This window comes from Oryctolagus cuniculus, chromosome Y (genome assembly GCF_051225735.1).
Source record: "Oryctolagus cuniculus isolate XC-2025 breed Fujian yellow rabbit chromosome Y, ASM5122573v1, whole genome shotgun sequence".
Taxonomy (NCBI): Eukaryota; Metazoa; Chordata; class Mammalia; order Lagomorpha; family Leporidae; genus Oryctolagus; species Oryctolagus cuniculus.
Genome location: NC_142889.1, coordinates 33,593,909 through 33,710,591, shown reverse-complemented (window position 1 = coordinate 33,710,591; position 116,683 = coordinate 33,593,909). Strand labels below are relative to the sequence as shown.

General features: G+C 42.0%; 1 protein-coding gene and 2 pseudogenes across 2 annotated transcripts; 2 read left to right on the top strand and 1 right to left on the bottom strand.

The window, feature by feature from the left end:
• The first annotated feature begins 39,774 nt into the window (after window positions 1-39,774).
• Window positions 39,775-52,169, top strand: LOC149119513 (uncharacterized). 2 transcript variants are annotated; one of them, XM_089325233.1, is made up of 4 exons: window positions 39,775-40,372; window positions 40,481-40,739; window positions 41,866-41,952; window positions 51,742-52,169. In XM_089325233.1, exons 1-3 carry the CDS (start codon window positions 40,123-40,125, stop codon window positions 41,921-41,923), a joined length of 567 nt encoding a protein of 188 aa, XP_089181359.1. In that variant the 5' UTR covers window positions 39,775-40,122; the 3' UTR covers window positions 41,924-41,952; window positions 51,742-52,169. The 2 variants fall into 2 exon arrangements, with proteins under 2 accessions (XP_089181359.1, XP_089181358.1); XM_089325232.1 differs by having other exon boundaries at window positions 39,776-40,372; window positions 51,805-52,168.
• Window positions 52,170-65,042: 12,873 nt separating this feature from the next.
• LOC149119512 (ribose-5-phosphate isomerase-like) lies at window positions 65,043-65,805 on the top strand (annotated as a pseudogene).
• Window positions 65,806-71,146: 5,341 nt separating this feature from the next.
• Window positions 71,147-107,971, bottom strand: LOC149119511 (protein-L-isoaspartate O-methyltransferase domain-containing protein 1-like; annotated as a pseudogene).
• Window positions 107,972-116,683: the final 8,712 nt, after the last annotated feature.

Genomic DNA, 116,683 nt, shown 5'->3' with positions numbered 1-116,683 from the left:
CATGCTGGCATTGTGGCCCAGCAGGTTAAATCTCTGTGTGCAGCGGGTCCTGGCTGATCCACTTCCAATCCAGCTCTCTGCTAATGCACCTGGGAAAACAGAAGTTGGCTCCAATATTTGGGACCCTGCTACCCATGTCAGGGAGACCCAGATGGAGTCCTAGGTGCCTGGATTCAGTCTGGCCCACACCTAGCTGTTGTGGTCATTTGGAGAGTGAACCAGCAGATGGGAGAGCTCTCTAACTGTTCCTTTCAAAGAAAGCAAGAAAAGGGGGAGGGGTGAGAGAGAGAGGGGAAGAGGGGAAGAAAGGAAGAAGGAATTTGTCATCATTAAGTCAAGTTCTTTGAAAGACAATGGCTTGGGTTCAGGAGTTGTGCAACAGAAGGGCCAGTTTAAATCCTTTGCTGGAGAATGTGGATACTCACATCCTTCATGGACTCAAATTCTATACCTAAACAGAATTACACCTTATAAGGTAGCTACTTGCTTATCAAATGAGATGAAATAGGTAGATTTGGGTGTGACTGGGGAGTGTCACTCACCCCAGCATGGCAGGCTGCTGTAGATCTCCAGCATCACATCCCTGTACGGGGTCCTCTGATCATTGTCCAGATGCTGTTACTCACATTGGGTGGACATAACAGTCTGGTCTTATGACACCAATATCTTTTACAGAGCATTTGTCTTCAGCATTTCAGCTCTGGGTCACAAAACAGGTAAATAGGGAATCCATTCTCTCGGTGTGCTTTATGTGTCTCTAATGTAAGATGAAGCCTATTTTATGCTCTGTATGCTGACAGTAAGAAAAACACAACGGAAATATATTCCATCTGTGTTAGTGTTGTAATTGCAAATATACTATAAAAGTTTTTCTTATATACCTAGAACTAACCTTCCCCACAAGAAAGGAACAATGGAATTCTGACTGTGTTAAGAGATCACAGTGACAGGCTAGTGGGGCCACCATGCGGCTGGCCAGGGGCACACTGGGAAGTGGTTGGAAGGCTAGCCTCAGTGCTGTGGGCATCTGTAGGTGCCTGCATGTGACAAAGTTGTGGCCCTTGGCAGTTGGGAGTGAAAGGGTGGGGCAGCCACCCAGTGCCTTCAACTAGGTGCTGCTGTAGTTCATGGTGTGCCTCCTGTCCAAGAAGCTGCTCAATTTGAGGCATCAACAAATGAATTGATTAATGAAGAGTTGGGAATAGCCTATCCCATCATTGATGGGGTTCCTAATAGGATACCACAGGCACTAAGGATGATCTATCCAGATAAGAAGAAACAGAGCGGTACTAGATCATGATTTTTAAAAAACACAGCAACTAAATGTTGTTAATACCATATCCATTGCCGGTGCCGTGGCTCACTAGGCTAATCCTCCGCCTTGCGGCGCCGGCACACCGGGTTCTAGTCCTGGTCAGGGTGCTGGATTCTGTCCCGGTTGCCCCTCTTCCAGGCCAGCTCTCTGCTGTGGCCTGGGAGTGCAGTGGAGGATGGCCCAAGTGCTTGGACCCTGCACCTGCATGGGAGACCAGGATAAGCACCTGGCTCCTGCCTTCGGATCAGCACGGTGTGCTGGCCGCAGTGCGCCGGCTGCGGCGGCCATTGGAGGGTGAACCAATGGCAAAGGAAGACTTTTCTCTCTCTCTCTCTCTCTCACTGTCCACTCTGCCTGCCCCCCCCCAAAAGGCTAAATACCATATCCATTTATAAAACAAATCCTCAATTAGAGAGATATCACACATTATTCTTTTAAAAATGTTTATTTATTTATTTTATTTTCTTCTGAGCCAGAGAGAGAGAGAGAGAGAGAAAGAGAGAGAGAGAGAGAATCTTCCAACCACTGGTTCAAATGGCTGCAACAGCCAGACCTGGGCAAGACCAAAGCCCAGAGCACTTATGCCATCATCTGATGTCTCCCAGGATGCATTAGTAGAGATATGGATCAGAAGCACAGAGGCTGGGACTCAGGCCAGGCACTATGATGATAGGTATGTGAATCCCAAGTAGTAGCTCAACCTACTTCTCCACAATGCCTTCCCCTGGTAAATTCTTTTTATCTTTATAAGCTATATACATTTCAGCTCAAAGGCAGCATCAGAGTTAACAGGGAAGTACTGGAAGATAAGACTGCTCCATCATCACAATCCTTTAACATTTTATATGAGATATTAGTCAATAAGAGAAAAATAATTGAAAATTATTATGATTTGCATACAATATACACCTGCAAGACCCAGATGATCTCCTGAAAACTACTATCAGGATGATTCAATAAATTAGAATATAAAAGTAATATAAAATCATCATATCAGAGTGTGAAATTAGCAAAGCAACTAGGATGCCCATGTCCTACATTACAGTGCCTAAGTTTGATTCTCACATCTGGTCCCTGACTCTAGCTTCCTTCTAGTGCCGGAAGTGTATGATTCAAGTGATGGTCAGTCACATGGAGACCTGGATCAACTTTGTGACTCCAGGTTTTTACCTGCCTAGCCCCAGCCCCAGTCACTATAGGCATTTGGGGAGTGAAGCAGTTGATGGGAACTTTCTTTGTCTTCTTATTTCTCTAAGAAAAATCAATAAATACATTTTTAAATATTTATTTATTTATTTATTTGAAAGCCAGAGTTACAGAGAGAGAGGAGAAGCAGAGAGATAGAGAGAGAGAGGTCTTCAATCCACCGGTTCACTCCCCAGTTGGCTGCAATGGCTGGAGCTACACCAATCGGAAGCCAGGAGCCTGGAGCTTCCTCTGGGTCTTCCCACATGGGTGCAGGGGACCAAGGATTTGGGCTGTCTTCTATTGCTTTCCCAGGCCATAGCAGAGAGCTGGATTGGAAGCGGAGCAGCCAGGACTTGAACCAGTGCCCACAAGGGATGCTGGCACTGCAGGCATCGGCTTTACCCGCTATGCCACAGTGCTGGCCCTTCTTTTTCTTTTCAATAAAAATTCTAAAAATTGAATGGTTACAGTGACTATGCTGTTTGTGCTCTATGCCTGCACATTGGGTCCAGAGAAATGGATAACTTTCTGCTTAACTTGCAGGTCTATGGATCAAGAAAAGGCACATCTGGACATAACATAATTTCCTGGTATCACTCAGATTCTAAATTTGAGTGCATAGTGATAAATAGATGGCACTTTAGGGCTGTGTTATTGAGTATGAAATGTGGTTAAGATACATGTTAGAGGAGAGAAATATCCATGTGTGGGGACCACTACCCACTCATTTTCAGTTTTGTTTCCTGTGAGAGGATCACATACTCCCAGTCTCACTCTGGAAAAAGTCAGAGAAGGGCAGAAAAATGACTCTGGTCAAGCAAATACAGTGGAAGGGATGTGTTTCACTTCTGAGAACAGCACACTTTCGGTTCCTTGCCTATGGGGAGCAACTCAGACTAAACTAAGTTACTGGAATTAAGACTTATTCTATGCATCTGCTCTCCCACAATATGGCGCTGGGAGAGGAGCAAACAGCTTCTACGCAGCTGCCTCTCACTAACTTGAGTGATGACCTCCAGGAGCTGATCCTGCTCCTGATTGGAGGAGAGCAGTGTACTCGGCATGTGGGTAGCAGAGTTGGGATTGGCGGAAGAGGACTATAAAGGAGGAGAGAGACAACATGCACCAGGAATATCTAAGAGGAACACCTGAGCAGCCCCCGAGAGAGCCGGCCGGCGGTGTGCCGCTCCCCCGCAGAAGTGGGGAAAGTGGCAGGGGGAACCGCCCTTCCACGGAGGTGGAAGGGTCGGTAGCCCACCCGGGAAGAACCAGCAGCAAACCCGGGGAGGGCTGAGCAGACAAAAGAACAGCGCAGGGTCCTGTGTCATTCCTCCACGAAGAGGGGGAGCGACACTTGCCCTCTTTAGTCACAATGATCAGCAATGTTCTAGGAGAGGCCATTCTATCAGCCTGAACTTAAAATGAGATTTGATATACATCTTGAATGTGGAAGCCCTGAAGAGAGTAAGAGTCACTGCATATCAAACCATAATCTAGTTAACTGCCCTGATATCCTGAGAAATCAGCAAAAGAGCAGCAGTTAAAGCAAATTGCCTCCTGGGATATCACTGCAAGTCTATGGATTGGGCCTGTGGACTTTTCAGTAAATTTTCATGAATACATACACAGAATAAAGCTAAAGGTGATTCCACAGTTCACAGAAAGTATACAAAAATTTGAGAAATATGTGAACTGCCTGACTTATTAGTATCAAAATTTCTTATAACAAAATTAAAGAAACAGGAAACAAGGTAAAAAAAATGACAAGTTACACCACAGATTATTTAGGTTCCTGATAATAAAATCAGACATTGATACGAAAAGGAAGGAAATGGCATCTGAATGGAAAACTGAACAAAGGATTACAGCTTACTTCCTGTTTTGCAAAAACCAATCTTTAAAATATAAATTGCTGTAAGAAAGGAAATACAGGGGCTGGTGCCATGGCTCACTTGGTTAATCCTCCGCCTGCAGCGCTGGCATCCTGTAAGGCACCAGGTTCTAGTCCTGGTTGCTCCTTTTCCAGTCTAACTCCTCTTCCAGTACAGCTCTCTGCTGTGGCCTGAGAGGGCAGTGAAGGATGGCCCAAGTTCTTGGGTTACTGCACCTGCATGGGAGACCAGGAAGAAGCACCTGGCTCCTGGCTTTGGATTGGTGCAGCCCCGGCCAAAGCAGCAATTTGGGGGGTGAACCAATGGAAGGAAGACCTTTCTTTCTCTCTCTCTCTCTCTCTCTCTGTCTATAACTCTACCTGTCAAATAAAAAAAAATAAATAGAAAAGGAAATACAAATTAAAATTATACAGTGTATTGTTTCAACTAATATGTTTCTTAGATTCAAACTTTTGCATCTTGTTTTATGATTCAATAGTTAACTATGATCATACTTTAGCTCTAATTGCTAAACATACCCCATATTGGACCAATCTGTATCAGTACTACTGTAATTACTGTTATAAAAACTACCATAAACTGTCACCTTTGTGGCACTAGTTGTTTCTTAAATTGATTCTGTACTTCCAAACTTTCCCTGAAAGAGACCTAAAGAAGAGAAAATCCAACAGATTGGCAACTGTGGGAACTCAACCCAGAGACATTTTTCATGTTATGAGAGTTTCCAGATTCTGAAAAAGTTTAAGGTAGAAATTAATTCAAGGTAAAAAAGGGTGAAAATCAGACTATTTCATTTATTCTCATCTCACTGAGGATACAAAATTATATCAGGGAAAAGGGCAACATTAATGAGATCTCAGATAAAAACACTGGATATTATGTGATTGGGGCAGTATCAGACTTCCCTGGAGGTGGGGTCTGAAAATATGCAAAGTAAAAACAACATTTTCCAAATTTGTGGGTTTGTCCTGTCAGGCCCACTCTGTCGGGATGGTGGAACGATGGTGTTCCTTGACAAGAAGCACCGGAGACAGTTTTGGTGAACATGTCTGTTTATTAGCAGTTAGGCACAAGCTTTTATAGGGCAGGCAAAGGGGAGTAGCTAGCTCAGGGCAGCAACACTAATTCTATAAGGATAAAGCCGATACTGGTGCCACTGTACTACTCCAATCAGCTTGAAGGTTATGTAGCCTATGTAGCCTTCCAGGTGGCCTTATGGATCTGGGCCACATCTCAGAGCTGATCATTTAGCTGACAATTAGAAGGCCCCCAGCAGGAAGTGGGGGTGGGAGATATGTGCCTGGGGCCCCTGCTGCCTGCCAGCAGTCATGCCATTTGTGGGTCGCAGTGTGCTAAGCCCTCACCCAGGGTTTTTCCCATGGGGCATGGTGTGCTATGTCCTCTTGGCCTCCTGCATAGGCTAGGCAGGCAGTCTTCCAGCCTGGAACAGGATAAACCACACAAGCTTACTGAAAATCATAAGCTCACTGAAACAGAAAGCTTAAGCTACAGATCACAAGCTATATAAGAAAGCATATGTTTCTCAAAGAAAGGATTGGGGCCAGCACCACTGCTCAATAGGGTAATCCTCCGCCTAGCAGCACCGGCACACCGGGTTCTAGTCCCGGTCAGGGTGCCAGATTCTGTCCCAGTTGCCCCTCTTCCAGGCCAGCTCTCTGCTGTGGCCAGGGAGTGCAGTGGAGGATGGCCCAAGTGCTTGGGCCCTGCACCCACATGGGAGACCAGGATAAGCACCTGGCTCCTGCCATCGGATCAGCATGGTGCGGTGGCCATTGGAGAGTGAACCAACGGCAAAGGAAGACCTTTCTCTCTGTCTCTCTCACTGTCCACTCTGCCTGTAAAAAAAAAAAAAAAGAAGAAGAAGAAAAGAAAAGATTGGCCCTTGGCTCTGCTCCTGGTAGGTTTTCTTCCAACGTTTAGAGTGTGTCACCTGGAGGATGACTTAATTGACCTTCAGGTTTTTGGCCACATGGATGCTTTGCTTCTACAATGTAATTCTGGTGACAGGTTTTGGGCCATGTGGTATCAGTTCTATCTCTGGATGTGTTGGTGACTAACAAAAGTCATATGGGTGTACAAACATCTCTTATGAAACCTCAATATGGACTCTGGACATAGGCTCATGTAAGATTGGTTGTCAATGTCCCATGGTATTATCACCCACTGTTGTTGGGAGTAGCAGGCAATGACAATAAGGTTCCACAACTGGAAGCTCATCCCTTGGCTCATTGCAGTGGGTCTTTTTTTTGGTAAGTAACAGAAATTGTAAGTATGAAGATTTCTGAGCAACAAAGCAACCTTGAAAAAGTTACAGCAAATGAACTCAAAGGCCACACCAAAATAGGAAGTGAGCTAAATCTGGCACATAGGACTATTTCCCTATTTCTGCTTTGTAAAATCATCCCTATGCAAGAAATATTTCACTTGCACAGTAAAAAATACACCTGAAGCAGTGACTCCTGGGACAGAAAAATGAAACTATGAATAATGAAGAATCTTAAATATACAGGACATGTTTGTAAATATAAATAACTAGAGTATCATAGTGATAACTGTGAGGAGCAACTCGGACTAGACTAAGTTACTCGAATTAAGACTTATTCTATGCATCTGCTCTCCCACAATATGGCGCTGAGAAGGGAGTAAACAGCTTCTACACAGCTGCCTCTCGCCAATTTGATTGACTGAGCTGCAGGAGCTGATCTTGCTCCTGATTGGAGGAGAGCAGCGTACTCGGCGTGTGGGTAGCAGAGTTGGGATTGGCGGAAGAGGACTATAAAGGAGGAGAGAGACAACATGCACCAGGAACATCTAAGAGGAACACCTGAGGAACATCTGAGCAGCCCCCGAGAGAGCCGGCCGGCGGTGTGCCGCTCCCCCGCAGAAGTGGGGAAAGTGGCAGGGGGAACCGCCCTTCCACGGAGGTGGAAGGGTCGGTAGCCCACCCGGGAAGAACCAGCAGCAAACCCGGGGAGGGCTGAGCAGACAAAAGAACAGCGCAGGGTCCTGTGTCGTTCCTCCACGAAGAGGGGGAGCAACAGATAACAACATATTTAGCCAGATTAACCCTTAACAGAAAAAGAAACTGAAATTAGAATAAATTTGTAGCACAACTATCTGGGGAAGAGAGGAGGAATCAAACTAAAAGGCAGGAACTGGACTGAGGGGACATATAAAGGGGAAACTCACACATTTGGGAGATATTACCAGAAGACACACTCCTGCACATGTACAGATCAAGGAAGTAAAAGTTGCCTTTTCATTGACTCAGGATGTAACAGGGAAAAATCCAGGGCTGAGAAGACAATAAAAAATACTGGGAACAGAAATTTAAGTACTGTAGAAGAGAAAGCTCCTAAAATTGCATGCAAAATGGACCAAAATTACTGATGCCTATGCTGCAATCATATGGGAAATTTCAGAGGAACCAATAAAAAGCATTGGACTATTGGAAGGTGAAAGAAATAGTTACTGGGGCCGGCGCCGTGGTGCAATAGGTTAATCTTCTGCCTGCATTTCATATGGGCACCGGTTCTAGTCCTGGTTGCTCCTCTTCCAGTCCAGCTCTTTGCTGTGGCCTGGGAAATCACTGGATGATAGCCCAAGTCCTTGGGCCCCTGCACCCACATCGGAAACCAGGAAGAGGTGCCTGGCTCCTGGCTTCAGACTGGTGCATGTCCAGTTGTTGTGGCCATTTGGGGAGTGAACCAACGGGATGAAGACCTTTCCCTCTGTCACTCCCTCTCACTGTCTGTAACTACCTCTCAAATAAAGAAATAATAAAAAAAGAAATAGTTACTAATCACTGTAAAAATTAAAAGTTTGGGATTTCAATTGAACCAAGTAACTGCCTTATGAGACAGAAATAATTCACCTAAGAATTTAATAGTGTCCACAATTTCTACATTTCATTATTTATAATAGTCAGGATAAAATTCAGAATCAGTACATGTAAGAAAGAAAAATTAACTCATACTCAAGGGAAAAAAAATCCCTAGAAAGAAATGTATTGAGATGTTTTAAGTAGCAGAAAAGACAGCTAAACTAAATACCTTTTAGTATTTAAATGACGAGATAAATATAAAGAACAATAAATAATGAGTTTAAAAAAACCATAAATTTATTTCTATAGCTATAAAATAGAACAACTACAATAGAAATCTACATATGGGCTAAATAACAGATTGGAATAGAAAAAAACCCACAATATTGGAAATTGAAAAAACCCACAGAATTTGAAATACAATCTGACCTTATTATGTCCTCCCAAAAGAATTTGTTGGAAACCTAATTCTCAAGGTTTCTGTCCTTAAGAGTAAGTTAACCCAAATTTTAAAAGAATTTCAGGCTATGAGTTCCATCGCTTGCTCTCTCACCATGTAATGACCTCTGCCATGATAGGATGCAGGCATATGGTCTCTTGACATTGGACTTCTCAGCCTCCAGACTGTAATTGAGTGGTATTTTTATGAGACAAAATAAAATGAGAAAAAAATAGATTGATATTGCCTAATCTTTATGAAAGAGAGAAGGAAATTGGTTGGGAAACTATGGAATAATTTAAAGACAAATTTAACAAATGGAGGTGGCACTATTGCATAATAGGTTAAGCTTCTACCAGCAGCAGGGGCAGCCCATGTGGGCACTGTTTCAAGTCCTGGCTGTTCCACTTCCAATCCAGCTTTCTGCTAATGGCCTGAGAAAGCAGTGGAAGGTGGCCCAAGTACTTGGGTTCCTGCACCCACATAGCAGACCTAGAAGAAGCTCTTGGCTTCCAACTTTGGATCAGCCTAGCTCTGGCTTGTTGTGGCCATTTGGAGAGTGAAAAAGCAGATGGAAGACATCTCTATCGCTTCCTCTTTATGTCTGTAATTTTGCCTCTTGAATAAATAAATCTTAAAAAAATTAACAAATAAGGTTACTTTAAAAACTTTTCAGAAAGTGAAATTAAAGATAAGTTCACCTGACTAAAAACATTTTTAAATCCACATGGACCCAGGTCCAGCATTGTGGTAAGTGGGTTAAAGCCCTGGCCTGTGGCATTGACATCCCATATGGGTACCAGTTCAAGTCCTGGTTGCTCCACTTCTAATCCAGCTCCCTGTTAATGTGCCTGGGAGGGCCACAGAGGATAGTCCAAGTTCTTGGGCCCCTGCACCCACATGGAAGACTGGGAAGAAGCTCCTAGCTCCTGCCTTTGGTCTGGCCCAACCCCAGCTGTTGCAGCCATTTGGGGAATGAAACAGCAGATGGACTATTTCTCTCTGTTTCTCCCTCTCTCTCTATAATTCTGCCTTTCAGATAAGTAAAATAAATCTAAAAAAATCCATATGTGTGGTGGAATGAGAAGGCCATGCTAAGATGGCCACTGGCAAGTGAGCATCAGTTACTCAGAAATAGCTTTGAAACCCACCAGGCAACGGAGCCTGCCTGGCAACAGGCTGTGATTGGATGGCTTTGGAAACTGCCTGGCAACAGGCTGTGATTGGTTGGGGCATAGACCACCCCTTGACCAGAATGGCTGGTCTTGGCTATATAAGATGTTGTACCAACTGAAATAAATGAGTTTGCGGGCTGCTCACCTCAAGCCTGCTTTCACCTGACTCCCGGGGTCTGTGTGGTGACTCCACGCCTCTTGCCCCCACCATGCTGCTCCTCTCAGAAATGAATCCACTGTAACATTGTTGAGAAATCAACGGCAACATCTGGCATGCCAATGTGACTGAGAAAGAGACAGCATGTCAGATTCGGCGAGGTCCCCCCTGGATTTCGGCAAGAAGGCCCCTCGGTGTTTTGTGTGCTGTTCGGTTCTGTGAGGGTGAGCACAGAACCCCCTCCTACGCCCCTTTCCTTGTCCTTGTCCTTGGTCTAAGTGACCCCAGGTTAGCACACACCACCCAGAAGTGTACATCGCTTTTCGGCTCCTCCTTTTACTTTTGGTTTGCCCGGCAAATTCACATAAGGGACTGATCATCCCAGAATTCAGAACCAAGTCATCTTCCCTCACTCGAGAGAGGTGACACTCCGGAGACACCGTGTTGGCATACGGCCTTGACCTAATGAATCAAGGAAGTCCCCCACTAAGCACAGGGCATACTTACAATCTGTTTGTCTAACGTAGGGAAATCTCCTGCAAAATGCCATCAACAGCTGAGGTGCTAGGAATTTGCTTTGTTATGGCAGCAGTGCTGTACGTGTCTTTCCTTTGGCTAGAGTTGGTGTGCCTGCTGCTCTTAAGTGCTCAGACATGGGAAAGATAACCCCCTCTCAGAATCCTGAGCAGATTACCAAACACAGTGAATCTGTGAGTGATAAGAGCCTGTCACTCCAGGCGTCTGTCTCACAGACAACAGTTGATGACTTAGGGATAGAGAGCTTGGACAGTGAAAATAACAATGTAGCAAACAAGGTAGCAAGCAAGGTAGCAATGCCTAGTCAGCCACCCCCCACATACCCATGGGATGAACTTAGAGGACCTCTAGACAATAACTCATGCGAGGTCATCCCATCCACACCCAGTGAGAATCCCCACATTTGTGGCAGTACTCGGGCACCACAAGCTCTCAGGGCAGCTGCTAGACCCTATGCCACCCACATGTTTGCTGTTAATATAGGAGCAGATGCAAAATTCAGGCCCTGGATTCCAACACCTGTAAAAAGACTTCTATTAACCAAAGGTTGAGGATATGCTTGTGTCTTTCCAGAGAATGCGGAACAGCCCATTTGGGTGCCAGCCAGAAACATCAAGCCTGCAACTGACAGCCAACCAGAACCAGCTGAACAAGACCAAGACTCTGCCTTGTTAGCAGACGCACCTGCCCTATTATCCTACCCTGAGGAACTGCCTATAGCCACATCTGTTACTGTTTTGTACCCCACTAGCTCTGGTCAGCCACTCAAATGGCCCACAGCCTGTGTGTAGTCATGCCATTCCTGATAACCATTATTCCTCATTCCTACCCCTATCTGAGCAAGCAATCCTGTGGTCTCTCAATTTGAGTGCTGGTTAGTCAATGACGGGTAAGATCCCCTGGGGGACAACCTAAGACAGGCACAGCTGCGTACGGAGACCACATGGAAATAGGGTCAACAATGGTATGGCCAAGAATCATGCCTCCCATTGCTCAAAAATAAATGAAAAGGGGGAAATGTGGAATGAGAAGGCCATGCCAAGGTGGCCACTGGCAAGCAAGAGTCAGTTATTCAGGAATGGCTTTGAAACCCACCTGGCAATGGAGCCTGCCTGGCAACAGGCTGTGATTGGATGGCTTTGGAAACTGCCTGACAACAGGCTGTGATTGGATGAATTTGAAACTGCCTGGCAACAGGCTGTAATTGGATGGCTTTAGAAACTGCCTGGCAACAGGCTGTGATTGGTTGGGGCATAGACCACCCCTAGACCAGATTGGCTGGTCTTGGCTATATAAGATGTTGTACCAACTGAAATAAACAGGTCTGCAGGCTGCTCGCTTCAAGCCTGCTTTCACCTGACTCCCGGGGTCTGTGTGGTGACTCCACGCCTCTTGCCCCCACCATGCTGCTCCTCTCAGAAATGAATCCACTGTAACATTGTTGAGAAATCAATGGCAACACATATGGACACTTTTTAACTTTTAAAATTGTTTGTTTAGTTATTTGACAGGTAGACACTCAGCAAAAGATCTTTCATCTGCTGGTTCACATCTCAAATGTTTGCAAAGGCTGTTACTTTGTCCAGGCTGAACCAGGGAGCCAGGAACTTTACCTGGGTCCCTCACATGGGTGGCAAGGCCATCTGCTGTCTTCCAAGGTATACCACCAGAGAACTAGATCAGAAGCAGAGAAGCTGGTACCCAAATGACACTCTGACATGGAATGCCAGTGTCCCTAGCAGTGACTTTACCTGCTTTGCCACAACATTGTTCTCATCAATGAACTTCTCAAAAACTCCTTGTATGTATGGATTTCAAAAAAAAAATTTCTTACAGCAAAACAACCTCATTTTTTATTTCAACTTTCCACAATCTTTTTTGAAATATTCTCATACATACCACTGGACTTTGGGAGGAAAATAGAATGAAAGAATCACAAAATGTATTTTTAGACATGGATAAAACTTCCCAAGCTTTGTAAAAGACATCAATTTTTTTAAAACATTTTATTTATTTGAAAAGTAGAGTTATAAACAGTGAGAGGGAGAGAAAGAGAGAAAAGTCTTCCATCCACTGGTTCATTCTCCAAATGGCCACAAAGGCTGAAGCTGAGCTTATTTGAAGCCAGGAGCCAGGAGCTTTTTCTGGGTCTCCCATGCAGATTCAGGGGCCCAGCTTGGGCCATCTTGTACTTTCCCAGGCCATAGAAGAGAACTGGATTGGAAGAGGAACAGCCAGGACTAGAACCAGTGCCCATATGGGATGCTGGCACTGCAGGTGGAGAATTAACCTTCTATGCTACAGCACCAGCCCCAAAAGACATCAATTTATCTCATCAAAATGTCCAACAACTCCTTATTCAGAAAAGATAGAAAATGATTCTAGGCAAACCACAAACTAAAGAAACCCAAATACAAAGAAAGGTCTGAAAGCAGTGAGAGAAATTTTAGCTTGTGACATACTAGGCACAACTAGACTTAAATGATAGCTGAGTTCTCTGCAAAAATGATGAGATGACACCTGAAAGTATTCAAATAACATCTCCTCCCATCCCTGATTCAGTATTTCTAGATAGTGTTTTAAAATGTGAGGTGAACAGGAGTGGATATCATAGTGCAATGCACTAAGCTGTTGCTTGGCATGCCCATATATTGTATTTGACTGCCTGTGTTCAATCCCTACTGTTGCTCCCCCTCTTCATGGAGGAATGACACTAAACCCTGCCCAGGCTTCATATCCGAGTCACGGCACCATTATGCCGCTACCCCTCTTCGTGGAGGAACGACACAGGACCCTGCATTGTTCTTTTGCCTGCTCGGCCCTCCCCGGGTTTGCTGCTGGTTCTTCCTGGGTTGGCTACCGACCCTTCCACCTCCGTGGAAGGGCAGTTCCCCCTGCCACTTTCCCCACTTCCACGGGGGAGCGGCACACCGCCGGCCAGCTCTCTCGGGGGCTGCTCAGATGTTCCTCATAGATGTTCCTGGTGCATGTTGTCTCTCTCCTCCTTTATAGTCCTCTTCCACCAATCCCAACTCTGCTACCCACATGCTGAGTACGCTGCTCTCCTCCAATCAGGAGCAGCTCCTGCTGTTTATTGGTTGAACTGGAGGCAGCTGTGTAGAAGCTGTTTCCGCTTCTCGGTTTTCAGTCTAAGTTCCCTGGGCTAACCTGACGAATGCAACCTATAGCTTACATCTCCGCTCCTGGTTTGGCTTCCCATCTTTTGCTCCCTGGGCTAATCTGACGGATTCCAACCTAGCTTACGCGTCTCCACCTCTGGTTTTAGCTTTTTGCCTTTTGCTCCCCGGGCTGACTTGACGAATCCCAAGCTAGCTTACGTCTCCGCCTCAGCCTGCCCCCGCAGCTTCATCCTCCCTAACATTTTTCTCTACCCGGTATGTTCCCTAAGTTTTCTTCCAACAATATTCCCCTCTCATTTCTCCTGGCTTCTCCCCACAGTCTGTATCCGAGTCTAAGTTTCTTCTAGGTTTCACTTTCACTTTCAATCTCCTAGCTTCCCCGCCATAGTCCACATCCGGGTCTAAGTTTCTTCTTGCTTTCACTTTCACTTTAAATCCTAACTTCTTTCCCACAGTCCGTATCCGAGTCTATGCCTAGGCTTTCGATAGCTTCTTCTGGCACCTTTTCCGTCCGGCTTTTCGCTAGACTCTTTGCTAGTCTCTCTCTCCGGTATTTTCCCGCTTCTTCCCGTTTCTTCCCTCCTAGATTTCCTATCCGAGTCACGGCACCATTATGTCGCTCCCCCTCTTCACGGAGGAATGACACTAAACCCTGCCTAGGCTTCATATCCGAGTCACGGCACCATTATGCCGCTACCCCTCTTCATGGAGGAATGACACAGGACCCTGTGTTGTTCTTTTGCCTGCTCGGCCCTCCCCGGGTTTGCTGCTGGTTCTTCCCAGGTTGGCTACCGACCCTTCCACCTCCGTGGAAGGGCGGTTCCCCCTGCCACTTTCCCCACTTCCGCGGGGGAGCGGCACACCGCCGGCCAGCTCTCTCGGGGGCTGCTCAGGTGTTTCTCAGGTGTTCCCCTTAGATGTTCCTGGTGCATGTTGTCTCTCTCCTCCTTTATAGTCCTCTTCCACCAATCCCAACTCTGCTACCCACACGCCGAGTACGCTGCTCTCCTCCAATCAGGAGCAGGTCCTACAGTTTATTGGTTGAACTGGAGGCAGCTGTGTAGAAGCTGTTTCCTCCTCTCCCAGCGCCATATTGTGGGAGAGCAGATGCATAGAATAAGTCTTAATTCGAGTAACAGTCTAGTCCGAGTTGCTTCCCACACCTACCTCTGATTTTAATAAAGTTTCTGAGTAGTGTGCACCTAGGGAGGCAGCATGTGATATCCCAAATACTTGAGCCCCTGCCACACTCTTGGGAGACATGGATTGATTTCCAGCCTCCTAGCTTCAGCCTAGCTTTGCCCAGCTGGAATGTAGGCCACTGAGCCAGTGAATAAAAATCTGTCTCCCTGTGTGTGTGTGACTGTGATTTTTAAACATTGAAATATGAGGTGAACAAGACACTTTCTAATGAAAAAACTCTAAATTGATTATCAGTAGAACTACACTATAGAATGCTAAAGGAAGTTTTCCAGGTTAAAAGAAATGACTGTACAGGAAATATCAGGATAAAAAAAATGTAAACATGTATGTGTTTAAAGATAAGAGACTATATACCTTTTTAAATTCTTAATTTAAAGCATAGATGATTACTTGAAGCAATATGTATCACATTAAGGCACACATATATTGACTTAATATGTAAACATAGGTATGTTTATAATGAAATAGTACAATATGTAGATGTCAAAAGAACTATTCTATTGAATAATTACTATATTGTATGTGAAGTAGCACAGTATAACTCCAAGAATATTATGATAAATTATGCATATTTTAAATCAGTAGAGCAATTATCAACAAATTAATGAATAAAATTATCATGTCATTCAGAGAAAATTAATGCAACAAGCAGTGTATTTTTTTTAAGTTTTATTTTATTTTATTTGCAAGGTAGAGAGAGGGAGAGGCAGAGAGAGTGAGATTTTCTATCTGCTGATTCACTCCTCAAAAAGCTGAAGCCAGGAGCCAGAAACTTCATCCAGGTCTTCCACATGGGTGCAGGGGCTCATGCACTTGAGCCATCTTCTACTGCCCTCCCAGGCACATAAGCAAGGAACTGGATCAGAAATGGAGCAGCTGGGACTAAAAATGGTGCCTACATGGAATGCTGGTAGTGCAGGAACCTGCTATGCCACAATTCCAGGCCCAAAGCAGTGTATTTGCTAGAGCAACCATAATACGGTACCATACATAGATTGGGTGCCTTGAGCAACAGAAATTAACTTTCTCACAGTTTTGGAGAATTAAAATTCAAAATTAAGTGTCAAAGAGAAAGATGCCTGCCGGCTTGTTTTTTATTTAGGCCTTTCTATTTGGTATGAAGATAGCCAAATTCTCACCATGTAATCTCTTGGTCTTTTTTCTGCATCATCTCATTCCTGGTATATCTCTTATGAAGTCACCAGTTGAATTGCATTAGGACTCACACAAAGGTCTACAGTTAGCCTTAATTGCCCATTTGGTGACCCTATCTCCAAATACAGTCATTTGGGGATTAGAGTTTCTACAAATGGATTTTGGGGAGAAAATAATTCAGTCTATAAATAGTCAATATAAGTACCACAATAAAATATTTAAGATAGTTTATGGGCACAGCCATTCACCCTAATGGTTAAGGTGATAGTTAAGATGTCTGTGCACCACATTGGAGTACCTGGGTTTGACATCCAGCTATGCCTTCCAACTCCAGATTCCAGGAGAGGTGAGCCCTGGTAGGCAGTGGTGACAGTAAGTAATTGAGTTCCAGATACCCAGGAGAAGGATCTGTATTGAATTCCCAGCACTTTTTTTAAAGACTTATTTATTTATTTGAAAGGCAGAGTTACAGAGAGGCAGAGGCAGAGACAGAGAGAGAGGTCTTCCATCAACTGGTTCACTCTCCAGATGGCCATAATGGCTGGAGCTGTGCTGATCTAAAGCCAGGAGCCAGGAGCTTCTGCTGGGTCTCCCACATGGGTGCAGGGGCCCAAGGACTTGGGCCATCTTCTACTGCTTCCCCATGTCATAGCAGAGAGCTGGATGGGAAGTGGAGCAGCCAGGACTGGCACTGGGATGCCAGCACTACTGGCAGCAGCCCTATCCACTATGCCACAAAGCCGGACCCCTCCAGCACTTGGTTTTAATTTGGCCAGCCACTGTAGATATTTGAGAAGTAAACAAGTGGATGGGAACTCTCTGAGTCTCTGTTTCTGAAGTAAACAAAATTTTTGAAACTCAAAATTTGATGAGCCCAACAGAAGGTAATTAAGGGAAAACACAGGAAAATTCTGATGTGAACCACAGAAAATACATGGCCATACTATCATCTGTATGACCAATAAGTTTCTGTTTCAGACTTCATGTTCCACAAGAACCTAGAATATTCTCCTCTAAGCATCATCTTGAAGCATGTAACAATTATTTCTTTTTGATATGGCATCAGAAAGAACAGAGATGGTAACCATTTAGAGATGCACTTGAAATTTAGACAATTTGGTTTTTTTTTAAAGATTTATTTATTTATTTGAAATTCAGAGTTACACAGAGAAAGGAGAGGCAGAGAGAGAGAGAGAGAGAGAGAGAGAGAGAGAGGTCTTCCATCCATTGGTTCACTCCCCAATTGGCCGCAATAGCCGGAGCTGCACCGATCTGAAGCCAGGAGCCAGGAGACTCTTCTGGGTCTCCCACATGGGTGCAGGGGCCCAAGGATTTGGGCCATCTTCTACTGCTTTCCTAGGCCATAGCAGAGAGCTGGATCAGAAGTGGAACAGCTGGGTCTTGAACTGGCGCCCATATGGGATGCCAGCACTGCAGGCGGCAGTTTTACCCACTACACCACAGTGCCGGCCCCTAGACAATTCTTTTTTAAAAAAAATCTTGGATTGAATACAAATATATTACACTGGAATTAGGTAATGAAGGACAACTGCCTCAGATTTAGCCCTCTTCCCTTTTCTGTCTTTATTTCTAATCTGTCCTGTACATACATTTCAAGGACAGGTGGGAGGAATCCCTGGAACATGACACCAAGTGGACATCAAGGATCACAGGCTGTGACAGTAGCAGAGTGTCATGATGATTCATCATTTAATGTCGCCACTTTAACCCCTTTCAGACACAAACTATAAAATAGTTGAAGATAGGAGGAAATATTGAGTGTTATAAAAGTCATTTGGAATGCAAATTTAAAAACTCAATTTGGTTGCCAGGCTCCATATTCTGCCCTCCCATTGAATTGTTCCTCAGCAGTAAGGCCATTTAAAAATGTGAAAGGAGCTGGAGCTGTGCTACAGCAGGTTAAGGCCCCAGCCTGTGGCACTGGCATCCCATATGGGCACTGGTTTGAGTCCCTGCTACTCCACTTTTTTTTAAAGATTTATTTATTGGGGCTGGCATGGTGGCACAGCAGGTTAAAGGCTGGCTTGAAGTACTGGCATCTCATATGGGCACTGGTTCAAGACCCAGCTACTCCTCTTCACATCCAGCTCTTTGCTATGGCCTGGGAAAGCAGTAGAAGACAGCTCAGGTCCTTGGGTCCCTGCACCCGCGTGGGAGACCTGGAAGAAGCTCCTGGCTCCTGGCTTCAGATCGGCACATTTCTGGCCATTGTGGCCAACTGGGGAGTGAACCAGCAGATGGAAGACCTCTTTCTCTGCCTCTACCTTTCTCTGTAACTCTATCTTTCAAATAAATAAAACAATTCTTTAAAAAAATATTTATTTACTTGAAAGTCAGTGTTACAAAAGAAAGAAAGAGGAAAGAGAGAGAGAGAGAGCCGGCACCATGGCTGAATAGGCTAATCCTCCACCTATGGTGCCAGCACACCGGGTTCTAGTCCCAGTCGGGGCGCTGGATTCTGTCCTGGTTCCCCCTCTTCCAGTCCAGCTCTCTGCTCTGGCCCAGGAATGCAGTGGAGGATGGCCCAAGTGCTTGGGCCCTGCACCTGCATGGGAGATCAGGAGAAGCACCTGGCTCCTGGCTTCAGATAAGCGTGGTGCGCCAGTCCGCAGTGCGCCGGCCGCAGCGGCCATTGGAGGGTGAACCAATGGTAAAGGAAGACCTTTCTCACTGTCTCTCTCTCACTGTCCACTCTTCCTGTCAAAAGAGAGAGAGAGAGAGAGAGAGAGAGAGAGAGAGAGAGAGAGAGAGAGATCTTCCATCCATTGGTTCACTTCCCAGATGGCCACAATGGCTGGAGCTGTGCTGATCCAAAGCCAGGAGCCAGGAGCTTCTTCCAGTTCTCCCATGCAGGTACAGGGGCCCAAGAGCTTGGGTCATATTCTACTGCTTTCCCAGGCTATAGCAGAGAGCTGGATTGGAGTTGGAACAGCCGGGTCTCGAACCAGCACCTATATGGGATGCTAGCACTGCAGGTGGCGGTTTTACCTGCTATGCCACAGCACCCCCCCACCCCACCCCAGCTACTCCACTTCTGATCCAGCTCTCTGCTATGGCCTGGGAAGGCAAAAGATAGACCAAGTCATTGGGCCCTTGCACCTGTGTCAGACACTTGGCGGAAGTTCCTTGCTTCAGATAAGCTCAGATCTGGCCCTTGCAGTCATTTGGGGAGTGAACTAGCAAATGGAAGACCTCCCTCTCTGGCTGTACCTCTCTCTATAACTGTCATTCAAATAATTAAAATAAATCTTTAAAAAAAAGTGAGAGTTCTTCCTGGCATATTAACAGGCAGCCTTTCCCTTGAACATGTCTTAATCCTCTAAACCTGTGAATGTGTTACCCTATATGGCAAAATGGATTGCAAGTGTGATTGTGTCTAATTCCCTGAAAAGGGAAATTAACCTGGAGACTATAGGTGGGGCAATTTAAATTACAGAGGTCTGTAAAAGTAAAAAATCTTTCCCAATTGTGCTCAGAATGTGACCTGACTACAGAAGGAAAATGAGATATATTTTTTTCAGGGCCAGCGCTGTGGCGTAGCACGTTAACGCCCTGGCCTGAAGTGCCGACATCCCATATGGGCACCAATTCAAGACCCGGCTGCTCTACTTCCAATCCCGCTTCCTGCTATGACTTGGGAAAGCAGTAGAAGATGGCCCCTACACCCACGTGTGAGACCCGGAAGAAACTCCTGGCTCCTGGCTTCAGATCGGCACAGCTGTGGCCATTGTGGCAAATTGGGGAGTGAATCAGCAGATAGAAAACCTCTCTCTCTCTCTGCCTCTCCTCTCTCTACGTAACTCTGACTTTCAAATAAATAAATAAATCTTAAAGAAAAATGAGAGAGAGAATATACCAAAGCCATCACAGAGGAGAGTGTTTAGATTGGGTGAATGTTAAAAGGCAAGGGAAATGTGTGATTAGTTATATGTATACCAGTTCTCATTTAAATGTGATTGTAAAATGGTAATTAAACAAGATTTTAAAAGAGATATTTTTAATGCCTTTAAAATGGTGGGAGAGTCCTCTAGCCAAGGAAGGTGGGCATTTTCCAGAGCAGGATTGGGGAATGGGAAGCCCTCAGACCACATATAGCCCATCTAATCATTTGGTGTGGCCCTGCCAAGGCAACCACAGGAGGGACTTGAAAGTCAATAAATCTACAGCAGATTAATTTTTACATTGCTAATTATTCATGGCTTATGAATTATACATATCCAAATGGCCCATGGCAAAAAAAAGTTTCCCCACTCCTGTGAGGCTGGTAAAGGGAATAAATTCTGTAAAATCTCTGGGAGGAAATGCAGCCATACCCTTGCCTAGATACTAAACACATGAGGTCTTTATTGGACTCCTACCTAACCACAAGGAAATCAATGTATTTCTTCAAGGCATTCAGTTTGCAGTAACTGGTGACAGCAGCAGTAGAGAACTCATGAAGTGCAGGAGTATTCTGGGCACTGATAACGACCATCTAGTGCCAGCAGTGCTCCTCAATCACTGCCATAAATGAAAAGGCCCTCCAAGATTTTTCCATATCACTGAGGTAGTGTGACACCAATCCCAGAGGAGGTTCATTGAATTCATGAACAGTGAGTTGTCAGAAAAACTAAGTATAGGGGCCGGCACTGTGGCATAGTGGGTAAAGCTGTCGCCAGTGGTGCCAGCATCCCATATCCCATATAGGTGCTGGTTCGAGACCCAGATTCTCATCTTCTGATCTGGCTCTCTGCTATGGCCTGAAAAGCAGTAGAAGATGGCCCAGGTCCTTGGGCCCCTGTGCCCACATGGGAGACCTGGAAGAAGCTCCTGGCTCCTGGTTTTGGATCAGCACAGCTCTAGCTGTTGTGGCCAACTGGTGAGTGAACCATCAGACAGAAGACCACTCTCTCTCTCTCTGCCTCTCCTCTCTGTGTAACTCCGACTTTCAAATAAACAAATAAATCTTCAAGAAAAGAAAACTAAGTATAGGGGCCAATGCTGTGGTGCATAGTTAAAGCCTCAGGCTGCAGTACTGGCATCCCATATGGACACCGGTTCAAGTCCCAGCTGTTCCATTTCTGATCCAACTCTCTGCTAATATACCTGGGAAAGCAACAGAGGATAACCCAAATTCTTGGGCCCCTGCACCCATGTGGGAGACCTGGAAGAAGCTCCTGGCTCCTGGCTTTGGATTGGATCAGGTCCTGCCATTGCAGCCATTTGGGGAGTGAACCAGCAGATGGAAGACCTCTCTGTGTCTCTACCTCTCTCTGTAATTCTGTCTTTCAAATAAAATAAAATAAATCTTTTCAAAAAAGAAAAATTAAGTATAAAATAATTGTTTCTAAGATAGAAATTAAAGATTTGGGGCTGGCACAGTTGTGACATAGTGGGTTAAGCTACCACCTATGATGTTCTCATTCCATATGGGCAACAGTTTGTGTTCCAGCTGCTCCACTTCCAACCCAGCTTTCTACTGATATGCTGTGGGAAGCAGAAAAAGATGGCTCACTCCACTGATATGGGAGACCTGGATGAAGTGCCTAGTTCCTGGCTTAATCCTGGCCCAGCCCTGGCCATTGTGGCCTTTTGGGAAGTAAACCAATAGATGGAAGACCTCTCTACCTGGGTCTCCTCTCTTTGAAATTCTTTATTTCCAATAAATAAATAAATAAATAAATCTATCTTTGCAAAAGAAATTAAAGGTTTTTTTTGATTAACATGAAAATTTATGTCTGATACATATGTAGGTCTTATTTTTTATCATAAATAAACTTGCCAGTAAAAATCATTTCCACTGTTATTTATACTTTTCAATAAAAACTGTGCATAAAGCAATTTTATCTCCAACTTTCTGATGAATCTTTTCAAATATCTCCCTGTGCAATTCTACTGTAAAATAAGATTCAAAAACCAGAGTTAACTGAAAGGTTGGGGATTAATAAATCTCCAAGACATTCACAAGAAGCTGTAGTGCTTGCTGCCAGAAACCCATTTCCTCTTTATTTATCTACTTGTATAGAGGCCTCTTGCAGGTTGATGATAAAAGGCTTCTCTCTGATTCACCTCTACATGCCTCAAAAGGTCTGGCACAGGGAAAACACTAAGGAGAGATGTACTCAATGAATTAACAAATAAATAATACTTTTTTTAAAAGATTTATTTTTTAAATTTTTTTTTTTGACAAGCAGAGTTAGACAATGAGAGAGAGAGACACAGTGAGAAAGGTCTTCCCTCCATTGGTTCACCCCCCAAATGGATGCTACAGCCGGTGTGCTGTGCCAATCCAAAACCAGGAGCCAGGTACTTCCCACTAGTCTCCCATGCAGATGCAGGGCCCAAGCACCTGGGCCATCCTCCACTGCACTCCCTGGCCACAGCAGAGAGCTGGACTGGAAGAGAAGCAACTGGGACAGAATCCGGTGCCCCAGCCGGGACTAGAACCCAGAGTGCTGGTGCCACAGGCAGAGGATTAGCCTAGTGAGCTGTGGGGCCGGCCTAAAGATTTATTTTATTTATTTAAAAGACAAAGTTACAGAGGGAGGTAGAGACAGAGAGAGAGGTCTTCCATCTGCTGGTTCACTCCCCAGGTGGCCACAATAGCTGGAGCTGCGCTGATCCAAAGCTAGGAGCCAGGAGCTTCTTCTGGATCTCCCATGTGGGTGCAGGGGCCCAAGCACTTGGACCATCTTCTACTGCTTTCCCAGACCATACCAGAGAGCTGGATGGAAAGAGGAGCAGCCAGGACTAAAACTGGCACCCATATGGGATGCCGTCATTGAAGGTGGAGGATTAACCCACTGCGCTATAGCGCTGGCCCAATAATACTTCTTGAAGTAGTATTCTCACAGGGTCATCCTAAACACAAGAGGTCTAGTTCCTCCATTGAGTCCCCTTCCCTTGTCCTGCCTGCCAAAGGAAACCAGTTTCCTCAACACTGTTACAATCATTAAACACAGGCAAATTTCTTTCTTAGAGGAAAGTTACTGTCTGTTTCAAAAAGTAACTCCTCAGGATAGATGCTCCCAAGTCTCACAGTGGTAAGTTTTGTGATGTTGATGATCACAAGAGCAGACCCAATGGGAATCTGCAAATGCACAATGAGAGAAGCACCAAGACCACTCCCCAAAGCCCAAGTCCTCTCTTGAATGAATGTCCCCCAGCTTTTGTCTCTGTATCTATGGTAAGTCCTTCCCTGAGCTACTGGGAGAGATGTGGTTTGGAGCAGTAACCTTACCTCCTATGCTGGCTACACAAGTAAACTCTTCTTAAGCAAAACTTGGGCCTTGACTGGCGCCATGGCTCACTAGGCTAATCCTCCACCTGTGGCACCAGCACCCCGGGTTCTAGTCCTGATTGGGGAGCCAGATTCTGTCCCAGTTGCTCCTCTTCCAGTCCAGCTCTCTGCTGTCACCCAGGAGTGCAGTGGAGGATGGCCCAAGTGCTTGGGCCCTGCACCCGCATGGGAGACCAGGAGAAGCACCTGGCTCCTGGCTTCAGATTGGTGCAGCCAGCCATAGCAGCCATTTGGGGAGTGAACCAATGGAAAAGGAAGACCTTTCCCTCTGTCTGTCTCTCTCTCTCTCTGTCCACTCTGCCTGTCAAAAACAAACAAACAAAAACCAACTTGGGCCTTTATTCAGTCCATATGACTTAGACATTGAATGCTTTATTTGTAAGATAGGCAACTTGAAAAAGCATTTTCTACTAAGTAATGTATTTGTGTTATATTTTATTTTATTTTATTTTATTTTAGACTTATTTATTGAGGCTGGTGCTGTGGCATAATGGTAAAGACATTGCCTGCATTGCTGGCATCCCATATGGGCAGCAGTTTGAGTCCCAGCTGCTCCACTTACAATCCCTCTCCTTGCTAATCTGCTTTAGAAAGCAGAAGACAGTGCAAGTCCTTGGGCCCCTGCACCCATGTGGGAGATCCAGAAGAAGCTCCTGGCTCCTGGCTTTGGCCTGGCCCAGTGGGCCATTGTGGCCAAATGGAGAGTGAGCCAGTGGATGGAAAATCTCTCCCTCCATCTCTCCCTCTCTCTGTAACTGCCTTTCAAATAAATAAATCTTAAACAAAAGGCATATTCCACAATGCCAGCCTCTGCATTTTTTTTTTTACAGGCAGAGTGGACAGTGAGAGAGAGACAGAGAGAAAGGTCTTCCTTTGCCGTTGGTTCACCCTCCAATGGCCACCGCAGTGGTGTGCTGTGGCCGGCGCACTGTGCTGATCCAAAGGCAGGAGCCAGGTGCTTCTCCTGGTCTCCCATGGGGTGCAGGGACTCAAGCACCTGGGCCATCCTCCACTGCACTCCCAGGCCATAGCAGAGAGCTGGACTGAAAGAGGAGCAACTGGGACAGAATCCAGTGCCCTGACCTGGACTAGAACCTGGTGTGCCGGCACCGCTAGGTGGAGGATTAGCCTATTGAGCCGCAGTGCCGGCCCTCTGCATTTTATTTTAAAAGTTCTAAAATGAATTAGACTTCCTGCTAAAGGAACATTTTTACAAGTTTCCCTGGGGGATCAGCATCGTGACATAGCATACAAAGACACCTCATATGAGTGTCTTGGCTGCTCCACTTCTTTTTTATTTTTTAATATTTATTTATTTATTTGAAAGGCAGAGTTATAGAGAGGCAGGGGCAGAGAGAGAGAGAGAGAGAGAGAGAGAGAGGTATTCCATTTGCTGGTTCACTCCCCATATGGCTGCAACGGCTAGAGGTGCACAGAATCTGAAGCCAGTAGCCAGGAGCTTCTTCCAGGTCTCCTACATGGGTGCAGGGGCCCAAGCACTTTGGTGTCTTCCACTGCTTTCCCAGGCTATAGCAGAAGGCTGGATCAGAAGTGGGGCAGCCAGGACTCTAACCAGCACCCAAATGGGATGCCAGCACCACAGGCAGGGGCTTTGCCTGCTATGCCACAGTGCCAGCCCCAGCTGCTTCACTTCTAATCCAGATCTCTGCTAATGGCCTGGGAAAAGCAGCAGATGATGGCCCAAGTACCATCTGCACTCATTGGGGACTGAACCAGCAGGTGGAAAATCAATCTCTCTCTCTCTCCCTCTCTCTCTCTCTTTCTCTCTCTCATTCTGCTCTTCAAGTCAATGAATGACTCTTCAATAAATAAAAATAAATCTTTTATGTTGATCCACTTTTTATTTTTAGATTATCATTTCTAAGTGTCTATTTAACGTTTTGGTGCACTTCAAAGTTATATTGTCGCCCTTTTACTGAGTTGAAAGAGTTCTTTATATATTCTGAATACACAGCTTTTATCAATTATATGATTCGCAAATATTTTTCCCAGCTTATTGCTTATCTTTTTATTTTTAATGATATATTTTGAAGCGCAAAAGTTTGCCTTTTAATTAATTCAAATTTATCAATTTTCTGTCTTACTTGAACCTTTAATGGCATAATTGAGAAACCTTGGCCTTACTCAGGTCATAAAAATTTATCCCTTTATTTTTCTAAGAGTGCTATAATTTTAACTAGTACATTTAGTTCTACGGTTCATTTTGAGTAAACTTTTGGGTAGGCATGATTTATGATACAAATTTGTTCTTTTGTAAGTGGATACCATTTTCCTAACACCATTTGTTGAAAAGATCATTTCTTTACTCTCATGGAATTGTTTTGTCACTTTGGTTGAAAATTAGTTGATGACAAATATAATGGATTATTTATGAACTCTCAACTCAGATCAATTTATGTACATGTTATCCTTGTGCTGACATCATGTCATCCTGGTTATTATCATCTATACTGTGTGTTTTATAATGGAAAAGTATAAATCTTCTATCTCTGCTCTTTTACAAAATTGTTTTTTCCTTTCTGAGTCCTTCACATTTGAGTATAAAGGTTAGAAAAAGCTCTACAATTTCTATAGAAAGTCTGATGGGATATTAAATATTGCAAAGAAGCTCTATCATCTAAACAATATTGAGACTTTCAACTCATGAACATGAAAATACTCTTATTATATCTTGTCAATATGTCTGCTTTTATGCTTGCTTTGTTAAGTTTATCCTTATCTATTTAATTCTTTTTACAGACATTTTGAATGAAATTGTTTTCTTAATTTCAGTTTATACTGTTCATTACTAATCAATAGAAACAACTGATTTTTTTTCTGTATTGATCTTATGTCCTATAATCTGTTGGATTCATTGCTATTCTAATTGTTTTTGGTGGAATAGGGGAGTGTTCTTTAAGGATTTCTACATACATGATCATGTCATCTACAAATAAAGATAATTCTACTTTCCCCCTAAAAAAAAAAAAAAAAAGAAAGAGTTTTCCTGAAGTCATTATTATATGAGAACATTCACAGTTAAGCTGTAATGATTTCAGTTGTTGATTTTTACTTATGGGTTCATAGACCTTCTAATATTCCCAAATACTTGCATCTGATCCACTTATAATTAGACATTTTATGAAAGAGTGGACTAATGCTATTAAAAGATTATAACAATGTCATTTTTTCATCCTTTTGGAAATACAAATAAAATGTAAAGAGAAAAATAAAAACAAAAACAAATAATATATGTAATATATATGTATATTTAACTAGATTATCATGATTGTTCTATAATTATGTCAATAACAAGTTATTAAATTTCTAATGCTTCTTTCTAAATCTTTGAAGTCCTTCAAACACATCAGGAACATATATCATATACATTATAGAAAGCAACTTTGTAGTTCTTCCTACAGCACAGACAAAGCAATAAGATGAGGACAAATAAGCAATAAGGTGAAGAAAAATCTGTGCTCTATGCAAAGGGAACAGTGGGAAGAGATAAAGCTGCTCAGTTTTCTGCTGTAGAGTGCTGTGCCCTGCCTGCTTACCCACTGACCATCTGCTCCCAGAGGCTCAACCTGATCTTGAACTTGGACCAGGTACTAGTGCTACAAGCAGGAAGGGTGTGGTGCTGGACTCACTACTGCCCTGCACAACCATCCCCATTTGCTGTCCAAGCAGCAGATAAAGGGAAGCCAGCAGGGATCCCACCACTCTCCTTGAGGGCCCGGAGCCCCATCCCCCATGTCATGGGGTTCTCATCTCCATCTGTCCACAGCTGGGCCAACACAGAGGTTCTGACTGCAGGTTTGCGTTCTCCTCTGTGGCTCCAGCTCTCTTCATTTCCCCAGAGAGGAAAATGGCATCCTGGTTTCCTCTTGGGAAACCACTCCTCAGTGGACAGAACCCAGAGGCTTCCCCAGAATCAGGCCTCTGCTCTGCCCTTTTTTGCAGCTGACACTCAAGGTGGGGTTTCTGAGACAGGAGCCCACCTGTTTATTTTATTTTTGATAAAATTCCCATCTTGCATTTTGTGTATTAAAAACAAAATACTTCTGACATGAGCTGAAGCCCCCTTAGTATGTGTGCCAGAGCTGGGGGCTGGTGAGAAGGGATCTCTCCAGCCTCAGGATGGAGGAGGTGAGGAAGGGCATGTAAAGCTCCCCTCCATCACAGTGCTGTGGTCTTTCCAGGCTCAAGGGCAGGTCAGTTGGCAGGGAGAGCACTGCTGACAGCTGCCAACCTGACACTCCTAGGTCTAGCATACCAGGGCATAATGTAGGCCAGGATAGCCTCAGGGCCTGGGGCTAAGACACTATGATGATAGACCCTTAGGTTCAGCAACATAGTGGTTAGGACCAGGGCAGCAGTGAGAGCCCCAAACACCATCAAGGCAACCAGATTAGACCCCTAGCCCAGACCTTTGCCTAAACACCAACTCCTTCACTGAGATCCATGGAAGAGCAGTCCCCATAGTGTGGGGGAGTGGGGAGCTAATCCTGTGACAGGTGCTAAGGTGGTCCCTAGAGGGGTATCCACAGTGGTGAGGGGTTTGGGGCAAGTAAGACAGTCTCAGAAGTCTTGCCCCCATAGACATTGGGGCAGAGGGAGTGAAAGTCAAATGCTTGATCCCCACGCAGGCTCTTCTCTGTTGAGAAGGCAGAAGTGTCCAGAAAGGCCTTCAGGGCAGAGGTAGGGGAAGCAGTTTATGACATCAAGGCAGGTGGCACCGTTGACACATGGCCACATCAAATAGTTGCCTACATTTGTCATTTTCCACAAAGCCTTCTGGGCAGTGGCAGGTGAATGTGAGTGCAGACTCAGACATCTCAACACCTCCTGCCATTCTGTCATGGGGAGCTGAGGTTGGGGTAGAACAGGACATTGATGCCAAGTGGCCAACACTGGGCAGTGTCCTGACCACAGCATCCTGCTAGAATTTCTAGCTGCATCACATTAGGTCACTCTCTTTGAGCTTCAGATACCTTACTTAAAACAGTACCCAGCTTCCAAATCTTGGGAGTTAAATGAGATAATCCAACATCAGTCAGCACAGGATCTGTTCCATAGCAAGGCTCAGTTTCAGTGTGCTGTTATTAGTCTCACAGGTGCCAGAGCTTGAGAAATAAGTGAAAACAAGTCCAGCCTGAGGGGTGCCTCTCATTCAGACAAGGGGCATCAGGCTGCCATGTGGAATTCTCTAATGTCACTGGCTAGCTTTCTGGAAGGACAAAAGGAAACCTAGTCTCCTCAACATGTGTCTGCTCTATCTTCACATGTGTTTGTTGTATCTCCACATGTGTCTGTTCTATTTCTGGCTCCCACAGATTATTCTTCGAGACATGGTTCAGAAGGTACCAAAGAAAACTTAGAAAGCATGAGCTGGGGACATTGGCATGCATTCTGGGATTTTATCTTAGGATACACCCAGCTGGGTCTCCCCTCATTCTCCACCCTCTCAACAGCCCTGCCTCTTCCCTCACTCCATCACCAGATTCTGGTCTAACTACTCCACACAGCCCATTGGCCCAGCACTCACTCTGCCTGCTCCCAGAGTCCAGCCTTGTACTCACAGTCACCATTATGTATACCTGGTGGGCACTAACAGTGGCCTTAACCACATTTGTCACACTTACACAGGCTTCCATTCTGGCAGGGGACTGAATAGTACAGATGTGCTCATCTGGGGAGGATGTGGGACATGGGTTATCATGGTAGAGGTCTTTTGTCTTTTAATTAAAATGGTTTCTAACTAACATGATTAAGGTTGTGGTAGAGGCCTTCCCAAGTTCAGAAGAAGTCAAAGGGAGGAACTTGTCCTGGGAATGAAATGTAATTGTTATCTTCTTGTCTGTGGATTTACTATCTGCTTGGGTTCCTGCTTGTTAGCACTAAGGGATGGTGTTAACCCTTGCTAGACAGTGTAACACTCAGTATGTGTGTGGAAAAGAAAACATTATCAGTAACTATGTATGCATGCACAATATTGTATCATCTCCTGCAGCCACCATGAAGCATTGGAATACCCCCCAAAATGCATGCATGTATCCAAAGAAGGGAGACAAAGAATCTAAAACTGTGTATAAGAAAATACCCAGACCAGTGCTGTGGCATTGTGGGTGAAGCCACCTCCTGCAGTGCCAGCATCCCATAAGGGCACCAATTCGAATCCTGGCTGCTCTGCTTCCTTTTTTTTTTTTTTTTTTTTACCAAAGTTGTTTTATTTGCAATACAATACTTTGCATAACAATTTTTGGTGCAGTTCTTAGAACACATTGGAAATTGGGACCAAAATTTTGACTGGGTAATATTTGGTAGGCCAGGTGGGACCTCACCCCTCCAGAATTCCTGATCTTCAAACTCTCCAGTTTCTCATGAACAGAGCAAAGGACAATGGCAGACAGCCTAGACTATCTCATTCATGCTACCAAGAGTGGGAGTTCAGGCCTCACTGAGGTAGCTCCTGCCTTGGTGCTGTTGCAACTGGTCCAGCATCCCTGCCCCTCAAAATATCCAGTGGCTACACTGAGAATTTTTGCTTTTAAGAAGTCTGAGCAGAGGCAAGTGCACTGACCGCTGTTGTATGGCTATAAATCATTTTTGAGTGTGGTCTAGAAATGTCCATGTAATGCTAGATTCTGGAATCTGAAGACCCTCATCTACAAGATAAAGCATTGCCCTAGCATGAGGTTTGACTAGCCAATTTTTTAAAAAAGATTTATTTATTTATTTATTTGAAAGTCAAAGTTACACAGAGAGAGAAGGAGAGGCAGAGAGAGAGAGAGAGGTCTTCCATTTGATGGTTCACTCTCTAATTGGCCATAACTGCCAGAGCTGTGCCAATCTGAAGCCAGGACCCAGGAGCCTCCTTGGGGTCTCTCACATGGGTGTGGGGGCCTAAGGACCTGAGCCATCCTCCACTGCTCTCCCAGGCCACAGCAGAGAGCTGGATTAGAAGTGGAGCAGCCTGGTCTCGAACCAGAGCTCAAACGGGATGCCAGTGCCTCAGGCCAGGGCGTTAACCCACTGTGTCACACCGCCAGCCCCTGATTAGCCAATCTGAGGTAGGCTACACAAGCAAGTTAGAATCCTCTTGGCAGATTTTGCCCATGACAATGCAGGGCTTGAATCCTTCCAAAGGCACTAGGATCCTTGTTAGCATCTGTGATTTGAGAAATTGTCAGAAATTGTCGGAAATACCTGGCTCTTTTTCCTTCTGCTTTTTTGTCTGATCAGGCTGGCCTCAAAGGGAAATTCTTTCCCCATGTTTCTTTCCCAGTACACCCTGGCTCAGAACCTTTGCTCTCCATCCTGATAAAAATCCACCTGGGCCTTTTGCTGGAATAAATAATAATAAATACTTCCTGTTAAAGGCTTTGGTGTCTCATCTCTGTACAAAAATCCCACTACAGGATGGCCCCTCACATCTTGTTCAAAGACCTGTATGGGCCCCATTTGCCAGGCCCTCTGGACCCAAGGCTCTGTGTGTGTGGCTCATACTAGAATCCTGCCCCAGGGTGATATGGCATTCTGGGATGGTGTTCTGGGGTGGCGGAGGGGACTATAACCTTTCTGAGCCTCTGTTTTCTTACCTGCAAAATAGGAATACACTTCACAGGGTTGTGTTGAGGAATAAAAATGATGTCTGCCAATGCCTTCAGAACCATTTCTGGGATGTCTGAAACACTCACAAGCATTGAAAAAAGAGTGACCTTGAAAGGTCATCAGGACTACTTTCCCATCCCAGTTTTCGGAAAACATCTGACCTATTTCACTGAAGCCCTTCAAGTATGTATGCAGAGGTCTTCAAATAGTTCATGGAAAATGTGAATGATGAAAAATTTATGCTTGATTTTCAAAACCTTTTGTATGAAAGTAAATTTGTTTTTTAACTCCATTTTCCATGAACTTTTGAAGTACTTCTGATAGTCTCAAACACCCACAGCTGACTGAGCAAACTGCCCTGTCTGCTCCCTTCTCTACATGCAGAAATTCCCCCTGCTACAGAATCTGCCCAACCTGCACCTCAGAGAGTCAGTTACTGAAAGGCTCTTCACAGAGCCTCTTTCAACACAAGTGTCTCCCAGCAGCACTCCCCACCCCAGCCTCCCTTGCCAGGCTAAACCATTCTCTTTCTTTTACCTTCTGCTTTCCTCATGTCTCCCGATCTCCAGATTATTGTCAAGCTTCAGGTCTCCTGTCAAGCACCTTGAGAAACAACATGTCAGACTCCCTGAATCAGACTTTGAGGGGTAAAGTTGATGAAGCAAGAGGCAGGCAAAGGGCCAGCACTGTGGTGCAGTGGGTGAAGCTGCCGCCTGCAGTGCTGGCACCCCACATGGGTGCCGGTTTGAGTCCTGGCTGCTCCACTTCTGATCCAGGTCTCTGCTACCTCCTGAGAAAGTAGTGGAAGATGCCCCAAGTCCTTGGGCCCCTGCACCCATGTAGGAGACCCAGAAGAAGCTCCTGGCTCCTGACTTCAGATCAGCACAACTTGGACTGTTGCAGCCACTCAGAGAGTGAACCAGCAAGTGGAAGACCTTTCTCTTTCTCTCTCTGAAATCTGCTTTTTAAATAAATAAATAAATCTTAAAAAAAAATAACAAGACAGGCAAAGTGGAATGCTGGGGCTGGGCTGGGGTTTGCCGATTTGTGGCATTGTCCTGTTGCTATTGGTGAAATAGAATGTGAACAGCGAGTCTCATTCCCTAAACATTTGTTCTGGGGCTTGACCTTATGGGTGTGTAGGGCTGAGGAATAGGGAGTCAATGGTTTGGGGGCAGGTACCTTTAAGAAGACGTGAAGCAGGCTGCATCGTGGCCCAGGTCACGGTGCAAGCTGCAGTCATCAACTACAACAGATAGATAGGGGAGAGGAGAATCTGGGTCATAGTAAGGCTCCCTGAGATGTGGGACTCTGGAGATGATTCCAGGTTCCTGGCAGTGAGTGGATCCGGTTCTGGGGCAGGGCCATAGAGATGCTTTCCACTCCAAAGCACGACCTGGGTCTCTCCAGCTCTGCCCATGACAGTGGCTACAGTGTTGTCTGTGGCCGGCAGACATCAACCTGCAAGCTGTGACCGCTGAAGAGAGCGAGGACAATGCCGACAGGTGCGCTCACAGCCGCCAGCTGCCCTGGTGCGAGGGACAGGTGGACGTCTGTGTCAGACGCTGGTTAGAAGATGGCCAGAGGCGGAGATAGTGGAACAGATACGGGAACCATGTAACTGTACCCAACAAGGGATCGGAGCTCTGGGATGGAAGAAGGGAGCGAGGGCAGTGGGGAGGCGGGGACAGGAGAGAGTTGAGTTTGCATGGGGACCGGAGACAGGAAACGGAAAGGGAGTCTGCAGGAAGGAGACAAAGGATGGGCTGAGCAGAGCATGGCCCAGCGCGAGAATGCCGGGGCTGGGCTCAGGGTCGGGAAGGATGAGGTCCGCGGCGATGAGGATAACGTCGAGAGGCGTCCTCGCACGTGAAAGGGAAGCGGGAAGGAGCTGGAGGAAGGGCAGACTCGGTATCCCAGCGGCGTCGCCTCCAACGGCCCCCTGCCCACTCAGGACTGGCTGCTGTGTCCCACTCATATCTCCGCAGCACCCGGCTTTCTGGGCGGCGCAGGGCCTGGGACACCCTGGCGACCCCGGCGACCCCAGCTCCGTGCGTCCCTGCCTATGCGGTTTTCATTTCCGGCTGGCAGTGGGCGGGCTCGGGCCCCAGAGGGAGGCCAGAACCGTTGGGCTCCACTGCGGGTTGTCCCTAGTTGGCTACAGGCCTCGTCACTGGAGGCGACTGCAGCGCCAGCCTGCTTGGGAGTCCGGGTCTCTGGGCGACCCCAGGCGGCAGCTCCCGTCCTCAACCTTGAAGTTTGCTACCCGTCCCCAGTCCGGCGCCCAATCCCCCGCGATACAGGACCCTCACTTCATCCTGCCCCTCTGGTCGCATGCCCACGCACCCCAGACCCCTGCCCTCTGCCACCACCGAATCTGGTGTTCTTCAAGGAAAGAAGGAAATCGTGGGCACCGTAATGGGAGCAAAGGGTCAAGCGCCCGCCAGAGGTGCATGGCCCCGCCATTCTCCATCCCCGCTTTTCTGACCTGGGCCCCGCTGCTCCCCGTCACGCATGTCATACGTATCCCAGTCACACGAGGGGCACCCTTGCCGCCGGACCGGGACGCCCCATTCACTAGCCCACTAGGAAAGCCCTCAGCCTGCTCCTTTCTTATGGTGGTCGCTGTTTTGTTTCCTCCTTGCCATATACAGTTTCCTAGCATCCACCTGTGTCTTTCTAAACATCCGACATCTGTTGGTTTCTGTGGTCAGCTCTGGGAAAGCTCCGTGGACAAGGAACCCCAGACTCCGTCAATGGGCCCTGAAATTCCCTCTTCGGCACCCTAGCACAGCCATCCTGGGCTTCAGCTGCACCCTCCAGTGCCTCAGCCCAGAGCTCAGAGTGTGAGACTTCCAAAGGGGAGGACACCTCTCTAGGTCTCTCCACAGCCCCCGTTCAGAGTGCAGTCACTTTTGTGCAGGATGGACTGCAGAGGTCAGGAATGCTGCAGCCTATCTGGCCCTCCGGATGGCGATTACATCATTTTAGTGGAAAACTCAGAGGTTTCACTTCGTTAAGCTCGTGCAGAACGGCTTCTCCAGAAGTCCTCACGGGGGCAGATTTCTGAAGTCTTCACTGGAGGTGGACCTAACCCCCCCACACCTCCACTCTCCAGCAGGCTTCCCCTCTTCAATAGCTTCTTCCCCAAGAGGTTTTTGAATTTGAGTAAAGATGTGGCTCTGATCTTTATTTTTTCCAGTGAAAGCTGCAAACAAGTTACAATGCTAAACACTGTTGTGCATAAATAGATTATATCGATGAATAGACTTAGTGGGGAAAGGCCAGACACAAAGCAGAACCTATTTGGGTATTGGTAGCAGCATTTCTGGATGCTGGAGGTACTGTTTTTTTTTTTTTTCTTATTGATCTTTTCAGCATTTCCCTTTTTTCCAAAATGAACCACACTGTATTAGATTAAAGTAAGAAGAAAAAAAAAATGCCCGAGATTTTGTGAGCTTGGTAAGGTCACAGTTATTTTTCTTTTTTAAAGATTTATTTATTTATTCGAAACTCAGTTACGTGGAGAGAGAAAGAGAGGCAGAAAGAGAGAGAGGTCTTCCTTCCACTGGTTCACTCCCCAGTTGGCCACAAGGGTCAGAGCTGGGCTGAGCTGAAACAGGAGCTTCTTCTGGGTCTTACATGTTGGGTGCAGGGGCCTAAGGACTTGGGTCATCTTCTACTGTTTTTCCAGGCCATAGCAGAGAGCTGGATTGGAAGTGGAGCAGCTGGGACTCGAACTGGAGCCCATATGGGATGCTGGCACTGCAGGTGACAGCTTTACCCACTACACCAGAGTGCCAGCCCCCAAAGCCACAGTTTTTATAGTTTTGACCCCTTTTCTTATCCTGATTTCTCACACAGATATAATGTGTCTACAATGTTTTATCCTGGCTCTTAAAAATGTTTACTATTTATTTGAGAGACACAACAGAAACAGAGCACTCTCATCCACTGGTTCACTTTCCAAATGCCTGCAACAATGCAGGATAAGCTGGGTGAAAGCCAAAAGCCAAGAACTCTTTCCAGATCTCTCATGTGTAAGGATCCGATTACTTAATCCATCACCTGTGGCTAAGGAAGCTGGACTCAAGAGCTAGAGTGCAACTTGAACCCAGACACTCTGATATGGGATGCAGGCGCCTTAATCACCAGACTAAACACCACTTCATGTCATATATTCATAGTTTTTGGAAGCATACCTTTTATGACTCTGTGATGTTCCATTAAATAGATATGTGATAACTTCTTAAACATAGCTAGGTTAAACTTATTGGCCACTTAGGTTATTTTGACATTTTTGTCATCATAAAGCCATTCAATAAATATTAATTGAGTATCTATGTGATAATACCAGGTGCTGGACATTATCTTAGCACTGTGATATAGCTCTCAGGGAAATAGTAAGGCCACATATTACCATGTTTCTACTTTTTCTATTGTTCAAGCTTCTTCCTTAAGAGTCTGAATTGATGAATGAGTTCAAGTTGGGAAAAATGAAAATATTTCATTGATAAACAGTATCAAACTTCATTGATGAGCAATAAAGGCATTGGAAGCCATTGAAGGTGATGGCATCATATTCTATCACCAACTACTCCCTCCCTCGTGCTTTGAACATTTTAGTAGCTGACTTGTCATTCTCTTAACAACCACTTCTGAAAAATTCTTGGTTTTCTAAAATGTATGTGAAAGGTTGGAGGCAGGGAGAAACAGGCAAGACTTGTGGCTGCAGAGGCCAACCTAGAGCATGCAAAAGGCCATAGCCTACACAAGAGATTGTTTAGGCTACCTGACCCTCAACCCTGATCCACGTAAAGCAAATAAAAGTATATGAACATTGAAATGCAGGGCTCAGACCTGTGAATCTGCAGTCCCCTGGCCCTCATGTTGTTTCCACCTGAATCTGTCTCTGAGTAGATTTTTATCTCCAAACACACAGGGGTAGCTGGACCAACCTGGCAATAGGCAGAAATAATTCACTCCCTAAATGCCTGCAGCAGCCAAGGTTACTATAGGCTGAAGCCAATAGCCTAGAACTCTACCCGGGTCTCTTACATTGATGGCAGGAGTCCAAATGCTTGACCCATCTTCTGTTGCCCTTCCCATTCCCAACCCGGGGAAGCATATTATCAGGAAGCTGGATTGGAAATGGAGTAGCTGGGAATCAAATCAGTACTCTAATATGGGATGGTAGCATTGCTCACAGCAGCTTAACTTGCTGCACAACAACATTGGCTACATCTGTTACTTTTAGATGAAGGCTATTTTGAACAGCTTACACTAGCAGTTTGGAATGCTGTAATTTCTCCATGACAGCAGAGTTGACATGTAAATTATCTAAACTCTTCTGCATAGGGTTTTTATACTCTGTCATAATTATTTATGCATCCAGTTGTTTCTATAAGTATAGATTTATAGATAGCTATTTTATTTCCTGGGTATATTCCAATGATATTTCATTTACTTTCTTATGGACATATTCCAACTTTGGCCATCAGGAGGTTTTTCAATTGGTTTCTGTATCCTTGGCCATACTCACAACCATTTCTTTTTAGCACTTATTTATTTCTAGTGCTGCAAGATGTTCCTGGCTTATTTTGTATATTACTTGCCTCATCTTAACTCAGTCATTCATCTGAAGAGTTTGGGTGCCTTTAATTGGAGAATGGCATGAAAATTGAGGATCAGATTATGAGGTATGCATGTTGTTACAGAGAACAAGTTACTTTTAGGCCCACTCAGCTAATAGCAGGAGTAACCATATTAAGTAACCTATGTGGATACATGTTATTGCCATTGTGTAGAAACAAACATGACTCTCAAAATTTGTTTGAATATGGAGAACAATGATTCCATGTGTGCACACACACACATAAAGAGACTATGAGAATTTGTTATGTGTTATTTCACACAAAATGAATTTCTGGAGAGAGAAGAGTGGCTTCCCAGGAGGTTCAAACACATAACTTGAAATAGCAGGGAAAGGAGATTTGTTTCTGGTTTTGTAAGGGTTACAATTTGGGCTGGGATGAAGGACCCTGTGTTTGACTTGAACTACTGGTGCAAAGAAGGAACACTTGGGTTTTCTTAACAGCCTCTCTAGATGTAGAAAAGTAGTAGAAGTCACTTGGGTGAGGCTTCAAAGATGCCCCAGTTAAAATTTAAAAAAAAAAAAACAAAACACCAGAACCTTACTCTTCATTATAATACACATAGCAGTAAAGATTTTACATGTAGCATTTTAACTGTGATAATAGCCCAAATGACTCCATTTTGCTTTGTAAAAACTGTTGTCTTTGTGACTAAACTTATGCTTAAGAAACAAGTTATGCCTGCTTAAGGATTTTAGAATATGATCTTGAGAAAGTCAGCTGAATTTGCCAAGTAATATAGCTACCCCAGTCAGCAGGACCAGAGGCTGGGGTTTGTGACTACAGGCTCAAACTTAACCTCTTTGACTCTGACCAGCCCCCTTATTTTCTGCCAGAGCCCAACATGCAGCAGGGCCTATCATTGATGCCCCTTATTCCTGATTCCCCATTCTGGTCTCATCTGAAACAATCCTGCTACCCTGAGATGCTGCAATTGTCTTGGTGAAAATCACATCCTCCTTCTCCCAACATTTCTGGCTTCTTGAATTAACCTGCTTTCATGCATCAGTTCTTGACTCTTAAATATTGGTTTGCAAGCAGAGAGAAACTTTACCTTGCTTTTGGTAACATATTAAGAAAACATGAATTTATACTATATATTTAGTTCAATATTACATGCTTCATTCTTCCTTACTCATCATCTCTACTCCCTCCTTAACAGTGAGAATCTTAATTCCCTTCACATAATTCTGCTTCAGAATGTATGTATAGTGATTTAGAATTAACAAGTGCAGCCAATAATGTAGCCATATCAACTACCATATAAACTGTAGGCAAACTCCTTTTCTCTTTGAGTTTGAAAATGCCACTCTTTCCCTTCTTAAAATATCTATCTATGTATTTGAAAGGCAAACTTATAGAGTGATAGGGAGAAATAGAGAGATAGAAATCTCCCTCAGCTGGTTCACTCCACAAATGGCCACAATGGCCAGGGCTGGGCCAGACTGAAGCCAGGAGCCAGGAGTTTCATCCAGGCCTCACACATGGGGGCTGGATCAGAAGTGGAGTGGCCACAAAGGAGCTAGCACCCATATGGGTCTCTGGCTTTGCAAGCAATGGCTTAACCTGCTATACCACAATGCTGGCCCAGTGACACTCTTTTCCAAATTGTTAACATTAGAATCTTATGCCTTCAGGCTCTTTAGTGAAGTGCTTCATGCATAGTGCTACTTCTATCCTTTTATTACAATATGCAGATGTTCAGGCTTTGCTCTACCACTGTATGTAAGAGGAAGGTCCTCAAAAGTTTCATGCATATGCAAGTTATTAAAAATTAATATTTCAAACAATTGTAATTTTAAAAAGCTATGACTTTTATTAACTTTTCTTTAATCAGATTGTTAAGTACTAGAGCATGACAATGTGCTTTGACATTTACTTTTTTTTAAAAAAGATTTTATTTATTTATTTGAGAGTTAGAGTTACAGACAGTGAGAAGGAGAAACAGAGAGAAAGGTCTTCCATCTGCTGGTTCACTGTCCAAATGGATGCTATGGCTGGAGCTGCTCCAATCTGAAGCCAGGAGCCAGGAGCTTCCTCCGGTCTCCCACACAGGTGCAGGGGCCCAAGGACTTGGGCCATGATCTACTGCTTTCCCAGGCCATAGCAGAGAGCTGGATTGGAAGTGGAACAGCCGGGACTAGAACCAGCACCCATATGGAATGCTTGCGCGTCAGGCCAGGGCATTAACCCACTGCACCACAGTGCTGGCCCCTTTGACATTTACTTTAACCTAGTTTTCTTTGTTGTCATTTCAATCTTTATGTACAAACACATAAAAAATTCAAAATAGGGATATTCAAGTGGTGTGTAGATTGTTTTTATTGTGAAGTATAGCAGCAACAAAAGGAGATTTTATAATATATTTTGTCTCTATGAACATGAAAGAGTTGAAAATCTGTGTTGGAAAGCACTCTCGACTATACTGTGAAACAAGAAATTTTAACAGCTCGAAGGATCAATTAGAGTGGATTGTGCCAAAAATACATATTCAAAAAATCTCTAAATATGCATGTATATAATTGAAACTATGATTGTTCGTCTTATCAATTACCATTGTACTATGGAAGAAAGGATCAGCAGCTTCAAAAACTCTTATTTGAGAATTGGGAAGTTAAACACAAGCAACACAAACTTCTCACTTAAAGGAGGCTATAACAAACAATTCAGATAGTTTTGTCCTGTTCTCTGTGATGTCTCTAAACACAATTTTCATTTGGGAATGAATAAATACAGTATATACATACATTGAAAATGATCAGAGAAGAATTACAGAAAGTCATGTGCCCCGAGGGCCTGGTTTCCACCATTCAACCCCAATTGGTATGGCCTGGATACTCACACACCTGGGAGCTTTTAACCTCCATTACAGAACTTCTAAGAAAACAGTCACCACGTGCCAACGTGTCAGTCGCCAACAGACTGCATATACAACAGTGGTCCCATCAGAGGATGGGAATGATACTGTCCACCATCTAGTGACACTGCAGTGCACGCCGTGTCTAGGAGCATGCAGGAGTTCACACAGAACCCTGGCCACCAGGCAGGACATGTCACAGAGGGAACGGATGGCCTAGGGGAGTGTGCAGCCAACGACCAGGTGTTCCTTTTACAGGGCACGTATTAAGATTTCCAGATGCCTTGGAGACTTGTCTGATCTGTTTCTAGCTTATTCCTACCAGGTGGCCGCTCTAGGAGAGTTCTGACCATCAGTAAAGTTAGATTCAGTGTGAGTCAAGGCAACTGAACCACATCTGTGAAGTAGAAGTTTACTACTTAGAGATGTCAGAAGAGGGCCCTATGCCCCCGGGTCAGTGGGAAGGGAAAAGCTCTCAGACAGTCAACTCCATGGCGTCCACGGGACAGGTGAAAGTGAAGGTAGGAGGGGGGCGAGAGAGACCAGGAGGAAGGGGTGGGGCCGGGCGTGCGGCGCTTGCGCAGTACGTGCTGCGTCACCAAGCAGCAGAAGTAGCAACTACGAATTCTGGACGTGGGCGAAGGCCGAGTCCATGCAGAGTGGGGCTGCCCTGAAGAGTGGGGCGGCGGCCACGGCCAGGAAGAGTAGGGCGGCCCTGAACAGCAGGGAGGCTGTGACGGTGGCAGCCATGAGTCCTGCAGGCTCCAGCGTTGGAAGCGAGGAAGTGTGGGGAGGAGGCAATGTTGAGCGTGGGAAGATGGCGGCCGCGGTGGCCAAACAACGGGCGCTGAGCGTGGGCCCAGCGGCGGTGGGGGTGAAGTTAGACCTCAGGCATCTGTGTGGTGAGGAAGCCTGGGGCTGCCGTGGGGGAGCCTGGGACTGCAGCAGAGGTGGTGGCCACGGCGCTGGCCTGTGGAGCTGACTTGTGACTGCGTTTATCTTTGAGGCAGTGACAGATCTAGGGCCTACCTCAGTGGAGTGCCGTCGCAGCGTCTGCTGGCAGCAGGCCTCTTGGAGTCCCAGCGGCAGAGGCTCAGACGTGAGAAGAAGTGGCTGGAGTCGGCCGGGCCCTGGAGGACACGGGGCTGGAGCTGGACCTGGAAGTGATACCGAAGTTCAACAACGACGTGCTCGTCTCCGAGTTTCAGATGCTGCTCGGTGTTGGCTTAACCTGGCCGGCTGTGCCTTCCTCCTGGACAGGAGCAGCAGGTGAGTCAGTCTGGCCGGACTGACGCTGTCAGCAGCCTGGGGGCATCAAGGTTAAGGGAAGGGTCCCCCAAGCCCTGCAGGCAGTGAGGTGGGCCTCTGTCCCACAGCAGAGAGGGTCCACATGTATGGGGAGAAATCTGGGGTCTGAGGGCGCCTACAGGAGAATTAGGGGCCACAGAGACAGGAGGGGCAGAAGGGATATTGGGGACTGGGTTTCTCTGGGGTTCTGCAGGAAATCAGGGGCCGATAAGACTTGGGTGTGGCGGCATGGAAGGTAGACCTGGAAGGAAAGCCATGTGCTGTTGGCAAAGAGTAAAACCCCAGCACTTCTGGATTTGAAAGACTGAGAAAAAGGTAGGTGTTTAGAGTGCAGGACCAAGGTGGACAGCACTGGAGGGAAACTCTGGGGGAGCGTTTGGTGCCTTGGAAGAGCTGGGAGACGGGAGAATATGTTTGTGTATGTCTCCATCCGAGGATAGATAGGAAAAGGGAAGAATATTATTGCTGAAAGCAGATGACTTTTGCAAGAGCCATAGCAGGGATGCATGGGATATGTGAGATGGGGCCTGTGGAAAATCCTTGGGAAAAGTGGGGGAAAGGAGAATTTGGGAGGAGGATCTTTCTGAAAGGACTGGAGCATGAGTGCAGTGTTAATTAGGAAACTTCAAGAAAGGTCTCCAGGATATTGGGATTCGAGAGGGAGCTTACCTGAAAGAAAACTGGGTTGATAAGGCATTTGAGAAAATGGAGAATTTGACTTAGGCTGAGAATGAAACCTTTTTTGGCTTGTGGTCACTTTGTAGGACTGAATTGGGGCAGAACACTCTGGCTCATTAAAGGAGTGTTTCTTGGCTTTGGAAGAGTTATCTGTTATTTGATAGCTTTTTTTTTCTAATTACTTTAAATAATGACAGGAGCAACATGATTGTACTTGAAAAAGTTTGTGGGAAGAAAAATTGTACATTTGTTTTGGTATAAAAATTTTTTGATAATCCATGCATGGCTTTGTCATGATACATATTTTCCATAAACATTTTACACACGGTAATTTAATGTTATCTAATATTCTGAAGCTTTTTATCATGTTAGAATTTATGCTCACTTGTTGCTAAAATTCATTTGACAGTGCAAAATGCCCAACGGGAAGGCCATGGTACTTCTGTCAGCATTATTCTGGGTACTGAAAACACTGACCAGAGATAACACAATGCAGGTATAAGCCAATCTCATTGAAATCTTCAATTTGTAAGTTTTATGGCTTTTAAACACTACGAGTTTAAGTTGTCACATTGGCTACTGGAAAAATTGCTCTTTATTATTTGATGTGAGGAACACATATGTATGTGTCTATATATGTATGTGTACATATAGCAGACTGAGGAATATGTACATGCCTGTGTATGTGTATATATGTACGTATATGTAGCAGACTGCCTGGGTTTCATTTCTGACTCCATCATGCCACTCCTATGTGACTAAGGGAAAGTTACTCAGGGCATGTCTGTCATGTCTTAACTGAGAAGTAGAGATAACCAAAGTTAAAGCCCCAGAAAGCTGTGATGAGGATCAAAAAGTTAAGGTGTGTAGATCCCTCAACCAAGCACCTGGCACAAGCCTGCAAGAAGTGCTAGTAAGGACCACCATTTTTACTATAGCTGTGCATTACCAGATTAACCTCTGAAAGAGGTAAATGTTCCTAAATGTAAATTCATGAACTCTTGACATCTTAAATTCTATAAAAGGCACTGGGCCTATAAATAACTGTGCTTTCATCAATTATTGAAGTATGTGAGTTCAAAATTGTTTACTAAGCTTTTGCTAGAAATTAAGTTACTTAGAATAAGGAATAATTCTAACAAGTATTTGGTAACCAAAATTAAGAGCAAAGGTTAAAAAACTATGATACACAGACATACTTTTAGTGAAGTTATGGAATATAAGAGATATGTTTTGAATAAAGGAAAAAGTAATATTTGTCCTAAAGTATAATGGTGTTTGGCATGGAGAAAGAGGAAAAAAATAGGACAATCAGCTGAGGAAAATATAAAGTGTTGTAGATTTGTGGTAGATTGGCTGAGGTTATCATGGAATTGGCCACATGAGTTTCTGGAAATTGAGAGCATTAATACAAAAGGCACATTGACATGAAGTTAGAATTTTGTCCTACATGTTAATGTTAAAACAACCAGGTTTTCTGTTAGGAAAAAAGTTGACAAGAAGTTTTGATCTTTTATTTTTGAACTCTGCTTTTAGAGTTTTTCAACCCGTCTTTGTAATTTTCCATGTTGCAACTTTTTTTTTTTTTTTTTACAGTTTGCATTTAGTTGGAGACTTCCTCAGTTTGTCAGTCAGCTCCTGTAGCTTAAAAGTTTAGAGAGTAGGGTTATTTGATTCTGACCTCTAGCTTTTCTTAAGGTATTTAAATTGTTCCAAGAAGTAGGGTGAATATGAGTTTCATTCTATTCCAGGGTTTCTTCTTTGCCGTTTTAGTAACTGAGCTAGGAAATGAGAACTTCAAGTGTAGCACATCTTGGGTTCTCTGATATTGTTTTTAACTTTTATTTAATAAATATAAATTTCCAAAGTACAGCTTTTGGATTGTAGTGGCTTTCCCCCACATAACTACCCTCCCATCCACAACCATCCCATCTCTCATTCCCTCTCCCATCCCATTCACATCAAGATTCATTTTCAATTATGCTTATATACAGAAGATCAGTTTAGTACATACTAAGTAAAGATTTCAACAATTTGCACCCACACAGAAACACAAAGTATAAAGTACTGTTTGAGTACTATTTATACCATTAATTCACATAGTACAACACATTAAGGACAGAGATCCTACATGGGGAGTAAGTGTGCAGTGACTCCTGTTGAAATTTAACAATTGGCACTCTTATTTACGACATCAGTAATCACCCGAGGCTCTTGTCATGAGCTGCCAAGGCTATGGATGCCTCTTGAGTTCGCCAACTCTGATCTTTTTTAGACAAGGTCATAGACAAAGTGGAAGTTCTCGCCTCCCTTCAGAGAAAGGTACCTCCTTCTTTGATGGCCCATTCTTTCTGCTGTGATCTAACTCACAGAGATCTTTCATTTAGGTTATTTTTTGTCAGAGTGTCTTGGCTTTCCATGCCTGAAATACTCTCATGGGCTTTTTAGCCAGATCCAAATGCCTTAAGGACTAATTCTGAAGGCAGAGTGCTGTTTAGGACATCTGCCATTCTATGAGTCTGCTGTATATCCCGCTTCCCATGTTGGATTGTTCTCTCCTTTTTAATTTTATCAGTTAGTATTAGCAGACACTAGTCTTGTTTATGTGATCCCTTTGACACTTAATCCTATCATTGTGATCAATTATGAACTGAAGCTGATCACTTTGACTAGTGAGATGGCATTGGTACATGTCACCGTGATGGGATTGAATTGGAATCCCCTGGCATGTTTCTAGCTCTACCATTGGGGGTAAGTCTGATTGAGCATGTGCTGAACTGTACATCTCTTCCCTTTCTTATTCCCACTGATATATTTAACAGGGATCACTTTTCAGTTAAATACCTAAGAATAATTGTGTGTTAATTACAGAGTTCAACCAATGGAATTAAGTAGAACAAAAAAATACTAAAAGGAATAAAGTAGTAAATGTTCCTCAACAATCAGGACAAGGGCTGATCAAGTCATTGTTTCTCATAGTGTCCATTTCACTTTAACAGGTTTCCTTTTTGGTGCTTGGTTAGTTCTCACCAATCAGGAGAACATATGATATTTGTCCCCTGGGGACTGGCTTATTTCACTCAGCATGATGTTTTCCAGATTCCTTCATTTTATTGCAAATGACCGGATTTCAGTGTTTTTTTTTACTGCTGTATAGTATTCTATAGAGTACATGTCCCATAATTTATTTATCTAGTCTACTATGGATGGGCATTTGCGTTGATTCCAGGTCTTACCTATTGTGAAGTGAGCTGCAATAAACATTAAGGTGCAGACAGCTCTTTTATTTGCCAATTTAATTTCCTTTGGGTAAATTCCAAGAAGTGGAATGGCTGGGTTGTATGGTAGGGTTATATTCAGGTTTCTGAGGAATCTCCAGACTGACTTCCATAGTGGCTTGACCAGTTTACATTCCCACCAACAGTGGGTTAGTACCTCTTTTTCCCCACATCCTTGCCAGCATCTGTTGTTGGTAGATTTCTGAATGTGAGCCAATCTAACTGGGGTGAGGTGAAACCTTATTGTGGTTTTGATTTGCATTTCCCTGATGATCCTGAACATTTTTTCATATGTCTGTTGCCTATTTGGATTTCTTCACCTGAAAAATGTCTATTGAGGTCCTTGGCCCATCTCTTAAGTGGGTTGTTTGTTTTGTTATTGTGGAGTTTCTTGATCTCTGTGTAGATTCTGGTTATTTATTCTTTATATGTTGCATAGTTTGCAAATATTGTTTCCTGTTGTGTTGGTTGCCTCTTCACTTTCCTGACTGTTCCTTTTGCAGTACAGAAACTTCTCAATTTGATGTAATCACAATTGTTAATTTTGACTTTCACTGCCTGTGCCTCTGGGGTATTTTCCAAGAAGTCTTTGCCTGTGCCTATATCTTGCATGGTTTCTCCAATGTTCTCTAATAATTTGATGGTGTCAGGTCTTAGATTTAGATCTTTAGTCCATGTTGAGTGGATTTTTGTGTAAGGTGTAAGGTAGGGGTCTTGCTTCATGCTTCTGCATGTGGAAATCCAGTTTTCCCAGAAGCATTTATTTAATAGAGTGTCCTTGCTCCAGGAATTGGTTTTAGATCCTAAGTTGGCTGTAGATGTTTGGATTGATTTCTGGTGTTTCTATTCTGTTCCATTGGTCTATTCATCTGTTTCTGTACCAGTACCATGCTGTTTTGATTACAACTGCCCTGTAGTATGTCCTGAAATCTGGTATTGTGATGCCTCTGGCTTTGTTTTTGTTGTACAAGATTGCTTTAGCTATTCGAGGTCTCCTGCATCTCCATATGAATTTCAGCATCTTTTTTTTCCAGATCTGAGAAGAATGTCTTTGGTATTTTGATTGGTATCACATTGAATCTATAAATTGCTTTTGAGAGAATGGACATTTTGATGATATTGATTCTTCCAATCCATGAGCATGGAAGATTTTTCCAATTTTTGGTATCCTCTTCTATTTCTTTCTTTAAGGTTTTGTAATTCTCATCGTAGAAATCTTTGACATCCTTGGTTAAGTTTATTCCAAGCTATTTGATTGTTTTGTAGCTATTGTGAATGGGTTAGATCTTAGCAGTTCATTCTCGGCCATGGCATTGTCTGTGTATACAAATGCTGTTGATTTTTGTGCATTGATTTTATATTCTGCTACTTTGCCAAACTCTTCTTTTAGTTCCAGTAGTCTCTTAGTAGATTTCTTTGGATCCCCTAAATAAAGAATCATATCATCTGCAAAGAGGGATAGTTTGACTTCTTCCTTCCCAATTTGTATCCCTTTATTTTCTTTTTCTTGTCTAATGTTTCTGGCTCAAAATCTAGTACTATATTGAATAATAGTGATGAGAGTGAGCATCCCTGTCTGGTACCAGATCTCAGTGGAAATGCTTCCAACTTTTCCCCATTCAATAGGATGTTGGCTGTGGGTTTTTCATAAATTGCTTTGATTGTATTGAGGAATGATCCTTCTAGACCCAATTTTCTTAGAGTTTTCATCATGAAAGGATGTTTATTTTATCGAATGCTTTCTCTGCATCTATTGAGATAATCATATGGTTTTTCTTCTGCAGCTTGTTAATGTAGTGTATCATATTGATTAAATTGCCTACATTGAACGATCCCTGCATACCAGGGATAAATCCTACTAGGTCTGGATGGATGATATTTCTGACCTGTTGCATTCTATTGGCCAGAATTTTATTGAGGATTTTTGTGTCTATGTTTATCAGGGAAATTGGTCTGTAATTCTCTTTCAATACTGTATCTTTTTCAAGTTTAGGAATTAAGGTGATGCTGACTTCACAGAAAGAATTTGGGAGGATTCCCTCTTTTTGGATTGTTCTGAATAGTTTGAGAAGAATTGGAGCTAGTTCTTCTTTAAATGTCTGGTAGAATTCAGCAGTGAATCCATCTGGTCCTGGGCTTTCTTTCTTTGGAGGGCCTTTACTACTGATTCAATTTCTGTCTCAGTTATGGGTCTGTTTATGTATCCTATGTCTTCATGGTTCAATTTGGGTAGGTTGTATGTTTCCAGGAATCTGTCCATTTGTGATAGATTTCCCTGTTAGCTGGCATACAACTCTTTGTAGTAATTTCTGATGACTCTTTTTATTTCTGTGGTGTCTGTTGTTACATTTCCTTTTTCATCTCTGATTTTATTGATTTGGGTCTTTTATTTTTTTAGTTAGTTGGGCCAATGGGGTGTCAATTTTTTTTTTCCAAAAAAAAACAGCTCTTCATTTTGCTGATCTTTTGTAATTTTTGGGGGGATTCAATTCTGTTGATTTCTTCTCTAATTTTAATTATTTCTCTTCTCCTACTAGTTTTGGGTCTGGTTTGCTGCAGTTTTTCTAGATCTTTGAGATGCATTTATAGCTCATCCACGTGGTGCCTTTCCAATTTCTTGATGTAGGCACCTATTGCTATAAAATTTCCTCTTAACATTGCTTTTGCTGTATCCCATAAGTTTTGATATGTTGTGTTGTTATCCTCATTTACTTTCAGAAAGTTTTTGATTTCTCTTTTGATTTCTTCTATGACTCATTGTTCATTCAGGAGCATGTTGTTCAGTCTCTGTGTGTTTGCATACGCTCTAGGGATTCCTGAGTTGCTAATTTCCAGCTTCATTCCACTGTGGTCTGAGAAGATGCATGTTATGATCTCAGTTCTTTTGAATTTGCTGAGACTTGCTTTATGGCCTGGTATGTGGCCAGTCCTAGAGTAGGTTCCATGTACTGCTGAGAAAAATGTGTATTCCTCAAGTGTAGGATGAAAAGTTCTGAAGATATCTGTTACATCCATTTGGTCTGCAGTGCAGATTAAATCTGCTGTTTCCTTGTTGATCTTCTGTCAGGTTGATCTGTGTATTGCTGAAAGTGGAGTATTGAAGTCCCCCAATACTATTGTATTGGAGTCTAAGTCTCCCTTTAAGTTCCTTAACATATCTTTTAAATAACCCGGTGCCCTGTAATCAGGTGCATGTATGTTTATAATAGTTACATCTTCCTGTTGAATTGAACCCTTAATCATTATATAGTGCCCCTCTTTGTCTCTCTTAACAGTTTTTGTATTAAAGTTTATTTTGTCTGATATTAAGATGGCTATGCCAGCTCTTTTTTGGTTTCTGTTGGCATGGTATATCTTTTTCCAACTTTTCACATTCAATCTGCATGCATCTTTGCTGGAAAGATGTGTTTCTTGTAAGCAGAAAATATATGGGTTTTGTTTTTTAATCCGTTCAGCCAGTCTGTGTCTTTTAACTTGGAGTTGAGGCCATTAACATTCAAGTGACTGTTGATTAGTAGTGACTTTGCCCTGCAATTTTTCAAAGATATTTCTAATATGTGCTTTGAACTTCCTGTGATCTTTTACTGGGAGATTTTCTTCCTTTACCTTCTTTCATATTGATGGCCATGTTTCTGTGTTTCTGTGTGTAACACATCTTTAAGCATCTTTTGCAGGGCTGGATGAGTGGTGACAAATTCTTTCTGTTTGCTATGAAAGGTCTTTATTTCACCTTCATTCACAAATGAGAGCTTTGCAGGATATAACATTCTGGGATGGCAGTTTTTTTCTCTTAGTACTTGGGCTATATCTAGCCATTCCCTCCTAGCCTATAGGGTATCTGATGAGAAGTCAGTTGTGAGTCTAATTGGAGATCCTCTGAGAGTAATCTGTTTCTCTCTTGCATATTTTAGAATCTTTTCTTTATGTTTCACTGTGGTGAATTTAATTACAATGTGTCATGATGAGGATCTCTTTGGGTCTTGTTTATTGGGGGTTCTATGTGCTTTTTGTACTTGGATGTCTCTTTCCTTCTCCAAACCCGGGAAGTTTTCTGCTAGTATCTCACTAAAAAGGCCTTCTAATACTTTCTCTCTCTCCATGTCTTCAGGAACTCCTAGAACCCGAATGTTAGTTTTTTTAAATAGTATCCTGCAGATTCCCAACAATATTTTTTAGATTTATAATTTCCTCTTCTTTTCTTTGGTTTGACTGTATACTTTCCTGTGCTCTGTCTTCTAGGTCAGATATTCTCTTTTTTACCTCATTGATTCTGTTTTTAAGGCTCTCAAATATGTTTTTCCTTTGTTCTATTAAATTCTTCATTTCATTTTGATTTCTCTTCAATATCTCAATTTCATGTTCTATTAAATTCCTCATTTCATTTTGATTCCTCCTTAAGATTTCATTTTCACGAGAGAGATTTTCTGTCCTGTCCTGTATGAATTTCTGTAGTTCATGCATTTGTTTTTGATAACTTCTAAGTGTTCTGATCATAAATTTTTTGAATTCCATATCTTCCATTTCTTCTATCTCATCTTCATATTCTTGTATTGGAGTGTCACGTTCATTTGGGAGCATCTTGGTGTCTTCCTTGTTCTTATTTCCTCAGTTTTTGTGTTTGTTCTTTGGCATTGTGGATATATTCTTTGGTTTCTTCTTTTTTTCTTGCTGTGGTGGCTTTTTTCATTATACTATGTCTCTAAATTAAGTGGACTGTCTGCTTTTGGTAAATCTCTAGAGGCTTGTGGTGGGTGTGGCCAGAGAGCTCTGTTCAGTTCTTCAGGGTTAAGGGTGTGCCAAAGGTTACACACCCAGGTTTGGTGTGGTAAATCTTCTCTCCCTCTTTTTTTTTTCTTTTTATTCAGAAGGGAAGTAATTCTGCTCAGCTGAGCTCTTCTCCTTGGTGGCAATCAGTGCCTGAGCATGAGCCCCTGTGGGTATAATATTCATCTGCTGTGTCCCAAGAACCACACAAAAGATCTGTGCATTCCTCACTGTAAGCTCAGATTCCCCTGCAATGTCTTTCACCGGGTAGCCAGTGTGGCCTGTGCTTGTGGCATCTCCCACTAAGACTGCTCAAGTCTCAGCCACACTGTGAGTTATACCACACACCCTCAGGTTTTTTTTTTTTTTTTCACTATGCCAGTTCATAAGCTCCACACATTCACTAGGTCTTAATCTCCTGTTATTACTCCCCACCAGAGTAAGGTTTTTCTGTTTGGCTGATTGTTGGGTACAGCCCCAAGCTGGTGCAACTGTTACGTATGTCCAAAATGGTGCCTGCTCTATTGGCTCCTAGGCTTTTGTAAGGTGATTGGAGAGATAGAATCATGTCCATACTGTCCCTTTTATTTTTTCTCTCTAGTTAGGCTGGTGTTTTTTCCCCCACAGGGCTTCAAGCCTTGTTCCCTTTAGGCTCTTCCTGCCACTTTTCTGCCAGTGTCTCATGCTACTGTGGTTTTATCTCACTACTCTTTCCAGTGCTGGTGCAGAGCCTCTCAACAGCTAGAGTCCCAAGCTGTGGGTACCTGTGCCCTCCACGTAGGTCTACCATGTCCCTCTAATTACGGAAGAGTTTCCTCTGCTGTTTTTCCCTAATTCTTCCCTGAGACTACACTATCTTCACTTTTATTAATCTGTTTTCTCCTCGACTATCAGTAAGCTCCCTTCTTATTCCACCATCTTGGCTCCTACTGATTTTTGAATATTGAACGATCCATGCATACCAGAGATAAATCCCACTTGGTTGGGGTAAATGATTTTTCTGATGTGTTGTTGGACTTGTTTGGCTAGAGTTTTATACAGGATTTTTGCTTTTGTGTTCATGGGAAATTGGTCTGTAGTTCTCTTTCTCAGTTGCGTCTTTTTCAGGTTTAGGGATTAAGGTAATGCTGGCTTCATAGAAAGAACTTGGGAGAATTCCCTCCTTTTTAATTATTTTGAATAGCTTGAGAAGAATTGGAACTAGTTCTTTAAATGTCTGGTAGAATTCAGCAGTAAAGCCATGCAGTCCTAGGCTTTTCTTTTTTTGGAGGATGTAGGCATCATTTACTATGCCACAGTGCTGGCCCTGGAAATGGAATTTTGAAATCCATGTATACAACAAATTTTTGAATTTTGTATGAAATACTTATGTTATTAAAATTATAAATGTATTTCAAAACACATCTTTAGTTCCATTCTTCCATGAATTATCCAAAGTATAATCATATATATGTATTCTATTTTTTGCCATAATTTCAATATTGCATGCTGATCAGTGATTGTAACATGCACAAAATTTGTTTTGAGAAACAACAGATTTTTTTCTTAGTATTTGAAGGTTAACTAGTAGAATCTTATTTTATGAAACTTTTTACTATGTTTGATCTGTTCATTCACAGTAAGAACATGCCAAATTTATCTGTCATAGTATTGTTTTTGTAATATCAACTTGTTTTCATCAGATTAGTTCTTGTGAATACGAGACTGCTGTGAAAGTATATAAAAAATCACAGCTATTTTATCTTATTTGTGAACTGTAACTTTATGAATAAGGTATCACTCTTTTTTTTAAAGATTTATTTTATTTATTTGAAAGAGTTACACAAAGAGATAGAAACAGAAAGAGAGGTCTTCCATCTGCTGGTTCACTCCCCAGATGGCCACAACTGCTGGAGCTGAGCTGATCCAAAGCCAGGAGCCAGGGGCTTCTTCTGGGTCTCCCACATGGGCACAGGGGCGCAAGCACTTGGGCCACATTCTGCTGCTTTCCCAGGCCACAGCAGAGAGCTGGATCTGAAGAGGAGCAGCCAAAACTAGAACTGGCACCCATATGGGATGCCAGCACTTCAGGGCAGGGCTTTAAACTGCTGCGTCACAATGCCAGTCCCAGGTATCACTCTTTATACCTTTTGTCTCAGTTGAATTGAATTATATTTTATTTGAGATTTATAGCAATATAGTAGCATTTTTCTTTTTGTAACAATCAGCTGATATAATGAATGACACAGTACTATTTGTACCAGGAAGTTCATGACTAACCGACCACTTCAGAGGGAACAAATGGTCATTGATGTGTTCCACTCTAGGAAGGCAACTGTTCCACAGAGATTTGGGAAAAACTAGCCACAATGTGCTAGACGATTCCTGATGTCACTTTGTATTTGGATTTAGAACCCATTTTGGCAGTGGCAAGACAATGGACTTTGGTAAGATTTGTGATTCCTTAGATTATGTTAAAAAAAAAATGAACCCAAACATTGACTTGCAATACATGGCCTGTATAAGAAAAAGATCTCAACACAACAGCAAAAGGAGTGTAACAACAGAATGAAGAAGTTCAGGGGAACTACCAAAGCCAATGTTAGTGCTGGCAAAAAGCTGAAGGAATAAAGATTTTGTGATGACTTTATCTATGGTGATTTTGTGACTTTTTCATAAGAATTAATAAACTGTAAAACTTTAAAAAAATGTGTGGAATGAACTGTGTATTTTCTGTGTGGAGTACATGTGCTTTACTCAGTTAAATGATCCAGTAAACACTACAAAGAAGAAATGATGACAGTCTACAATGACTACTTTGTGCAGCAAATACTAGAGTGTGGGGCAATTATTAGCTCAATCTCAGGCATAGCCATGGTCTAGCTTTTCCTTTTCCTGCACTGTTTATTCTAGCAAATTGCACTTGGATGATGAAGGCAAACCAGTGGTTGGAATACTTTTTTTCTGTAGCCCAATCATCCCCTCAAAGCAGCACTGCTTTAAAGAAAGCTTTCCAGGTGCTCTGCCCAGCCTATCTTGAAGGATCTCATCAAATAATAAAGCATTTATTCATTTTTGTCAAAGTTGAGTCACTGGTACCATTATCCTCATAAAAATATTACTAATCTTATCTTTAAATTTTATTTCATATTCTTTTGGCACCACACTTTTTATTCCAACCTTCAAAGAATATAAAGAGGTGATGGCATCTGATGTCAAACCATGCCAATGATAATAAAGGAATGGAAAAACAATTAACAACAAAAAGAAAATGATTTAAAAAACAAATATTTCACATTTCACAGCAGTGCTCTGGCAGCATGGCAAGCATTTCTGGCCAACTTCTTCAACCAACAGGGATTTGAACAACCCCCTGATCTTAGCAAAGGTACTACCATATTTGCCCCTGAGAGTTTACATTCTGAGTCACTACATGTCACACTGCTCCACTCAGCAGACTTTGTAAACTTGATCTTCAGAAGTAACTGTATTGTGCATGATTACAATGAGAACAGACTAAAAACACAACAGATAATGGCAGAAAAGTAAACTAAGTATCCTGTTAGGCATCAGGAGATCACTGCTGGCCAAGTCCTTCATGTTATCACCTTCAAGAAAAACTCTGATATTCATTTCTCAGCAAACCCAATATTCAGAAGCTTACCCAGCAGGCTCAAGTCAAAGGTTTTAGAGATAGTCTCCCCCTTCTTGCCCTATTCTTTTTCTTTTTTGGTAAATATTTCATATAAAACATGAAATCAAGTTCTGCTTTATATAAAAACTGAATATTTTTAATAGTTAAAAATATGTATCTTTAAATTTCTGTTTAAAAAGACATATAGTAACAGTACTGCAGAAGATTGGATTTAGTCCCTCTACCCACACAAAGATATATTAAGGCAAAGGCTCCTGGAAAGGCATGTCCACCCTGGGTGTGGGCTGGAGATTGAGGTGAACACATCGGCTCCTCGTGGGGTCAGCAGAAGGGTTTCTCCCATATGTTCACTTAGCCTTTCTGCATCCCAAAGAAGACTGTCTCAGCCATGTCGATGAATAGACCTGTGTCTACCATGCCTGGGATCATTTTGGTAGCCATGTTCACTTGACAACTTTTGTGTGCACAAACTTCCAGTCCAGGATAAAATTTCCATTATCTGTCACCACAGGACCTGCCTGTGGACAGCCATTTGAAGTTGAACTTCACCCCAAACTTCCAGGTCACTGCTAGGCTCACATTTATAAATTTTTGAGGTTTAAAGTTATTTTACAGGCATATGCAATTCTACAAAGTACATGCCTGATAAGATTATTATCTATAGCAATAAACTATTAACAGTGATATAAAGTTGTAGACAAATATATATGAAAGTGTTAAGTCTCCCATCTAAGACTAAAAAAGTTATCAGTAATTAATTTACATTAAAAAAGAAATATTTATGCTCTCAAAATCAGAACATTTACAAATAAAAATTTCTGTTTGATAATTTGAGAAATTTAGCACATCTACAACCACTGTCTAATCAAAATTTTATTTTCATTGACTCAACATTTGTTATTTAACTACAGATTTAAAATACCATTTGATGGCAAAATGTGCAAAATAAATTGGTACAATACAGTTCTGGCTCAGAAGTTAACAGAAAAATCAATCAGATTGATGATAGAACAGCTTGCTAAGTGTTGTCAAAAAGATCTGTCCAAGGAATCACTAGTACAGTGGAGAGAATAAAGGGGTCAATCCACTGAACTCTGGGCAAGGAATCCCTGGTTACATCCTAGCTCAAGGAAGTCACCAAACCATGTTTTAACTGAGTTCATCTGTACACATTGGAACAATGAAATATCGCTCATCATACACTGTCCTTGTGAAAAGCATTCATATCCACTCACACTCACTGTGCACCAGGTACTGTATTAAGGGTTCAGAGAAACAAAGCACATCCCATAGGGTCCCAGTGTGGTTAGAGGGTAAAAGGGCTGAGGATTGTTGGATGTATCATCACTGAGCACTGACCTCTCTATCAATATATAATTTCCTAAAAGGATCAAAGATTTTAAAAGTTCCTAAACTGCGTTTCAGAAGGTGAGACATCCAAAGTTTTGTTATCTTTTGTCATGTGTGTTTGGAATGAGATCAGTGCGCATCAGAATTACCTGTGTTGCTAAGAAGTGCACATGCACTGCCTCACCCGAAGCTTATTGCTTTAGAAACCTCTAGGAGCCTGGCAGTTCTGAAGTAACTCCCTAGTCAAACTCTTTCATTTCAGACTGCTAACAAAAACTTGGATGATTATTAATAGGAACACACACATTGCCATACAACTTTTTTTTTTACCATAAAATAAGTGTCACAAACCTTTTTAAAGTTCTCATTAAAAAGACTTCTAATCAAAACACGAGAGCAACAACAAATGCCCACAGCAATGCTGACTTCAGCTGACACTATGCATAATTTGTGTGCATGCATACATGTGCATCTTCTTCCAGGGAAACAAGAGTTGGGCAAGCAAATAAAGGTTATGAATCCTTGACAATATTTTCAATATTAAACAACTAGTTTTTAAAAGAAAATCTGAACACTGTTGCAAATGGGGTAAATTGATACAGCTGGTTGCCTGAACAGACCTGTCCAAAGGGTTAGATCACAACCATGTTTTCACTTATTGCACCTATAACATGGAGCACATTTCTCATCTGAGTCAGTTGTAGCACCTCAGTAAAATGGAAGTAACAGGACTTCATTCACAGCTAGTATTGCATGAAAGAAATCAGAAACTTATAAGTAACACAAAAACATTATCTAAAAATTAGCACAAGTGCAGTCTCAAACCCCTTCATTCATATGTAAATTTTACACTACATCTGGAAGAATTAATATTAAAAACATAATTCTTCCAGAGTACACAAGCACAATGGAGTGCTGTTTTTAAGGATTCATGATACGAATATTGTGTTACCTTAGGCACCTCGCACATAAATTAGGGAAAACAGTCTTACCAGAAAATGATTTGACAGTAACATCTGTTGACTCCAGTTTCAGGATTTATGGTTCACCCTGAAGTTACACAAATCTAGCTTTTTTCCCTACTCTGCAAGGTTAGAAAAAGCAGGAAGAGAAAATAGGTGTTTCAAGCATTTCCTATCAAACAAAAATATTACAAGCTTATGGACAGGTTGGGTGGGGGAAACTGATAAAAAGCCCAAATGGGAAATGTTGAAGGAAAAAAGTTAGTTCATCCATCTTGGAGTCAGTATTTGTTCCTAATGTGGAAAAAAAATACAGAGTGGAAAAAAATCTATTGGTATAGATTCTGTGATTCTGTGGTATAGCATGAGGATGAAGGCAGGTGCGGCCTGCATGTCTAGGATCAAAACCTGCTGCACCTTTCCAAACAAGTGACAATCCTAACGAAGAAAGCAGAGACGTATTATAAGGAAAACCTGTAACACAATCTCGGGTCTTTGAAGACGAAATAAAAACCAGCAGCTAGGAAATAGGGCCAACACTGTGGTATAGTGGGTAAAGCCCCCTGCAGTGCCAGCATTCCATGTGGGCACCGGTTCAAGACCCGGCTGCTCCACTTCTGATCCAGCTCTCTGCTATGGCCTGGGAAAGCAGTAGAAGATGGCCCAAGTCCTTGGGCTGCTGCACCCACGTGGGAAACCTGGAAGAAGCTCCCGGCTCCTGGCTTCATGTTGGTGAAGCTCAGGCCATTGTGCCCAACTGGGGAGTGAATCAGCAAATGGAAGACCTCTCTCTCTCTCTGCGCCTCTCCTTCTCTCTGTGTGTAACTCTGACTTCAAACAATAAAAATACATCTTAAAAAAAAAAAAAAACTCGGCAGCCAGGAGCTAACAAAAAGTCCCTATACCTACCCAGGACGGCCACCACTGCCGACCTCAGGCGTTCTGTTCTGTGGCGAGGCTGCACAAAACAGCACGCGGGCGAGGGTCCCCGCTTCTTTTCCCAAAGCTTCCTTCCTTAGCGCCTCAGAGATCCACGCTACAGGAGGCCCAGCAGAGGCTCCCAGCACCCAGCAGCCCCCTCCCCGCTGCCCTCGGCTCAGAGCTTGGATCACAGCCACAGTGTCTGCTAGGCTTTATGAAGCTCCGAGGTCTCGGGTTGCGTCACTTCCAGCCCAGGCAGACTGGGGCCGCACCGTCCAAACCCCGGCCCACACTCAGGGCCCGGATGGACCAACCCACACCCGTGAGCCAATGGCGTGCTCACCCGCCCCTGTTGGCCTCCTCCCAGCGTGGGGGCAGCGGTGGCACCAGGGTCAGAGACGCTGACCAGTTCACAGGCCTCCGTCCCTGTGACTCCGGCGGCACTCCCAGGCCGCCCTCCTCTCCACTTCAGTATCTTCCCTGCACCTGCCCACTACAAGAGCCGGGGCTCGCTGCTTGCTGCTTCCCAGTCATGGACCCTGTCTGAAGGCCGCTTTGGAGCCAAATCCCGAGGTAAAGTTAGAAGACAGTGGGGCGAGCCTGACGCGGAGCCCAGGCAGAGGCTGAACCCGCGCCTTTTATTTGTGCTACGGGGGCGGCGATGGCAGCGCTGGGTGCTGCACAGTGGGCCGGGCCACTCTCCTCACCACCCGGAGCCTGGGGGAGTGAGGGGCGCCCTGACTGGCAGTGACCGCGTCCTCCTCAGATGCCATCATTCCCTGTCCCGGGCCCTCTAGCGCAGCCATTTTTTCTTCTCCGAGGAGACTCTGGCTGGGCCCGGCTCCCCTCCTGCTTCTCCACTTTCTCCTTTTGGGCCTCTCTGTATTCCCTCTTTCAGTTGCTCCCTGGCTCCTTGCTCCACCGCTTCTCCCTGGCCCAACTGCCACATTGTCTGAAGGGGAGCTTGAAGATAAAGTGTTTGTAATTTCTAATTAGATGTCTTAAAAAAAAAAATCGCTCTAGGTTAAACCAGTGATTATTTCTTTTCCTTGTCATTGGTAGCCTTTTTTAGATCGTTAGCAAATCTATAAAATTATATTATTGATTGCTATTAGTGTGCACTTTGAATGAACAATAATTGTTTAAAAACACTTGACCCAGTTAGAGGGGATAGTTAAGTATAAATAACTTCTTTTTTTTTTTTCTTTTCTCTTCCATTTATTATAACACATTTCATACACTGTTGCAGAAAAAGAAATCATTCTCCCCCATCCTCTTACATTTCTAAAGGATTTCTTTTTTTATTTTTTAAAAAAACTTTTATTTAATGAATATAAATTTCCAAAGTATGGCTTATGGATTACAATGGCTTCCCCCCCATACCGTCCTTCCCACCCACAACCCTCCCCTTTCCCACTCCCTCTCCCCTTCCATTCACATCAAGATTCATTTTCGATTATCTTAATATACAGAAGATCAGCTTAGTATACATTAAGCATGGATTTCAACAGTTTGCTCCCACACAGAAACATAAAGTGAAAAATAATAGATGATGTTTTTTTAAATGATGATGAAATCAGAGCAGACCTATTGTCATGTTTAATCCCAGTGAGAGTCAAGTTGGGAATTAATAATTTCTTTTTTTTTTTTTTTTTTACAGAGGATCAGTTTAGTATGCATTAAGTAAGGATTTCAACAGTTTGCACCCCCATAGAAACACAAAGTGAAATATATTGTTTGAGTACTCGTTATAGCATTAAATCTCAATGTACAGCACATTAAGGATAGAGATCCTACATGAGGAGTAAGTGCACAGTGACTCCTGTTGTTGACTTTACCAATTGACACTCCTGTCTATGGCATCAGTAATCTCCCTATGCTCCAGTCATGAGTTTCCAAGGCTATGGAAGCCCTCTGAGCTCTCCTACTCTTATCTTGTTTAGACAAGGTCATAGTCAAAGTGGAGGTTCTCTCCTCCCTTCAGAGAAAGGTACCTCCTTCTTTGAAGACCTGTTCTTTCCACTGGGATCTCACTCACAGAGATCTTTTGCCAGAGTGTCTTGGCTTTCCATGCCTGAAATACTCTCATGAGCTTTTCAGCCAGCTCCAAATGCCTTTAGGGCTGATTCTGAGGCCAGAGTGCTATTTAGGACATCTGCCATTCTATGAGTCAGCTGAGTATCTCACTTACCATGTTGGATCACTCTCCCCTTTATTTACTCCATCAGTTAGCGTTAGCAGGTACTAGACTTGTCTCTGTGCTATCTTTGACTCCCAGTCCCTCCACCATGACCAACTGTGAACTGAAATTGATCACCTGGAACAGTGAGATGGCATTGGTACATGCCACCTTGATGGGATTGAATTGGAATCCCCTGGTATGCTTCCAACTCCACCACTTGGGGCAAGTCAGCCTGAGCATGTCCCAAATTATACATCTCTTCCCTCTCCCATTCCCACCACCATGTTCAACAGGGATCACATTTCAGTTAATTTTCAACACTTAAGAATAACTGCATCAATTACAGAACTAAACCAGTCATATTAAGTAGAACAGATAAAAAAATACTAAGAGGGATAATGTATTAAGTTGTTCATTAACAGTCAGGGCTATGCTGATCAAGCCACTGTTTCCCATAGTGTCCACCTCACTCCAACAGGTTTCCCTCTTGGTGTTCAGTCAGTCGTCACTGATCAGGGAGAACATATGGTATTTGTCCCTTTGGGACTGGCTTATTTCACTCAGCATGATGTGTTCCAGATTCCTCCATTTTGTTGCAAATGACTGGATTTCATTGTTTCTTACTGCGGTATAGTATTCTAAAGAGTACATATCCCATAATTTCTTTATCCAGTCTACCGTTGATGGGCATTTAGGTTGGTTCCAGGTCTTCGCTATTGTGAATTGAGCTGCAATAAACATTAGGGTGCACACCTCTTTTTTGTTTGCCAATTTAAATTCCTTTGGGTAAATTCCAAGGAGTGGGATGGCTGGGTCGAACGGTAGGTTTATCTTCAGGTTTCTGAGGAATCTCCAGACTGACTTCCATAGTGGCTTGACCAGTTTGCATTCCCACCAACAGTGGGTTAGTGTCCCTTTTTCCCCACATCCTCGCCAGCATCTGTTGTTGGTAGATTTCTGCATGTGAGCCATTCTAACCGGGGTGAGGTGGAACCTCATTGTGGTTTTGATTTGCATTTCTCTGATTGCTAGTGACCTTGAACATTTTTTCATGTGCCTGTTGGCCATTTGAATTTCCTCTTTGGAAAAATGTCTATTGAGGTCCTTGGCCCATCTCTTAAGTGGGTTGTTGGTTTTGTTTTTGTGGAGTTTCTTGATCTCTTTGTAGATTCTGGTTATTAACCCTTTATCTGTTGCATAGTTTGCAAATATTTTTTCCCATTCTGTCGGTTGTCTCTTTACTCTCCTGACTGTTTCTTTTGCAGTACAGAAACTTCTCAATTTGATGCAATCCCAATAGTTGATTTTGGCTTTGACTGCCTGTGCCTCCCGGGTCTTTTCCAGAAATTCTTTGTCTGTGCCAATATCTTGAAGGGTTTCTCCAATGTTCTCTAGTAACTTGATGGTGTCAGGTCGTAGATTTAGGTTTTTAATCCATGTTGAGTGGATTTTTGTGTAAGGTGTAAGGTAGGGGTCTTGCTTCATGATTCTGCACGTGGAAATCCAATTTTCCCAACACCATTTATTGAATAGACTGTCCTTGCTCCAGGAATTAGTTTTAGATCCTTGATCAAATATAAGTTGGCTGTAGATGTTTGGGTTGATTTCTGGTGTTTCAATCCTGTTCCATTGGTCTATCCATCTGTTTCTGAACCAGTACCATGCTGTTTTGATTACAACTGCCCTGTAGTATGTCCTGAAATCTGGTATTGTGATGCCTCCGGCTTTGTTTTTGTTGTACAAGATTGCTTTAGCTATTCGAGGTCTCTTGTGCCTCCATATAAATTTCAGCATCATTTTTTCTAGATCTGAAAAGAATGTCTTTGGTATCTTGATTGGTATTGCATTGAATCTGTAAATTGTTTTTGGGAGAATGGACATTTTGATGATATTGATTCTTCCAATCCATGAGCATGGAAGATTTTTCCATTTCTTGGTATCCTCTTCTATTTCTTTCTTTAAGGTTTTGTAATTTTCATCGTAGAGATCTTTAACGTCTTTGGTTAAGTTTATTCCAAGGTATTTGATTGTTTTTGTAGCTATTGTGAATGGGATTGATCTTAGAAGTTCTTCCTCAGCCATGGCATTGTCTGTGTATACAAAGGCTGTTGATTTTTGTGCATTGATTTTATACCCTGCTACTTTGCCAAACTCTTCTATGAGTTCCAATAGTCTCTTAGTGGAGTTCTTTGGGTCCCCTAAATACAGAATCATGTCATCTGCTAAGAGGGATATTTTGAGTTCTTCCTTCCAAATTTGTATCCCTTTAATTTCTTTTTCTTGCCTAATAGCTCTGGCTAGAACCTCCAGAACTATATTGAATAGCAGTGGTGAGAGTGGGCATCCCTGTCTGGTACCAGATCTCAGTGGAAATGCTTCCAACTTTTCCCCATTCAATAGGATGTTGGCTGTGGGTTTTTCATAGATTGCTTTGATTGTATTGAGGAATGTTCCTTCCAAACCCAGTTTGCTTAGAGTTTTCATCATGAACGGGTGTTGTATTTTATCAAATGCTTTCTCGGCATCTATTGAGATAATCATATGGTTTTTCTTCTGCAGTCTGTTAATGTAGTGTATCACATTGATTGTCTTGTGCACATTAAAACCATCCCTGCATACCAGGGATAAATCCCATTTGGTCTGGGTGGATGATCTTTCTGATGTGTTGTTGCATTCTATTGGCGAGAATTTTATTGAGGATTTTTGCATCTATGTTCATCAGGGATATTGGTCTGTAATTCTCTTTCAGTGCTGCATCTTTCTTTGGCTTAGGAATTAAGGTGATGCTGGCTTCATAGAAAGAATTTGGGAGGACTCCCTCTTTTTCGATTGTTCTGAATAGTTTGAGAAGAATTGGAGTTAGTTCTTCTTTAAACGTCTGGTAGAATTCAGCAGTGAATCCATCTGGTCCTGGGCTTTTCTTTGTTGGGAGGGCCTTTATTACTGTTTCAATTTCTGTCTCAGTTATGGGTCTGTTTAGGTTTTTGATGTCTTCCTGGTTCAATTTAGGCAGTTTGCATGTGTCCAGGAATCTATCCATTTCTGATAGGTTTCCCTGTTTGCTGGCATACAAGTCCTTGTAGTAATTTCTGATGATTCTTTTTATTTCTGTGGTGTCTGTTGTTACATTTCCTTTTTCATCTCTGATTTTATTGATTTGGGTCTTTTCTCTTCTTTTTTTAGTTAGTTGGGCCAATGGGGTGTCAATTTTGTTTATTTTTTCAAAAAACCAGCTCTTCGTTTGGCTGATTTTTTGTAGTGTTTTTCTTGATTCAATCCTGTTGATTTCTTCTCTGATTTTAATGATTTCTCTTCTCCTACTAGATTTGGGTCTGGTTTGCTGTAGGTTTTCTAGATCCTTGAGGTGAATTGAAAGCTCATCTATTTGGTGTCTTTCCAATTTCTTGATGTAGGCACCTATTGATATAAACTTTCCTCTTAACACTGCTTTTGCTGTGTCCCATAAGTTTTGGTACGTTGTGCTGTTATCCTCATTTACTTCCAGAAAGTTTTTGATTTCTCTTTTGATTTCTTCTATGACCCATTGTTCATTCAGGAGCATGTTGTTCAATCTCCATGTGTTTGCGTATGCTCTAGGGATTCCTGAGTTGCTAATTTCCAACTTCATTCCTTTATGGTCTGAGAAGCTGCATGGTATGATTCTAATTCTTTTGAATTTGCTGAGACTTGCTTTATGGCCTAGTATGTGGTCAATCCTAGAGAAGGTTCCATGTACTGCTGAGAAGAATGTAAAATCTTTAGCTGTAGGATTGAAAGTTCTGTATATATCTGTTAGATCCATTTGGGCTATAGTGTCGTTTAAATCTACTGTATCCTTGTTGATCTTCTGACCGGATGATCTGTCTATTTCTGAGAGTGGAGTATTGAAGTCCCCCAGTACTACTGTATTGGGGTCTAAGTCTCCCTTTAAGTCCGTTAATAAATCTTTTAGATAAACTGGTGCCCTGTAGTTAGGTGCATATACATTGATAATTGTTATATCTTCCTGTTGAATTGATCCCTTAATCATGATATAGTTTCCCTCTTTGTCTCTCTTAACAGTTTTTGTGGTAAAGTTTATGTTGTCCGATATTAAGATGGCTACGCCCGCTCTTTTTTCATTTCTGTTGGCATGGTATATCTTTTTCCAGCCTTTCACTTTCAGTCTGTATGGATCTTTGTTGGAAAGATGTGTTTCTTGTAAGCAGCAAATAGATGGGTTTTGTTCCTTAACCCAATCAGCCAATCGGTGTCTTTTAACTGGACAGTTCAGGCCATTCACGTTCAAAGTGACTAATGATAAGTGGTAACTTTGCCCTGCCATTTGCCAAAGATAAGTTCTAATATATGCTTTGAATTCCCTGTGATCTTTTGCTGTGAGGTTTCCTTCCTTGGTTTCCTTCCTTTCCTTTCTTTCATATTGATGGCCGTGTTTCTGTGTTTCTGTGTGTAACACATCTTTAAGCATCTTTTGCAGGGCTGGATGAGTGGCAACAAATTCTTTCAATTTCTGTTTGCAATGAAAAGTCTTTATTTCACCTTCATTCACAAATGATAGCTTTGCAGGATATAATATTCTGGGCTGGCAGTTTTTCTCTCTTAGTACCTGGGCTATATCTCGCCATTCCCTCCTAGCTTTTAGAGTTTCTGATGAGAAGTCAGCTGTGAGTCTGATTGGAGATCCTCTGAGAGTAATCTGACGTTTCTCTCTTGCACATTTGAGGATCTTTTCTTTATGTTTCACTGTGGAGAGTTTAATTACAACGTGTCATGGTGAGGATCTCTTTTGGTCGTGTTTATTAGGGGTTCTGTGAGCTTCCTGTACTAGGATTTCTCTGTCCTTCTCCAAACCTGGGAAATTTTCTGCTAATATCTCACTAAAAAGGCCTTCTAATCCTTTCTCCCTCTCCATGCCTTCAGGAACTCCTAGAACCCGAATGTTGGGTTTTTTAATAGTATCCTGAAGATTCCCGACAATATGTTTTAGATTTCTAATTTCCTCGTCTTTTCTTTGGTCTGACTGTATCCTTTCCTGTTCTCTGTCTTCTAAGTCCGATATTCTCTCTTCTGCTTCACCCATTCTGTTTGTAAGGCTCTCTATTGTGTTTTTCATTTGATCTATTGAATTCTTCACTTCAGTCACTATCACAGTTTCCTGTTGTACTAGTTGTTTCGTTTCATTTTGATTCCTCCTTAATATTTCATTTTCACGAGAGAGATTTTCTATCTTGTCCATTAAGGATTTGTGTAGTTCCAGAATTTGTTTTTGAGAACTTCTTAATGTTCTTATCAATTTTTTGAGATCTGCTTCTTGCATTTCTTCTATGTCATCATCTTCATAATCTTGAATTGGGGTGTCTTTTTCATTTGAGGGTGTCATGGTGACTTCCTTGTTTTTATTACCTCGGTTTTTGCGTTTGTTATTTGGCATATTGGAGATATTTGGTTTCTTCACTGTGGTGCTTTTTCTTGTTATACTATGACTCTAGATTAAGTGGACTATCTGTTTTTGATGGAGCCTTAGGGCTTGAGATGGGTGTGGCCTGAGAGCTCTGTTTGGTGTGCCAAAGGTGACACTCCCAGGTTAGGCGTGGTAAATCTCTCTCTCTCTCTCTTTCTTTTTTTTTTTTTTGATTCAAAAGGGAAGTAATTCCGCACAGCTGAAGGAAGTTGGAGGTAGTTAGCAGGCAAATGATATACCCACAGGAGCCAGAGATCGGAAGCTCTTTCCCAAGAACCCCACAGGGAATCTGTTCGGCCCTCAGAGTGGGCTCAAATTCTCCTTCAGCCTCCCACTGGGTTGCCAAAGTTACGGAATTGTAGCGTCTCTGGAGAGTGCTCACGTGAATTCCGTGAGTTCTCTCCCCCACCGTCTCTTTTTTCACAGTCTCAGTTCAGTAGCACCACAAATTTATTAGGTCCTAATCTCCTGTTAATTCGCCCTGCCCAGAGTCAGGTTTTTCTGCTAGGCTCAGGGCCGGTGCAGACCTGAGGTCGCTCTGCTTATGACGTATGTCCAAGATGGCGCCTGCTCTTTGTCTTGCTCGCCCTTGAGAGGTGAGTGGAGAGAGAGAAACCCGTGTCCGTACTAGTCACCCTTTTTTTTTTCTCTCTCTCTCTCTCTCTTCCAGTTAGCCTTGTGAACTCCCCCCCCCGGGGGTCGTTCCCTCTAGTCTCCTCTCTCCGCTTGCCTGCCAGTGTCTCGGGCTATTGAGGTTCGGCTCACCTCGCATTCCAGCGCTGGTGTGTTGAGTCTGTTGCTGGTGTCCCGAACTGTGGGCTCCCACGCTCTCCACGCAGGTCCGCTGTGAGTCACGCGTTCCGGAAGAGTTTCTTCTGCTGTTTACTCCCCTACTCTTCCTTGAACCTGCAGTATCTCCACTTTTATTAAACTATCTCTCCCCAGACTATCAGTGTGCTCCCTTCCTATTCCGCCATCTTGCCGGAAGTATAAATAACTTCTGGCACCTTGAATGATAACAAGAAGTAAGAGACATGAAATAAATCTTCAGCACTCTCTACTGGTGGGTCCTGGCCCCGCAGCCTGGTCGGGTCAGGGGCGTGGCCTCCAGTGGAGGCGGGAATAGCTGAGGCCTTTTGGGCTCCCACATTCGGCTGCTAGGACATACACAGACTGGGACTTGCGTTGCCACCGGCACCACCAGCGGCCTGGACAACAGCAAAGTCTGCCCAGTCCCCTCCACGATGTCCAAGGCCAAGGACGCCAAGAGGGTTGCATAGCGGTGGAGAACCATGTGAGGAATAACCAAGTGCTGGGAATTGGAGGTGGTTCTACAGTTGTCCATGCTGTGCAGCGAATAGGCAAGGACACGGAGTGAAAGGCAGCTGTTAGTGGGAGACAGACCTTTTCCCTTCTGCAGGGTTTGAGCAAATATACTGGTGACAAGAAGAAAATTGTGGAGAGTGAAACACCTCGGATATGGTTTTGTCTCCACAGCTGAAAGAGTGAAACAGGAGAATCTGAATCTTGGCTGTATTCCCACTTCCTTCCAGGCCTGGCAGCTCATGCTGCTGTATGGTTTAACCCTCAGTGACCTGGATCGACACCCAGAAAGGCTGCCCGACTCAGGGGAAGATCGTGGCAGGCTATGCCAGTCACTTCATTGTGATCGCTGATTTCAGGAAAGATTCAAAGAGTGTCAGGGATTAGTGGCATAAGGAAATCCCCAGAGATCATCCCAATAATTCCATGGTATACTTTCTTACCTTAGCTAGATTTGACCTGTTTGGAATTTAAGGTCAAGAATGTAGGGCATAGGCACATAAATGTGATTTACATGAGAAAATGTTATTTTCAAATAAAAATTCTTATGATGTTAAAAACTTAAAAATATTTTTGTGAGGCTGGCGCTGTGACATAGTGGGTAAAGCTGTGACCTGCAGTGCCAGCATCTCATATGGGCACTGGTTCATGCCCCAGCTATTATGCTTCCAATACAGTTCCCTGTTACTGACCTGGGAAAAGCAACAGAAGATGGCTTATTTGGCCACAAGTCACCCATGTGGAAGACTTAGATGAAGCTTTTAGCTCTTGGCTTCAGCCTGGCCTAGTGTTGGCTATTGTGTCTATCTAGGGAGTTAACCAGTAAATGGAAGAACTCTCACTTTGTCTCTCCCTCACTCTCTAACTTTCAAAATAAAGAAATCTTTAAATATATATACATATATGTATGTGTGTACATATTTATATTTATATTTATATTTATATATAGTCAGTCTCATATCTAAAATGCAAATATCAGAACTTGGAATTATGGTTGAATTGTTTAAAACATTAATTTCTTCATCACAAGATCACTGTCTTTGTTTTACAGTCAGTAACTCTTCTTACTCTTTGGTCTCTTTTTTAACTACACCTTTGATCCTCACCAAAATGTGGTACACTGACACAACTCCAGATTGTTTGAGATGTTTCTGTGTACTCTTTGCCCATTATGATCATTTTCTTCATCTTTACATCAGATTACCTTGGCATATACTAGCCTTTTGCACTTTAGAACTAAAATTAAAGTTTCTCTTTAATTCCACACAATATGCTCATGAGATTTTTTTTCCTAATTACCTCTGGTTACTAGAGTCTAGGTGTCCAGTTAATAGAGGAATGCTAGGAAGAAAGATCATTCCTAAGTGTTAGAATGAGCAGCATAATTACAACTCTAATGGGAAGTTAACAGTCAGTGATGAAATTCCAGCAGAGTAATCTGATTTGGTTTCACATACTTTTTTCTTTTTTCCATTTTAATTAATTAATTAATTTTTAAAGATTTTATTTATTTACTTAAAAGGTAGAGTTACAGACAGTGAGAGGGAGAGTCACAGAGAGAAGTCTTCCATCCACTGGTTAACATCCACTGGTTAATTCAATGGCAGGAGCTGGGACAATCAGAAGCCAAGAACCAGGAGCTTCTTCCTGGTCTCTCACGCAGGTGCAGGGACCTAAGCACTTGGGCCATCTGCTGCTTTCCCAGGACATAGCAGAGAGCTGGATTGGAAGAGGAGCAACTGGGACTAGAACTGGTGTCCATATGGGATGCCAGCACTGCAGGTGGAGAATTAACCTACTGTGCCACAGTGCCAGTCCCTTTTAATTTATTTTTTAAGGTAAACAGAATTCATATATACAAATTTGGGCATGCAGGGATACTTTCTACCCATGCTGCCACCCTTCCTTTCTTATGCTTTAATTTTCATAATCCATTTTCATAATCTATTACACTCATAAGATTAACCCTAAACTAAGTAAAAAATTCAACAAAGAGTAAGCAGGAAATAACACTGTTCCTCAAAAGTAGAGACAAGGGCTATAAACAATCATTGAATCTCAAAATGTCATTTTTGCTCATATAAAAACTTTTTGTGTATTCGATTAGTTACCACAGATCAGGGAAATAATATGGTATTTGTCTTCCTGAGACTAGCATATATCACTAAATATAATGGTTTTCAGTTTCATTCATTTTATTGCAAAATACAGGATTTCTTTCTTTTTTCCAGCTGAATAGTATTCCATAGTGTGTGTGTGTATATCACATTTCCTATATCTAGTCATTGGTTGATGGACGTCTGGGTTGTCTTCCACAATGGCTGTACTAGTTTACAACCCCAACAATAGTGGTTAGGGTACCCTTTTCCATACATCCTCATCAGCATTAATTTTTTTTATTGATTTCTGTATGAGAACCATTCTAACTGGGGTAAGGTGAAACCTCATTTTGGTATTTATTTGCATTTTCCTGATGGCAAGTGATCCTGAGTATTTTTTCGTGTGTTGGCTATTTGAATTTCCTCATGTGAAAAACATCTGTTCAAATTCTTTGTCTGTTTCTTAAGCATATAAATCTGATTTGAATTGCAGTTATTTTATTTCCTTTATGAACACTTATCTTATGAGGAAATCAAATGCTTTGTAGACCTATTTACCTTACTTTTGTTGCAATTACTCTTTTTGAGTTGCTGTAGATATAGTCTAGGCAATATGAGTGTAATAATAATGCAACATATTAAGTAATTTTATCTTTTTTTTATTAATTCTTTTTTTTATTTTTATTTTTTTAAACTTTTATTTAATGAATATAAATTTCCAAAGTATGGCTTATGGATTACAATGGCTTCCCCCCATACCGTCCCTCCCACCCACAACCCTCCCCTTTCCCACTCCCTCTCCCCTTCCATTCACATCAAGATTCATTTTCGATTATCTTAATATACAGAAGATCAGCTTAGTATACATTAAGTAAGGATTTCAACAGTTTGCTCCCACACAGAAACATAAAGTGAAAAATAATAGATGATTTTTTTTAATGATGATGAAATCAGAGCAGACCTATTGTCATGTTTAATCCCAGTGAGGGTCAACTTGGGAATTAATAATTTCTTTTTTTTTTTTTTTTTTTTTTTTACAGAGGATCAGTTTAGTATGCATTAAGTAAAGATTTCAACAGTTTGCACCCCCATAGAAACACAAAGTGAAATATATTGTTTGAGTACTCGTTATAGCATTAAATCTCAATGCACAGCACATTAAGGATAGAGATCCTACATGAGGAGTAAGTGCACAGTGACTCCTGTTGTTGACTTTACCAATTGACACTCCTGTCTATGGCATTAGTAATCTCCCTATGCTCCAGTCATGAGTTTCCAAGGCTTTGGAAGCCCTCTGAGTTCTCCGACTCTTATCTTGTTTAGACAAGGTCATAGTCAAAGTGGAGGTTCTCTCCTCCCTTCAGAGAAAGGTACCTCCTTCTTTGATGACCTGTTCTTTCCACTGGGATCTCACTCACAGAGATCTTTTGCCAGAGTGTCTTGGCTTTCCATGCCTGAAATACTCTCATGGGCTTTTGAGAAGTTTCTGTACTGCAAAAGAAACAGTCAGGAGAGTGAAGAGACAACCGACAGAATGGGAAAAAATATTTGCAAACTATGCAACAGATAAAGGGTTAATAACCAGAATCTACAAAGAGATCAAGAAACTCCACAACAACAAAACAAACAATCCACTTAAGAGATGGGCCAAGGACCTCAATAGACATTTTTCAAAAGAGGAAATCCAAATGGCCAACAGGCACATGAAAAAATGTTCAAGGTCACTAGCAATCAGGGAAATGCAAATCAAAACCACAATGAGGTTTCACCTCACCCCGGTTAGAATGGCTCACATGCAGAAATCTACCAACAACAGATGCTGGAGAGGATGTGGGGAAAAAGGGACACTAACCCACTGTTGGTGGGAATGCAAACTGGTCAAGCCACTGTGGAAGTCAGTCTGGAGATTCCTCAGAAACCTGAAGATAAACCTACCGTTCGACCCAGCCATCCCACTCCTTGGAATTTACCCAAAGGAGTTTAAATTGGCAAACAAAAATGCAGTCTGCACCCTAATGTTTATCGCAGCACAATTCACAATAGCCAAGACCTGGAACCAACCTAAATGCCCATCAACGGTAGACTGGATAAAGAAATTATGGGATATGTACTCTTTAGAATACTATACCTCAGTAAGAAACAATGAAATCCAGTCATTTGCAACAAAATGGAGGAATCTGGAACACATCATGCTGAGTGAAATAAGCCAGTCCCAAAGGGACAAATACCATATGTTCTCCCTGATCGGTGACAACTGACTGAACACCAAAAAGGAAACCTGTTGAAGTGAAATGGACACTATGGGAAACGGTGACTTGATCAGCATAGCCCTGACTGTTAATGAACAACTTAATACATTATCCCTCTTAGTAGTTTTTTTATCTGTTCTACTTAATATGACTGGTTTAATTCTGTAATTAATACACAGTTATTCTTAAGTGTTGAAAATTAACTGAAATGTGATCCCTGTTAAACATTAGAGTGGGAATAAGAGAGGGAAGAGATGTATAATTTGGGACATGCTCAAGCTGACTTGCCCCAAATGGTAGAGTTAGAAACATACCAGGGGATTCCAATGCAATCCCATCAAGGTGGCATGTACCAATGCCATCTCACTATTCCAAGTGATCAATTTCAGTTCACAATTGATCATAATGAAAGGACTAAGAGTCAAAGGGAGCACATAAACAAGTCTAGTACCTGCTAACACTAACCGATAGAATAAATAAAGGGGAGAGTGATCCAACATGGGAAGTGAGATACTCAGCAGACTCATAGAATGGCAGATGTCCTAAATAGCACTCTGGCCTCAGAATCAGCCCTAAAGGCATTCGGATCTGGCTGAAAAGCCCATGAGTAATTTTATCTTTTAAACACAAGTTTCATGAAATTTTAGAGCCCTGCAACTTTTGCTTTTGAATCTGTTGCCAAAAGACCTGTGTGTGGGTGGGTGGAGATGGACGGGGATATCTGCTTCTCTCAGAGGTTTTTAAGAGCACAGCAAGTGAATATTAGAAAGTATACACTTGGGGCCGGTGCCACCACTCACTAGGTTAATCCTCTGCCTGCGGCACCGGCATCCCATATGGGCACTGGGTTCTAGTCCTGGTTCCTTCTCTTCCAGTCCAGCTCCCTGCTATGGCCTGGGAAGGCAGTGGAGGATGGCCGGAGTGTTTGGGACCTTCACCCATATAGGAGACCAGAGGAAGCACCTGGCTCCTGGCTTCAAATCAGCGTAGTTCCGGCCATGGCATCCATTTGGGGAGTGAACCAATGGAAGGAAGATCTTTCTGTCTAACTCTATCTGTAAAAAGAAAAAAAAAAGTATGCACTTAATACAAATCTCAGTTTCTATAGCTCCTTTATATTTTCAGTATTTAAAGTTAATGAGGCCATCTTGACTCTGGTGATTTTTAAGGTCTATTAAGGATCATTTTTCTATAGCTCACTGTAAAATGTATTTGGTTTAAGAGCTCCAGCATTGTGGGTGACTCTTATACAGCAGCATTTTCCCAAGGTTTAAAGAAAAATAGATTTTATAAAAGGGATTCTTTTTAATGTCTCAGTACATTATTTTTGTTACTAACAGAAACAAGTTATACTTTTTCCTCCCTAAAATTCACTCTGATGAAAGAAATAGTTATTTTCACTCCTAACAAATGCTACATGTTCAAGACTACAGGAATTACCAGTAGGCATTCTTTCTTCTCAATCTGTTATTTGTCTGTAAAATATCTCAAGCAAGCTTTTAAAGTCTCAGGGAGGACAGCTTCATGATTTTCTCTCTCTGTGAATTCTGAGGCAGCTCTTCTGGCTTCATGGCTTCACTGTGGTCTTTCTCCTCTTCTTTGGGATCTTCCATTTTCTCATCCTCCTTACTGTCCAGAGGCTGAGGCATAAGCTGATTACCTACAAGGATGTGCCTGTTAATTCTGTTTCACTCTCTTTCACTCTCTTTTCCTTTTGGGTGGAATATTTTGGGAAAACCCTTTGGCCTGCGTCTCATTGTTTATGAAATTTCTAAGTGGGCGGTGAATGTAAATACAGGCCAAGTCCTGCAGGTTCCTGACAGCACAGGGGGGAGTCCCACAGAAGCAGGCTTGCCATAACCATTCTTACTTGGCTGCACAAGTGGAGCAAATGAAACAAAAAGGATATTTTTACTTTCCCAAATGTTTTGTCCCAGTCACATAATCTGTGTTAGCTGATCTTCTATAGGCATGACTAGCATGCCTCCCACATTCAGTAAAATTTTCACATAGTTTTCATGGCCTTTCTGGACTCTATCACCACAATAAATTAAATCACCACAATAAATTCATTCATACTGATAACTGTAAGACATTTCTAGAGCCGATTACTAACTACAAATGCAGGTTCACAGAACTCAAATTTATCAAAACTATTATTTTTGACAAAGCTTTCCAGTTTTTCCTTGGCATATTTCACTACATCTGAGTGAAGCTCAATCCCATGATTTATTCTAAAAGGAACTGTGGCACAGCAGTTCAGCCCAGCTCACTGTTGCAATGTGCAGGGCCAGGCTCTTAAGAATTGGTGAGCTCCCTGGAAGCCAGCTGCTGCCACTACAATACCGCCACCTTTTTAAAATGTATTGTTTTAAAATTGTGTTCATTGGGGCTGGCACTGGGCATAGCAGATAAAGCTGCTGCCTGCAGTGCTGGCTTCCCATATGGGCTCCAGTTCATGTCCTGGCTGCTTCACTTCTGATCCAGCTGTCGGCTGTGGCCTGGGAAAGCAGTCAAAGATGGCTCAAATGCTTGGGCCCCTGCACTAATGCAGGAGACATGGAAGAAGCTCCTGGCTCCTGGCTTTGGATTGGTGCAGCTGCAGCAGCTGCAGCCATTTGGGGAGTGAACCAACAAATGGAAGACCTCTCTTTCTTGCCTCTGCCTTTCAAATAAAATAAATCTTTTCAAAAAAGTATTCATGCTGGTGCCATGGCTCATTAGGCTAATCCTCTGCCTGTGGTGCTGGAACCCTGGGTTCTAGTCCCAGTTGGGGTGCTGTATTCTGTCCCGGTTGCTCCTCTTCCAGTCCTGCTCTCTGCTGTGGCCCAGGAAGGCAGTAGAGGATGGCCCAAGTGTTTGGGACTTGCACCCACATGGGAGACCAGGAGGAAGCATATGGCTCCTGGCTTCGGATTGGTGCAGCACGCCACCTGTAGCAGCCATCTGGGGGTGAACCAATGGAAGGAAGACCTTTCTTGCTGTCTCTCACTCACTGTCTAACTCTGCCTGTCAAAAAAAAAAAAAGCATTTTTTTTTGAAAGGGCAGAATTGTAAAGATGGAGAGAGAGAGAGCGAGCGAGCAAGAGAGAGAGAGGGGAGAATGAATCTTCTTTTCAGTTTCATTCCCAAGTGCCCTAAATAGCTTCAGCTGGGCCAGGCCAAAGCCAGGAAGCAGAAACTCCATCCAGGTCTCCTGTGTCTGTGGCAGGAACCCATCTATTGAGCCACTATCTGCTTCCTCACAAGGGAATTATCAGGAAGGTGGATTGCTGTGTACACTCTAAGTGTCAGATTAACCTGATGTGCTACAGAAGTTACCCTATGATAACAATTATTTTGTGGATAAAAATAAGGGATAACATAATGAGCCAGGCATTACTAGCAAGAATTGAACGTGTATAATTAACAGGCAAGTGTTAGTATGCCCCCAATAGGTATTTATTTAAATTATAATACCTTTTATTAATTTCTCTAGCTTTCTGACTGCCATCTATTTATTAATTTAAAGGGAAAATTGTAAGAAATGTCTTGAAAATTGCTTTCTCTACAATTTTTGCTTATTGTAGGAAAAAAAAACACAATGTGAAGTTATATTGAAGTAAAATTAACACTGCTGTTTTGATTTAGATTAATTATAATCAACTGTCTCTTTTAATAGAAAAAATAAGAGGAACAACAGGCATCATTTTAGACTCTAAAAATATTATAGTGTTCAATATATCTATATGATTTGGTAAATCGTTCTCAAAGTTATACTCCTGAAGCAATGCTAGGATTTTGTTGAAGCTGAGGGGGGACAGACATTGGGAAGTCTTTTCCCTAATACCAGAGGGGCTTCATGCATCATTTGTGGGAGACTAAATTACCATAATAGACAACCTGGGTAAGAGATAAGGAGGGTGGTTGATAATAATTATAAATAACTCACTGAATAAAATATTGTTTCCATTCAGTTAAGAATAAACCTGATTGAGTATAATAGATAGTTGAACTCATGGGCTTTTCTAAATCATTTGTATTTTTCTAACAAGCTCCCCAAATTATATGATCTGGGGCTAATACAGTAGTCTGAGAGTGTAACATTAACATGATCCTGACCATGTGGCTTATATTCTCCATACTCTTATCTCGTGGCTACATAATGGCTTCTGTATGACCAACACACTATCTGTGTTTCAGGAAGGAATAAAGAAAATGATTTTGCAGCTAAAGCTTCCTCCTTTATAATCAGCATTCTAACAAAATTATCTCATTGACTTCCACTTTCATCTTAGTTTTCAAGACAATACATCACAACAGATATTTTTGCTCATGTATTGTGAATTACAGTAGCAGCTATTAAGCAAGATACGCTAACAGATTTTATGCAGGTCTTGTTGATATACATGAAAAAATATAGCAAAATGTTCAAAGTTAGCTCTGTGTTCTGTATTTAAAAATAAAATTAAAAAGGCAAAAATGAATTGAAAAATAATAATCCAATATTAATACATTTGAAGGTATTACATAGAGAATTAACATTAAAAGCATAGGGCCTAAAAATCTGATTACGGATGGAAAATAAATTATTTGAAAACAGACAAACTGAAACAAAACAGAAGATCAAAATAAACATTGAAAATAAAAATGATTATCCTATAGTGTGCATACTTTTAGGTAAAAATCATTTTCCTAATATACAGAGATGGTGAATTTGGGAGGTTGTCAAGGAGTGTGGTGTGATGGGGTTGATAAGATGCTCTAACTTTAATGAGTTAGACATTTTAATTTAAGACATCAACATAGTGAAAAACAATCTTCCTTGCTGTTCAGTTATGTGTGTATTCACCCTTAAAGGCAGTGTATGGTATCATCTCAATCTCCACTCATTCAGAGACATTCCTCCCATCAAATAAATGAGTCTATCTTCATTGTCTGTTTCAGAATCAATAACAGTAATAAAGTTACTGGTTTCCATTGTGTTACTGTATCCAACTGATATATATTGATTATAATTCTATAAAGTGCTTTTGTAACATTTTTAAGTGTCTCATAGTGTTACATTCTATATACCATATTTATTCTTTGAATCATATATTTCCTCTATTTATTTTATCTTTCTATTTTTCCTGTACTTGGAGGATGAGGTCTCTGCCTGGTCCCTTCCATGGATGGGAGGGAGCAAAATGCCATCATGGCAGTTGACTATAGCAGCCATGTATATGGAGGGAAACATGGGCCTAACATTAGCTGTGAGTGAAGAGGATGGGACACCTTCTATGACAGATGTTGATGTTTCTATGTCTACCCCAAGTGGCCCATGGTGTCCTTCCCTCCAGGCCACCTGTTCCAGCTCTTAGTGTGCAGTGGGAGAGGGACCTGCAGGCCTGAGAGACAGCATAACAGCAGAAAACAGGGCCTAAGGGTGGAGGCCTTCTGACAGTTGGAATGGGGTATACATTCAAATATGAAGGAAAGTCTGATTGAAAGGGGCCCTCCAGGGCTTGCCTTCAATCTCCCCTGGCTACTCATCAGGGCTACTCCTCACCACTGAGCCTCTGAGTCAAAGGAGAGAAGGGGTTGTTGGCTGAGCCCACCTGGCTGGTTTTTTCAGCAAGTTTGTCAACTGACACTGGTTCATTTCCAAAAATATATAATTTACTAAAAAACAGCATGCCAAACCCATGGTAACGAAGGCATGCTAGCTGAAATGGGGTTTCTGGAGCTGGGCTCATTAGCAGCTGCTCCTCTCCTCCCATCCTACCCAGGTACAGTGTCAGGCGCAACAGGGCTGTGACAGCAGATGTCAAATCAAGGTCAGGATAATGGTTCCTGTCGCTCCCCCTCTTCATGGAGGAACGACACAGGACCCTGCGCTGTTCTTTCGTCTGCTCGGCCCTCCCCGGGTTTGCTGCTGGTTCTTCCCGGGTTGGCTACCGACCCTTCCACCTCTGTGGAAGGGCAGTTCCCCCTGCCACTTTCCCCACTTCCGCGGGGGAGCGGCACACCGCTGGCCAGCTCTCTCGGGGGCTGCACAGGTGTTCCTTCAGATAGATGTTCCTGGTGCATGTTGTCTCTCTCCTCCTTTATAGTCCTCTTCCACCAATCCCAACTCTGCTACCCACACGCCGAGTACGCTGCTCTCCTCCAATCAGGAGCAGGTCCTACAGTTTATTGGTTGAACTGGAGGCAGCTGTGTAGAAGCTGTTTCCCTTCTCAGCGCCATATTGTGGGAGAGCAGATGCATAGAATAAGTCTTAATTCCAGTAACTTAGTCTAGTCCGAGTTGCTCCCAGTTGCTCCCCACAGTTCCCCTGATGTGATCTTATGTAAAATATGACAATGACATGTGCTGAGGTCCAGAACATGGGCAGCAACTGCTATCCATATGGTATAGAAAGTTCCAAGTTCAAAAAGCTGATATGTTCCTGAAAGCATTCCTCCAGCCTTGGCAAATGGTGGTGATTGGAGCAGGCACCAGAACGGTAACAGTGTGACAGGGGATCTGTCATGGCCAGGCATAGCCACATGGTCTTTATGGAGCCAATAAGAGCAACACCAAACCAGAAGGCCAGACCATGGGCCCTCCCTGATTACAGCATGTGGAGTTTGAATGAGAGTTATATTCCATGCAAATCTCCCTCTTTGGTATCTACGATGTCCCTGCTGCCATCTGAAATACTGTCACAGCCTTCCCCACCACCTGCTCTTGCCACATTGGACATCCTGGCACTGACCCTGCCATCCCTGCCACAATGTTACTTCCCACTGCTACTTGGGTTGACCACATTCTATATCGGAGTAGCTGGGTTTGAGTCCAGGCTCTATTTCCAACTCTGCTTTTGACCAGTGCATACTCTGGGAGGCAGCAGGTATGTGGTCCCTGCATCCACATGGGAAACCTAAATTCAATTCTAGATTCCTGGCTTCAGTCCACCTCACTCCAAGTGTTGTGAGCACTTCAGAAGTGAATCAGCAGATGGAAGACTTATTCTCTCTCTCTCATATGAATTTAAAATATTTGGGGGTCAGTGCCGTGGCTCAGTGGGCTGGTCTTCCGCCTGCGGCACTGGCACCCCAGGTTCTGGTCCCGGTCAGGGCACTGGGTTCTGACCCGGTTGCTCCTCTTCTGGGCCGGCTCTCTGCTGTGGCCCGAGGAGGAGGTGGAGGGTGGCCCGGGTGCTTGGGCCCTGCACCCGCATGGGGGGCCGGGGGGCACCTAGCTCCTGGCTTAGGATCGGCACGGTGTGCCGGCCGTGGCACGCCGGCCATGGCAGCCATTGGAGGGTGAACCAATGGTAAGAGGGGGACCTTTCTGTCTCTCTCTTACTGTCCACTCTGCCTGTCAAGAAAAAAAAAAAAAAAGAGGAATTTAAAGTATTTGGAAATGCAAGAGACACAAAGGTCATTGAAATTTTAAATTTTAAATTTGACATATAAAAAAGCCATAGAATTTTGGCATAGAAAAACCAAAATAATGCTTTTATCTGGTTTTGTCCCTATACATATTCTCTCCTTCATGTGACTATGTTAATTTCTTTTGGATAATTTCTTATAATTTTATTTACGTATCTCACATTAACACATGATATACAATTTTGCTACATTCCTTTTCCATTTTCTTTTTAAAATTTTATTGGTTTATTTATTTACTTGAAAGGCAATGTGACATAGAGGGAGAGATGGAGAGAGAAATCATCCTTATTTTTGTCAATTTAAATAATTACGGACAGATTTTCTGTATGTGGGATCATTGCATCAAAGCATAATGAACAGTTTCCTAAAAATCTTTATGTTCACTTCCACAGAAGCTGTGACAATTTGAATTCCACATAGAAATCTGTGAGGGAGCTAATTCCTCATGAAAATATTTTCAATTTGGGGGACTTTTGCTCATACGATAGGTGACAAGTTGTATATCTCTATAGTTTTCCAAAAATACCAAATTTATGCACCATTTAGTTTATGCCTTATTTTTAGCACTTGTGTAAATATAATTTATAATAATGAAATGTATCCTTTCAAAGTACAATGTTGGGTGAGTTTTAATAAATATAAACATTAGTGTAACCACTTGAGATTTCTAATAATTCCATCATCCCAGAAAGCTCCATTTGGATTCACTCCCTCAAATAGCCCTTATCTAAGACAACCACCTCACCATATTTTCTCCAGGATGGTGTTTTTAACATTTTTCAATGACGAGAATATCTATGGTTCTATAAATTCACTCTAGGTGATACAAAAATTTAATCCCTAATTAATGACCCTATGAATAAATCTTCTGTGAAATTTTTGTAAAAATATTGGTGTGTATTTTTTTTTCTCTTGGGAAAACACATAGAAGTGGAATTGGTAACTCATGTGATACTTGTTTTAATTGTGTAAATTTGTCAAGCCACCAAACTGTTGTTCCATTTATATTCTGAACAGCAATATATGAAAGTTTCAGTTATTCCACATCCTCACCAATGTTTGGTATCCTCAGTCTTCTTCAATTTAGTCAATCTGCTGGTATTTAGTGATATGTGAAAGTGTTTTAATTTGAACTTCCATTAACAGGACTTATGTTGAGTTTCTTTTCTTGACACTAGTAGGCACACATAAAGCTCCTTTAAAACATCTTTTCAAGTATTTTTCATGTATCTAGGACTTACTATTTTATTATTATTGAATTATTAGAGTTCTTCATGTGTCCAATTTAAAAAAGTTTGGCTTGGCTGTGGGCATTTGGTGTAGCAGGTAAGATGCTGCTTGGGATACCTACATTCATATCCAAATGCCTGCTTGCAACTTTTGGCTGCACTTTGGATCCTACTATCCATACAGGAGCTTGGATTGAGTCCAGGGCTATGATTTTTGATTAGGCACTGTGAGGCTGTTACAATCCCTTGGGGAATGAAGCAGCATAGAGATCTTCTGTCACTGTATCTCCCTCTCCATTTCTCTACTTTTAAAAAAGATTTATTTATTTATTTGGAAGACAGAGTTATAGAGAAGCAGAGGCAGAGGCAGAGGCAGAGACAGAGAAATCTCCCATCTGCTGGTTCATTCCCCAAATGGCCACAAAAGCTGGAGCTGGGCCAATCTGAAGCCCAGAGCCAGGAGATTTTTCTGGCTCTCTCACACAAGTGCAGGGGCCCAAGGCCCTTCCACTGCTTTCCCAGACCATAGCAGAGAGCTGGATTGGAAATGGAGCAGCCAGGACTTTAACTGGAGCCCATAGGGAATGCCAGCACTGCAGGGGGTGGCTTTACCCCCTACACCACACTTCTGGCCCCTCTATTTCTCTTTCTATATCTTTCTCTCTGTGTGTATCTCTCTCTGCTTTTCAAATCAAATGAATATAAATACATAATTCAAATTTTGGTGAATTTATTCCCCAAGTAAATGGCTTCCATGTAATGGTCATATATTACAATGAGAATACATTTTGGGAAATGCATCATTAGGCAATTTTGTTACTGATGAACATCACAAAACATATCTACACAAGACAAGATCTATGCCATTACTTGTCAATATAATCTTATGGGATGACTTGGGGTTTTACGTGGTATGTCTTTCACTGAAGCTTTGTTATTAAGTACATGACAGGATGTAGTGTTTTCTGAGGAATTAAATATTAAAATTTTAATGTAGTACAATTTTCTGCTGTGATGCATGTGTTTTTTTGATATCTAAGAAATACTGGCCAATGATATAGTCAGTATGGTTTTTGTCTATAATTTGTTTTGGAAGTTTTACTGTTTTTGTTTTTGCCAGGAAGTCTATAATTTACTAAATGTGTATTTGTATGTTGCCATTCAGGGATCAAGGTAAACTTCATTCCACAGATATATCTAAGTGTGCAGTACCATTTAGAGAAAAGTCTAACCTTTAACACTTTGATTACATGAGTGCATTAGTTGAATATCATCAAATGAAATGTTCAGGTTGGTTTTTGGACTCTAGTAATCATATATTTGAAAAACAGAGTTACACAGAGAGGAGACACCCTCCACAAACACAAAGGAGAGAGAGAGAGAGAGAGAGACATCTTCCACATGCTGATTTGCTCCCCAAATGGCCACAACAGTCAGGGCTGGGCCAGGCTGAAGCCAGGGGTCAGGAGGTTCTTCTGGGTCTCTCATGTGGATGCAGAGGCTCAAGCACTTGGGCCATATTCCACAGCTATCCTAAGTGCATTAGCAGAGAGCTGGATTGGAGGTGGAGCAGCCAGAACAAGAACTGGCACCCTTATGGGATGTCAGCATCACAGGCAGCAGCTTTATGCACTATGCCAAACTGTCATACCCCCATTTTAACTCTTGGTATGAGGTAGTTGAAAATCATATGGGATGTAGGTGTCCAAGCAGCAGCTTAACCACTGTGCCACAACACCCACACCTGATGTTAACATTTTTATGTGGGAACCCAAAGAGGCTGTTAGCCTCAGAAGCTTATAAACTATTTTAAGAATGGATGGTAAGTTGTAGAGAAATGACTAGACAAAGGAAAAAGGGACTCTGGATGTCAAGGAGAAAGTTCTTCAGAAAATTCATGAAAAAAATAATTAAAAATAGGGCTTTGGGTTTAAAAAATACAATAATCTTTCAGAATAAATAAAAAATATGTTATGAAAAAAAAGAAAATCACAATATTTGATCTTTCTTAAAATTAGCTTTACTATTTTATGTCCTTTTCATTTTAAAGTACATTTTTCAATTAGAAGGTGATTTTTCATGAGGACACACACACACACACACACAGAGTTGTTGGAATTGTGATGGCATTTCTTCATATTTTAAAATAATAAATTTGGGGAAATTCATGTCTTGAATTACTGAATTTTCTTAGCTTTATTTGTCTGAAAGTCAGGGTGACAGAGGGAAAGATAGAAATGAATCTTCTATCTGTAGTTTTACTCTCCAAATACTGGTAATAGCCAGAGCTATGTGAAGCCAAAAACAAAACAAAGACAAAAACAAAACAAAACTCAAAAACACAATGATCTATCTAGGTCTGCCACATGGGTGGCAGGGTTCCAAGTACTCAGTGTATCCTTTCTGTCCCCTAAACACAGTAGTAGAGAGTTATATCAGATGTGGAGGTGGGATTTGATCAGAAGTAGACTAATATGGGACATTAGCACCCCAAATGGCAACTTAACCCACTGCATGACAATGACCACATCGACACTGAGTTTTATAGTCAATGCATGTATTATAACTTTCCACTTCATTTGGATCTTCTTTATATACTATCAGGAATATTTTGTTTTTCATAGCATGGGGTATTACATAACATTTGTTATTTGTTACCAAGTATTTTATATTTTTAATACTTTTGTAAATAATTTTATTTCATTTAATTTGTTCTTAAAACAAATTTCATTGAATCTTGCATGCTCACCTTCCTTGCTGGGGTTTCTTCTAGTACATTCAGTTTATTTGATATTTTCCTAATATTCTCTTATTATCATCCAAAAATCTTTTGAGAAAAAATCATTTAAATTCCAGATATTAATGTGTCCTTATTTTCAAATTATTTTTCTATTGTAATCTGTTTTATATTTCACTTATATTCTGCTGTAATCTCTATATGTATTTGGTTGTGCAAATATGGGGTTGTTTTCCTGTTTTTTTTTTCAAATTGTTTATTTTTAATTTTAAACTGTGATGAAAATGTATATTATCTATGAATAAACAGCCAGGGCTGTGGCTCAATAGGCTAATCCTCCACCTGCAGCGCTGGCACACCAAGTTCTAGTTCCGGTCAGGGTGCCAGATTATGTCCTGGTTGTCCATCTTCCAGGCCAGCCATCTGCTATGGGCTGGGAGTGCAGTGGAGGATGACCCAAGTCCTTGGGCCCTGCACCCACATGGGAGACCAGGAGAAGCACCTGGCTCCTCATTTTGGATCAGCGCAATGTGTCGGCCACAGTGCGCCGGCCACGGTGGCCACTGGAGGGTGAACCAATGGCAAAAGGAAGACCTTTCTCTCTGTCTCTCTCACTGTCCACTCTGTCAAAAAACAAATATCTATGAATAAACATAAAAATTGTGTATCTATTTATGGGACACCATGTACTATTTTGAAACATGCATACATTGCATAACATTCAAATCAGGGTAAACAAATCTATCTCCTCAAACATATTATTTCTTTTTTAAAAACATTTATTCATTTGAAAGGCATATTTACAGAGAGGTAGAGAGAGAGAGAGAAGTTTTCCATCTGCTGGTTCACTCCCCAAATGGCCATAATGGCTGGAGCTGGGCCAATCCAAAGCCAAAAGCCTGGAGCTTCTTCTGGATCTTCCATGTGGATACAGGGTCCAAGGACTTAGGCCATCTTCTATTGCTTTCCCAAGGAATAGCAGAGAGCTGGATCAGAAGTGGGACAGCTGGGTCTTGAACCAGCACCCATATAGGATGCTGGTACTGCAGGCAGTGGCTTTACCTGCTACACCATAGCATTGTCCCCAAACATATCATTTCTCATGGTGAAAATACCCAAAGTTCTTTCTGTTAATTTTCATTTGTTTTAAAATTTCTTATGGTAAACAAATTTCATTTATTTCATAAATACAGATTTAGGAGCATAGTATCTAAATAAACATTTAATATTTATTTAAAATAAAATAAGCATTATCATTATGCATTGTCACTCTACTGTGCAATGCAACAACAGAACTTTCATCCCCAATGTGTAGTGTAGGATTTTACTATCACTTGTACCATTTACATTTCCCTATCCTCTCTCGCCATAGTCTCTTCAGACTCTGGTAACTATCCAAATACCCCAACTTCTGAGATCAGCTTTATTATATTTCACATATGAGTAGAATTTTGTGACTTATTTTTCTCTTCCTACCATGCTACCTAGATCCTCCTAGTAACAGGTGTGTTTCCTAATAGGGCTTCAGACTCTGACAGCTCCCATGTACCTCCCCATGATGGCCCCTGGAGTATGCTGGGAAAACTGGGAAGCACTTGCTGCAACTCTGATGGAAGTCTCATTCAAGAGGTGACAGTGACAATGAGTTCTGTACATTGAGCATGAATCAGCAAGGCTCTGCTAGAGTGCTAGAACATACACACCCACAGGACACTCATGGGCTTATTTTATCCACATGCACAGTGGCACAGCCATTAACTACACAGGGGAATGCAGTCCAGGTGGGGAGAGCAAGAAACAGCTGGAGTACAACAGGAGCTAGAGTTTGCCAACCTACAGAAAACTGACCAGTCTCTTGCTGCCTCTGCAGGGGCCAGAAGAGAACAGGAGGAGAGTAGGTTTTGGAGAGATGGGGCTGCTCTTTGTGACAGGGATGTCTGCCACTCTGAGTCAGGGTCCTCACAGTGTGCAGATATCCTAGGTACTCTCAACATCAGCCTCAGTGTTGGGTGCATGAGTGTCAGGAAAAGTAAGAGTGATCCACCCCTTAACCCCTCTCCTGCATCAAGAAAATTTAGGTCCCTGTTCCTCCTATAGATTGTACAGCTCAGGGTCGCAGGCATGCTGTGCTGCTGTGCTCAGTTATACTCTCCCCTTTCCACCATTCCAGGAGGACTCCCTGGAGCCCAATGTTGACAGCATGAGAGAGATGGGGCAGTATTAGAGCAGAAGGCATCAGATTGGATCAGCAGGGCTGGTGTGAAGACTCTTATGTGGAGGAGGTTTTACCGTGGTATTACTTAGTTCTTATTGAAGGAATGGAAGCAGGGTATATGAACCTTAGGAAGATGTAGTAGGTTTGTGTGGGGACTCACTGCAAAAATTTTGATTCAAAATTAAAAGGGCTTAAAAAGTTGTTACAAAATATAATTGCATTGGGGGAAGGAGAATGGGTTGGAGGTAGAGGCTTGCAGGAACCTGGGACCTTGTATAGCAAGTGATAGAAGGCACTGGTATATCTGGTCACATGGAATACCTACCGTAGATCTTATTTTTCACCTGTTTCCGAGACCCCAAGATCCATCCCTGGAGATTTTTGTTATTCTGTGGGCTGAGGAGGCTGACTTTGGCCCTAGTATCTGTGGAGTGTACCATTGTGACAGGGCTGGTTCCATGATGTCACTGTTGCCCAGCACCCCTCTCTCTGTGTTCTACTGCAGTTAGAGGCTTACTGACTTGGAGGTTTTTTTTTTTTTTAATTTAAGAAGCTCATTCATCACAGGAGGACACAGGTGACTGCAACCTGCTTTCTTCATTTCCTGCTGAGTTGGGGACAGTCCCTGCAAGGTATGTGGCTCTGATTTCTCCTGGCTAATGAGGAAGGTGATATTTGCTGTACCCTCAGTGGAGTCCACTGTATACTGCATATGAATATAGTTGTTTCTGACCCTGTGGGATGGGTGCAAATTTCCCTTTGATATGGATCTGTGGAGGGACATGAGTCCCTGGGGAGCCATTGTAGTCAACAGTGATCTCAGAGCTGTGGGTGCACCAGACTCAGAGACTTCATGACCTATAATGGGATGGTGATGGCCCTTTATGATGGAAAATGTGGCTGCTGGAGGATACTCACAACCCAATCTGTGTGAGGAGCAGTCTTCCTATGTGTCAAGGAAGTTGGACAAAGACCCTAAGTCTGATGCTCCCTCTGTCCCTATACTTTAAAGAAGTCACCTTTCTGGAAACTAGACTCCAGGTGTCATACACCTGTCTGTGGACCTGAATCTTCCTTTGATGAAATGGACAAGAGCTCTGTGAGGAGTAGTTCCCTTCAGTTATCCAGTATTGCTTTATGTACAGATTTTTGTCCTGTAGCTTTTAGCAGATGTGGGCCCTGAAGGTGTAGTAGGCAAAAGGGTGAACAGGCACCATAGCCAAAGATGAGCAGTTACAGACCTGGATACTCCACAAAGGAGGAAGAATCCAACCTTGTTCTATGCCTGTGGTCACAGGGCCCTGGGATCCCTCAGGACAGACAGGCTGCCCTGCTGCCCCAAGACTCCAAGTGCCTCTGGTCATTCACCTGAGTCTTCTTGTTGGTTGAAGCATTACAAAGGAGGGAAGCAGGTGGGGCCTAGGGAGGAGAAGGCTGTGAACTGCTGCCTAGTCATAGACAGGTTGGAGGTCCTACAGTGAGTCGTCTGTCTGCATCTCACCCAAGTAGTGAGACCATTTTTAGAAACACCTGCCTTGAGATAAGATGGGTCTCCACAGGGTTGGAACCCTGTTTCTGGCTGCCATCACAGTGCGCATCCTGGTGAACATTAGAGTAGAGCTGACTGACCCATTGAGTGACCCAGGGTAACTGGCAGGGATGGAGCTGGATGTGAGGTAGTTGTGGTTTATGCAGTGCTGAGGCCTCTTCTGCATGAGGGGAGGGCCATTCTGAGGTCTCACTCTGTGCCTGATGGAGCTTGCCTTTTTCTGCACCATTATATAGGTTGTGTCCCAGGGTTAAAGGCATCTATTCCTTAATTGTGGCCAATGGTCAGAAAGGAGCCAGTGGGTCCCTGAGTCTCAGGGGGTCAGTCTAAAATCTCTTAAGGCCCAAAGGGAGCCACCATCTTTGAAAAAATATGATCCAGAGAATAAGAATTTCAGGGTAGGCCTTGTAAGTGTGCTTAAGACACAAACAAACATGAAACTGTTCTTCCTATCTGAGACTACAGTCAGATTATGCAGGTTTCCAAAGCCTGGTGTTTTCCTGGTATAGTCGATGGAATCATTACAATATAAGATGGAAGTGTCTTCTAACTTGATGTAGGATTATGAGGCAGCTTTGGTTTTTTTTCTTTGATGGATATGCAGGGATGTGCCTGTGTTATGTTCCTACTTATCTCAAAATCTTCAGTAAGTTCTTGATAATTGTAAAGCTTGCTCTGAAGTGTTTTGTGGGAAGTTAGAAAGTCAAAGATAACAGTTTAGTTGGCTGGGAGAGCAGTGCAACTTCCCATCTGAGATAGACTGTGGGCTCCTGAAAACTATCCAGGACAGTTTGAAGGACAACTCTATACTCATGAGGGAAACTATGGGCATTAAGGTGGCAATGTATTAGGGTTCTCTGTCCCAACTCAATATTGTAAAGGAGGAAAGACAGGAATCAGAAGGATTCATGGGAAACTCAGATTTAGCTGAGGTAACCATCAAGAGGGGCTAAATTCCAGAAATTATGGTAGATGATATTGACAAGTAATGGTTCAAAGATCATGAAAAATAAGAAAAGCTATATTTTAGCAGATACGAGGTGCACAATAACCTATGAGTCTTTCTAGTTAAATGACTAGATATGTTGACATGATTTCGGGTATGTAAGTTTTTATCACTTGAACTAATGGTTCCATAAAACATAGGCACTGTTAAGAATTCAATAAAAATGCTAATATACATGTGCTTATTTCCAAACTGAAGTAATTTTTCTCATTTGTTTTCAAGCCTCATAGTGAGCAGCAAGATAAAATTGCCTCAAATACACAAATATCATACAAACTTGAATTTATTTGTTTTAAATTTTTATTTTCTTGAAAGGCACATACAGATACAGAGAAATAGTCCAGAATTGAATTTTGAAAAATAAGTTAAATGATTAAGTGTAAATAAAAGAATGGCTATTTTATGATTAATCTCCCCAGGGGTGTTTCCCCCTTTTCTTTTGTTTTTGAAGAAGGGTTTTAAGCATATGATGGGCCTGCTCAGCAATGGCTTTCCTGCAGGATTATGGGGAATGCCATGAGTAAGTTTAATATCTCATAATTGACAAAAATGATTGATTGCAGAAGAGGTATAGGTGGGCCTATAATCAGTCTTTAATTGAATAAGTTTGTCTATGACAGCCATGATTTTTCCTTTGGATAAATAGTTTCTTTATAGCAAAGATAAAAGGAAATTTTTATGTATATTTTATATAATTCATATATTATTTTTGCCACATTACAAACTTATACACTTTAAGAAAAAAGAAGTAGGGGGCACAAGTAACAAATCTTACATTATGGATAATGCTTTACTTGTCAAGATAAAACTAATGTAAATGGTTTATACCATCATCCTTCCTCCAAATAGATTTTTATAAACAAAAGTCTGGGCTTGATTTATTAAAAAAAAATTGAACACAATGACATAGCAAGTAGATTCTGTGAGACCTGAGCCTGGATCAAGGTATAACTATTTTTAATTAGGCCTCCATCTTGTAACTTGGGCCTGACCAGGCCCTGAACTCTGAGCCAGAAGCTCCTAAAAGTAAATAAATGAACTCCCCTTGCAATAAACTCTCCTAGCAACAGCTGATTAACAGATAACAGAGAAATACCTAGAGTTCCTGGTGTCTTCTCAGGGCAGATAAGGTGATTGATAGCTACCCAAGACCCTGCAGTTCAACAAGTACACCCCATCAGCTCAGACCCCATGCTTTGGCCAATCAATTCAAAAGGCATCAACCCCAAAGCCATCCAACCACCTTTAGTAGGTCTGTTCCCACCACTGGATGCACTAATCAATTCTAAGAGATGTCCTTTGAATTTCCCGTGGGATGAGATGATTTGCTAAATGGTACCATGATGTATAGAATGTCTCTGACACCCTATAAAAACCCTGTTAACTGAAGGGTCAGGGCTCTCAATTCAGACCCACTGCATCGGTGTTGATTGAGAGTCCAGGTCCAGACCTGCAATAAGACTCTCCTGTGCTTTACAGCAGTATCGGCTCCTTGGTAGCCTTTGGGGACAACTGAACTGGGCATAACAATTCTCCTTTAAGTGGAGTTGTCCAAATGTAATCTGAATGGGTATTAATAATAACATGTAAAGGTACCTCCTTCTTTGAAGACCTGTTCTTTCCACTGGGATCTCACTCACAGAGATCTTTCATTTAGGGTTGTTTTTTTTTGTTTTTGTTTTTGTTTTTGCCAGAGTGTCTTGGCTTTCCATGCCTGAAATACTCTCATGGGCTTTTCAGCCAGATCCGAATGCCTTTAGGGCTGATTCTGAGGCCAGAGTGCTGTTTAGGACATCCACCATTCTATGAGTCTGCTGAGTATCTCGCTTCCCATGTTGGATCACTCTCCCCTTTATTTATTCTATCAGTTAGTATTAGCAGGTACTAGACTTGTTTATGTGCTTCCTTTGAAAAAAAGAGGTACCTTTCTCTGAAGGGAGGAGAGAACCTCCACTTTGAATATGACCTTGTCTAAACAAGATAAGAGTTGGTGAACTCAAAAGGCTTCCATAGCCTTGGAAACTCATGACTGGTGCATAGGGAGATTACTGATGCCATAAACAGGAGTGTCAATTTTTTTTTTTTTTTGACAGGCAGAGTGGACAGTGAGAGAGAGAGACAGAGAGAAAGGTCTTCCTTTGCCGTTGGTTCACCCTCCAATGGCCGCCACGGCCAGTGCGCTGCGGCCGGCGCACTGCGCTGATCCGATGGCAGGAGCCAGGAGCCAGGTGCTTTTCCTGGTCTCCCATGGGGTGCAGGGCCCAAGCACCTGGGCCATCCTCCACTGCACTCCCTGGCCACAGCAGAGGGCTGGCCTGGAAGAGGGGCAACTGGGACAGAATCCGGCGCCCTGACCGGGACTAGAACCCAGTGTGCCGGCGCCGCTAGGCAGAGGATTAGCCTAGTGAGCCGCAGCGCCGGCCCCAGGAGTGTCAATTGGTAAAGTCAACAACAGGAGTCACTGTGCACTTACTCCTCATGTAGGATCTTTGTCCTTAATGTGCTGTACATTGAGACTTAATGCTATAATGAGTACTCAAACAGTATATTTCGCTTTGTGTTTCTATGGGGGTGCAAACTGTTGAAATCTTTACTTAATGTATACTAAACTGATCTTCTGTAAAAAAAAAAAAAAAAAAAAAAAAAGAAGAAGAAATTATCAATTCCCAACTTGACTCTCACTGGGATTAAACATGACAATAGGTCTGATCTGATTTCATCATCATTTAAAAAATCATCTATTATTTTTTACTTTATGTTTGTGTGGGAGCAAACTGTTGAAATCTTTACTTAATGTATGCTAAACTGATCTTCTGTATATAAAGAGAATCAAAAATGAATCCTCATGTGAATGGAAGGGGAGAGGGAGTGGGAAAGGGGAGGGATGCGGGTGGGAGGTACGGTATGGGGGGGAAGCCATTGTAATCCATAAGCCGTACTTTGGAAATTTATATTCATTAAATAAAAGTTAAAAAAATAATAATAACATGTAAATAAGAGAAGGATTTTGATAAAGGACAATGAGTTATGTCCATTTGTCAAAGTTCATTGGCATGATGTGTGCTGGCCTGCAGCACAAAGAACTGGGTTTCCTGAAACAGAAAGTGGGAATGAGGGGACAAGGATGCAAAGAATGGAGCCAAGACAAGTCCTGATCAAGGCTCCTTTATTCAACAAATCCAGTAGTATTTAAACATGACCAGTTGTACACAAGAAAGAGCACAAAAGATTTACATATCAAAAAGACTAAAGAGTTCGGATAAGGTTCTTCCTCTTAACAGAGGTGTGACTGATTATCTACATCATCTCTTGTGAGAAGTTTAGCAGTGAGATAAGGTTCTTCCTGTCTCTTCCTGGAATCTCCTTAGCCTAATTGTCTGTGTCTCCATTCATATGTTTAAGTGTAAACAAAAGGGGCGACTGCCTGTGGCTGCCCACAATGATGGCCTTGAGGGTTGACAGCAGCAAAAGGAAAATAATGAGGATGAGGAGTTTGATCACATTGGGGACAATTACAGATTGTTTCAGGAACATCAGGAAGAGGAATTAAACTGTTTATGGAGAGATTTGGCTGATTAATGAAAAATTCAGGACTGAAGAGGATCAGTAAGTAGGACACAGACATGTAAAGCTTCATCCACATGTTTGTTGCCTTCTGAAAGAAAACCTGGTAAAGAGGTGTGACTGTGAATATAGCAGCATGTAAAGGGATTGGCATAGCAGAAAGTGTAAGGTTAATAAAAAATGGCTAAGTAAATTAAGATCAATGGCAGTGTTGTGGGAAAACAGCAGCAAAGAAATTATTATTACCATAGATTTTTGTCTCATATGGAAGAATAATTCCCAAGCTGATAAGGCAAAGAGAAAAGCAATATTTAAAGGTTTAAAAGCAAGATTTACTAGAGTCAAAGACCTCCAGCCAGAATGACATGAAAGGGGGCTGTAACAGAAGCAAAACCCAAGAGATTCCCTGGCACCAGCACCAGAGGTTTTTTAAGTACAATTTCTTAAGTACAATTTTAAAGGAAAAAAACTTGACAGATTGGCATTCGGTTAAGAGGCAGGGACAAAACCCATCAAAAGACCCAATTTACAATCCTTTTCTTATCTGGCTTGCTTATGATAAAACAAAACAAACTACAAAAAAAAAATCACAAGGGTGGGATGCCTAATTTGTTTTCATAATAAACTGTGAGCTCAGGAGCTCACTACTTGCCTGCTATTCTCATGGTAAATTTGTGAGATTCCAAAGACTGGGCAGGCAGGCACTTCTGACCTTGCTAAGGACAACTCTTTGGAGAAAGGAAGCATTTTACACCCCCAATTCCACTGAGACTACACTGATTGCCTATTAACCCATCTGACTTCTCACAGCAGGACTAATTTAAGCATGTGGTAAATGAAACAATAAATTATATCAAGAATCAGCAATAAAATTAAAGGGTTGATCTTTAAAGAACCCTAAGGCCAAAATAGCTGCTTTTATTTAGATCTCCTGGATTTTTATTTGGGAGATCATCCATTCTACCTTGCTGAGGGAACAGGGGGGTATTTCTTCTTTTTGCAACAGGACAATAAGGTTAATGAAAAGTGTCCCAGGATTTCCTTGGACCTGGGGAACAGTCATGTGGGTCCTTTCTTGAACGATGAGCACTTCTTTGCCAGGATTGTTACAAAATGTGTAGTCTACCTTTATTTTTCATTAACAAAACTTTTTTTTTAAATATGATTACTGGCCTTAAATTTAAATAATTGTGTTGCACTAAAGATCAGCTTTAAGGCAAAAGGATCACAGTTAATGTGCTCATGGTGGGGACCATACTTCCCACTCTGTTTCTTAAGCATAGTATTAAGGTCCTGCATGGGAAGTTAGTGCACAGTGACTCATGTTGTTAATTTAACCATTAACACTCTTATGTGTGACATCAGTGACCACCCAAGGCTCTTGACATGAGCTGCCTAGGCTCTGAAAGCCTTCTGAATCTAAAGACTCTGTCAAAATTCAAACAAAGCCATAAGCAAAGTGAAAGTTCTCTCCACCCCACAGAGAAAAGTACCTCCTTCTTTGATGACCATTTCTTTTCACTGGAGTCTCACCCAGGGAGGTTCTCCATGCAGGGACAACTTTTCCCACAAGTGTCCTGGCTTTCCACACCTGACATGCTCTTGTGAGCCTTTTAGCCAGACCAGAAGACCAGGATGCCTTTAGGGCTAATTCTGAGGTCACAGAGTGTTACTTAGAGCAATTGCCATTCTATGAGTCTGCTGTATGGACTGCTTCATATATTGGAGCATTTACTCCTCTATAACACTATTAATTCTATTGCTATGATCAGTTTAACAATTAGTCCCATCTATACGACCACTTTAAAACTTAATCCAATCCAATAGGATCATTTTAAAACTTAATCTAGGGCTGGCACCGCAGCTCACTAGACTAATCCTCTGCTTGTGGCACTGGTACCCCTGGTTCTAGTCCCCATTGGGGTGCCGGATTCTGTCCTGGTTGCTCCTCTTCCAGTCCAGCTCTCTGCTATGGCCTGGGAAGGCAGTGGAGGATAGCCCAAGTGCTTGGGCCCTACACACACATGGGAGACCAGGAGGAAGCACCTGACTCCTGGCTTCAGATCAGCACAGCGTGCCTGCCATAGCGGCCATTTGGGGGGGTGAACCAACAGAAGGAAGACCTTTCTCTCTGTCTCTCTCTCTCACTGTCTAACTCTGCCTGTCCAAAAAAAAAAAAAAAAAAAAAAAAAAAAAAACCAAACAATCTAATCTGTATAATTATATTAAAACTTATGATGTCACTTTCACTATCTAGCCCAAGGGGATTTGAGATCCCATGGTGAAGTAAATTTAGTTGTGAAGTTACAATTTAAGCTCTTATTTTGGCTATGCTATTATGTAGAGAATGTTAGCCACTCCTTTCATAAGATCTAAAAATCAAACTGTACGTCTTGGAGAATCCCTCAGCACAGAGTCAGTTTCCCTTCTTAAAGGGAATAGAGAGAAATGAGGGAACAGTGATTACAACCATTAAATAACAGCTTATGAAAATATTCACTAGGATGTCCAATGCCTTTTATACATTTTAATACATATGTTTGGAAATATCTCTTAAATATCTAACACAGTGTAGCTTGCTTAACCAGCAAACTTGAGCACACAATATGAAGCATTTTTAGTTTCTTTCTACCAATAGATTTAAAACATCTTACAAAGAAATTTAGGTCACATGAATCAAATGTATCTTTGATTAATTTTAGCAGTTTAAATTTATGAGCAATCTTTCATTTATAGGCTAATTAAGACAGAGCTCTTACTAAATTTTCCTATGTAGGTGTACAATATATACACACATATAACACAACATACAAGACAGAACAATGAAGCAGTTTTGTTAATAGTTTCCTAAAATCTTTAGCTGTTTTTTATTATCATCAACCATTTAGAATTACTTGCTGCTCTTAATAATCTAAATTAGCCAAACTTTTGTGAAGTTGGCTTTATCTGTTTACAGAACTGTCCCAGAGTATTGAACACAATAGAGGTCATGGAAAAAGAGGTCCTTTTAAACCTAAAATGATACATTTAAGCATAGAACCAACAATGTTTTAGTTTCATGAGCAGCAGATATGGTATATAAAACTGTGGATAACAAAAAATTTTAAGTAGGCATGTTTAAAATAATAAACCTATTAACCAATAAGAGGTGCTTGCTTACTCCATACAATATTTTTTTAAAAAGCACTTATAGGATTTTGTAAGAGAAATAACCCTTTTAGGCCTCTGGGCCTTTCTCGTTAAAATAACCATCATATCTAGTAACACAAGATCATTAGACTTTAACCTTTAGACATTTGTATTGGTAGCATTTTATATTATCAAAATTTAAAATTTAGCACCACTTCATATCTTGATAGTACTTCTAATACAACCCAAATAGCCTGATGATTTGGTGTCTCTACAAGATGAGAGACATGTCCTTTGATATTTCCAGGTGCCTATCTGGAAATACCAAAGTCCAAAATTTTTGGAACTGAATTTTTGAATGCCTGCCAATAATACCAAGAAGGCTCAAAATCCAAAATATCTGGTCGAAATAGGATCCCTTTACATCATGACATCATATAGACAAAATTTGATCATTGTTATAAGGTGATTATATGTGTTTCAGAATAAATATGTATTTTAAACAAATCATAACCCAAATAAGAACTCAGCTGTTTTAAACAATTAGAACCTAGCAGAGACATTAAGATAACATAATAGATTAACTTAACACAAAATCTGCATCTCTTTGGTTGTTCCAAAAGTGATAAATAAAACCTTAAATTTAAGAGCTGGTATATTGAATCAAATCCCATAACTTGGATGTTTTAACAGAGTCAGAACTAGGGAAGAGAGAATAGCTTACTGGAGCTGGCTAGAAAACTGAGCAGAGTCACCGATTAAACAAAGCTATCAAAAGGAGATGCTGCAGGTTTTTAAATAGATTTTTAGCAATATTTTGGAATATTTACTAACATATGCATTGTAAAGTCTTCATTGCTGTAACAGAGGATCAGATTTTAGTTCTATGTCAAATAGATAAATAGACATACATTTTGAAATAACCCTCTAGGATTCCCCACATTAAGACAACACTTTTTAAAATACAGTAACATCAAATTTCAAGCCTAGTTATTTCCAAGTGGTGTTGAACTATTTTCATATGGACAATTTATGAAAACGTGTTAGCAAGCCCAAGTGGCTTTTCTATATAGACACATTCATCTCATTAGCTTTACCCAATTTTACATTTAGCACTTACACCTAAATGACTTATGATGCTGATAGTATATTATATTATATTATATTATATTATATCTCTATCTGAACTTAATCAAAGTCAAAACTGCATTTATCTATAACTAGTAATGATTATTTATTGCTGTTTTCATCATTGATTACCCATTTCTATAGCACTGGAAACCTTTTAAAATATATATTGCAAAATAAGTTTGGCACGTTACAAAGCAATAATTTTGAAGGCAGCGATACTGCTGGATTCAAAGAGAGAAATTTTCTTGGTATTCAGTTACAAGGCGGGGACAACCTGTGACAGTAACTATAGGGTTAAATTGAAAAATCTTTCTCATCTGTGTCTGTATTTGGCAGCAGCAGGTTGGCATAGGAGCCTGAAGAGCCATGGGAGCCCAGGTTGGGGCTGATGGTAGTGCCCATTCCAGCAGGAACACCAGAGACAAGTTTTGGGGAACATGTCCATTTATTAACAGCTACATACGCTTTTTAAAGAGCAGGGAGAAGGAGCATAACTAACTCAGGGGAACACTGACTATAGGACAGAACTGATACTGATACCAATATGCCTCTCCACTCAGCTTTTCTGGGGGGCCTAAAGGGCCAGGACCACACCTGGGAGCAGTTTACCTGATTGGCAGAAGGTGAGGGTTGGGAGAAATGTGCCTGGGCTCAGGCTAACTGCTGGGATGACCCAGAGAGATCTATTTTCAATTGACTTTATACCACAGTGCTGGCCCCATTTGCCCATTTCTTAACTGGGTTGTTTGTTTTGCTGTTGTTTTCTCTTTAAATTTTCCCTGAGACTGCACTCCTTCCACTTTGTTAAAACTATCTTCTACTAGAGTAAAGCAGCAAGCTCCCTCCCTACTCTGCCATCCAGAGTAATCACATTGCTTTTATGATACTCAAATTAACCAGTATTTCTTGTATTTTTTAATTTAATAAGTCAGGCAGAAATGAAAGAATTTCATTGTGATCAAATAAGAGTGCATCAAACAATTAGACAAAAAGCTTACCATTGTGGGCTGGCATCGTGACATAACACATAACATTGTTACCTGCAACACTGGCATAACACATGGGTGCTGGTTTGTGTCCTGGCTGTTCCACTTCAGATAGATCCCTGCTGATAGACTGAGAAAAGCAAAATCTTCTGAATAGTACAGATGAAATCAGAGGAAAAATGACCCCACTACATGAGAGGCCTGAACAATGCTTCCTTTGCAGTTATGTGCTCCAGTAGATGCTATGAGAAGGCAGTGTGGCCTTCATGCCCTGTGGGTCACACATTTTCTGCAGGCTGAAGAGAGCTAACTTATATTTGGTACCTTCTATGTGCAAAGAAGTTCAGACATCTCTTACTTGCCACTTTACCTAATTAGCTTCACCTGGAGCTCTGGGCTCTCCTGTCTTAGTTGATTGCCTGGATACCCAACACATTCTGTGTCTACCTCCATCTTTGGGGACATATGAGCACATGGGAGGGTGAACACCTTCTGTGTAGCATGAAAATAGCCATGGATGCACATGGGCATGTGTGAGCACCTTTGTGTACCAGGCACACATTGATGCATGTAATTTCTATGTGTAAACACATTTTTACCAGGCACATGTCTGTGTATTTATGTGTACACAGGAGTACCTTCTGTGTACCAGGCACACATCCATGAATGCACATGTGCTTGTGTGAACACCTTTGTGTACCAGGCACACATCTGTGCATGTACATGTCTGCCAATACATTTGTGTACCATTCACATGTTTGCATGCACACACATGTATGTGTGTGTGTATGTTAGCACCTTTGTGTACTAGGCACATATCCATGCATGCACATGTGCTTTTGTGAACACTTCCATGCACCAGGCACACATCTATGCATATAGGTTTGCCTATATGAATCCCTATGTGTGCCAAGTGTCTTTACATGCAGCAGCCTCCCACACTCCCTCTGAGGGTGATACTACTATTTTTTCCATTTTTTAGATGAGCAAAAAGAAGAGGGTAAGCCATCTTGACTAAGATACCTCAGCTGCAGTGAAGAACCCAACACTTCATTGTCCAAGCACTTAAGCCCAAGTACTTGAGTCCCAGTGTAGACCACTCCACTCACATAGTAAGTGACATATCAAATAGTCCTTGCCCCCAACTCATCTGTATCCCCAGCACTGATCCCTAAACTCTCAGGAAAGGATTCCCTCTTGTTGACTAAGTCACTCCCATCAGTGACAAATATTTGTCAAAATGAGAAATAAATTGACAAATTTTCTCATCAGCCATTTTGTTCAGTTCACCAAAGTTTGGTTACTGCCTCACTTCACTCAAGAAATCTCTGGTCCAACAATCTCTCTGTCCAAATGAGAGCTTCACCAACGTGCTGATTCCCCAAGCTGCCTGCAGCATCAGACCTCACCCTCCTGCCTATTCAGGCTCTTTTTGCTCTTGACTTTTACTGTTGCCAGTCTCTTTTCACCACATAAGGTCAAGAGGCTGTCTCCTAACACAAGACCATAAAGCACAGATTCTGAACTTTCTCCCACTGTCCATGGGCCACACTTCTTAAAACCTAAACTTCTTTCATGATACCCCTCTCTTCTCATTATAAACAAGAATCTTAAGTCCAAATTCTTGGCCCTGAATCCTAGCCATCTTCACTCAGTCCCACTCACTTTCCTTCCAAACATCCTTCCCTCAGCTTAGCTGTCACTGCCCCAGCTCCACACTTGGCTGTGCCCTGGACAATGCTACTGCCTCTCTGACTTCTGCTAGCATCCAACACAGGCCTCCACTCCCTTAAACCATTCCCTACAAGGGATTTCTCATGTATTTCAGATCTTGTACTCACACTTTTGCACATGAATTTACTTCTTAGAAAGTATTATTTAATAAATTCAGTTGCTTTCTAAAGTAATTGAGATCATTCTGAGTTTTATTATCTTTGTGTAAACTTGCATATAATTGTTATTGCCATTTTGTGGCATTTAATGTAGTTTTAAGATAATAACTTCACAATGCATATTTGCAATTCAAAATTTAGGAGGAAGGCATTGTCATATTCACTTTTTACATAAGACACATGAGCTCATGGGGTCTGCGCTATGGTGCAATAGGTTAATCCTCTGCCTGCAGTGCTGGTGTCCCATATGGGCACTGGTTCTAGTCCTGGCTGCTCTTCTTCCAATACAGCTCTCTGCTGTGGCCTGGGAAATCAGTAGACGATGGTCCAAGTCCTTGAGCCCCTGCACCTATGTGGGAGACTGGGAAGAAGCACCTGGCTCCTGGCTTGGATTGGCACAGTTCTGGCCATTGCAGCCATTTGGGGAGTGAACCAATGGAAGGAAGACCTTTCTCTCTGTTTCTTCATCTCACTGTCTATAACTCTACCTCTGAAAGTAAATAAATAAAATCTTTAAAACTAGACACATGAGCTCTCAAAGAGGTTAAGTTACTATCCAAGATCACACAGCTAGTAGATTGTAGACCCAGGAATTGAACATCAAAGGCAGTGTTAAGATGGAAGTTTATAGCAACCAGTGGCTACATCAAGAAACTTGAAAGACATCAAATAAATGATCTAAGGATGTATCTCAAGGACCCAGAAAAACAAGAACACACCAAACCCATACTTGGAGGAAAGAAATAATTAAAATTAGAGAAGAAATAAACAAAATTGAGGCCAAAAAATATAGAAAAGATCAGTGAAATGAAGAGCTGCTTTTTGGAAAAAATAAAAAATATACACCATTGGCCCAACTAACCCAAGAAAAGGAAGAAAACGCATATTGAAAATTGGAGATGAAAAAGGATTATAATGAATATCACATATAAAAAAAGAATCATCAGAGCCAGCACATGGCGTAGCAGGTAAAGCTGCCACCTGCAGTGCCGGCATCTGATATGGGTGCTGGTAAGAGAATGATAAAATAATATCACTTATGAACATAGATGCAAAAATTCTCAACAAAATACTAGATAATCGACACATCAGAAAGATCACTCACCCAGACAAACTGGGATTTATCTCTGGTATGTAGGGATGGTTGAACATACACAAATCAATAACTGTAGTACATCACATTAACAAATTGAAGAATCAAGGCTATATGATTATCTCAGTAGATGCAGAGAAAGCATTTGATAAAATACAATATCCCCCAAATAACTGGAAGTTATATGAGGGCAGAAGCCATTTTCTCCCTTTCATGTCTTACATCATCCCTCACTCCATCCCAACATCACTGGTGGTAGTTCAATATATATGTTCTCTAATATGTACCATAGCAAGTAAATTAAATGTGTTCCTAAAACTTATCGAGATTTTCCTGCATGCTAGCCTCTATTTTAAGCACTTTAGAAAGATTAACTCCACTATTTCTCACATAAATCTTAAGAATTATAGAATTTTATTACCCACATTTTACACATAAGAAAACAGATTCATTAAGTAAGCCTGTTAAGGAAAAGGAAACTGGCAGAGCCAGAATAAAATCCCAGGTGGTTGAGTCCATGTTCCATGCTACTACTCAACATTGGCTCCGAAGGGGCCTATTTACTGAGCTTTGTAACTGTGTGGCCAGGTTCTAATAACCTGAATTCTGTTTTGGAAGAGCTCAGTTCTTTGTTTCAGCTGAAGTTTCTGTAATTTATTCTTTCCCACAAATATAGAGCATAATCAAGCCATCTGCAAATGTAAGAAATGTGCAGCTCTGGCAACACAGAAATTCAGTTCCTTGGGGTTGCATTCCCATGGGTGTCAGTGAGGCTGGCAGGAAAGCTGTCCAACCCCAGGATGGCAAAGTGTGGGCTGCCACAAAGAACTGCAGCTCTGCATCTCATTGTTTATTCTCTTCTGTTCTCCCTCATCTATCTCTCTGCCCCTCCTTGCCAATATGAATCAGGAATTGTCATTTCTCTGAAGCAGCAATGCTTAACATACTGTGAGGCCTTCACTGGGATTTAAAATTGGGAATGTATACCATTTTGGAAATCTGGAATGCACATAATAGGAAGCTAAAAATGCAGCTGGGAAGGAGGCAAAGGGTGAGTGTCCTCAGCAGCTGCTCTGAACCCTGACTGCACATTGGAATCACATGGAACACAATTATAAAAATACTATGCCTAGTTCCCACCCCCAGAGACTCTGACCAGATTGAACTCAGGTTTACCCTGGAGATCAATGTGTTTTAAAAGCTTCCTAGATGATTCTAACATTCACCAGGGCTGAGAATGTCTGATCTAGGGTATTACTGTTGTGGTCAATGTTCATTCACAGATGTCTTTCTTCAAAGGTGAGCAGAATCCATGTTATGAATCACCAAGTTCAATTTGTATGCATCACTGCAATCTCAGAGACATTGTGTGTGCTTTGTTCTAAGCCTGGTGTGCCCAGAGGAATCATTCATTTCTGGAAGTATTGTAATCTAGAATCCAAATTCCAGCCCACCTGTTTGTCTGAATGTGTGTCTCCCTTTATTGATGAATCTTGGATACCTGGCCCAGGCAACCATCATGGAAGCAATGTCTTCTTTTTAAGCAAGCACATGCTAGAGTAGGTCAGGTCTGGCCAGCACTCACTACAGGACAGTTCCCCTCTCTGAGCCTACAAAGAGAAGGAAGTAGGAGACTTTGAGCATTTTATTTCAACCTAAATGTAAGCTTCCCTAGGGATGTGCTGGACCTAGTTATTACTGACTCATTAGAGTTAATTGTGTGTATTTTCCTCTCCTCTTCACTTTCAGTGCTTTTGTGTTGGCAGTAGGTATATATATACCAGAGAAATATGCAATAGCTTCTTTTTTTCTTCTGGGAGTCTGATTGTTAAACATGAACATGCCACTGCATTTACCCAGAAATAGCTCTCTAAAGAGAAGTGAAATATAGACAGTGATTTCTGGCCTTCAGTCTCCACGTTGCACCTGTTTCTGCAATGTGCTCACCACCTTTTCTCCAAAGACATCCAGGAATTATCAAGTTTCTTTGCACATCACACATATATGTAATCATATCAAAATTATCTGAATATTTATTTAGAATAAAGTATAAAAGTCTTAGAATGACTCAAAATGTGACATTATCAGGAAAATGTGCATTTTGACAAGGATTACACATTTAAATAAAATGATTGAGTCTCACAAGGAAATATGAGACATCAATCAATGTATACAGTGAATTTGGGAAGAGGCTCTAAGGCCTTCCCAGCATCCATGCAACTGCCTAAGTGGGAAATTGTCACCTCTGCCAAGTGTGTAAGACAACCCTATTTATTCTCCAACATGAGTCAAGCCACTTTGCCTTCCTTCTGTGAGTCAGAATGCTTTTCTACAACCATTCTGTCAGCTACCTTGAACTTCACTATTCTTGTGTCATCACAACAAGCTGTTGAGGACATAGACCAAAATGGGAAGAGCTGCAGTTCTAATGAAATTGGTACTGTGGATTCTATTAGTCATGATATCTGGCTGGCATCAGTGTTACTACTTCAAAGCCATGGTCCTTCAACCCATGGAACTGAACATGTCTTGGGATTCCTCCCACTTCCTTCTCCCAGGATAACAGTAACAACTACTGGCAGTCAATTATGAACCAAGCACTGTTCTATCTCCTTTACATATATCTTATTTAATTTTCCCCCAAATTCTAATTATTCCCATCTTACATATGTAGAAAATAAGGCATAGGTTAATTAAGTAATGAGCTCAATTAAAAGCTGAAAACTACAGAGGGAATTTGGGTTTTTGAATATGGTTGTCTGACTCCAGAGCCCATTCTCTCAGCTATCCAATCACACAAACTCATATATTGATATTTAATTATAGTGCTTGTAGTCTGTTGTTTTAGGTATCATACACTACTTGGCACAGAGTGACATATCTGAAGACCTTGTCAAATTCCTTTTTAAATATTTGTTTTATTTGAAAGGCAAAGAGAGATGGAGAGATAGAGATCTTTCATTCACAGATTCAATCCCCAAAGGCCAGGGCTGGGCAAGACTGAAGCCAGGATTCACGAGTTTCTTCCAGGTCTCCCACATGGGTGCAGGGGACCAAAGTCTTTCACATGGGTGCTGCTTTTTTAGGTGCATTAGCAGAAAGTTAGATTGGAACTGGAGCAGCTGGGATTTGAATCATTGGTCATATGGGATGCTGACATTGCAGGTGGCAGCTTAACCCATTAGGTCACAATGCTGATCCCTTCTCATCTTCTGACATGCTGTCAGCATCTCTGCAGGGCAACTTCCTTTCCTGGTGAAGGTGGATGGGATACGAGAGCTCAAATTTTTCATTTTGTTGATGCATGGAATATTTGTGCATACTGGTTTTTTTTTCCTAGAAATGAATTTAATGACAACACAACATATGAAAACCTATGGGATACAGCAAAAGCAGTGTTTAAGTTTAGAGCAATTAGCACCTGCATCAAGAAATTGAAAAGGCATCAAATAAATGATCTAACAGTGTACCTCAAAGACCTAGAAAAATAAGAACAAACCAAACCCTAATTAATAGAAAAAAGAAATAATTAAAACTAGAGAAGAAACAAAATTGACACAAAAATTAATAAAATGAAGAGCTGGATTTTTTAAAAAATAAACAAACTAACTAGAAAATAAAGGGAGAATACTTAAGTATTTTTTAGAGTTATTTATTTTAAATTTTAAATTGTGACACAAAGAGAGCATGCTCCCATCCATTGGTTCACTACACTCCTGAAATCCCCACAATAGCCAGAAGGCCAAAAGTGGGAACTCAATCCAGGTCTCCCACATAAGTGGCAGGAACTTAACAACTGGCCTGCTGTCTCCCAGGGAGACAGGAAGCTGGAGTTGGGAGCTGGGAGTCAAACCCAGGCACTCTAATGTGGGAAGCTAATTTTCTAAGTGCAATGCCAAACACTCCTATTTAATTTAGAGTAACATATGCCTAGGGATGATAAAGAGTAGACTAGGAAATGTAGCACTCCACATTTAACATGCAACTATTAAATCACTTACAGTCACCATCACCTTTCTGAGAAATGGTGGTAGTAATGGATGTCTTACCTAGCTTGGGCAAAGCAATATAAGAGATCACCTTCAAAACAAAAAGGTAAATTTATATAATTACTATGCTGATTTTGGGGACAGATTATGTGTGACTTGTGTATTTCTAAAGCAGAGAGATTAGTTAGCCCAATTAATAATTACTCAAATAGGGAGACAGTTACCTGGATACTCTATTGTGCTATGCTGATCAAAAAAAGGTTCACATTTCCTTGGTTTTCCTCTTATCATTTCTAATCTAGTGTGATGAAAAAGTCAGTGGTTTCTTTTTGCCTATATTAAAGATGACAAGTGTTTGATTCTACCAGAATTAATTTGCAACTAAAAGGAAACATTTCTTGGAACCTTTCATTGTTACAGTTTAAACTTTCTTTTAAAACATAACTTTCTATAAGTTAAAATTAGCATCTTCATAGATACTAGCCAAGTCACTTAATCAAATATTAATATCAAAACATGATATGAGGAAGTTGGAAATTTATTTATGTTTCTTATTTTGCTGTAGAGCTGCTGCTTCACTGCATAAAACAGCACCAGCAAATGCAGTATATTGCACAAATTACGATACTATTGTTCTTTCTCTGGCACTGTACAACTAACAAAAACTGTTGTGTATTCCCAGTTACTTCCAATGGAAAGATCATTACATATTTTGACCCCAATCCAGGGATGAGTGTAAGCAAGTTACAATATTATATAAGGCTTAAGATAACAATGTTATCCTTGAATTACATTATTTGTAAAACTAGCTTTTACCACAGATAACTTCATGTATTCTGAATACCAGTGCCTAGGGCCTAGTATAAAAATCACAAGGTACTGTGAAAAAGATGCATTACAAAGTTAGGGTATATTTTCTTCCAGTAGCAGAGTTGAAAGTAGTATTTCTCCCATCAAGATTGCTTAAAGTTGCAGAAGCAAGACTATGACCCTAGAATCCTGACAGAAGAGGCAAAGCAGCTTCAGAGAGCAGTGATGAGGATGCGTTGTCTTTTAGCCAGGTGATTAAATCCCTCTGATTTTTGCTGATGTTGGTTATAATCTAGCTGGTCCAGCTGTTACCTCTGTGCAAACCTAGGCTGAGAATTTCCCGAGGAAGATCTGGACCTCACAGAGCACAGCAAGCAACTTATAAATAGTATGAATGGAGGCACAATCCTGATAATACAGAACTTTGCTCTTGCCGTTAAAACCATTGCAGTACCCCCTGACCACCCAAGGCAGTCCCTGGGTCCAGCACCCACCAGGAGTCAGCTGAGTATCAGAGGCAAGAAAAAGGAGGTAACATCCACACAGGTGACAAACAAGGGTCTATTTTCCTTCCTGCTTACCAAGCTGTCCTGAAGCTCCTTGTCAGAAATGCAGTGAGGCTTAGCCTCCGACAACCAGTCTTCAAATGGGGTGATGGTGCTGTGGGAAAAATATCTGGTCTGAATCCCGAGTGCCCCTGTCCAGGTCACAGTCCCCCAAAAGCTTGGAAAAACAAAGGGTCAGCAGGCCACTGTCCTTCCATCAGGGAACCCCAAAACCAAAGACCTTGGAGCTCAGACAATAGTGAGAAGAGCAGAAACAGTTCTTCATGGAGGCAAGGGGCATCTGAAGGGCCCTGATGGCCAACTCAGCCCCCAGGTTGGGTTCAAACCCCACTGGGAGGGGGTAAACTACAGAGAATAACCGTGGACTTACCCTGGCCCGTTCTCTGGAGTCGAAGGCAACTCCCAGGTCAGACATCAACCTTCCAGTTACCTCTACTCTGGCCACTAGCTTCCCTAGATATCAAGGATCAGACACAGTCCCAACAAGCAGGGATCATGTTTCCTGATGCAAGTTGAAAAGAGGCCACATAAAACACCACACCTCCAAAGCCCAAGAAATTGGCCATGGACTTCCAAACACAACCCTCCAAATCAACAGTTCCCACCATCTCCTGCAACAACCTGGCCCATGAGTGAAAGTGAAACCAGATGCACACCTTGGTGGTGAAGGTCCTGATGGTACTGCTGAAGCAGTAAAGAATGAGGCATGGACATCACCAAGATCAGAAAGAATCATCACAGGAGCTGCAAAGCAGAAGCTTCGAGGTCTTGTTGGCAACTAGGGCCCCAGGAGCAAGCAGAAACAGAAGCTGATTGCTGGGGAGGTGGAGATGGTGCTGATTCCCAAGAGCGTGCCTCCAGGACTCCCAAGGTAAAATAAAAAAGAGTGCAAGTGGCAATGGCAAAGTAAAAAGGAAAGGGGTCTAAGAATCTAATCTAAGAAGGAAAGACAAAGAACAGGATAAAATGGAAAAGAAGAAAGCAAAATAAAACCCTTATCCAAAGACCCCAAGTCATCATCCAGAATAAGGAGATGGCAGACAAGTAGGTGTTGTGCCATAGGTGCACAACCAAGTGGTGACCATCCTCATGTCTATGGGCTGGAACTACATATTTAAAATCCTTTGTCTCATAGCAAAGTCTGGCCAGCCTCAGAAGCTCCATGCTGGGCAAGCTAGGGAGCCATAGGGGAGGCTGGTCCTGTGTTACTTTTCCTAACACAGGATGTTTTGTATAGATGTGCTCAGTGTGTGTGTGTGTGTGCATGTGTGTGTTTACTCATTAAAGCCAACATGCCCAATGACCTCAGGACTTCCCATCACCGTGCTTTGTAGAAACAGCAAAACCAGCCTGCAGCTCATACTGCTCTACTTTGTCTCTGATTGATCCTCAAGCTTTCTCCTTTTTTTCAGTTTTATGTTGTTCTTTTTAAGAATTTGGAAAAATCATTAAAAGAAAAAATCATTCAGTAACTTGTTTTACTGAACATTAGAGCTCAACAACACATCACACTGTAGGATCAGTTGCTTGCTCTCATGATCATGTGGCTGATGATGGGGAGCTGTGACTTGCTGCCATTGCCCAGAATTGCCAGAGGGAGAGTCATAGCATAGATTACAAGCCTAAGGAAAAATCACAATTAAACCTGTAAATATGACTTCTATTAAATATGTATCATTTTTGCACCATCAAAAGTGGAAAATACCTAACTGAACCCTCATTAGATAGGAACCATCTATATTACATTTTTCATCTCTTTCCAAACTTCTTTTCTTTTCTTTTCTTTTCTTTTCTTTTCTTTTCTTTTCTTTTCTTTTCTTTTCTCTTTTCTTTTCTCTTTTCTTTTCTCTTTCTTTCTTTCTTTCTTTCATTCATTCATTCATTCATTTGATAGGTAGAGTTAGACCATGAGAGAGAGACAAAGAGAAAGGTCTTCTCTCCACTGGTTCACTCCCCAAATGGCCGCCACTGCCGGAGCTGTGCCGATCTGAAGCCAGGAACGAGGTGCCCCCTCCTGGTCTCCCATGTGGGTGCAGGGGCCCAAGCACTTGGACCATCCTCCACTGCCCTCCCAGGCCACAACAGAGAGCTGGACTGGAAAAAGAGCAACCAGGACTAGAACCCGGCACCCATATGGGATGCTGGCATTGCAAGTGGAGGATCAACCAAGTGAGCCATGGTGCTGGCCCCCCAAACTTCTTTTTCTAAAGACTTATTTATTCATTTGAAAGTCAGTTACACTGGGGTTGAGGATATATCTTTCATCTGCTGGTTCACTCCCCAGAAGGCTGCAATGGCCAGCACTGGGCCATGGATAATGTGTATTATACAAAAAAAGTATACATGGATTTCAAATTTTTGCACAAATAAGATCTATTTGCAGGAACTCCAGCCATTTTACAGGTATGTAAACTGTAGTTGATGTACTATGATTATCTGGGAATACAAAGAATTATTCTCTAATGGATGAAGCAATAATTTACTAATCAGAACCAATGTGTATCAGGCACAGGAATGGAAATACTTGTAGCCCTTAGGCACATGGGAGTGGAAACACTGGGAGGTGGACAGGGTCTGCACATACAAGGTTTGGAAAGAGAGGAGGAGATCAATAGGCTGTAGATAAATCCGTGCTAGAGAAAATTATATCCTGATTATATTAGAATGAAACACTAAAAATCAATCAGCACAACTTCTCAATAATTAAAAAGAAAAACACATGGCGGGCACTGTGGCGCAGCAGGTTATTCCTCCACCTATGGCACTGGCATCCCATATGGGCATCAGTTCTAGTCCTGGCTGCTCCTCTTCCAATCCAGCTCTTTGCTATGGCCTGGGGTAGCAGTAGAAGATGGCCCAAGTGCTTGAGGTCCTGCACCCACATGGGAAACTGGGAAGAAGCTCCTGGCTCCTGGCTTCGGATCGGCACAGATCCAGCCATTGCGGCCATTTGGGGAGTGAACCAATGGAAGGAAGACCCTTCTCTCTGTCTCTTCCTCTCACTGTCTGTAACTCTACCTCTCAAATAAATAAAATCTTTAAAAAAAAGAAAAACAGCGAAGTATACAAAATAAAAGCAGGCAAAATGATATAGTAGATGTAAATTTTTTTTTTCACTCTTAATAGTCATAAGATTAACCCTACAGTAAGTAAAGAGTTTAACAAATAGTATGAGGAAGAAATGTTCCTCAACAGTAGAGATAAGGGCTGTAAATAATCAATGAAGCTTAAAATGTCAATTTCACTCCTATATATTACATTTTAGATGCTCTATTATATACCACAAATTAGGGAAAACATATGATATTTGTCTTTTTGGGGCTGGCTTATTTCACATTGAGATGATGGTTTCTAGTTGCATCCATTTTTTTGCAATAGACAAAATTTCATTATTTTCACTGTGAGTAGTATTCCATAGTGTATGTCATAATATGAAATGCTATTTAAAAATATCACAAAGGATATACACATTATTGTTAATAAAATTTATGAACTATGAGTAAAAGTAATTAAGGTAACACAGGGAAGAGTAACACTAATATCCAGTTTCAGGTATTAAAACAATTCTTTACAGAGTATATAGCATTGTCAAGATGCTAGAAAAATTTTGTAAAACTCTTATGAGTACAAATTTTACTAGGGATTAAAATCCACAACACTTTAAAAATCAAATTCCCAAAACACAAATATAAATTTTCAAAGTCCAATATAACAAATGTAAAATAGGAAAACTCCAAATTAAACCAAGAAAGTTGAATCATAATTTGAAGACTACCAACCAACAAAAGTTACAGGAGTAAAACTTCAATTATAGAAACAAAATATTCCAAACAATTTAAGGAATAAAAAATAGCCTATATTTCCCAGATGTACCAAAGTATAAATAGGCAGAGAATATTTTCAAATGTCTTTTAGAAAGCCAGCATTACAATGATGCAGATAGACCTGAACCTGAAATATGAATTAAGTATAAGCCTCTCTTTCTTAAACAGATGCATATATCCTTAGTATTTTTATAGTAAATAAAATCAAATATGAAAATATAATGAATAACAAGTGCCACATAAGAAAAAAATGCAAAAGGTGGTTAACATTTCTAAACAAGCACTGTATAGTTTCCAGGTAGGTGAAAAACTTGAAAACTTGAGAGAAACACATGGCCATTTAGATTAAATGTTAAGAAGCATTTAGAAATGTATGTAATTAAAAATCTGCTAGCGGCATAGTAAAAACTCAATGGCTTTCTTATTTGGATTAATATATTTAAAAGGATTCTATAACAAACAACACAATTAATACGGGATCATTGATAGCTTTTTCACTGTAAGTAAACCTAGACCAGGATGCCTCCACTGTCTCCAGCTTCTTACTGGGGGAGTAGTCAAGGGAAGGGGAAAGAGCAAAAAGAAAAATAAGGAGTAAAGATCAATTTCTAAACAATAAATTGCCAATAAATTGGAAATATTTATTTAGAGAGGATCCATAAAATCTAAAAGCAAATAGAATTGAAAACTGATTTTAATGAGATTGTGAGAAAGATCAATATTTTTAAAACCTACTAGATTACCATGTACCAGCAAAAAAAACAAATGAAAAATATTAAAGGTCAGTAGGCAGAGTGGAAAACAAATATTGACAGAAGAAAAGGAAAAAAAAGAATTAAATCATGTGATGTCTTTAAGCATTCTTCAAATCAACATTAAAAAGTATTACAAAAGACCCAACAGAAAAATGAGCAGAAATATGAGGAAAAAAAGAGGCCCAGACCTGAAGCATGTTACTTACCACAAGCTCCAGGCAGGACTCGCCAGGGAGAAGGATGGGGCGACACTCGGCGACCCTAGTGAGTAGCAGGAGCGCAGAGGTGAGAGGCCCTCCTGCTGATCGCATCCAGCACAACCTGAGGTTCCAGGTCCATGCTATGGGGGAATGCTGTTTGGCTACATCTTCTGTGAAGCTGCCTGCGCTCAAGGCCATGCAAGCTCTCCATTCAGGCATGGTGACGCCCACGAAAAGTCATCACGTGGGGTCTTGACGTCACAATCTTTCAGTTATGAGGTGGAGCGTGGAGAGGGAGAGGTCTCTGCTGCCGCGAGGCTCCCGAGGCTTGCAAGGGAAGTAGGACTCTGCTGCTCTCCACCTCTGCTCAACCGAGAGGCTGGATATCTAGGAAGCTGAGAGCTGACATGGTGAGTGTGTGGACCGCAGTGTACAGAGGAGGAAGGCGGAGCCAAAGGTCAGGAGGGTAAGTGCCTCCAGAATCTGTGGGCGCCATATTGGCGCTGGTACAGGGCCTCTCTCAGTCCCCTCCGATCCATGGGTTGGGGGCTGGACTGGCACCTGCTACCCCCATGCCCTGCTCCTTCCCTGCTAACGAGACTTCTTAGCCCCCGGAGCCATAGATGAGTAGCTGTGTGGCGGCCGCTCCGCGTCACCCCAGATGTTGCTGTGAGGACGGGGTACTCACTAGGGAGAATGCGGGCTCTGGGTATGGGGTTCATGTGGAGCAGGAGCTGTCATTTATGCGGCCCTCCGTTCCTCCTTCCTTCCCCATGGGAACCTGGTTCCCACTAGTTTTCTAAACCCGTTGGCTGCAGGGTCTCTTCCAGGATGCTGACTTCTTCGCATAGCTTTTTCTAGGGGGTATCACTTTAGTTTTCTTAACAATAACACAGCAACATAGATTGGGTAAGGAAACAACAAAAGTTTTATTTATCCAGGTTTTAGAAGGGCAGGAGGACCCTGTATTTTGGGAATTATCATCTTAACCCTTACAGGCTCCCCTGACAGGCTGCCATCTGTATTTTCACTTTCAAAATAGAAATTTTAGCTGCTCAAATTTATGTGTGTTTTAAAAAAAAATATTTCTGTTCCATGAAAGCCTTCCCAATCCTGAAGGTATGTCTAGTTTACTAAGTTATTTTGGATTTATATTTTAATAAAGGAGTCAGTTTCTTTTTGCTTGTTTTAATTTTTCAAGATTGACCGAGTATGATTGACAAAAGTTGTGTATATTCAAGGTATGCAATCTGATGTTTTGATATGTGAGGGGGCTTTAAAAGTTATGGACAATTTACATTATCTTTAATTACATTTTTTCATAAACTTTTTGGAGTCCTCTTGTACATATACATTATGAAATTATTAGCAATTAACAATCTAACACATCTATCACCTTACATCGTTGTATTTTTAAAAGAATACCTAAGACATTTGCAAGTACTGGGTATATAACAGTGTAATCATCTAGTTATTGTGTTGAATATTAAGATCTTGAGTTAATTTTATCTCATACCTGCAAATGTGTGTTCAGCTAGCATTTTCCCATTTCCTTCACTCTCAGCCCCGACAACCACCATTCTGTTCTGTGATTAAGTGTGACTTTCTTATATTCCACATATGAGTGAGATTGTGTGGCATTTATCTTTCTGTGCCTTATTTCAAATAGCCTAATGTACACATTCATATTTTTGGATCCATATTTTGACAAAATGGCAGGATTTCCTTTTTAAGGTTGACTGTGATTCCTGTGTGTGTGTGTGTCACATTTTCTTTATTCATCTGTTGACAATGTTGTTTTTTCTATATCTTGTTCTTGTAGATAATGCTGACATGAATGTGTAGATAGAGGTGTCTATTTGAGATACTGATTTTATTTCATTTGGATACATATGCAGTAGTGAGATTGTTTTGTCATATGTTCTATATTTAATTGTGATTGAAGACCTACATAGTGTTTTCTGTATCGATGTACCAATTTACATTCCCACCAACAATTTATTCCCTTTTTTCCAAATCCAACAAACCTTTTTCCCACATCTGGTCCAATGCTATCTTTGCTTTTGGATAATAGTCATTTTAACATATATGATGTGATAACCATTATGTCTTTTTTTTTTTTTTAACAGAGTGAACAGTGAGAGAGAGAGAAACAGAGAGAAAGGTCTTCCTTTTGTTGTTGGTTCACCCTCCAATGGCCACCGCGGCCGGTACACTGCACTGATCCATTGGCAGGAGCCAGGTGCTTCTCCTGGTCTCCCATGGGGTGCAGGGTCCAAGCACTTGGGCCATCCTCCACTGCACTCCCTGGCCACAGCAGAGAGCTGGCCTGGAAGAGGGGCAACCAGGACAGAATCTGGTGCCCCAACTGGGACTAGAACCTGGTGTGCTGGCGCCGCAAGGCGGAGGATTAGCCTAGTGAGCCATGGTGCCAGCCACCATTATGGTCTTGATTAGCATTGTAGTCTTGATTAGCAGTTGTTGAGCCCCTTTTCAGTTATCTGTTGGCTACTTCTGTATCTTCAGCAGAAAAACTGAACAATCCTTTATGTTTTTTATTGTAATATTTTGAGTTGCTGTGTTTATTGTATTACTCCCTTAATCAGACTGAGGTTTTCCAAAATTTTCTTCTATTTCTTGTTTTATCTGTTCAGTTTTTCCTTTAGTATGCAGAATGTTTTTTAGATTTTTTTGTAGTCTAATCTTTGATTTTGTCACCTGTGCTTTTAGTGTCACATCTAAACAGTCATTGTTGAGAATAATGTCAATGAATCTGCTTCCATTTGTAAGGAGTTTTAAATTCTCAGGTCTTCTTTGTAAGTCTTTAATTCATTTTAAGTTGAAATTCATGACTGGTGTAATATAATATTATATATCAATTTTTGTCATGTGGATATTCAATTTGCTTCTACTTCAGATGTGGTCACTGAGCACTGAGTGGCCACTTGGTAATTGTGGTGTCACTTGCTGGACCCAACACCCACCATGATATGCCTCTAGCTGGGCAGAAAGCAGGCAGAAACTGTCAGAGTCCAGTTTTTCCCTAATCTGCCTGTCCCCCAGACCCATTCTACTATGCTCTGCTGCTCTTCCCTGTCTGCATGAAGAGACCTCAGAAGTAAGCATGCACAGAGAGACACATGTGAAGCAGTGTGGAATGTTGGGGAGAAGCAGGGACTATCTAGTAAAGGGGCTGGACTCAGAAGGCTCTGTCTCATTTCTCTGAAACCTTGGATATATGGAAGCACTTCATAAATTCATGGAGGGATCCACATTTGGCATTGTGTTACAACTGTGCTTAGTATGCCCACATCCCATATTGGAGTGCTTCCAATTACAGCTTTCTGCTAATATGCACTTTTAGAGGGAGTGATGGCTGAAGTATGTGGGTCCCTGTAACCCACATGAAAGACTCATATCATCTGGGAAGCACAACTGATGGAGTCCTCAGTGCAGAGTGGTTGGACATAAGGTATTACTTTGCTGCAGTGACAGAGAGAGAGACAGAGAGAAAGGTCTTCCTTTGCTGTTGGTTCACCCTCCAATGGCTGCCATGGCCGGCACACCACGCTGATCCGTTGGCAGGAGCCAGGTACTTATCCTGGTCTCCCACGGGGTGCAGGGCCCAAGCACTTGGGCCATCCTCCACTGCACTCCCGGGCCAGAGCAGAGAGCTGGCCTGGAAGAGGGGCAACCTGGACAGAATCCGGTGCCCCTACTGGGACTAGAACCTGGTGTGCTGGCGCCGCAAGGTGGAGGATTAGCCTAGTGAGCCATGGCACTGGCCCATCATGAACTTCTTTATGTCAAACAATGATGCCTTAGTAGAGGCATTTAGGCATTTTTCAATTAGTTTATGCAGCTGCCATCCATCCCCATGGGAAAGGGGCACAACTGGAATACTCCCAGTCTTACCAATGGATGCAGGAGGTTTTTTAAACTTTGAAAATTCATTTTACTCACATTAAAGTTACAGAGATCTCTCATCCACTCTTCTTTATCCAACTGTTCACAGTATCTGGGACTGAGTGAGGTTGTGATGTGAAAGCATCAGATTTTTATTTTAAGATTTATTTTATTCATTATTTGAAAGTCAGAGTTACACAGAGAGAGAAGGAGAGGCAGAGAGAGAGGTCTTCCATCCACTGGTTCACTCCCCAATTGGCCGCAATGGCCGGAGCTGTGCTGATCCAAAGCCAGGAGCCAGGAGCTTCTTCTGGGTCTCCCGTGTGGGTGTAGGGTCCCAAGGACTTGGGCCATCTTTTACTGCTTTCCCAGGCCATAGCAGAAAGCTGGATAGGAAGTGAAGCAGCCGGCTCTCAAACAGGCACCATATGGGATGCCGGTGTTTCAGGCCAGGGCATTAACCCGCTGCACCACAGCGCCGGCCCTGAAAACATCAGGTTTTGTGACGTGGAGATCCCAGAATTCAGTATGGTTGATAGGGACCTAAGTAATTTGAGCTATCATCTGCTGCCTCCTAAGGTGCACTTTAGTAGGAACCTGCATTGGAAGTGGAGTGGGTCTCAGATGAGGATGTGGGTCTCAGAAGAGTCATATTACATGCAGTTCCCAATGCTCACCCCTCTATTATTTTAAGAGGACTCCTACCACAGTCCAAACCAACTCTCCTGGCACTGATAACCATAGTCCCTGAAGTTGAGCTGTGCATATCCTTATACCCTAGAAAATACCCAAACATGACCACCAATGGAGTGTTCACAGCAGCAGCTTCATACTGTGCTTTCTTGCCACTCAAAACTATGCAGCTAGCATTGTGCCACAAGGAGCTGTTCTCCCTGAAATCTCTTCATCCATTTTTCCATATGCTGGTACGCAATCTGGCCATCCACATCAAAGTGATCATTAATGGATGCTGTTTTGAAGGGGGATCGCAAGTTGGCTCATTTCAGGTAAACCTCGTGTTGCTCCAGACACTCCTTGATACTGATGTGGCTCCCTTGGCATAGTAGTTCATACACCCCACAGGCTCCCCTGTAGGTGTCAGTCACCCATTTACTAGACTTATAGCCTAGATAATTGTGGCCTTATTGGGAACTGAATCAGGCATCACTGCATCAGTGGCTTGTTCTGTGGCTTGCTGCCAGCATGAATTTATCAGGAAAAATATACTGTCCTTATTTTGCCACATGCCAGTAGTGTTAGCTCTTGATGGTCTTCCTCTCAGTCCCCTCCTAGATATTATCTCCATGTCACTCATAGTTGAGAACTCATAGTTCTGTTCTCCTGAGTGGCTACTATTCCTAAAGACTGGCTGAAGTTCAAAGCCTTGCTTTTATCTCAAATTGGTAATTTATCTCTTTTTCTTAAGGGGAATTGCAATCCCAGATCTTCTTGTGAGTTCAGTTGAGGCTTCTGTTGTGACTGCATCATGGCTCAGCTTCTCATTTGCTGATCTTGCTTTTTGCTCCAACCAGCCTTTTCCAATAAATCTCCTGAAAACTGCTGTGTCAAAGTCTTTCTTATCCAAGAGGAGATGGTTAGAAGAATCTCAAACTCTTTCCAGCTACCCAATAAATTGTTGTTATTCCTTTCTTTGTTATTTGAAATTCAGAGAGAGAGAGAGAGAGAGAGAGAGAGAGAGATGGATTGATTCCATATTTACTCTCCAAATGGCTGCAATGCACAGTGCTAGGCCAGGCTGAAGCCAGGAGCAATGAACTTCATTTGGGTCTCCCATGTGAGTTCAGGGGCCCAAGCACTTGGCTATCTTCTGCTGCTTTCCCAGGATCATTAAAAGGGAGGTAGATCAGAAGTGGAGCAGCCAGAACATGAACCATTGTGCATATTGGATGCCTGTACTGCATATGGCAGCTTAACATGCTGTGCCACAACGTCAGCCACTGTTGTAACTCTTTAGAGAGTAAAATAACTAATTTCAAGAGATTTCCTAACATGTTCCCCCCACACACACACGGAATTAAAATTTATAGTTGAATCATGAGTAGAAAGATAAAATTATCTCAAATTCTAAGTGAGAAAAATGGCTAGGATTGACTTTTAAAATGTCATTTTATTAAAGTGTGTTCTAATTGGCCTACTCCAGCAAAAACAGAACCTTGTTCTTTACTGATTGATTCTCTTGGATATTATAATTTTTTGTCTCTGTATGTATTAATCTCAAAATGGTGGAAGTGTTGACAGTTTATATTCCTGTAGATTAGAAGTAAACCTGGAAAAAGCCAATGCATTATGAATTTATAATCTTAAAGAGACATTAATGCAGCAGATGTTAAGACCTTATTAACCTGCAGAAAGTCAATGACTTTTTTAATGAATTTTTAAAGATTTATTTATTTATTTGAAAGACAGAGTTACAAAGAGGCAGAGGCAGAGGCAGAGAGACAGAGAGACAGAGAGGTCTTCCATCTGATGGTTCACTCCCCAGTGGCCACAATGGCTGGAGCTGAACCCATCTGAAGCCAAGAGCCAGGAACTTTATCCTGGTCTCCCACATGAGTGAAGGGGCCCAAACTTGGGCCATCTTCTACTGCTTTCCCAGGCCATAGCAGAGAGCTGGATTGGAAGTGGACCAGCCAGGACTTGAACTGATTCCTATATGGGATGCCAGAACTGCAGGCAGTGGCTTTACCCTCTACGCCACAGCACTGGCCCAGTCAATGACTCTCACATCTAAGTTAGTAATTAGGGCATTTTTTTTCCTATTATAAGTCCCAGTTTCTTATAGACATGTGGAATTTGCATTTTTCTCTTTTCCGTTTACTTTCTTAATGCATTAAATAGAATTTTGTCAAATGCTCACTATTATGTGAGAAGGGCATTTTCAACAGTGGTTCTGCATGAGAAAGTGTAGTAAATATTGGTTTCTGAAGGGCAGCATTGTGATGGGATGGTGCCCAAAGCTTCATGGAGGCAATTGGAAAAGACAAGTTAACACTCTGAAGTTAGCCAAGCTCTAAAATACTAAGGCCAAACATAAAGTTAATCCTTTACCTGTGGTGCCGGCATCCCATATGGGCACTGGGTTCTAGTCCTGATTGCTCCTCTTCCAGTCCAGCTCTCTGCTGTGGCCTGGGAAGGCAGTGGAGGATAGCCCAAGTGCATGGGCTCCTGCACCCACATAGGAGACCAGGAGGAAGCACCTGGCTCCTGGCTTCGGATAGGTGCAGCGCTGGCTGTGGCGGCCATTTGGGAAGTGAACCAATGGAAGAAAGACCTTTCTTTCTATCTCTCTCTCTTACTGTCTAATTGTATCTGTCAAATAAATTTAAAAAATATATTTCAAAAAAATATAAAATGCAAAATGGCTTTTGTACTTAAAATATGTTCAGAGTCTTTCATGGCAGTTAATTGACATTAACTGTTATTTTGTACCCTTGGAACTATATGATGGAATATTTTCTTTTCATATTTCAAAGTTAATATCAAGATTCTCTTTTTTATTTTGTTTAAGGAATACAACTTCATGCATTTAATACATACAGATTTGGGAACATGATGGTTTTGTCTGTGATTCATTGTAATCATATTGTAATCAATTGGCATTGATTATAACATGGTGCTGTGAAAATAATAGAATCACTGCCATTCAAGTTTTATTGATTGTGGGCTTGGGGAGATTCCAAAAGGGAGGAAAGAATAACTTGAAACTCTACTGATTTTTTTTAATTGGAGCATTGTGCAGCATAAAACCACTGCCCCTCAAGCATTATTCAACCACACACCTAGTTCTATCAAATTCTTTTTTAACATGTTCTATGATTCCATTTATACAGAAAAGGCAAATATATATGGAGAGATAGCAGATTATGACTTACATGGATCTGGGCTGGGGTGAAATTGAAGAAAGACTTCAAAAATGCTTGTGGGAACTTTTTGGAGTGATGGAGATTTCCTGAAGCTGGATTGTGGTGATGGTTTCCCACCTGTATACATTTACAAAAAGTCATGGAACATTACTGGTAGAATGCATGATTATTTTATGTATAAGCTATACACAAACTTTTTTAACTTTCTAAAAGTATGATATTTTTACCTTTAACAGAATAGAGAATAATGAATGTTTTAATTTTATCTAGACAAGTAGTATAAAATATCAAAACATTATATAATATACATCTAACAATAATATCTAACCATAATAACTAATAACATTTTTTCTGTCTGTATGTTAATTTGTATGATCCAACCAGCCTATGAAGCAAGTACAATAATTGTTTTCATTTTCCAGATGAAGGGCACTAACATAGTTTTATATTTTGCCTAAGGTAAAGCACATCATAGTTGGTAGAGATAGAATTTGTATCCCAACTGTCGCTCCCCCTCTTCGTGGAGGAGCAACACAGGACCCTGCGCTGTTCTTTCGTCTGCTCGGCCCTCCCCGGGTTTGCTGCTGGTTCTTCCCGGGTTGGCTACTATCCCTTCCACCTCCGTGGAAGGGCAGTTCCCCCTGGCCACATTCCCCACTTCCGCAGGGGAGCGGCACACCGCCGGCCGGCTCTGTCGGGGGGCTGCACAGGTGTTCCTTCAGCTAGATGTTCCCCATAGATGTTCCTGGTGCATGCCGTCTCTCTCCTCCTTTATAGTCCTCCTCCGCCAATCCTAACTCGGCTGCCCACACGCCGAGTACGCTGCTCTCCAATCAGGAGCAAGTCCTACAGTTAATTGGTTGAACTGGAGGCAGCTGTGCGGAAGCTGTTTACTTCTCTCCCAGCGCCATATTGTGGGAGAGCAGATGCATAGAATAAGTCTTAATTCCAGTAACAGTCTAGTCCGGTTTGCTCCCCACAGATCCCCCTTTCTTTTTATTTTTGGCGTTGATACGCGCCTGTCTTCGGTGTCCCGCGGCACACACTCTGCTCTACTTGCTAGAGTTGCCACAGGCTCTTACAAGTCCTATCAGGCAAACCGAATCCGGGTCCTCTCTTCGCCATGTTGTGAGGAGGTTTT

Coding starts and splice junctions, on each gene's coding strand:
- LOC149119513 (XM_089325233.1), top strand. CDS start 40,123: ATGCAGAGTGGGGCTGCCCTGAAGAGTGGGGCGGCGGCCACGGCCAGG. Junction 40,373..40,480: donor AGACCTCAGGCATCTGTGTG/GTGAGGAAGCCT, acceptor TCTTTGAGGCAG/TGACAGATCTAGGGCCTACC. Junction 40,740..41,865: donor CTCCTGGACAGGAGCAGCAG/GTGAGTCAGTCT, acceptor TTCATTTGACAG/TGCAAAATGCCCAACGGGAA.